This window comes from Thamnophis elegans, chromosome 2 (assembly GCF_009769535.1).
Source record: "Thamnophis elegans isolate rThaEle1 chromosome 2, rThaEle1.pri, whole genome shotgun sequence".
In the NCBI taxonomy this organism is placed as follows: domain Eukaryota; kingdom Metazoa; phylum Chordata; class Lepidosauria; order Squamata; family Colubridae; genus Thamnophis; species Thamnophis elegans.
Genome location: NC_045542.1, coordinates 68,203,908 through 68,348,086, shown reverse-complemented (window position 1 = coordinate 68,348,086; position 144,179 = coordinate 68,203,908). Strand labels below are relative to the sequence as shown.

The 144,179-nt window shown below is 37.6% G+C and overlaps 1 protein-coding gene across 1 annotated transcript; it reads right to left on the bottom strand.

The window, feature by feature from the left end:
• Positions 1-69,644: 69,644 nt before the first annotated feature.
• LOC116504030 (gamma-aminobutyric acid receptor subunit alpha-1) lies at positions 69,645-114,771 on the bottom strand. The gene is made up of 9 exons (XM_032210845.1): positions 114,704-114,771; positions 110,420-110,532; positions 90,505-90,572; positions 83,670-83,890; positions 82,576-82,658; positions 81,967-82,110; positions 77,834-77,986; positions 73,788-73,990; positions 69,645-69,959 (listed from the first exon to the last, which is right to left on the bottom strand). The coding sequence occupies exons 1-9, from the start codon at positions 114,769-114,771 to the stop codon at positions 69,645-69,647; spliced, it is 1,368 nt and encodes a 455-aa protein (XP_032066736.1).
• Between the last annotated feature and the right edge of the window lie 29,408 nt (positions 114,772-144,179).

Sequence of the window (144,179 nt, the reverse complement as noted above, 5' to 3'; positions counted from 1 at the left end):
CAGAAGACAAATCTTTTCAACATAGAATGGGGAGGAATTGTAGTATCAGTAAAAATGTTCAAAATAAACACAAGCAGAACCTTCCAACCAAAAGCTAGCCTATATCTTTAAGGCCCTGTAACCAAAATATGGCATCAGGAAAACTAATCAATGCTTAAAACAAGCCATTTGAGGTAAACTTTTCCTTTTTCCTAGTTGCATTTATTTCTAAAGTAAAACTTCCATTATAGATTTGCCATTATTAAATATGATAGGGAAATGGGAGAAATAAAAGAAAAGGACTGGAGAAAATATATTAAGTGGGGTCCAAATGGGAATTAATAGGTCTGAGGCAAATAATGTGTTTCCTCTTCTTAAATTCTAACTCTTGCCCAGGATGCCACGATTGGCCATTTCTCCAAGAATCACATTATCTCTTCTTCAATATGGCAGGTGAAGGGGAAATGAAGCTAGCAAGCATTAAAGCATCTGCTTTACTGTTGCCAAATATTTATAACAAAAGGGAGGAGGAAATATGGAGCTTTCAGCACTATGGACAAGGCTCCTGGGATAAGAGCAGCTCAGTATTTGGCAGGGCATTGCTGCTTCTGACACCAGCCTGCTAATCAAGAGACTCCACAATGTTTTAAGTGCAAGGCACCGAGTCCTACAGCACAAGCTTTAAGCAGAGTAGCAAACACTGCGTCCCATTCCGTCGCCTGACATCTTCTCCCAACTACAACCTTTGGCTTGCTTCTTCTGACATTAAGGGCACACACCCATCTACCCCACACACTTACACGCGTGTATAGACACACACACACTCACACACACCCTGTATAATTGACGAGAAAGCCAAACATCCTTCCAGTCTCCGCGTCAACATTCCCCCCAGTGAAGAGGCTGGGAGGCGAATGCAGCGCATGCCATCACTACGGCTGCGGGCTCTAGCGGCAAGGAGCGGCGTCCCTGTTCTCGGAGAGATGGTTGGCTCTGCGAGGTGCCCTTGGCCCAGAAGAAGAAACCACGCTGCTGCAGCACGGATTTAAAAATAAAATTAAAAAAAAACCCGACCACGCAGTCCCGCTATGGCCGCCTTAAGCAACCCCACGCCGCCCTCCCTCCCTAGCCAGCTTTAGTAGATTTTCTTGCACTGAAGCAGCGGGTAAAATGCTGTGAGTGGGGAGAGAGGGGTGGTGGGGGTGGTGGGGTAATCTTCCCTGGAATAGAGCCCCGCTCCCCTTCCTCTCCTTCGATATCCTCGCCTCTGCAGCATTATAAACAGCAAGGCAAATGTAGCCATTCGGATTATGGGGAGGAATGGCACGTACGGCTCACCCCAAAGCAGATAAATACATAACGGAGGCAGGCGCTCTCCAGCATTCCCCCCCCCAGCCTTATGCATTTCTCATCCCCCCCCCTTCATTCTCGCAACCCCCCCCCCTTCCAGCTTTTCCCCAGCCCTCCTTAGCAAAACAGAAAACGCGGCTTACCCCTGGATGAGGGAAAGGAGTAGTAGTGTCCGCAGCATCATTTTGAGAGGAGACACTGCTGTATCCAGCAACGAGAAGCTGCCTGGGCTCGGCGGGTTTGGAGGACTCATATCTCTCTCTCTCCTTCTCTCTCTCTCTCTCTTCACCCACCACCACCATCACACACACACATACACACACACACGCTCTCCCGCCCCCTTTCCTCGGTCGTAGACAAATCCGTCTCCTTCTTTATTTAGTGATTTGTAGTGTGGAAGGTGGTGGAGAGAGAGAGAGAGAGCCCCCCTCCGTCTCGCCCTCCCTCTCTTTACCAGGTCCCGCTGGTAGGATGAGCCATTGCGCTCGCTCGCTCTCTTCCCCTCAGCCGAATTAATTTTCTGGGCGGGGGGTTCAAAAAGCAAATCGCTTCCTTATCCTTCCTTTATGTATAGGTTAAAAAAAAAAAGACGGCACCTTCCGCGTTGGCATGAATTGTACGACTAGAAGCCAGCGAGCGTGTGCCTGTGAAGGAAGGGTGCCCCCGTACACACACATTCACACACAGAGACACACACACACTTGACGTGGGGAGTGGGAGAGGCGAAGGATCCTATGTGATCTATTCCCCCAGAAGGGATCGGCCTGGGGAAAGAGATCGGAAGGGGGGGGGAGGCCTTTGCCCGGATTAAGCCGCGAGGTCAGAGGGGGAGACGCGGCATCCGAGGTTGCTGCCACTGCCGCAGCACTGCTTAACACATGCGTGGTACCAGTTGTGCAATTGCTCCCCCTTCCCTCTTCAGCACAGGCGTGCGGGGCCGTCTTGCAACACTGAGTGGTTTTCCACCCTGGCTAGGTAGCCAGGTATAAATCTTCCATCTCTTTAGATTTTTTTCTAAAGTGAAGCAAAAGTGCAGCCTCTTTGCAGTTCAGTTCTGCTCTTGATGTGCTCTATATGCAGTTTGCTTGGCAATAGCTTCATGTTTTTTCTCCTGAGTTGCCAATGCAACCTATAGCTCTGATATTTCCTAGTGGTCTCCTGTTCAAGGACTAAGCAGGCCCCAGGGCTGCAGAGCTGTTGCAGTTACACAAAGTTATTCATCTAACTGCTTCTTCCAGAGCCAAGGATGAGGACCTGTCCCCTGAATCTTTCACACCCTTCAAACAAGTGCATTGAGAGGCACGGTGGGGGTGGGAAGCAAAGCGGAATTAATCTGCTGTGGTGTGGCCAGAGAGAGGCATGATGATGGGCATTATTTTCTACAGAAATGGACCTGTGGTTTCAAGGAATATGTGTGGCTGTTTAAAGGGAGGGTGGCAGTATAATATACACACTGCACTGAAGTCAAAACGATTATTTTCAGGGGCATCCAAATGGAAAATTGCACATGGTTTCGGTTTTTGCTGCATTTTGAAATAAGTAGATTGGTTTGCTAACACTTTGGAAGGAAGGAAGGAAGGAAGGAAGGAAGGAAGGAAGGAAGGAAGGAAGGAAGGGGGAGGGAGGGAGGGAGGGGGGAAGGAAGGGTGGGTGGGTGGGTGATAGTCCATCAGACATATGTCCAGACAAAATTTTGCCTTGCAGAAGGTTCCTCCAATATGTAAGACATGGGCAGAAGAGCAAGTAAAGCAGGGATTTGGGGTAATCTATGAGTAGACTGGGAGATAAAGAGCCAGTGAGCAGAGCTGATGAAGCTTCTTGGATTAGAAGCTAAACATCTTCAAAGAAAAACCAGAAAGTCCAGTTACTTTTTGAAATAAGCACCTTTGGTACAAGCCAATGAGCAGCATATGAGTAAAAGACTTATCCAGTTCTTATCTAAGAACTGAAGATGATCGAATGGAAGAAAAAGAAAGGAAGGAAGGAAGGAAGGAAGAAAAAACTGAAGAAAATAGAAATCAACTCTGACAATGGGCGTAATGTCGGGAACATTTAAGCAGAGAAGCAAAATAGATCTATTTTCATTGATCATTTGACAGGCATCATTTTAATGCCTGTCAAATGACAGGATTTAGCTTTTCTTTCACTTCATGATTTTTAGTTCAGTGATGAAAAGCCTGATCCAAAGTTCATGAGAAAGTCAGGAAGAGCACTTACCATACAACACAGCTTAATACATTTAAGGGAAGCCTCCTTTGAGGCTTTGATGACCATGTTCATGTCATTGTAATTTGCTCAGCCATAATATGACTGATTTGTTGTTGCTTTCTTTCATAATATTTTTTTCAACTTCCTAGTCTGCCTACAGATCACTTTCTACTTACACATTCAAAACTGCTGGTGAGATAGGACAAAACCAGAACTGTGATTGTGGCAAGTTTTCTTTGCCCTAAGCAACTGCCATCAACTTTTGTTTTGCTTCAGTTAGATTTTTCTAGTATAAAATTAGACTTTGAACTTTGAAATGAAATGGCAATATTCTTAACTACTATATTAATTCAAAAAGCTGCAACTCAAATTTGTAATCAGCAAGTCTTTTATTTGAAGTAGCTGCTGTTATAATTAGCTTGCAATCACCAGTGTAATCCCTGATACATTCTTTAATGTCTACTAAATTCCCAGTCCCATCCAACATTAAAAACTCTTTATTATAAAAAAAATTAATTAGAATGTGGGCATACCACAAAGCAAAGCATCAGCCACCAGGATATTTATTGCAGGACTGTCTTTGTACCCTGAAAACTAGAGTGAGAAGCGACATTATTTGAGGTTGGTTTGCTTTTGGTATATTAAATCATGTAGGCCTGAAGTGAAAATAACTAAACAACATTACATAGCACCTTAAATACTACATTTGTCACATAATATCATTTTGGGCAGCTTTTAGCCACTTCTCCATCTTAACTGAACAGAGATTTAAACAGGCATTGGTACTAAATAGTTTTCTCTGCTGGAACACTGAATTACCTGCCGACTTGGCCAAAACATAATCACATTGTGGCAAGGCTATGTTGTGACTCCACAAGGGATATCTCTCAGTAGATCTGTTGAAAGGAAGCACAGTCACAGTATCTCTGTATCATTCACATGGGATTATTAATCGGGAATAAAGGTATTGCAGAGCTGAATCCTGCTGCTCTCACACCTTGCCTTTGTGTGTAGATGTTTGCACTGCCAACAGTTATTCCAACCTGCTAGGAAATTTCACAATGTGCTCCATTACTGTGAAGTCATGCTTTCAGCACCACTGTCATTTGCCAGTCAGCGAGTGCTATCTTCCATCATGTGAATGGAGAGAAAGATTGGCATCTGGAAGATTTATATTGGAGGACTATTTCTATATTTCAACCTTTTAGTGTTTGCTGGAAGCCCTGATTTTTTGTACTTAAACCACATTAGGATGAAAAGAAATTCCACACAGCACTTAATGTGATTAACAAATGATGTCTTCAGCCAGGATCGGGATCCTTTTACAATAGTTTCCTAAAAGTAACTTGTATTCACTTGCAACATTTGCTAATTCAGAGTTTGTGGATGGTGCTTTTTGTTTAAGAAACGGGGAAACATTGGAGGTAATACTATTAAAAAATCTAAAAATATTGACTCTTTCTGAAGTGGAGTTAAAAACCAATTGTAATGTTGTAATTGCTAAACATGTTCAATTATTATTTTTTACTGCAATCTCAATTTTATTGCAGCTAGTGCATATCTGCACAAGCTCTAAAAATGAGGTCTCAAAACATACCATGGAAATACAGTGAATTCTGAAATGAGTATTTAGCAATAACATTACATGAGTCATCTGTAAAGTACATGTGAACATAAATGTTGACAATTACCCAGAATAGGGCTAGAGGAAATGTCACTTTGGGATCATCAAGCAAAAGCAACCCCCCCCCCCCAAAAAAAAATCTAGTAAGGAAAGATGCAGTTTTGCTTGGTAAATGCATCCTCCAATAAACTATAGTATTCCCTACTTTTACAAAATACCAGCACTCTTCAAAAAGAAGGATTCCTTTGGGTTCCATTCACTCAAGAAATTTCTGTCAAATAAAATACCCTCAATAGCTTTTCATGATGCCAGCTCTTCGTAGACTAGATCTGGACATCTAGTTTTGACTTCTTAGAGAGTTGATAAAAGTCAGCCCTATAGAGATTGGATCTGAATGGAAAAAGGAATGTTTGTCAACATATCTCCTGCCTAGGACTCCCTTAATCCTTGCAGCAAGATCTCAGGATTAGGTGCTGCATTCTATATTTTTTGAGTGACCCAGGGAAAAGATTAAAAAAAGAGAAAGGAAAGGAGAAGAAGTAAACTCTTGCAGGCCCTTTTTATTACAAGGATGAATTAATTTTGTTTAGGGAGAATATGAACCACATGGGGATGTTGCTCCAGAAGAGTTGACTGCAATGACAGGATGAAGTGATTGATGTTAGATAACAAGTATGGAAAAGTGGACCCTAATGAAAATCATCTTGGTAAGAAATGCTTGGACTTTCTAGTTCTTTATTGATCACAACCAGATCAAAAGCTTCCTGCTGGAGGATTGAGAAAGGGATGTAATACAAGTTTCCAATGAAGCTATTATTTCAGCCATATCAATCAAGTGCATCACATTTGAAGGAGGAAAGGAGTAGCTTCTAACACAATAGACCTGTCGACCCTTTTACATCTCTGTTTACCAGGGCAAAACCTGATGTTCTTCTTTACCCCCTTGGAAGAACAAGGGATATGCTGTATGTAAGAGGAATTTAATATAATTACTCAGCTACAGAATCTGTAGGACACTTCAAAGGTTCTTCCCTTGAGGAAGATGTTTCACTTCTTGGATGAGAAGTGAAATGCCTTCCTCAAGAGAAAAAGCGAAGTCCAGTTGTCCTTTGAAAAAGCTCCTTTGAGACAATCATGACCTGGATGACTGAGAAACTCCATAGATATCTTTATGTTTATATTCTGACCATTTTCTTTACACTTTTTTTTCCTATGAATATAGGGGAAACAAAGATGTTTGCCTTCATGTTTAGGGCCACAGCAATATGGAATACTGTGTAAATATTATTAAGTGCTGGCACATAAACACAATCCAAAAAAGTTCACTTCAATATTTTGGATAAACAACCTACACAACAGAAGGAAAATGGTAGCATTCTAAGGTTTATCTCAATTATTTTATTCTAATGAAGATCGTATCACAATTGTATTGTGATACAATTGTATACAATTGTATTGTTTTATGAAGGAGTATGGTCAAGCTGTTGTCTTATTGTCTTGAGACACCAAGACTCTTTTGAAAAGGTACACTTTTCTGCTCCTGTGTAGGTTATTGAAGGATTATTCTATTCCTATTCTAATTTTTATTTTTACAGAACAAATTTATTCAGAAAACGTATAATCAGAAAGCCATGTTTTTTTTTAAAAAAAATCTATGTTAATTTTTTTAACTCAAATTTTAATAGTTTCTAATTTTCATCAATGGATCCTTAGAGTCCTACCACCAGCTCCCTTTACTGATAACTACAATCATCTGGCAACCATTTACTAAACCCCCTTTACTTTTTTTCTTTTTTAAAACTTTTGGTGATGATTAAAATACTGAAATTGGGAAGCCATATGTTTTTTCAACTGATTGCTGTAAAATATAGATTGGTTCTTACCTTGTATTTGATTAGACACATATGCCAAGCTTTTCTAAACAGAATCCAGTCCTTTAATTTTAAAGAAGGAAGTACTACATTTTCAGAGTCTAGGAAAGATCCTGTTATTTATTCCAATCATAAAACTGCTTTTTTAAAATCAAAAAACATTAAAAACACACACACACAACTGGATATTAAGACTTTAATAGCTATTTTTGTTACAAGCTAGTCTTTGCAACTATTGTGAACTCAGGTGAGGGTGGATTAATGTAAGGTCTGATAATGTGGCATTTTAATCAATATTATTGATTAACTCAGTGTAATCAATGTAACTCAAATTAGATAAAATCTAACAGTGTTGTTTCTTTAGATCCTGAAAATGGCTTGGATGTTTTTTATTGGATGTTTCTGAAATGAACTCTCTATTTTTTTTGTTCTGCATTAATATGTTTCATTTTTTATTACTATGTGATTATTAATCACTTCTATTTTGCTTGTCACTGTTGATTTGTGATAATGAATGCTCTGCTTTTCTTTTTTATCTGGTTTAGAATTTCTTGCTTCTACTGTTATAAATTTTATAAATATTAAAAGGAATATAATAAGAGAACCAATATGTAAGATTCTGTTACATGGCAATGATGTGCTCTATTACACAGGTTAAGATTTAAATTCATGTTTGTAATTGCATTTCATTAATTTTTGGGCTTGCTTGCCATTGCACGTATGTGCTCAATAAATTTGAGCTGATCAGATCTGTTGCTCTGAAATCTCTGTAATGATTTTGACATATTTTGTGATTCTAGGCTCTAATTCTAATACAATGTTATTGTATTGTTAACGTATTGTATTGTTAAATTCTAATACAATGTTATTGTATTGTTAACATGGCAATACATGAAGACAGCAGAATAGAAAAGAAAAAAAACTGAAGAAAATCACAGAATACAAAGGCCTGCAAAAAAGAACATCATCTATACCTAAAGAAAGCAAAGATATAGTAATAGTGCCTTGAATGCAATCCCAAAATATCTGTAGCACCACTTGAACACCATTAGAATTGTTAAAATCATGAGTCAGTTGCAAAAGACAGCTGTACTTGGAACAGCTTACATTCTTTGATGATAGCTTTAATATTATTAAACAACTACATCTGTCCCAGGTTCTTGGGAATGACTCCATAGCTGGTAAAAAAAAATGCCAAATCCAGTCTAAACAGCTGGTTGACTGTGCAATGAGACATAATAGATCCGATGAGTCATCATAAGCAGAGATGAATCTTACAGATCTATTTATGTTGTGCTAATGCCAAACATTTATTTAAGTTTAACATCGAAATTCGTATTGATACCAATAATCACCATACATTTCTTTCCTTTACAATGATGAAGGCCAATTTCCTATTACCTGGATTCAGTTGAATGTTAAACAAGTGTCATTGCACAATCTCCTTCACATCAATTACACTAGGTCCTCAGCGTGTCTCAATTCACATGTCCAGAAAATCCTGGGCAATTATTTAAACTGTTATATTTTTTATCAGTTTTTGGGGAAAAAGATCTGAAAGTGAGTTAGCATCAATTGCTGCATTTGATTAATGAAATCTATATGAACAATCATTTCTGCTTCATTGTATTTAAATGTTTAAATGCTTTCAAAATAATGCAATTATCCTGTTCACAGAATACCTAACAAGTATTTGAATGCACCTTATTAAAAGCCAAACCTACACTTCTAAGATATTAAAATAAATTGGTAGTTAAGTTGAATTTTTACAGATGTGAAGGATAACGTTTAAAAATTTGGAATCAGAAAACCAAAAGTATAATGCCGATTACTGCAAAAATCATTTTTCTAAGGTTTTGCAAAATAAATCTTATCTCTTATGTAACCATAGGAGTCTGGTACCAAAATGAAATGTGCACTGTGGCCACTCTGTTCTTTCATAATTGTAGCATATAGAACCTAGAATCATAAGGCTGGAAGGGAAGTCTTCTAGTCCAATGCCCTACTCAAAGCAGGAGATCTTATACCATCCTGGTCAAATGGTTGTCCAATCAGTTATATTCTGATGTCATATGCAAATAGTTTTGCCACTGTGTCTTGTCCTATTTGTGCCCACCACGGCTGACTTACATATGCAATGGAATCTTTTATATAGCAGCGTTATCCACTAAAACATCCAGTTCCCACTGTAATGATGATGACATTGAGTAATTGTCAATTCATCAATTGAATTGAATTTGTCTTTTTCATCCAAGGAAGCTGGAGAAGCTACCAGTTTGTTCCTGTGGTGGTCCTATCAGTATATATATTGTAACAGAACAATAACTATCACATTAGTATTGCTCAGTGTTGTTAATATTATTCACTTTGATTACTTTTGTGGCTTTTGGGTTTTTTTGAAAGATGGTGAGGGTAGAATACACAATAAAAAAGTTTGTCTTTGCTAGAGACTATATATGTTAAAATGTTAGGCATTAATGTTTATGTTTTCACTTGGTAGGCATTAATCCTTTATGTTTTCACTTGAGATTGTTTCCTCTTTAAAGAAATATCACAATCTCTGTTACTGTATATTTTTATTTCCTATTGTTGTAGTTGTTAGTGTTGTTAGTGCTATCACATTTGTAATCACGTTACAATTTCATTTTATTTCTCCAGTCGGTTAATCTTTTGCTGGAAAGTAATAGTTTAATTAAAACTTTTACATTGCTTGGAGGTTAAGGACCAGCTTCTTCAGCATTCCAGGCTATCAGTTTGCTGCTGTTGTCTTCCAGATACATGGGCCATCTGGGATCAGCACTCAGTTCAGTTAAATGTCTGCTTTGCCAATTCAAGGAGCCTTCACAAATTGACATGATAAAGGGGACTAATTGGAGGAAAAGAGTATTTGAAGTACAAAAGTATTTTAGGTATTTTAGCCGAGCAGGATATTCAAATTGACAATTGGTTTAGAATATCAGAAAGAAAGATGCTTTACATCATACAAAAAAAAAAAAAAAAAAAAAGCAAACATCGCCAGAACTCTAGTCACTAATAGAAGTTGAAAGCATCCACATATGTGCAATTCTTGTCTTTCTGGATGAATTTGTTCAGTGAGGATTGGGCAGACAGCTGAGGACATGGGAGAAAAGAAAAAAGGTACAAAGGTAATGAGTGGTCTCTTAGATGGTATATTTTCCTCAGTCAGTCTCCTAATAGATTGCTTCATATTGTATGGTAACCATGATTTAATTAATAATGATTTAATTAATAATTCTTATTCAAGAAACTGCATTTCAGAATCAGATTCAGAATAGAGCAGGAAGGGACCTTAGAGGTCGTCTAGTTGAGCCCCTGCTCAAGCAGGATATCCTACACCATTTCAGAGAAGTGACTAGCCAGTCTCTTCTTAAAAACCTCCAGTGATGAAGCACCTGCAATGTCTGAAGGCAAGCTATTCCACTGGTTTGGTTTGGTTTATTAGATTTATATGCCGCCCTTCTCCCAAGGACTCAGGGCGGCATACAACATTAAAAGAAACACATAATACAAAAGTTAAAAAAATAGAATATCCCAAACAAACCTAATTAGAATTGACAATAACATTTTTTAAAAAAATTAAAATTAAAATTAGCAATGATCAATAATTTATTTTGTTTTGTTCAGGCCAGGCTGGCTTGCTGGAAAAGCCAACATTTTAGGGTGCGTCGGAAGGACTGGAGGTTGAGGATTATACGAAGCTCCAGGGGCAGCTCATTCCAGAGGGAAGGCGCTCCCACAGAGAAGGCTCTCCCCCTGGGGGTCGCTAGCCGACACTGTCTGGCCGATGGCACCCTAAGGAGGCCAAATCTGTGGGATCGCACTGGACAGTGGGAGGTTACCGGTGGCAGTAGGTGGTCTTGCAGGTACCCTGGGTCTAAGCCATTGAGCGCTTTAAAGGTCATAATTAGTACCTTGAATTACACCCGGAAGACAACCGGCAACCAGTGCAGGCCACCTAAAAGGGGTGTAACATGGGAGCACCTAGGTGCCCCCATGTTAACCTGCGCAGCCGCATTCTGGACCAGTTGAAACCTCCAGGTGCTCTTCAAGGGCAGCCCCATGTATAGAGCATTACAGTAGTCCATGCGAGAAAGGACGAGGGCATGAGTGACTGTGCACAGAGCATCCCGATCCAGGAAGGGGCGCAACTGACCTACCAGGTGAACCTGGTAAAAGGTCCCCCTGGTCACGGCCATCAGGTGTTCTTCTAAACTAAGCCGCATATCCAGGAGGATGCCCAGATTGCGGGCCCTCTCTGAGGGGGCTAAAATTTCTCCCCCTTTCACCAAAGATGGATCAAGATGCACAAATCGGGAAGACAGAAACCACAGCCACTCAGTCTTGGAGGGATTGAGCTTGAGCCTGTTCCTCTCCATCCAGATCCGCACAGCCTCAAGGCATCGGGACATCACGTCAAGGGCATCATTTGGGTGGTTTGGGGTAGAGATGAAAAGTTGGGTACCATCAGCATATTGATGATACTGTACCCCAAAACCATGGATGATCTCACCCTGTGGTTTCATATATATGTTGAACAGGAGGGGTGAGAGAACCAACCCCTGGGGCACTCCACAAGTGACGCGCCTCGGGGTTGATCCCTGCCCTCCAGTCAACACAAACTGTGACCGATCTGACATGTAGGAGGAGAACCACCGTAAAACGGTGCCCCCCACTCCCAACCTCCCGAGTCATCGCAGTAGGATACCATGGTCAATGGTATTGAAAGCCGCTGAGAGGTCTAATAGGACCAGGACAGAGGAGCAGCCCCTGTCCCGGGCCCACCAGAGATCATTGACCAACACGACCAATGCCGTCTCCATGCTGTACCCGGGTCTGAAAGCTGACTGAAACAGATCCAGGTAGACAGTTTCATCCAGGGACTGGGGAAGCTGACGTGCTACTGCACTCTCAACAACCTTCGCTACAAAGTGAAGGTTGGAGACCGGACGATAGTTGGCTAAAGAAGCTGGGTCCAGGGAAGGCTTCTTAAGGAGGGGCCTCACCACCACCTCCTTCAAGGCGGTGGGAAATAAACCCTCTCTCAACGAAGTGTTGGTAATCGCCTGGAGCCAGCATCGTGTCACCTTGCGGGAAGCTGAGACTAACCAAGAGGGACACGGGTCCAGCACACAAGTGGCAGCACAGAGTCTCCCCATAATCCTGTCCATGCCCTCGGGGGTCACAGGGTCAAACTCATCCCAGATGATCTCCACAAGATTCATCCCCATCGACTCGCCTGAATCTACCCAGTCAGAGTCCAGGCCCGTCCGGATCTGAGCGATTTTATCCTGCAGATACTGAACAAATTCTTCAGCCCTACCCTGCAAGGGGTCTTTCCCAGCTCCTTGGTTAAGTAAGGAGCAGGTCATCCTAAACAGGGTGGCTGGGCAGTTATCTGTGGACACGATAAGAGCGGAAAAATGTTGCCATTTTGCTGCTTTTATCACCACTAAGTAGGATTTAATATGAATTCTTACTAGTGTTCGATCAGATTCAGACCAGCTGGCCCTCCAACCACTCTCTAGGCATCTTTTCTGGCATTTCATCTCCCGGAGCTCCTCGGTAAACCAGGGAGCTACCTGGGATCGACACTGGGTCAGAGGCTGCAAAGGCACAACATGATCCAAAGCCCCAGTGGCCTCCCTATCCAAGGCTTCCACTAGGGCTTTGGTCGAATTGTGAGCAAGGGATTCAGGAAAAGTCCCAAGCTCCATCAGGAATCTTTCAGGGTTCATCAGGCGCCTGGGGTGGAAGCATCTAGTCGGTTCTGCCTCCCTGTGGTGAGGGGTAGCAGTATGGAAGTCAAGCCTGATTAGGAAATGATCCGACTATGACAAGGATTGGATAGAAATATCCCCTAATCTAGATCATTCATCCACTGCCTGGAGACAAAAATCAGGTTGAGCGTGTGTCCCCAATTATGGGTGGGGTCTTGAATTAACTGAGGTAGGTCCATAGCCATCATGGAAGCCATGAACTCCCGAGATGACTCAGATGTCTCGCCAATGGAAGGCAGATTGAAATCCCCCAGGATCATAAGCCTGGGGAAATCATTGGTTAGTTGGCCTTACGGTTAGGATGTTTCTCCTTAATTCCTGGTTGTTTCTGTCCAATTCCTGGTTGTTTCTGTCCATTGTTTCTTCTCCTGCCCTCTGGGGCTTTGGAAAATAAACTGATCTTCTCCTCTTTGTGACAGCCTCTCAAATACTGGAATGCTGCTATCATGTCCCCCCTTCTTTTCTCTCAACTAGGCAAACCTTTCTTCATATGTTTTAGTCTCCAGGCCTTTAATCATCTTAGTTGCTCTTCTTTGTATTTTTTCCAGTCTCAACATCTTTTTTGTACTGTGTTGACCAAAACTAGATTCAATATTCCAAATGTGATCTTACTAAGGCTTTATAAAGCGGTACGAATGTGATTTTGATTCTATGCTTCTGTTTATAACAACCATGGATTGTATTAGCTTTTCTGGCTGTTGCCGCAGACTATTAACTCATATTTAAGTGATTGTCCATTTGTCTGATTTTATGAAATAGCTAATCCACAAATCACAATTTACAGTTGCTGGATTCATCACAAGAGTCACATAATTTGCATTGGGGAGTCGATAAAAATTGGCCATATTTCAGCCAGAATTTCACATCCTTAGAGCTATAGCCTTTCTTGACTTAGTGGGATATCTCATCATAACTTCCTTTCATATCAGCATGTCTTAAAATACCACTCTCTGAGCACCAAAAGTATTTATTATATGATTTATAAAGTTTCCTGTTTCCAATAAGGGACTGGGCAACTTACAAAAATTAACAAATAACACAGCATGCATAAATCCTCCAATGCTCAAGAATATAACAATAACCCATTGACCAAAAAAAACAAAACAACATCAACCAAAATCCCACCATCAATAATAACAGAGCTCATTTATCCACTTGGCTAAAGTACCTGCAGTTTTAGCCTGATCTTCAATGTCTTGCCAACAGGCTGGGGCATCCAAATATCTAGAAAGTCATGTTATTCTACAGACTAGATCCTGCCACAGAAATGGCATGATTTTGAGTCCCACAAACACTATTTGGAAATGGGACCTGGAACCGGGACTTCCCTTTAAAACTAGTAGGGTTAGCAGTAGGTTGTAAGAGGTCAGCTATTTAGAATTGAATGGTTCTTATTTTACTTGCAAAAATAGATTATTGAGGTCAGTGAGCCATGCATATGTTCAAATATTGCCTGGAAAGTACAATTTTACTGGCAACCGAAGATTGAAATTATCATTCAAACCCCTTGTAGAATCTTCCCCATAGAGCCATGGTGACACAGTGTTTAGAATGCTAACTCACTGCAGGAGTTCGATTCTGAGCAGCTCAAGCTTGACTCAGCCTTCCGTATTTGCAAAAAATTGGAAAAATGAGAAAATACCAATGCAGGAGGAAGTTATTTGAAAAACAATGGAATGTGCTGAAATGAGTAAATTGACATTTGAAATTAGAGAACAAGAAGATGAACAATTTTATAAGATCTGGGACTTGTTCTATCAATGGATACAATTATCACAATCTTGAATTATAATAATAGAATGTGATAGGAGATACCATAAACACATACTACTATCATATAGATTATATAGATTTATAACAATGTAATGGAATATTGGTTACACACACACACACACACACACACACACACACACACACACACACACACACACACACACACACACACACATATATATATATATATATATATATATATATATATATATATATATATATATATATATAACACCTCCACCAAATAAGGACACACCTCCACCCAATCAAGACACAGCCAAGCCCCCACCCAATCAGCTCAAACCCCCTCTGGCAGTTAAAAGGAAGAAACAGCTGAGATCTCACACTACTCCTTGAAACACCAAGCCTGAAGTAGCCTGAAGCAGCCTGAAGATGACGAATGAGACTTCGTCGAAACATCGCCAAGACATCTCCAATTCTACACGGGAGAAAACCCGAACAACTAGAGACCTACATACCAACACCCGCGAAAACCTCAGAAAACATACATACATACATACATACATACATACATACATACATACATACATATATATATATGAATTGAATATTTAGAATATCTTGTTTAAAATGAAGAAATAATAGTTGTAATTGAATATATGAGACACAATGATAAAGATGTATTTATATACATTTGATAGATGTTTTGTGATTTTACATACAGTTGAAAGTAATGATACACAAATATAAAATGTTGGTGAACCTTTTTATATATACACTGCAAGAAATACCAGAATAAGACAGGTGATACTATAAAGATATATTATTATGATTTACAATGATAGCAATGTACTCATGTATATTGGGTTGATAATTGCTGATTTTATGCACAAATTGAAAGCGGTGATGCAAATGTTTGTGACCAAATGACATGCTAAACACATATGTAATTGATGATATTTTTATGTGATATGTATGTTTGTTTTTGTTTGTTTAAAAATAAAAAAAACTTTTATATATATAAAAAAAGGTTGACTCAGCCTTTCATCTTTCCAAGATCAGCAAAATGAGGACCCAGATTGTTGGGGGCAATAAGCTGACTCTGTAAACCACTTAGAGAGATCTGTAAAGCACTGTGAAGCAATATATAAGTCTAAGTGCTATTGATATTTATTTAAATACAGTAGAAAGAAAAGGAGTATGCTATGGACTATACATTATGAATACCATAATGTAAAATAAGCAGAAAATTATTTTTCTGTTATATTCTTTATAATATGTGACCTAGTTTAAGCTATTTTCTTTTAAGTTCTTTGGATGTTCCAGACACCATTTAAAAAGTGATAACTGCTTCTATATTTATTATCTAAAGCTGTTAAAACAAAGCTTATGACCAATCTGTGGATGAACATTCTTAAAATGTCTTGTTTTGTGGTTAAAATTCAAAGCAGTTGAATTTCTGGATAATTTCATTCTACAATAAATATATAAATAATAGTATGATAATCAGATATTATTTAGTCATAAATAAATGAATAAGAAAATATTCATTATAAAGTTAACATATGCCATATACAGGTGAAACTCGAAAAATTAGAATATCATTGAAAAGTTCATTTATTTCAGTAATGCAACTTAAAAGGTGAAACTAATATATGAGATAGACTCATTACATGCAAAGCAAAATAGTTCAAGCTGTGATTTGTCATAATTGTGATGATTATGGTTTACAGCTCATGAAAACCCCAAATCCACAATCTCAGAAAATTAGAATATTACATGCAATCAATAAAACAAGAATTGTACATAGAACAATATCGGACCTCTGAAAAGTATAAGCATGCATATGTACTCAGTACTTGGTTTGGGCCCCTTTTGCAGCAATTACTGCTTCAATGTGGCATGGCATGGAAGCTATCAGCCTGTGGCACTGCTGAGGTGTTATGGAAGACCAGGATGCTTCAATTGCAGCCTTCAGCTCTTCTTCGTTGTTTGGTCTCTTGTCTCTCATCTTTCTCTTGGCAATGCCCCATAGATTCTCTATGGGGTTCAGGTCAGGCGAGTTTGCTGGCCAATCAAGCACAGTAATCCCACAGTCATTGAACCAGGTTTTGGTGCTTTTGGCAGTGTGGGCAGGTGCCAAGTCCTGCTGGAAAATGAAGTCAGCATCCTCATAAAGCTCGTCTTCGGAATGAAGCATGAAGTGCTCCAAAATCTCCTGGTAGATGGCTGCATTGACCCTGGACTTAATGAAGCACAGTGGACCAACACCAGCAGATGATATGGCTCCCAAATCAATACAGACTGTGGAAACTTCATCCTGGACTTCAGGCATCTTGCAGGGTGTGCCTCTCCATTCTTCCTCCATTCTCTGGGTCCTTGATTTCCAAATGAGATGCAAAAATTGCTCTCATCAGAAAAGAGGACTTTGGACCACTGAGCAACAAATCAGATCTGTTTTTGTTTAGCTCAGGTAAGATGCTTCTGATGTTATTTGTTGTTCAGGAGCGGCTTGACAAGAGGAATATGACATTTGAAGCCCATGTCCAGGATCCGTCTGTGTGTGGTGGCTCTTGATGCACTGACTGCAGCCTCAGTCCACTCCTTGTGAAAGTCCCCAACACTTTTGAATGGCCTTTTCCTGACAATCTTCTCAAGGCTGCGGTCATCCCTGCTGCTTGTGCAACTTTTTCTTTTACACTTTTCTCTTCCACATAACTTTCTATTAATGTGCTTTGATACAGCACTTTGGGAACATCCAACTTCTTTTGCAATTACCTTTTGAAGTTTTCCCTCCTTATGGAGGGTGTCAATGATGGTTTTCTGCACAACTGTCAGGTCAGCAGTCTTTCCCATGATTGTGATTCCTACTGAACTAGACTGAGAGACCATTTAAAGGCTCAGGAACTTTTTGCAGGTGTTATGGCTTAATTAGCTGATTAGAGTGGGACATTTTGAGCCTAGAATATTGCACCTTTTCACAGTATTCTAATTTTCTGAGATTGTGGATTTGGGGTTTTCATGAGGTGTAAGCCATAATCATCACAATTATGACAATCACAGCTTGAACTATCTTGCTTTAGTTTCACCTTTTAAGTTGCATTACTGAAATAAATGAACTTTTTCACGATATTCTAATTTTTCGAGTTTCACCTGTATATAGCTATAACAAGGACCCACACTTGGTTGTAACAATCTGGATGACCACAAGATGGAAGTAAAAATATACTGCAATACTGTAAATCTTTGCTGCCACCTAGCAGACATCTGGATTTTTTGCAGCTAGATAGATCTAACTTGAGCACAATAATGGTAAAAATGGAATATATGCCAATATTTTATGTATTGTATATATGAAACTTCTTAACTGCCCATCTCTCTCACAGAGATGCCCTATAACATTGGATTGACATATTTACTATTTATATTTCATTATCATCTGAGTAATGATATTATTTAAGAATTAGCATAGAAACAGAGAGTGACAACAAAGCATTCTTGAGTAAATGGGATATGAGTGATATGCATTGGATCCAGGGATCTCAACATATTATCCTTATGTCCAGAGAAATGTTACAATTTGCGAGAAGCCACACAAAAAAAGCTGTATCCAGGAGAGTTGCTTTGTGCTGTGCTTCTTTGCACAGTTTGCTTCTAAAGAGATTCTTAGGACATTTTACTGTATTTCTCTTATTCTTGCCTATTTTCATAGGCATCTGTTATAAACTGTGATGACAAAACATGAGAAACCATGCATTGCAATGTCACATTCCAAGGCCTGGTCTTTTGTGTTTGGGTCCTGTTATCAGACACCAGTATGTAAGTCATGTGCCTTGTGCTCCCACATCCTGATGCCTATTTTGTCATTTGCTTCTATGGCAATTATCCTTATCTAATTATTTTCAAGTTTCCAAAATAAAATAAAGGTTGACAGTAAGGCTAAAATTAATGATAAAATCATTTTACAATTAAATCCTCAGGATGGGGAAAGATTTTGCAGTAACCTTCTCCTGCCATGCCATGCCCAAAGAACCTGTAGTAACAAAATTTGAATCCCACCACAGATTACAATCCTCTTCAAAAGACCCTCTCTAGCATATTTTTAAAACTAAATAGCTTTGTAATAGAAGAGGCAGCCCCTTAAATACTAAAAATTCCTAGATCATTCAAAGATTTAAATCCTTTTTGCAATCCAAAATAGCAGATATTCGCTATTGGGAATAGCCATAGCTATATGAAAATTTTAGATTGCCCCATTGAATCCCAAAATTTGAGTCATCATCAATTACATGACTTCTAATATCTTTCCTAGCTACATTATTTTATCTATTAACTTATAAATCTTTGTCTCATATTTTCCAGTGATATTATAGATTAAACTTTAATGAACAAATATCAATTGCTAATACAAACATTACTAAGTTTTGAAATGTATACATTACTGTGAGCCTACCACACTACATGGAAGGACCTTCATGGCACCCAAGCTTTGATTTGTACGATCAAGAAATATGGACCATTAGTTTTTGTAAGTTGGATATAAAAAAATAGTTAGTCTACGAGAAAGGGTTTCTCCCCATCAGATTGTTTTTTCCTGTTGTTAGAAGAAAGGCACCATCTCTGTAAATCTTTTCCAGATATATTTTATCACATGCTCATCTTTCATCATCAGACAATTTTCTACTGTCTTCTGGGAAGCCGGGAAATACTTTGTGCATTTTTTAACAGCCAAGGTTGATCATAAGACTGTGGTTTCAGCTGCTGCAAATATTATACTAATTTTAGTTAGGCTGTCAGTGTCAAATTAAAATTAAATTGGAAACATGACGTATTATCTGTAAACAATGCCTCTGTCATCTATGGAGGGCAATTCCTCCCACAGGCTCCTATTCAAGCCTCATGCATTTGTTAAAAAGGACACATAAATTATTCCACCTCCTCTAAAACATGTGTCAGAGTAAATTATTTGAAAATACAAAGTTAGTTTGCATGCGAGTGTATATCTGCCAGTTCTTTGAGATTGGCAAGGTCAAGAACCAGAAGCAGCTGTGATTTCATGAATAGCTTGACTGTGGTAGGGTAGAAAATTGTGTTCACCTGATTTTGTATCCAGCAAGACTTTGAGACTTTTCTAGAAACTCCAAATTCTTGTGATCTGAATGTACCTGATTCTTCCAAAAAAATGTGTCCATTGTACAAATTCTGTTCAGATCAAAGAATTTGGAGCATGCATCAAAGAGACCAGCCCTGACTGCCAGATCAGATAGGTACAAATGTTCTGTCTTACCCAATATAAAGCATTTGTGAAATCCCAGATGTTTGTTTCTTGACCATGCCAACCTCGAGGAATCAATGGCAATCTTGAAAGCCTGACATAGTTCCCCTTGTATTTTATACATACAAACTCAAGAAAGGGTTGACTTTCTATCTCATGATTTCCTCTTTCTCAGAACTGAGTAAATGTTTCCCCTTCCTTAAATGTCATTGCTCCGTTCCATCTTCCCAAGGCAAGGTTTATATTCCTTCACAGTATATACTGTATGCATATGTACTCCATGTTTTTTTTTTAAATCTGTGTGTATATCTTTTGATCAGTGTTGATCCTGGCAACGTCCTGGACTAGTCCCTGCAGTTTTAATGGTAAATTGCCATTATCTCCTCCCTAAGGCTGAGAAACAGTGGCTGGTCCAAGGTTACCCACTGGCTTTATTTCTCAAGTGGGACTAGTTCTTACAACCTTCCACTTTCCAGTCTGGTGCCTTACCCACTATGCCACATTGGCTCATACTGTAGGAGCCAATGTTTGAGCATATACTGTATGTGAATGCCAGTGGTGGGTTCCGGATCCTGGTGCAACTGGTATGGTGCAATGGGGCCCGGCGTCCACCACATGACGCAGCACATGCACACACACACAGCACGAGCATGCATCCTTACCTCCTGCAATGCTCTGTGATGCCTCCACGATGCTCCCACTGTTTGGCGGAGTGTTGCGCAGGCGGTGTACGCTCCATGTGTATGCGTGGAAGCCCTGAAGAGCTCAAATACAGGTAAGGAGGGCAGGCGGGTGGATGGGTCCTCCGGTGCACCATACCAGAATGGTACCCGGTGCTCCTGGCAGGCACCGGTATGCCCATACCAGGGTGTACCTCCTGCAACCCACCACGGGTGAATGCATCTATGTATGTGTGTATGTATACCTACAGACACTTTAGAACATGGGTGTCAAACTCATGTCATCACGGCAGTGTCCCGTGATGTATCATGACTTTTTTCCCCTTTGCTAAACCAGGCTTGGGTGTGTCCAGAGCGTGACGCATCTGACGCATGGGCCACGAGTTTGACAGCCCTGCTTTAGAGCAACCTGAATAAACATTTCTATTTCCTCTTTCCTTGCTTAAATTGTATGCAAGCAAGATCAGAGGAGATATGAATCTTTATTCAGCAGGTTCAAGTGAAATCTGAAACTTATTCATTCAAACCTGATGAATGATTTGGGAAAGGGGAATCAGTATGAATTTCCAAACTATTTGATGTGTGACAGCAAGTTATTATGAAGGTAAAAACAGATCCTTAGAGAAGGCTCGAGAGACTTAAAATTGTAAACATTGATTGACTGTGTACTAGCAAGAAAATATCAACTCTCAATGATCAGATAGATAGATTTTCCCAGAACAATCTCTCCTCAATTTGATTCTTTAGGTCTTCCAGCAGTACATCCATCACCAGTCTAAGTGAATTTATCCACATTACTATTAGTCATTCTTTTCTCTTCCCATCCAGAAATAATATAAATAATATTATTCAAATTACTAAATAATTAGTAACATTTATCACAATTTAGCCATAAAGAATAATATATACCAGTGATGGCTAATCTTTTTGTCATCATATGCCAGAAGATTTCTGGCATGGCCGGCGATGGTGGGGTGTGTGGCTTGCCTACATAACTTTGCCAGTGCCACTGTCAGAAATCACCTGACCAGTTCTGTGGGCTGCAGAGCTGAGTGTTGGACATTCCACTTCTCCTGCTCTGACCACCATCATGGCAGTGGATGAAGCAGGAGATGCTTCAGTGGATGACATAGAGATGCTTCCTTATAAGAACTCTCTGTTTTGTAAACTTGCTCACTGTGTAGAGGTCACATCAAGTTACTGCATTTGGTGAATATCACATTAGGCTGGGTCATCAATCAAAATGATAATGAAAATCTAATAATTGTTAGACATTTCCATGTAGCAGTTTGAAGGATGCTTTGAAATTATGTGAAAAGGGGTCAGTATATTTCCACTATACTGTCAGCTCAAAGGGGTAAATCAGTTTAAGGAAATGAAAAGCACATGGCTTGCCTCTATTTGTTAAGCAGCTGGTAATGCAATAATAGGAAAGAGATTGTGAAAATGAATCCACAATAGATTTAGAACCATGTAATTAAGCAATAACATCATTTCAAAAACAAAATGTAGGAAATCAGCCTTACAGACTGCAAAAGAACTGAACAATATGAAGTGGAATAATCCTGAACAGAATATCACTGATGATCAAAACACATTCTTGTACACACACACACACACACACACACACACACACACACAGACAGACAGACAGACACACACACACACTTCAGATATGGTCTATTTATCATTGATGCAGCTTATCCCATAAATATTACAACCAAGTGAATTCAGGGAACCTGACATTTAAGAAAACATGTAAAAGAATAATAGAATACAGACTTATTCTCTGGAGATCTAGTCCTAGGTAACATTGATCAGGATTACCAACAGACTTTCCATTAGAGGGTAAATTAATTGAACACGGTTCTGCATAGAATATATACTTTATAAAAACATGTTCTGGAGTTTCAAGTTCATCAGTGGCACAAGAGTGTTGCCTAAGCACTGCAGGGATTCCATTAGATTCACCAGACATAATTTCCTGTAGAATTAAAAAATTAAGTTGCAGAGAAGACTGCAATGAATATTAATGGAAACATAAAATGTTGTTGTCAGAATTTCCAGCCATATATTACTAACTCCATAGTCCAAAAGAACTAAAAATCACCAAATCAGTGAAGACTGTGCTATTTTGTTAAAAAAACAATTCCCTTTCTCTCTCTCTTTCTGTGTCTCTTAAATTTTAGTGCAAATTTTAGGACATAAAAAGGCATGATTAAAAAAATCAAAAATAAGTTGTGATTTATCTGAGAATTGATAGCATCTGTATACGTTTTGGGTTCTTTACACAGCGATCCAGTTCCCGCAGTGCTCTTTAAATGGAATCTATGAACCTGAGATAATCTCTTTCTTCCTTAAAATAATATCACCAGAGGGAGGGAAAGGAGGAAGGAAGAAAGTAGAGAAGGGAGAGAGGGTGAAAAGAAAGAGGTAAGGAGAGGAGCATGGAAAGGAGAGAAAGAGGAGGAGAGAGGGAAGGAAGGGGATGAGGAAGAATAGGAGTAGGAAAAAGGTACAGGAAGAAGGAAGGGAAGGGAGAGCAGGAAGGAAGAAAGTAGAGAAGGGAGGAAGGGAGGAAAGAAGGGGAAAATAAGGTGGTGTTACAACAGGAGGAAGGGATGGTAAATAAAGTAACCCAAACTGTATATTATAACCTATTAAATGAAATAATAAATGTATAAGAATGATAAATGCTAAAAATAATAATAATATCACCAGCTTTCTTTCTTTCTTTTCCTTCCTTCCTTCCTTCCTTCCTTCCTTCCTTTCCCCTCTTAAGTCCTTCTTTCTCTCAAATAAAAATCTCTTCTTCTTTGTGCAACTCTAGCAATGTTCTATGAAATGGAGTCTGAATGTTAAAAATAAATAAATAAATCTAACAGCCATTACTTTTCAACTTTACTGTTCATCAAATAATAATATTAATTGAACTTACTAAAGTTAAGACAGAGTTTTATACTTTCTGATTGTTGATTTTTTCATATGTGCATATACTCGCCTTCCTGAAAACACTGTGAATGGTTGACAAGAAGTTCACAAGGAGCTTCTACAATGTATTTGGGAGAGAGATATTCTGGCATTAAACTTCAATGGACCTTTCATGTGATGCTGCTAAAACCTTGGGTGCTGGCATTAAGCACTACCTGAATCCATCAGATTTGCACAAATTTGTGTAGTTTCCAACTTTTGCCTTTTAGGGAAGTTTTGGATAAGGTGGTTGGACTATGTTTCCAAAGGCCCCTGGAAGAAGTAGATTATTTGGATACCTTCCAGTCAGGATTCAGACCTGACCATACAGTAGTAATGAGATGGCTTTAATGGTTGATGATTTTCTCCCAATTATTTGTACTATGTGGTTAAGCCAGTTCTGTTGATTAATGTGCCATCCCTTTAGATCTGGCTGTATGGTGGACTCACTGACTAAAGGAGAAAGGTTGTCTCTAAAGGGAGTAGAGACATTCCAGTTTGGAATTGGTTCAATGAGGTCAAATCTTTGGGTCTATATCTGCCACTCCCCAAGAGAAGGCAGAAAGACTGGAAAGATTCTGGTAATGTACATGATCAACAAGAAAACATCTAGAGAGGTGGGTCTTGACGTCGCTATGACTCAACATGCAATCTTGGGGCTCCAGGATTGCTGTCGATATCTCTGTTGCTGGACGATCCTTTTTGGATCCAAACCATTCTGAAGGAACGGTGATAGAGAAGGGCACGTCCTGCTGATCTCAGGGGCATCACAAAGCCTCTGATTGATCCAGGAAAAGCTCTTTTTGCCGACTACAAGAGAAGCAGCCATGGTGCAGAAGGTTGGGACAGGCCCCTGAAACGGAAGCAGAACAGGAGAGACAGCATGCTGAAATGGTAAGAAAAATCTTTATTATTAGAGAAGAGAAAACCCAAAAGGCTTAGAGTTAAAATAAAATTGAAGACAGAAGAAAGTGGTGAATTAAGCCTGGTTTAAAACTATCATGTTATCTTTTCCACTTTAATTTTGTTTGTTTTCTATGGATGGACTTTTTACAAATGCTTCTTACTTTTAAACTGGATTTATTTTTTTCCTTCTTCCTCTATACTTTTCTCATTTTTTGTATTCATGGATTAAAAGTCTCTTTCCTCGCAAGGCTTGGTCAGATTGTAATCTTTAAACAATTTTTTTCTTATCTTCCAGAGTTCAGAGCTTAAAAAGAGAGGCAAAAACTGAGGGAAAAGATGTAATACTGCTATCTAGAGGCTAGAGGCTTGGCAACATCTGATATTACAAAGCTATTGGCTTTGTTTACTGAAAGGGTCAGTGGAAAATGTTTTGTTTATACAGGTATTCCTTTGAAGGAAAGAGAAAGCTTTGACCTGAAAAACTTCACTGAATTTGTTTGAAACCTAGCAAAAGCCTTGGATGTTTTAGTGGCAGTGTTTATAACCTGGAAAAATGGTGCAACATGAAGAAGAAAAGGAACTAACATTGCAAAGAATTATGTTAGAAATTCAAAAAATCTTAATAATCACAGATTGAATTGAAAGAGACTTGAAATTATAGATCAAAATACAGAAAGTACAGAGGGAAAAAAATACGTATAAAACAACGATGAAATTTGAGGACAGAGTTCAAAAACTACAGAGACATATAAAAGTGATAAGAAAATTGTTGACACTGACAGCAAATCGAGAGTGGAAGGAAATTATAAGTGTGAAATATGGAAAGGAGAGATTGATGAACTGGAACTCTATCTCAGATGTCAAAACATAGATGAAGAAAGGGGAGAAAATTTGGTAGAAACAATGAGAGTAATTTCAACAGAAGCACTAGTGATAACAAAAGTCAAGCTGATGAAAGCAACAGATGGAGGGCTCCAAATCCTTATAAGATATGCAATGTGACAACAACAAGTTGTCACGAGAAGTCCACATAAGACTTATCAAGAAAACACTTAAAATACAGATTCTACAAATGGCAAGAGATATTGGACTGCACTATTTCTGGAAGGATACAGGATAATGAAATGAAATGTCACAATAAAATTTAGTTAAATGTAGTTAAACTTTGAGTATTATATATAAGACAAAGTAATAATAGATATAGTCAAATAAATTATCAATAATGATAATAAGCATTTATATATACTAGGTTGATAATATGAAATTTTATACAAACTCTAAGTGAGAATGATGGAGATGATGTTGAAAAGCCTTTTTATAAAAGATAAATAATTCTATATAGAATAGAATATAAAGATATAATATCATTGGATGATTTCAGGATGATGCAATGAAACACCATAATATAAATGTACTTCAAATTTAATATGCCTCATATAAAAAGGATGTAATAATAGTTATGCTTAATGGATGTTTAACAATTATAACAATTTGTATACATGTATATTAGATTGATGATACAAATAATGGAAAAAGCATGGAATTGAAAATTATTAGAGAATGTTATCAATGCTAAAATAATATAATGTCTTAGAATAGGATACAAAAAATCTTTATTATTGGATATATTGAAGTTGATATAATGAATCACTATAATATAAATGGATACATATTTAGAATACCTTGTTTAAAATGTAGAAACAATAGTGATAATCAAACAAATGAAGTATAATAATAATAATGTATGCAAAGATATTTGATTGAAAATATGTGATTTTTGATAAAGCTCAAGTGATGACTATAGAAAGGATGCAGAAAGACCTTATAACCAATCAACACACTGTATGCAGTTGAAGAGGTTTTTATATCATATGTTTGTGTGTTTGTGTTTGTTTGAAAATAAAAATTTTATTAAAAAAGCAATAAAACATCTACTTGGGTCTAATCATGAGTGGTTCTGGTTGCTTCTGCCCAACAGGCAGACAGGTCTTGCTTTGGATTCCATCTGCTAGGAACTTACACTTTGTGGATCTCATGTCATGAGACAAGTCTTCTCTGCTTTGGTACTCATTTCATAGAATATTCTTCCTCCTTCCCATGAAATTAGTTTAGTTCCATCGCTTTTAATGTTCTGTACGTTCCTTAAGACCTGACTTGGTCATCAGGCCTGGACATCCCAGGGGACTGGGGATATGTGTTTAATCTATTCTCTCCTGTATTTTTTAATAACAACTGTTTTTAATAACTGTGTTTATATAATAGTTTTATTTCAATGCTTGTATGCCACCCAGAGTCACTTTGTATGAAATGGACAGCCATATAAATTTACTAAATAAATAATGTGGCTTTGAATTATTTATGATTTGGTTATAGCTTCAGGCATTTATTTTCTGTTAAACTATAGTTGTAGTAGTTTTAACCCTTGTATGCTGCCAGAGTCACTTCTGGGGAAAAAGGAGACCTCTAATTCATTTAAATAAGTAAGTATGTAAGCAAGTACTGTAAATACTTGTTGAACCTCTTATCCTTTTAAATCATATATTAATGGAACAAAGATATACTTGGCCTACGTTTGAGTCCCTGTATTGTATTGCAGTAAAATCAAATAGTTTCCTAAAAGTCTTCTTACTAAAGAATTTTTTAATGCATAGTTTGAAGTGCTGGAAATGTGTACTCCATATAGCATCAAATATCAAACATTGCCTATCTCCAAATATGGAAAGAGTTCAAGTGGATTGCTAATTTGTTGCTTATGAAAGACTTTGCTTTTTAGTGTATGAATGGACTGAAAAATGAAGAGGAAAAAAGGAACTAAACTTGCAATAAGTGAGCTTCTTAAATCAACATAATTGGAAGCACTTGTATAGATAAAAACAGTTTGATTTTCTTTTTTTTTTTCCAATCAGGCCAGAATAAGAGGATAATAGCATTAAAGAGAAATTTTATGAAATGGTTCATAAAATGCATTAGAAAAACAAATGGCAGGAAACCGAAATCAACCAAACGCTTTCCTTCTCTCTCTTTTTTTTCCCCCCGATTTCAAATGTTTTATTCATTTTCATTTTCAATTTTGTACATTCACTTATATACTGAATATTTGCAATAATAATGATATAATAAAAAAAAAACCCCAACCTAAACACAACTCACCATAAACCCAACCTGTCGCTTTCATACACCCCTTCTTCTCCCCCTCCAACTTTCCTTTCACCCTCCAACAATCACCCCTCCTACTTCCCTTTCCCCTCCTATCTTCCTTTCTCACCTTCCTCACCCTCCTTCCCCTGTCATCCTCCTTACATTCCCCTCTTCCTCCCTCCTTACTTCTCCCTCTTCTTTTCCTCTACTTCTCACTTTGGTGCATTTCTCTATTCATTAATCTATTCAGTTACTAAAAATTGCGCTAAAAAGAAAAGAGAAGGAAAAAAATTAAAATAAAAAGAAAAAAAAGAGAAAAATAAAAAGAAAAGATAAGGAACAACAGTATACAAGTGTATTCTTCTTATTCTATATATTGAGATTATATCTCCACCCACCCACCCACCCCAATGAACCCCCCTCCCTAATCCCCTCCGACTTCCCAGGTCCCACACCCGGCACAGTTCAATACCATTCACCTTCTAGAATATCTTATAATCAAATAGATTAACAATAATAATGAAAATAAAATAAAAAGAACACTCCGAAAAAGAAAAAAGAAAAAAAAAGAAATAAAAAAATAAATAAAAATCTTTTGCATTATGCTCAGCCTCCCATAATTCTTAAAATTTAAACAGTATAGATCATTCCATTTATATTTTGTCTTCGTCCCTTGCTTCTTTGATATTTACCCCCATCTTCCTGTAGACTCTCCAAATAGCCTTTCTTAACCTTATATTCAAATAATAGTTTATACAAAAATCAATTTACCTTCAAATACAGAGCAGTCTAATCATACTTTCGCTGCTCTTCTTCCTACCCCTCGTTTCTCATCTCCATTCCTCCCAAGCCCAAATTCCATAAGATTAGGATCTCGCTCTTCACTTTAAAATCCTGAGCTTTTTATGTTATACTTCAAGCATGTAAATCCGTAAAATGTGTGCCCAAAATCCATACCACTTCATTCAGTCCCAAGATCCCTTCATCGATATCCCGCTCCACCTTCCCTTCTGCCCCACTCCTCCCGACTCCATTCATCCCAAACCGCAATTCAAATAAATCTTGGTCTCCGCTTTCCTCACACCAGAAAACAATTCATGCGCAGTTTGGATTAAAATTCAAATAAGTCTTATAAAGATCCCATACAATATCTGTCCAAAATAAGCGATGCTTCTTTCCGTTCCTCATCGGTACACAGCTTTACCATTTCATACCAAACAGGAATCCTAAAATTTTAATCAATCCAAGAGTTTAAAAAGTATTTTAAAGACATCGCTGGATCTTTATTCTTTACTCTTCTGCCCTACCGAAAAGAGAAGGCAACCCTCTGCCTTATAACCACGTGTCCCGCTGCTTTGAAGATATGGCTAAATCCTCAGTTTCCGCTCTTCTGCCTCTCCGGAAGGGGGAGAACAACTCCCTCCGTCTTGTAACCAAGTGAATTGCTGCTTGTCTTTCCTTCACCTTGTCTTTCCACATTTCCGAGTGAATCAGGAAGCCTTGCCTTCAGAATTTTATAATAAAAGTCCCGAGCTTCCGAAACAGAATTGAGACGAAATCTTTGATTCTCGAATGTAACTGTGATTCCAGCTGGAGCTTCCCATCTATACTGTATTTGATGATTTCTAAGCTCTTGGGTTAAAAAAAGTATAGTCTCTCCTTGCTTGCAGCATCTGGAGTGGTATTTCTTTAAAGACAAACAAATCTTGGCCATCGATTCGCAGCCTGTTGTTGTAAAACTTTTGAATGATCGCGTTTCTGGATTCTCTTGTGAAAAAGTATATAATTATGTCTCTTGGAAGCTGTCGCTGTTCTGCTACACACGAATTCTGGCGATAGATTTTTCGAATATTCCAATCAAAATTGAATCCCGGACTTCCCACCGCTTGACTGAAAGCCTCTCCAAACGTCTGTTTCAAGTTCTCTCCTTTCTTTTCGGGCAGTCCTCTGACTCTTATTGCAAACACCTTTCTGTTATAGTTTATCATTATAAGTTGTGTTTGAGTATCTCTAATCTCTTGTTGTAATGCTTGGATGTTGGAAGTCAAATTAGAATTAGCCTCCTCCAAAGTTTCCAGTTTAGTCTCCATTTCTTCGATATAATCTGTCAAAGTAGACATAGCCTCAAACATATCCATCTTTATATGGGCAATCTTGGTCTGTATTTTGTCGCATAAATCCAGCACAAATTCTTTGATTTCTTGTTTAAAATCATTGAGTATTTGAAAAAGAAGCTCCTGTGTTAAGGAATCTCCAGTAGGGGGTGTAGGAGGCAAGGGCAGAGATTCTCTAACAAGTTCTTTAAGCACATGCGGGGGGGAGCGTTTTGCCTGCTTAGACCTGGAAGGCATTATAGATAAAAGCTGAGAATAAACAGATAAACAGTATCTTCACCTGCTCAGTTCTGAATAAGTTATTTGTAGATTTTGCTTGTTAATGAGGAGCAGTCTCCGGGGAGATAAAGCCGGTTAATTACATCATCAATCACCAACACAGTAAAAACGCCATTTTGTTGAACAAAGAAGCTTCAAAGGAAAACGAGGCTGGTGTTTAGATAGTTATAAAAAAAGAAAATCACAGGAGTAAAACCCGCTCGTGTTGGTCTTAAGTTACTTTAAGCAGTTTATCATTGTCCTGAGGGGGGGGATTGCCTGTCTAGGGCTGCAAAAAAAAGCAGCTGAGAAGAACTGGCTGGAGATAAGAGCTCAGTTACGCTGGATCTTTTCTCCGTTCGCAGCCCAAGAAAAAAAGAAAAGGGGCTGTGAACTACGAATAAATCCTAGCACCTGAGCTTCTGCCTGCCCCTTTCTGCCAAAAAGGGGTGATATCTATTGATCTTAATTAGATATACAGACCAGAATTCTGAGAGGAGCTCCGTTGAGCTCCTTCGGCGACACTCCGCCCCCAGGAAGTCCCCGCTCTCCTTCTCTTTAAGGGTTTTCTCTGATGCAAAATAAGGAAAAGGCAGTTGATAATAAGCCTGGATAACCTTGCAGTCTATATTCTGACTTAAGCTTAGTACACAAGTTTATCTGCCATAACCTCGTACTGTTATTAACTTCAACCGCAATAACACAAGAACTATCAATAGATGCAAACTAAATGTAATCCGCTCTAATCTTGATTGCAGAAGGTACGACTTCAGCAATAGAGTAGTAAATGTCTGCAACACTCTGCCTGATCCTGTTGTTAGTTCCTCTAACCCCCATACCTTTTACCTTAAAATGTTTAGCGTGGACCTTACACATTTTTTAAGAGAAGCACACCAGGGTGCATACCATTCAATGGTGGGTTCCTAACCAGTTTACTACCAGTTTGCTGAGTGGGATATTTTGCAAAACAACAGCATTTTCCCCATGGGAAGGATTCTTTATAATTAATTCCAAAATCTTATTTCATATTTATTTAGATCCTTAAACTATTTGTAACTTCCTGAAAGTCTCCTGAAACTGTTTCACCAAGCCAACAGGAAGAAATATCTAACCTTACAAACAGGAGCAGTCAGGAAATAACCTTCAGCAGCAATTAGTTAATGAAATCTATCTCCTTAGCTCTACCACCTTCTTTTCCATTGAAGTTCCACACAAATTCTCCTATTTGCTATCTTGGTAATCTGATCTATAGATGTATTGTATAGCAGTTATAAAAAAAAAATAGCAATCACCAGTGCTTATTGCAAAGTTCCTTTCTTAGGGCTCATGAACATTTCCTATGTGCTTAATTGACTTAAACTGTCCAATAAATTGAAGTGTTAATCATCTCTGTGTCTGTCAATAGAATTCTCATTAATACAAACAGTAGCCTTTGAAATGTATGACAATATACTACTGTGGCAGACAGAATAGTCTACTTTGCAAAATAAGAAAAAACCTGGCCATACTTTATGGTTACTTATCAGAAATTATTACAACTGATGCCCTCAAGGCAAAAAGGGAAACAGAGAAGTAGAAAACGAGAAGGAATGCTGGATAATTTGAATATAATTAGATGAAGACAAAACGAATCAGGATTTGAGGAGGCTGGAATTGTGTAACTTCTTTGTGTGGTGTGAGAGGAGAAAAAAAGCATTATTAGGAAAATACCTTTCCCCAAAAAAATATTTAAAATATTCAGAGTCCTTGTCTGAATTGCTATCCCAGTTATTCTTTTATATAAACATAATAAACATGTTATGGATTCATCATAAGAAACATACCAGAGTAGGACTATTCCTTAGAGTTTATACAGTCCAATGAAATGAAAAATATAACAATTCACGGCTATTTCAAATGTTCCTTGTAGTTACATAATTTCTGAAAAAAATCTACAATTGCTTTCTTATTATATTGTTCTGTCGTAGTTTGCCATTTCATCTATCACGTTGTTGCGTTTTGTCATGAGGCAATTGTTTTAGGAATTAATGACAAACCACTAGGGATCCTATACTGAACATGATGCTCCAGAATGTTACATAACCAAGTAGCTGGCTCTTTGATGCTTTCACTTAGGACAAATGAAGTTAGAAAGATTTCTGGGTTGATCACATGGATGTTTCTGGTTAATTAGGAATCACTTAATAAGTGTGATAGTACTACTGATGTTAAATTAAGCTTTACTAAGTAAATGTTTACTCAGTAAGTAAATGTCTTTGTTTCCATTTATAGCAATCTTCAAATAAAAGTCCATGCTTTTCCCTTGGCGTTTTGGCTCTAGCTGTAGAAACAAGACACATGTATTTCTCAGCATTATTTCAGGCTGACTCGCAAAACTTATGGCTAAATCATTATGTATTCATTAAAAAAAATAGGTCAAAGACCAGAGCTATTGGTTGTAATTTTATCAGATAAGCAATACAAATGAGAATTCTCTGCTCAAATGATTTTTAAGAACTCTTTTCTTGTCCCAAAGGTGCTTTTTCAAGGGGCAACTGCACTTTCTGATTTTTTTTAAAAGACGTTTTACTTGTCATCCAAGAAACTTCTTCAACTCTTTGCATGGCATACTTGAAGAAATACATTTTACTGATCTTATTAGTATAGAAACTGGAACAGTATTTTCAATGGACTGGAATGATGGCACTCCGGTTAGAAAGTTTTAGAAAGACATGATGTATAGTGTAGGATTGTATGTATTCATGTAAATAGACTGACCTATTTAAAATAATTTTTCAGAATATATGCACTAGCTGTTAATTAAATAGTAGGAAAAGAACTTCTAATTTGTCTTGTAATTGTAATAAGCATTAAAGAAGTGTAAATGACCCTTTGTACACTTCTTACTGAAAAATGGATAAAAATGCTCATTTTGGGATTTATTGATTAATTTTTTTATACTAAGTATGATATTTAGAGAAGGGTACAGATGATGATTGTGATCACTGTTCCCTCTAAGGTGCGCGGCTGTGCGGCCGTGCATGTGGCAAGAAAACCCCGTGCAGCAGTTTCTAACTGCCGCGCAGGGGCCTCAGAAAATCTAGGGTTAGCAGGGCGCAGGGATGGCAGCAGGAGCTTATGTGGCACAGCTGGTCTCCTAGGACCTCCTAGGCGCCAGCTGCGCCACTCATTACCATCATTTGCCCCGTGTTCAGCAAAGCAAACGCGGGGAAGTCCTTTGCAGGTGGCTAGAACTGGCCAACCGCAAAGGACCTCCCCAGACTTGTTTTGATGAGCACGGTGCCACTGACGGTAGTTTGCACCGTCTGCGGCCGCTCAAACTAGCATCAGTCACTCCGTGTTCAGCAAAGCAAGCCCAGGGAGGTCCTTTGTGGGTGGCCAATCCTAGCCGCTTACGCCCGGCTCTGCAGCTGAAGTGAACCCCCAAAGCCCCCGCCATCACCAGAATATCTGCTGCCGCTTCCTCCTCCTCCAACAGCACTGCCAGATTTGCCGCCCGACACTGCGGCTGAGGTGAAGCCACCAAAGCTCCCATCAGCACCCCCGCCCGTGGCAGTGGTGCCTCTCTCTCCACGCAGAGCACCTGAGCTGGCCCCCATATTACCCCTCCCCTTCCTCCTCTGCCGTGCTTTTGAGGAGCCATGTGGTCGTGGGAGCTAGTAGGAAGGTGGCGGAGGTGGAGGCAGGGGTAACCCGGAGCCCAGCTGATGTGCTCCGAGCGGAGGGAGGCACCGCTGCTGCTGCCATGGGCAGGGGCCCCAGCGGAAGCTTTGGTGGCTTCACCTCAGCTGCAGTGCTGGGCAGGAAATGTGGTGGTGCTGTTGGAGGAGGAGGAGGAGGTGGTAGCAGTTATTCTAGTGGCGGCGGGGGCTCGTCGGCATCTTCAGCGGCAGCCCTGCCCCCTGTGAAAAAAACTGAAGATGGAGCAGATCCACGCAGATGATGTCGCCGCAACATGACTGGAGGAGGAATTCTGGGAGTTGAAGTCCACAAGTCTTAAAGCTGTCAGGTTTGAAGACCCCTGGGGTTTTTTTTCCTAAAGGGTTATGGGTGCAAAGATCTTATAACTTGACAGCTCTAAGACTTGCATGCTTCAATGCCAGAGTTTCTGAGCCAACATGACTGGAGGAGGAATTCTGGGAGTTGAAGTCCACAAGTCTTAAAGCCGTCAGGTTTGAAGACCCCTGGTTTTTTTTTCTAAAGGGTTAGGGGTGCAAGGATCTTGTAACAACAGCTTTAAGACATGCATGCCAGACTTTCTGATCCAACATTTTGGTTGCTAAGCAGGAGCATTGTTAAGTGATACTGATATTATATAACACTTTTAATTAAGCGGGTACCTTGAATAAACATAACTTTGGGTTTCAAATAATACTGATTTTGTTGTTGTCTTAGGTGACATCTGTGAAAAAAATTCAGGTGCTCAGGCATGAAAATATGCTGCTCAAACACTATACTTTTCTGCTCACACTGAAAAAAAATTAGAGGGAACATTGATTGTGATGATTACAGTTAGAACAATTAATCAGTGGAACAACTTGCCTCCAGAAGTTATCAATGCTCCAACACTGGAAGATTTTAAGAAGATGTTGGATAACCATTTGTCTGAAGTCGTGTGGGGTTTCCTGTCTAAGCAGAGGGTTGGACTAGAAGACCTCCAAGGTCTCTTCCAATTCTGTTATTCTACTCTATTCTATTCTATTCCTATGTTTGTAACTGTAGCCAGTACACTATGGAGTTGCTTCTTTAGATACCTTTCTTTTTCTTGAGTTTTTTTTTGTTACTCTTCACTTTTCCCCCTCTTTTATAATCTTTTATTATTTCTTCTTCTATTTCTGCCATTTAAAAAAACACCTTTGTAAATTCTTTTAATAAAAATATTTATAAAAAAGACAAAAATGACGGATAAAGATATTTTACAAGAAATATCAATGATATCGATATGATAAACATTTATATTTTCCTAGTTACATTTATGATCCATAGAAGTTTTAGTGAGTTTAGTGAGGCACAAAGGCAGATGGGTGACCTTGGGCTAATCCTACTTTCTCAGCTCTAAGAAAAAGCCAGTGGCAAATCACTTCCAAAGCCTTGCCTAAGAAAACTATAGGGACTTTTCCAAGCAGTTGCCAGAAATCAGCACTGACTCAAAGGGACACATGACAAACACATACACAAACATACACATACACAGACAAATCTAAAACAAAGCTAATAAGAATAGCAATAAGCAAGTGAAAGCGCTATGGAGGTAATTACTCTGTATTTTGTTTTAAAGTGGAATAGCAAGTCTCACAGCAGGATATGGGACAATTTTGTGATATTTCATGTGTTTGCATTGTTTTAATTTCTAAAATAAATAGATTTTTCAGGACATCTTAGTAATTTTTCTCCTTTATCATTTTCTTTCTTACTCAGAAAGTAAAAGTTCCCCAGTTGGAGTTTTGTATTTTAGGTTTATATTTCTTCTCTTGGAAGCGACCTCTTTAAGGTGATATGAATTGATTGTGGCATGATGTTCATTCTTTGGAATCAAGATGACAGACACCGTACAATGATGGAGTCTCCTACAGAGGTCTGCACATTGTTTACTCCATTCCTCTTTCCCATATCAATCAATTGTAACAAGAGGCCTTGCTACAGATCTGAGGAAACCCTATCAGCTCACTTCTGTGGGATATGAGCAATTCTTTCAGAGGGATGGGCATAGCTAAGGCACAGTTGTTATTTGACATAAATAGAAAATTACCTAACAGCAGGCATTGCTCTCATTCAGGACAAATGTTTTGAAGTTATTACATTGGCAAAAATGTCTTCATTTACAGACTGCTATTCATTATAGACCATTTCATGGGCCCTGCATATCTTCATTACAATAAATGTTATTATCAATACTGATAACATTCTTTTACAAGCACTTTATTATATTAGGACTATAAAAGTTTGGAGTATCAGAGAAGTGCCGAGTTTAGTCTTTCAATTAGATGTCAATAAAAATGAAGATATTTTTCTTTTGAAGGTGAAGTAATTTTTCTAGTTCTGGATTTGAAGTTGAGGACTACCTGTATATCAAATAATTCTATCAGAATAATTGAACGTTAGATCCTCACCCATATTAGTCTGCACCCAGTGTCCCCCATAGCAAACATATTCCTTTTTCATTTATATAACTGCTCATCTTACATACATAACTTATTCGCCCCAATTGTTATTGCTTGGCCATTGACTGTTCAGATCTAAATTCAATTTTCGTTTGTTATTGTTGTTTTCCTTTTTATTATTAAAAAAGCAGATTTGTTTATTCATAATATTTTTTGGAAGGAGGGGGTTCCTTATATGGAAATAAGACCACTGATGTTGGCTGCATGCTTCCAAACTACCTCAGGATGTGGCAGTGCACAATTGGTTTCCCATTTTTTATTGTTATTATCATCAACAACAGAACTATTATTATACTCAATTTATGGGGAGTTGCTTGAGAGCTCCATCTCACACATGTTGGGTTTAAGATGAAGGAGCTTGTTCATAAATTTCCTTCTAGGAAGATGAATAGCGGTAGTAGAAGTTCTACTAACCCATAAAAAGAAACTGCCCAAGTATCTAGGCAAAGTAGAATCAAGGTTGAATGATTCAACAGCTGAAAGGATAAGGCAGGGGTGGGCTTCAAAAATTTCAGTAACAGGTTCTCTGCCTGGTTGCTGGGTGGGCATGGCCATGGTGGATGTGGTCTAGTCAGCCTCCTGCACCAGGGCTCCTTCCCCAGGCTACGGAGACTTTCCTCAAGCATCTGGGAGGGCAAAAACTGCCTCCCCTGACCTCCAGAGGACCTATGAAGGACAGAAATGGCCCATATCTGGCCTTCTGAAACTTCCAGGAGGCCCATTTTTTCTCCTCCCCGAGCCTCTGCATGGGCCCTGCACTTACCTTGCATCCAAAATGGACTGTGTGTAGTCTCCTGGGAGGGGAGGGGTGGAAGGGGGCAGGGAGGAGTGGGGTGGGAGGGGCCATCCAGGAGTGGATTTTGAGGTTCTCTGAACTGGCCATAACATTAGCTATGGGTTCTCTGAAACCCAGGCGAACCTGTAGCAGCCCACCCCTGGATTAAGGTCTTTCCACCTGAGATGTATTCCCACTGAGCCCTTCTTTACAGCAATGTTTGAATTAAAATGAATGTTTGATTGAGTAAATATACAACATCTACTGTAGGCTACTAGAGAAAGGTGTGAGAACCTTTAAGAGAATAGATGAGCAATAATATTCTCCCCATAAGCATGTAAGGATAAAATTGTAGTTAAGTTTCAAAAGGAATTTTCCAAAGGATGGGATTTAAAAGATCCCACACACCTGAACAATGAATATTTATTATCACTTGTCATATTAGAACAATGATGCTATTAGCTTGAATTATATGAATAATTTATGAAGACCTAAAACCAGTGGGGTATCAGTGTGTAATTAACCAAGTCATTATTTATAGTTATCACACCCACAATTAATGACATTAAAATACATTAATGGACTGAATTAAATGAAGAAAGGTAAATTAAATATATTCAGTTGTTTAAAATATAAAATGTAACCCACACTTATCTTTTAAAAACTTCATTTAGGTCATCTAGCATTTTAATTAAATAAATGTAGAGTGATGAAAAGACAATATCTGTAAATGTTGAATGAACATAGAAACACAGAGGGCATCGTGGAATTATTCAAAACATGAAATATATACCTAGTATGACAAATGTAAACTGGTAGATTTGTAAGACCAATCAATCAAATAAATAGTGTATCTGAGATTCCTGATGCATGAATAAGACTTCCTCTTCCTCAGGGAACATCATATTATATGGAGTTATTTGCTGTTCCGGCTACCCTAAAGTAGTCATGAACTTGGTTGAAACTTCCTAGGGATGTTATCTGATATGACTAGGATTAATTCTTCAATATAACTAAGGAAAAGTAGCCATTTCAATCTGTAATCCATTAGAGTTGATTTATTAGTTTAAAGCCAGAATCTTCTCTTCCTGTATTTCCCTGTACTGTAATGATAATACGGGCTTTGTTTGACACACTTGGCTTGTAAGCAGTAATTGCCTGTTTATATTTTCTGCATTTTTACTCTGGAAATCTCTAACTACTAATTAAAAGCTGACATTTGCATGGTTATTTACATTCTTATTTGCCATTATCTAAAATCATAGTGCTTCTACTTTCCTATAGCTCCCCTCCCCAAATAGGTTTGTGGGTAATCCCACATGAATTCTAATATGTATCCATGTGTGTATTTAAAAGAGGGGGAAGAAGAAAAGAGAGGGAGAAAGACAGAATGTACAGCATGTACCGGTATGTGATAGAATATGTGGTTTAAAAGAAAAAAAACACTGAATTCACATATATGAATACCACTGGATTGTTGGGTTGCAGGTGGAACGCCCTGGTACGGGCATGCTGCCTGGAGCACCAGATACCGTTCCGGTATGGTGCTCTGGGGGGCCCGCCCGCCCGCCTGAGCTCCTTACCGGTCTTTTAAGTCTTCAGCACTTCTGTGCATGGGCATGGCACATAGAGCACCTGCACGATGCTCCGCTGAGCAGCTGGAGTGTCACGGAGGTTTGCAGAGGTGCTAAGATGCATGTGGACGCCGCCCTGCCTGTTCCAACCGTACCGGTTGGAACGGGATCCGGAATCCACTGCAACAATCATACTGTATTGTGGAGTCCTTGGTGCTCTCTAAGAATGCTTGTTTGCTTGTAGACATTTCATTACTGGACTAGGTAACTTCATCAGTGATCAGGTGACATCATCAGGCATTGGTGGGAATAACTAGTTGGGTAATGAAACATCTGCAAGCAAACAACCAAGTTCAAAGAGCATCAAGCACTCCATATCTAAACTCTGAGCTATAGACATTCTCTTCTACTGGAATCAGAGGTGGTATTCAGCAAGTTCTGTCCAGTTTTGGAGAACTGGTAGTGGAAATTTTGAGTATTTCGGAGAACTAATAAATGCCACCTCTGACTGGCCTCATCCCCATTTATTCTCTGTCTCCCGAGTCCCAGTTGATCAGGAGGGAATGGGGATTTTTGCAGTAACCTTTCCCTGGAGTGGGGTGGGAATGGAGATTTTACAGTATCCTTCTCCTGCTATGCCCATGTCCACCATGCCATGCCCACCAAGCCATGCCACACCCATCAAGCCACGCCCACAGAACCTGTAGTAAAAAAATCCAAATCCCACCACTGTTTGGAATCATAGCAATAATAATAGCACTTATCACTTATATACTGCTTCATAATGCTTTACTGCATTTTCTGGGTGAATTACAATGTCAGCACATTGTCCCCAACAATCTGGGTCCCAATTTCACCGAACTCAGAAGGATGGAAGGATGAGTCAACCTTGAGTCCATTAAAATCAAACTCCAGACTGTGGGCAGACTTAGTGTGCAATACTATATCCTAACAGCTACACCACCAGAGTTCCTCCCCCTGCTTGTTTGAATTTATTATGTGTGAAATGGCTTGAATAAGAAATGAGCTAAATATAAATTCATATGTTCCCCCCCCCCCCAGGGATGGGAAAACTATGACATAATATTTTAAACAATACCTCCCTGACTACTGAGCATAATAGCTGAGGCTGTTGAATATTATAATTTAGAAAAATCTGTAGGGCGCCATTTCCTATTCCCTGTGTTATTCAGTATTACTAGTTGCAAAGTGAAATCAGAATAAGTACAGTTTTAAATGGTGTTTTACAAAAGTATTAACACTGTGGCAAGGATGAAATGCTACTGGTTTGGACTGGTTTGCCTGAACTTGTAGTAAAAAAAATGCTACCTGTTCAGGCAACCTTTTTTCTGGTGAAGCATGATTTATAGTCACTAGAAAGCAGGATTTCCTGCTTTCTAGCTAATCTAAATCATGTGGCACAGCACCCTCCCCCCCTGCCCTCTGTTCTACTTACCTTTGCAGGCATGCTCAGTAGCAGGCTCTGCCCACCCACCCAAACATCATCACAACTGCTTTTGTTACTCTGTGCATGCGCCAGAGGTCCTGTGCATGCACAGTGGCGGCATGCATGAGCAGAGCGAGCACGCATGCACGTATGCTCACATTTGCAAACCAGTAGTGAAAGTAAGTAGATTTCACCCCTGAAGTGTGGGCAAGGCAGTGCAGAAAGGAACACCTAGAAATGATCCAGCCTTGTTACTGTGAAGACATTAAAATAAGACCCAGAAGTTTGCAATCCTCCATAAAGTATGTCAAGTAAGAAAGTGCTCTAGGAAAACCCAGAAGAGCACAACCTCATGCATTGTTACTGCAGGATTAATCACTTTTTTTTGCCTCCTGGCTAACTTCTTTCCAGAAAAACAGCAGGAAAGAGAAGCAGGGTGACTCTGTTTTTTTCAGACCATCAACAAATTACTTCCCCCTGCTTCTTGCCATCTGCAATTGGAAAACCCCTTGTAAACAAATTGGCAGATACTTGCTACCTCAATAGAAATATCTGCAACAATCTTATTTGAGAATTTCCAATTACCATAATTCAGTGAAACTCAGCGTGTCTTAAGCCTGGATCTTAAAAACAACAACACACAACTGGATACAGGGCAGTGGTATGCCTACATTGTAGAACCTACCAACCCTGAAGCTAATTTAATGTGTTATTAATGAAACATACGATGCACTTGTCTAATTGATTGTGCCTAACATCAAACAAAAACAATCTGGTTCTTGATGCAATCTAAATGTATCAAGTCTATAATGAGAATATGTGGGGGGGGGGGGAAACCCTCCACCAGTATCTGTGGCTCTTACACAAAAAAGCACCCTCATCAAAACTTGGAAGTTTGCCAAAGCCTAAGGCAAAGTATAATTCCAAAATGCTGGAGGCATTCCTGTTCAAATAGCCACTCAGAATGAAGTAGACATCTATTATCCTTGGCTGGATTTAATCTTAATTTGTTAAAAAAAAAATTCCCCTCTTCTTTCCAATTTGATGGGTGACATAAAGTTTGGGAGGGGGCAGAATGCCAGAAATATATAGGACCATTGGTAGGGCAAACAGAGTGATACCGAAATCTCTTCATTATTTGCTACCAATCTAGTGATCATTCTGATTTTTGCAGGATAGTAAAATAGTTCTAAGGATTGGAAGATTTTGTTTTATGTTGTCAAGAAATTGAGAAGGACTGGTTGTATATTGAAGGGCAGAGACTGACAGACAATTCATTATAAATCGAACACACTCTTCTCCCCAAAACTGCTCCAATTTTCTCCATGGTGTATGGGCTTATATCTAAAAAGACATGTAAGCCCACTGAAATTCTTCCCTAGTAAGCCTCCTTTTTTTTAATCTTTCAGAAGAAATAATTAGGGAGAAAGATATATCAGAAAAATGAATTATGAATAGGACCAAGTATATAAAATATGCTTTTCTGTCTTTCTGTGTGCCAGTATTCAAATACAGCCTTCACCTTCTTGATAGCAGAAGCAGCCACACACTGTATGCACTGAGATGTTTTTTTGGGAGAGGAGATGCATTTGAGTCAGTTTTGGATACTTGGTGACTGCCTGTTCTACTCTTACAGTTTTCTTGGCAAGGTTTTTCAGAAGTGATTTACAACTGCTTGCTTCCCAGTTTTGAAAGAGAGTGACTTGCCCAAAGTCATCCAGCTCGTTGTGTCTAAAGCATGACTAGAACTCAAAGTCACCCAGTTTCTAACCTGGAGTGTTAAACACTACAGAAACAAGCTGTGTCTTGCGTGGAGAATCATTCCATGGGTATTATTGCCTGCAATTTTGGCTGATGTGTCTCTCATTCCCGCATTTGTGGCAACTTCTACACTCATGAGGGGTTGATTTTCCCTTCCACACCACCGGCTTCTTCTCATGTAAGAGAGGGTCTAGCGGTCTGTCTGCCCCCTATGATTTATGGCTGGAAAAGCTTGCAGGTCTTCCTGTCTTTCGATCCTCCTTTTTCTATCTTTTCCCTTCTCTTTTAGTTTTTCTCTTTGATCATAAACAAAGGTGGCTATTCTTCATAATTCTGATATTTCTAAAGCTGACCAGTTTGATACAATCCGCTAGAAATGATCATGGATGTTGCCAGCTGATTGATCAACAAAAGCAAAGGCAAGGATCTTTTATCTTTGGGGCAGATGAGCTCTAAATGAGCATATGTTACTGCTGCTTCAGAAAGGCGGACCCAATACGCATCTGGGCTCTCTGTCTCTCTGTGTGTTGTTCTTTGGAACTCTGACCAATTCAAAGGTTTTTTTCCTATTCTATCCAAGGCTTCCAAAAGGTTTTCCTTTGCTCTTGTGTATGTGTCCCAATGGTTTGCATCATTATAATCCCAATCAGGATGTTCTAATGGCCAGGCAACTTGTGCAGGGTTTCTTTGTCCTGGGACACATAAGATTGGCCATTTGGCTATATCCTCTGTTTTTTTCAAATCATTTAAGTTGCTCATCTTTTGTTAAAAAGACTTGCAATAGTTGGGTCATGTCTCCCCAGGAAGGATTATGGCTATCTATTATGGTTTTTAGCATCTGGATTACTGTTTGGGGATCAGATCTAAAAGTTGGGGTGTCCCTTTTCCAAATCATCAGGTCAGCTGCTGAGAATGGTGTATGAGTTACCACATAGTCGTGCTCACCTCTTGCTCTTCCTGGAACTGTGTTTTTTTTTTAATAAGGAAGCTATGATAGTATGTTTCTTATCTTCCCCAGGGGTTGAGTTGAGTTGAGTTTATTATATTTCTATGCTGCCCTATTCCCCGGAGGGGACTCCCAGTTGCTAGGAGACCCTCGGTGGCTGGAGGCTTTTTCGTAACTTTAAAAAAAATCGGGACTTTTTTTAAAAAAACCAGGACGCAGGAAAAATTGTGAAAAAGCGTGACTATCCCGCCAAAAGCGGGATGTCTGGTTACCTTAGGATAGAAGCTGAAGATAGTCTACATAGCACTCCGTGTTTTAATTTATCTCCACAATAGCAACCTTATTTATCCCTATTTTAATTTATTTTTCTCTATATAATTTATTTCTTCTCTGTAATAAAGCAGCTTATCTAAGCAATAGTGAATTCTTGAAAAAATTTTTTTTACTTCTATCTAATTCTTGAATGAGGTTTGCATTTCTGAGAGACCAGAGATTTATAGCCATGCTGGCTTGAAAGCAAACATCAAGACCAGCTACTCCTGTTGCCCAAACTAACAAAGCAGAACCCATAAACTCACCACAACATTTAATTCCTGAGGCCAAACTTTTCTTCTTTTTTTTCTTTTTTTTTTCTTTTTTTTTTTTTTTGGTCTTACTAAGGCTTTATTAAAGTGGTAATTTTTATTTTATTTCTTTAAAAAAAACACAAATATTTCATCATTTGTCAATCATTAAGACATTGAAGTACAATTTTTTTGTGTGTGCCCCTCCCTCCACCCCCCACCCCCCTCCTCCTTCCCCCTCCCCCGACTTCCCAGAACCCGTACACGGTATGGATTTTTAACTAACACAGTCTAAAATCTATTGAGAAAAAAGAAATAAAGAAATTAATGACATTCTACATTGACCTTAGCTTCTTCTTACTGAACTAACTTTTAACCGTTTAAATCATTTCTGATCTTAAGCATAGGCTAACTGGAATTTCTTGGTCCCGTATTTATTTTGTATATAGTCAATCCATTTTTTCCAGTCTCGTTTATATATCTCATTTGAATGATCTTTGAGATATGCCGATATTTTAGCCATCTCGGCTAAGTTTGTTACTTTCATTCTTGGATTGTAGGCAAGTCTTCCTTCTTTTCTGATCCATTCAAGGAAACCACCGCCAACCTCAAAAATCCCTTTCTTCCAATATGATAAGAGCTTGGAGAAAGACCATAAGGCTGTTATAAAAGAAATTTAATTGGCTAATTTTAAAAATGGACTCTACCATGAAATATTGGATTAATTAAGTCATCAGAGTGTCTCCCTTCCAAAGACTGCCTGAATTAATCCAAGTTTACTTGGATACCAGTGAAAAACATGAGGCTTTGCAGAAGACTAGGGACAGGGCAACATGATATCATTATTCTTTTTGTTCCTTCATCGACCCTACTTTCAGAGACTATCAGAGACTTTGGAAGGCAAACCTATGCCATCGGAAGCTAGAAGAACACTGTGTCTGTCTCTGAAAACCTGTAATGGTACACATAAAGCATGGTTTCTATTAGAAAAACTTACCAAGATTGTCCTTCCCCTTTAAAAACATAAGTGTCATAGTAAGAAGGGTGTTTTGCAAGCTATTACCTAAACAAATTAGGTTTAACCTAAAGGAGTTAAGAAAATAGGTACTGCAAAATTAAGTGGAAACAGACATGTTTAGCTATCCATAGTCACTCATGCTCTCGTCACCTCTAGGCTTGATTACTGTAATGCGCTTTACTTGGGGCTGCCCCTGAAGAATGTTTGGAGACTACAATTGGTCCAGAATGCGGCCGCGCGAGCGATATCGGGTGTACCTAGGTACACCCATGTTACACCTATCCTCCGCGAGCTGCACTGGCTTCCCATCAGTCTCTAAACACACTTCAAGGTGCTGGTCATTACTTTAAAGCCCTACATGGCTTGGGACCTGGATATCTGCGGGACCGCCTCCTGCCACATACCTCCCAATGACCCATAAGATCTCACAGGCTGGGCCTCCTTCGGGTACTGTCGACCAGGCAATGCCGGTTGGCGACTACTCGGGGGAGGTCTTTCTCTGTAGCTGCCCCGGCCCTGTGGAATGATCTACCCGCAGAGATCCGGACCCTTCCTACTCTCTCGGCCTTACGGAAAGCCATTAAAAGCTGGCTGTTCCAGCAGGCCTGGGGCTGTTAACCTCAAACTACGGTCCATGCTGACTCTCTAAACTGCTTAGAGAGGGCTGTAAAGCACTGTAAAGTGGTATACAAGTCTAAGTGCTATTGCTAGTGTCCAATAGATCAATATGGGGGCATGCATAAGCGCACCAGCGTGCTTACCATCCCTGTCCCAATGTCGCCATTTATATGTACTCATTTTATGTGTTTATGGCTGTTTTGCATACTTATATTCATTTATTTGTGCCATTTTTCATGTATCCATGTCTATGTCTTTACTGATACTTGTTCCCTTGTACTTGTTGGTAAATTAATTAATTGATTAATTGATTAATTAAATATGACCTCAGAATTGTATATTGTAATAATCTCTGGCGCCTACAGCAAAAGGCTGATATACAGGGGATATACTTTTAGTATCTTGGAGGAAGAAGTTTCTCTGAAAGAGAAACAATCTGCATGCAGCCAACATTCACATTCCATTTACACAATTCAGACTTATTTTGATCTTTAGCTTCTAATAAAGTCTTTTACATTCCAATCTCATTTTTCCTCTTTGGCTGCACACACTTGCTTTTTTCAGCCACTGGCTATAGTAAGGATGACAAAATGGAATCTTAATCTATGTTGACAAAATGTTATTTACCAAAAGATGAATGTGCTTTTAATTCATGCCATCACCAAATCAAAGAATGGCTTGTCTGCATGGAACAGCCTGTCGCAGGTTGATAGGAAAAGATTTCCATGCTTTTGTTCCAGCTCTTTGTTCTCCTAATTTGCCGTAATAAAGGAAGTCACCTTGAAAAAGTTACAAATAATCCATGTCTATAAACCAAAGGGTTATTGTCCTCTAATGCAATATCATCAAGTGAATATCCACCTGGTTGATTAGAGATTATAGCACACTGATTATAAAAGCAGAGTAGCCAGACTACTATATTTTCTGTATCAAGTATACGTTAAAGACTTGAAAATGTAGTTTACTGCACTTATTTGTTCTTGGTAATGACTGGGTTGAAAATGCTTTCATTGAATACCAAATAGAGATCCGTATTGTTCTCAACCTTTTGACTTTCAACAAACTGCTCAAGACCTAACTTTTCCTCCACGCCTTGAGTTAGGATGGTAGGTTGAACCCCTTGGAGTTGGTTTTTTGCTCTTTGCTCTTTTTGGTTCTGTGTTCCAGATGTTCTCTTCTATTCTCCTTTTTGATATATGCTCCTCTTTAAAAACAAAAATTGTAAGCTCTTCAGAGTTGTTGAGCCAAGCAGCCTCAAAATTCAAGTAAGTAAACAACAGATAAATAAATAGTAGGGCAGTGCAGCACTTCAAAAATAATTTGGACAAGCATTACAAATGAAGAAAATCTTTGTTTTCTATAGATTAATGCTCAAAGCATTTGTCTTTATTGAACATTTAACACAGTATACAAAGGCAACTGTGATTTAATACTATAATAGAAATATAAAGAAACATAAATTAAGCACAGGAGGGATAGACAATATATGTCTTAACAGTCCCACAATAGAAATTAATTGTAGACCAATTGGTATAAGCAATATGATGTTGCTGCAAAAAAGTCTGATACAAGTTTAGGTTGTATGAGCCAAAGTATAGCTTCCAAATGATAAGTGATAGCTCCTCTTTATTCAAAGTCAGATCCAAAGTCAAATATTGTGTATCAATAAAAAACTATATATATAGTTCGTCGAAACATCACCAAGACACCTCCAATTTTATGCGGGAGAAAACCCTAATAACCAAAGACCTACATACTAACACCCGCGAAAACCTCAGAAAATATATATATATATATATATATATATATATATATATATATATATATATATATATATATATATATATATATATATATATATATATATATATATATATATATATATCTCCTCCACGCCTATATATATCAGGATTGAACTTCTGTGTTATGTCATCACTGTCTTATGAAGTAGCCATGCTCCTCTTCCCAATTTAGCCCAGCTGATGGAAAATCATTCTAGAACATCAGCATTTTGAAGAGTTTCTGCACATTGAAACATGCTTGGTAGTATTGAATTGAGATTTCTAAGCTAAAAAAATATATAGCTTATATGGAGCTTTGATTAATTGATTGTGACACTAAGTCAGTATCAACTCTTAGTGGTCACGCAGATAGACCTGCACAATAATTGGTCACCAACCTGGTCCTTCAGCTCTCTCAATGATGTACTCACAACCACTGCAATCAGGTCCATCCATCTTGTTGCTAGTCATTGTTATCTTCTCTTTCCTGCTACTTTCTCCAGCATTATGGATTCCTCAAGAGAGCTAGGTTTTTGTCCAACAATTTAGGAGTCTTATAGAAACCGTGACCGTATAAAATTAAGCCTTGGGTGAAAATTCTGGATTGGTCTGTTCTACCTATAATTGCATTTGCCCCTTTAGCTTCTGAAAAGAAAACTGGGCCATGCAAGCAAACAGAGAAAATTTAGTCAACTATCTGTAGATAATGTAATCTATTTTGGGGGGAATTGTAAGCGAGGTCTTAATTATAGAAAATAAATGCTTTATTTACTAATCCTCCCAGTCGCCTCTAATTTGTTACTTTATCACACTAAGAATAATTAAGTTCTGTCAAAACATTCTATCAGTTAATCCCCCAATAAACTGAATTCATTAAACATATATGTCTTAGGAATGTACCCCTTTTGTCTCTGGGAATCTACTGCAGCTTACAGAAGCAGAGCTGAATTTGTTTTACGAACAAATGAAGAGAAGCACACGGATTCTTATTACAAAAACATTTGCAACATTAGTGCAACCGTTTAAAAATAACAACCCCAAACCCTCCTGAAGCAACAAACACTGCCCTTTAATTTTATTCTTCTGGGTCACATTTCACCGCAGTGGAAAACCTGCATTTATTCTATAACATCACAAACACAGATTGGTTTTCTTGTGATTGAATATTGCTTTCTGGACATAGGAGAAAAAAAGCATGTCAAAAAGAAAATTGGTTTGGAACACTTTGACCCAACATTTAATTTTCAGCATAACGATTAATTTTGAATATATATTTTTTTAAAAAAAATAATCTTAACACATTTATGAAAACCAGGATTGTGGCCATAGGATAAACACTAATAGTGTGCATTGTAGTTCTTATAGCCATAAACAGAAAAGATGTTGGTGAGCTCAGGCTCATTTGAGGTAGAGGTAGAAATTCTATGGAAGTCTTGAGCCAATGATTATTGGATATGAGGAACTGGGAAAAAAAGAGGCATGAAATTAGACTAGACCCTGGCACATTGAAGTTGCTGACTATACCATACATCTAGACTTTGTAATAACATTAGTTCCAGTGATTGCTGTTTGTGTGGCTCTGTTCTTCTTAATTAATCCAGATCCATTATTTGAAGGTCTTTCTAAAGTCAAAACTTTAAACAAATGAAGATTGTAGCTCTGTATGTCTGTGTATTACAGTGATGGTTTGTTGAAGCTGCCTCAAATGAATATTAAATGCCACTCAGTTTGTTAACCTTTAGAATTTATCTATCTATCTATCTGTGCCTATCAGATCATACAGAGGGATAATATAGAAATGGTGAGACAGGAGGAGGAGGAGGAGGAGGAGGAGGAGGAGGAGGAGGAGGAGGAGGAGGAGGAGGAGGAGGAGGAGGAGGAAGATAACAGGAAGCCTGACTGATTCCCAGAAGTTAAAAAGGATGTTCTGAGAGTCAGAGAGTGTATCAACTTAATGTAATTTGAAGTCTGAATTGTTTTTTAACTTCCGCTTTCCAAACCTTAAATATCATATTCTTCCAAATCAAACCATCTCCTAATTTGTTCTACTTGAGTTATGGAAATGATTCTTATTTTATCCTAATCTTTTTCTTCTCAATGTCTACAGAAAACACAGTCTATCTCCCCCTGGATAGCAATCTCATATGGTGCTTACAATATTTCCACTTTCCCTTCTAGATGGAAAATGTGATTGACACCATCAAATGCTTAGCTAATTTATGGAGGTGCTTTTTTTTCCCCAGCAGCAGTGCTTTACTTCCCAAAATGCAACTGAGCTCTATTTAAAATTGGTTACATTGCTCCCTATGTTGCAATTAACCCAAATATAAAAAATTGAGAAAAATGTCTGTATCTAAGAATTAGTTCCACTAGATGGCAGCATGACAGATCAAGGAAAAGAGAAGAATATAGTAAACTGTTCAGTTCCTTTGCACCTAATCTAGTTATGCATATAGTTATGCAGTTGCATAAAAGATCATCACTGCAGTCTTCTTTATAAAAGCCTGTCTGATAATGACCCACTTCCATAGCCTGGTTAATTGGCTATGAAATGAAGCCGTCATACAGAGTAGATTGTGATTTTCTTACATTCCACCTTTAATAAAAATATTTTCAAAAACGGTATAATTTTTCTCAAGATTTATGGAATTTATGATAGCATAACAAATTATAGATTCTTTACTATTCTTTACTGAATCTTAGGAGGAAAAAAAAAACTAAGATGTTTCCAGAAGGAGAAAAAAAAAGAGAGAGCTGCTAACCCTGGTCACTATGGAAACTAGAATCCACTTTTTAAAAATGTGTGTGTGAGAGAGAGAGAAAGAGGAGGGGGGTTCTCAACTCCAATCCTTTTAATAGGAGAGAATATTTGTAGCTCAGGGTTGAACTGTGGAATCCTTGGTTCTCTTTGAGCTTCGTGGTGTGTGTGTGTGTGTGTGTGTGTGTGTGTGTGTGTGTGTGTATGGTGCTATTATTACAGTCCCATGTGGCCCATCCACCTAGCTTTCTCCACGAAACAGCAATCCAATATGAGCAGAGTTCCAGTCTCTACATGTAAGCACACCCCTTCAGACCAAACTGACCAGACATTAATGAGAGAGATACATGCAAAGGGAAGAAAATGCTTCACATAGTTTTTACTTGCCTTTTGATGTGTTTAGGCTGAAAGGTTGAAAAAAGCTTCTTATTGCTCTTATGTTTATTTTCAAGCTATCCTTCCCTCTATTGTGGTTTTGACTAATATCATTGCAGAGTGTAATATATGACTAATGTAATTTCTGCTATGGGAAGGAGAGTAATGAACACCAGAATCACAGAACTATAATTTTACAAGGGCAATTTAGGACACTGACTCCAACCCATATTCAATAAAAGGTAAAGATTCCCCTGCACGTGCGTGCTAGTCGTTTCCGGCTCCAGGGAGGGCGGTGCTCATCTCCGTTTCAAAGCTGAAGAACCAGCGCTGTCCAAAGGCATCTCCATGGTCGTGACCCGACAAAAGAGCAAATGACAAAACCGCGCTGACTAAACCGCGTCGCTAAAACAGCGATGTCATCAACGAGCCAACAACAGCGCGCCGACAACAGCTTTACGTTTAGGTTTAGGGTTAGGGTTAGGGTTAGGGTTACAGCGTGCTTCTGTCGGTGCGCTGTTGTCGGCGCGCTTCAGCGCTCATTCGTCAGCGCACTTTAGAACTTGTGGTTTTGTTACCGCGGTTTAGTCAGGCGCGCTTTTGTCGTTCGCCCTTTTGTGGGTGAACGCTCCATGGTCACCGGCATGACTAAATGCCAAACACGCATGGAACACTGCTAGCTTTCCACCAAAGGTGGTTCCTATTTTTCTACTTGCATTTTTACATATTTTCGAACTGCTAGGTTGGCAGAAGCTGGTGCAAGTAATGGGAGCTCATTCTGTTACGTGGCACTAGGGATTCAAACCACTGAACTGCCGACCAGCTCAGCATCATAACCACTGAGCCACCGTGTGCCCTTGAACCACTGCATCACCATACTCAGTGCAGGTATCCGGAGGGACCTGGAGAGAATATTATCTAACTCTGCTTGACCCTATCCATTGAAAAGAAGCCTCTCCTCCCTTTCCCAATTGGTTCTGCTGTTGGACTGCTTTTATTGTTGGGAATTATCTTCCCCCTTACCATCCAGTTGGAATACGCCTTGCTGTGAATTAAATCCATCCTTCCATATCCTGCTACCTAGAATGATGGAAGACAGGTCTTGACTTTTTTTGGTGTGACGTTATCCCTCAGTCTACTTTTCTCAACAATAAATATGCAAAGTTACTTCAAACTCCTCTCTTAGCAATTAGTTCCTCATCTTTTGATCTCCTTCAGCTCTTGAATTCTTCTTAAAAAGTAAGCAGCAGGGAAATACTTTTTTAAAGTGAAATAAAAGATTTTTCCATGCCCTCAATCCAAAGAAGCTATTGTTGGCTCTAAACTGATGATGTTCATCCATCATGTTCAAAGAGGACCTTGACATCTAACAGGTTGTGGGGCTGCCCACAATGAGTCTGCAGGTGGCTGGTAAGGCCTACATGGGCATGAAATGTTCTGCCACACATAGGCCAAACGTGTGGGCACCATTGTTGCAGCTCTGGCTTTGCAGAGTGCTCTCTTCTCTTGTGTTATGGTTGCTCTTCTGTCCTCAGATGTCTGACAGCCTTGGTGGATCAGTGTGTGCCATGACGATCGGTCTTGTGCTAGGGTTTCCCAGGAGGTGGTGTCAATATCCAGGGACTTGAAGGAGGTTTTCAATGTGTCTTTATGTCACTTCCTTTGTCTCCTGTGCAATTGCTTTCCTTGAGACAGCTCACCATAGAAGAACTTTTTGGGGATGCGATGGTCTGGCAACCTTGCAACTTGGCCTGTCCAGTGTGTCTGGGCTTTCACCAGCAGGGTGTGAACTGATGGCAAGCCTGCTCTGGAGAAGACTTCTGTTTCTGGCACCTTGTCCTACCACCGAATCCTCAGAATTCTACTGAGGCAGGTCATGTGCAAGTGGTTCAGTTATCTAGCGTGCCTCCTGTATAAAATCCAAATCTCACTGGGATACATCTCTGAACTAAAGAAGGGATGGGTAAGATATTGAAAAGAACTCATACAAGATTCTGTCAGGTCCCCACCAGAATGGCCTGTTTTAAGATATTGTGCAAATAGGTCCTTAAATTATTCAGGGAACACTAGACTGAATACAAACCTAGGAGTTTTCAAATGGCTGATGCTACAGAGAGAATTGCTAACCAAAAGCTTCTGGGTTTTTTTCTAACAGCACTGGCATCTTTCTATGCTTAAAAGACTAGTGGAGGAGGTTTAATCAGATGAAAGAAAGTGTGCTTGGTTTATTTTAATGGTATGGGATGGGGTAGTGAGAAGCTCTGTAATTTCAAAAGGCTTTAAAACAATTTGGTAGCATAAGAAATGTACAGTTTATTTCCTTCTTTGCATAATGCATAGCTTAAAATAATCAGATGTGCCATTTTAATGTTTTAAAGTAATTTGTTCTTTACTGGCCATAACACTTCTAAATAAGAGTATACTCAAATCTTGTTAGTTATTTTTGAACGTATTGTGTGGGCTTGCATTCTGTTTTAAAGAGAAGAGATGGAATTATCCTTCAGGTTTGTTGGTTTAACTTTATTCACAGTCTTTTTGAAACTTGGATCTAAGGTATTTCTTCCAGCTGTATTCAACACAGACGTGTGATTGACAACTTCATTCTACTAATGCCATTTTATGAATTTAGAATATTAATATGCAGAATGTGAACTTCAATTAGAGTGTTGTGCTCATTGATGCTTTCTCTACCCCTTCTCAGTGTAAATTGTTCCTTATTTTACGCAGCTAGGGAAGTAAAATAAAAGCTAAATAATATACATATAACCTTTTTATAATTACTCTCTGGAATTTCTTTGATTCGGGTCAATTGACTTTTTACTTAGCTTAGCAAGCAAGAAATGGCAAGGTAGTAAGAGATGTATTCTTTAAATGAGTTATGAGAACAGTAGGTTCCACTTCTAACACATAGCATTTAATTAGCGATAGTAGCCATTAGCTAGAATTTGGGGCTGTGTTCACAATATATCTTCAACTAGACTGGCTAACCACAATTTTGCTAAAGTATATTGTCTGCATTTTGCACAGCTAGAAAACTTGAGTTAATTCAATTTTGAGCAGAACTGAGGCTCAGTTAAGCATGGGTAAGCATCTCATGAAAACACAGCCTGAAGCTTTAAGATATATTTACCATGGTTAATTTATGACAAGAGGGCATTGCCACTTAGAGTGGACTGTGTGAAGGTCAGGTTTATGGAATTTCAGAGGGAAAACAAGGTGGCACTGTTATTTTGATGCTGATATTGAGCTTCCCTCTCCATGGGTGAAGTGTAGAAGACACATTTAATCCTTCTGAGTTCTTATGTAATGATCCAAAATGTAGGAGAAACAGAAGGGGTTTTTCCCCCTCCAAAATTCTCTATTGACCTTCTTTAGAATTCCATGTTATAGAAATGCATTTGAAAGTTCCAGGCCAAGGAAAGTACATATAATGGTGTGTGGGAAAGACCTTGGAAGACCTTTTGGACTTGCAAGATTGATGTCATCTTTCCTAGGTACACCAGACAGGAAACACAGCCAGGTGAGGTCATTCAACATCATTGTAATGCTATGTATCTTGCACGTCTTAAAAGTCCAATTCTCTCAGCCTCTCCTTTACAGCCTGAGACATTAGTGAAGGTATCTTCTTGCCCACCTACTATCCGGCTGTGGGTTATGCAATCTCTTATCTGACAGTTTCCTAGCAAGCATCTTTTGACCCTGTCCCCCAAGGTCTTTACAGAAAGTGTCACAATGGAATTTCTGATCCAAGATCATCAGATCAACAGCTTTGGAGCACCTTAGTGTTGCCATGCAGTAGGGTGAACACATAGAGGCACTGTCATCCCTACAAGACATTCACCGGACTAAGAGACTGATGCCCTGAAGACCTAAAGCTTACCTCTGTCCTTCAAGAATATCCACTTTACTCCTTCCAGCTGTTACTGCTGATAAATCACAGCCACTTTACATCCCAGTGTTCACTTGGGCTCAGTTACTGAAAAAAATGATTAAAGAAAAAAGCAAACTGTAAGCCAACAGCTTCCTAAAACAGCTAAGAAACAAACTTCTGATGTTTGATTGCAAGTTATAATTGGGGCAGGGGAAGTGAATAAATTACTGGATTATTTATCAGATTGTTTGGCGAATGGAGAATGTCAATATAAAAAAAGATAAATAGCTTCCCAAAATAGAAAGAATCTCTTCTGGATATAGCCTGAATTAATTCTCACTGAAGCATGATGATTATGGTTTAGTGTTCATTGGCTATGGCTGAAACAATAGTCCTTCAGCAGAGCTTTGCAGAACCTTTCAGCTAAACTTTTCCTGACAGTGCGATTATCTGCTAAAGCAAAGCAACAGGTGAATGCAGCTCATCTCAAATCTATTTATAGCAAGTGCTCAGGCATTTTTATTAAAGGGGGATTCAGGCTGCCAATAAAGAATATTTTAAAACCTGTGAATAGATGGAGATTGATTTTTATAAGGTAGGAAAAATTGTTTAAAGAAATGGGTTTTTTTTTCTATCTTGGAAAATGTTTCAGAAAGAATAATTTTTTGCACGCCAGAATATAATGCAACAGATTATGTACTTGAGTCTGAAACCCAAGATGACAAGCTTTAGTTCCAGAGTTCCTAGTATGGAGGTATATGAAGGTTACCTAAAACGCCACAAGACCTTTTTATGTAGGGCTGAGAATATGGAATGAAAGGTTAAAGACCTGCCACATCTATCAGCTGGATTTCATGCAAAGGAAATATAGGTCAGTATGGTGCAGGGGAAGGCAGGCAGACTCACCTGATCTTCGGAGCAAACCTGTTCACTCTCAGTTGATTGTCGGAGCTACCGGTTTGCCTGAATCTGTCCGAACCGGCTGAATCTCACCCCTGAATAGTAGCTAATCTGATCTGCAGATTTGGCATTTCCTTCATTGCAGTAGGAAAAATAGAGCAATTGATTGACACCCATTTTTATGTACAATGGCACACATACGCAGATCCAAAAGGAGGGAAAAGACAATCAACAAGTTTTCTTGTTTAATCATCTACAGCTATGAACCGAAGGAGCATCATACAAAGCCCTTCAGGTTTAAGGCAGAACCTGATGAAGAGAATGTCAGATAATCTTATTTATACTATAGAGAGCATATGGCTCAATGCTACAGAATGTATCCTATTGATATCCTTGTAGCTTGGCTAGGGCTACAAAAGAAAAGGAAAAGAAATAGCCTAGAGAAATAAGAATTGTGAAAAAAGGAACCTTCTTCTAGGTTTTGGACCAGGCTCATTAAGTGTGTCAATCAAATAGTACAATCACCGTACCACTCAGAAAGACCTACTACACTGTATAAGAAATTTCAGTAGATTTTCTTGAAGAAAAGTTAGGAAACTGGGACACAATATGTAGTAGATGTGCATACATGATTGTGTATGTACTACGTCAGCAGGTCTGTGTGTATAGGTTGTAAGAGGTGGTTGTTGTACCTGCATATATTATATTTTAATGCTTTTAACTTTGTTTATATGCATGTGATTTAAATTTAGTTATATATCCATTTATTTTCCTAGATGAGTGTTGTGGTCTGCCACTGGCCTGCTGACCTGGCAGCAGAGTCAGACAGTGAGGAGGTTGGAGAGAACAGGGGCCAGTCCTGAGGGCTGAGGAAAGCTGAGATGAGGAGTCTTCTTCAAGAGGGAACTAGACAGCAGTAAGGCAGAGGAACAGCTGGAGCCTATTCCCAGTGTGTGCATGCCAAGAAAACAAGAACAACTAAGAAAGCAGGGTCAACTCAAGAGTAAAGCCACACCCTGGAGGTGATTAGCCCCTCCCATAGGAAACAAAAGAGGAATGAACAGGGAATGGGCTTTTGCAGGAAACAATTCGTTCATTGGTCTGGAAAGTTCTCTTTGTGAGAAACTCTGTCCAAGTTTTGGGTTGCTCCATGTTTGGACACTAGTTATCTGGTAGCACTCCTAACAGGATAAGTTGCCTGTGGAAAAAAAATTCCTTTGAAAGACTGTTTGATAAGCCTTGATGACTGTGAATGAAAGGAATTCATGGACATGTAAATAAAAGAGGTAATCTGTAGTCTGGATTGAAGCCTTTCCAGACCTTGGCGATAGCCAAGGTGTCTCCGACCACAGTCCTCAATAAATACATAATACTTCTCCCCAAATTATTGTGTCTTGGGATTTTTTCCTATTACTTCATTTTCATCCATGCAATAAGAAATTTGCAGATTGTATGAATGTCAGATGGGGAAGCTGATTTAAACTTTTTTCTTTTTGAAAAACTACTCAGTTTAGAATTGGAGTTTTTTCTTTTGCATTCTGATCAGGCACGTGATTCCAGACGCAAATTTCATTCATTTAGCTATTGTTGCTTTAATGGAAATCAATCTTCATAAATCTCAGGTTTTCTTCTTTTCTCCCACAGTAATGAATTTCAAGTCTCTTGCATTCTCATCTTCACAGTGTTTTGCCACTTCCGCATTACAACAGTGATGCCAATAACTAGGGTATCAACTCTGCAGTCCTTTTGCAGATGTTGTGTGACCCTACAAAAACTCTATCCCATGCATTCACTGTCTCTTTCCTTTTGGTTCAGGGGTCTTCTCTGCCATGGTCAAGAGAGTCTTCCCCAGCATTCCTTTGCTAAAGTTGTCATCCTAAATCAGCACCATCTTTTCCCTCTCAGCTGAGTTAGAAAAACAGTTAATGAGATGTCTCCTGAGCCCATCTACTGAGTCAAATGATTTATCCTCAGCTGCTAATTTACTCAGCAACTCAAGGGATTGTGTAGGGATTTTTCTTTCCCAGAAGGAGAGCTACACTTATATCCACACAGAACTTGGCAGATGTCCTGCTGCATTCAGTGGGACCAGTTTTTAAGGAAAGCAGGCAAAGCAAATTGGATTCTGGGCTCAGACAATCAGGTGAACTTAATGACTTTGGATGGCACCAAGCTGGGTCAGTGAAGATAGAAGTTTCTGCCTAAAAGGAGCAGCCTGCGCATTTAATCTGCAACCTGTTGGAAGCTCCCCTTGAGGCAGAAGGAGAATGCAGTGAGTGAAGCCAGGATACCAAATGGTTGTAGCTTGTAGTCATGTTAAATATAGTTTAAAATATGGTGATTTAGGCTAGCATTGTCTCCATGCTGCTTGTGTGTCTGAATCCACAACCACGTTTTGGCATGCCAGTCACTTGAGCATGCTGCCACTACTGAATTTGACCTGGTGTTTTTGCTTTCCCGCTTTCTTACCTGGAAACTTGTCTTTTCCTTACCATCAGTAAGATCCTTGGGTATTAGCTTGAAACATCAAACTTGGAACAGAACCATTTTAAATTCCACCAGGAACAGAGAGCAGAGGAGGGGTGAAATTGGCAAATACCATCTCTGGCTGGCCCTACCCCCATATATTCTCTGCCTCCCAAGTCTCAGGAGGGAATTGGGATTTTGCAGTAACCTTCCCCTGGAGTGGAGAGGAAATGGGGATTTTGCAGTATCCTTCCCCTGCCATGCCCACCAAGCTATGGCCACAGAACTGGCAGTAAAAAAAAATGAATTTCACCATTGTAGCAAAGGGACCAAAAGCCACAGAAAAAAACAAAGCTTACCATAAAGGGAGGGGGAGGGGAGGGGAGCTGGCAACCTCTAAAACCAATTCAAACCACTCTCCTGGAAAGAAAAATGCAGGAAATATGAAGAAGGACATTCTGCTAATGAAAAGAGAAAAAGGCCTAATAATAACTAATAAGCATACTGAAAATGAAACCAATTACCTAGAGCAGGGGTGTAAAACTGACAGCCCATAGGGCAGATGTATCACACACAGGCCACGCCTACCCTGGCTCCACAAAGGCAAAAATCAGTGTGATGTGTCACATGACATCACGTGATGTGATCAAGTTTGACACCCGTGATCTAGAGAGTTCATAGTTTCCCTTTCATTGGACAGGAGAGACTAGAGAGAGAGAGTTGAGATAGATGCTTTGACATGATGACTTAAAGAGATCCTTCCAGTTCTATGATTCTATGATGTGTTTGCCCACATCAAATCTCCAAGGTTTCACTTATGAATATTTCTCAGGAATATATAAAAATCACCAGATACCTAGTCTTGGACCCTTAACATGCAATACAAGGTAAACCTCTCCAAACTCGATTGCAGAAAATACGACTTCAGCAACAGAATGGTCAATGCCCAGAATTCTCTACCCAACTCCATTGTTACCCTCACAGCAACAACCTTAAACTGTCTACCGTGGACTTCACCCCATTCCTAAGAGGTCTGTAAAAGAGGCATGCATAAGCGCACCAGCATACCTAATGCCCCTGTCTTACTGTCTTCACCTATTTGTATTCATTTCTTTCATTCATATGTGTTTATATTTATACCTGCTATCTTGTACATGTTTGACAAAATACAAATATATTTGTTTTATCACAAATCTCCCCATTAAAGGTGAATCTTTCTTGAATTGGTTTAATGCTGATGTACAGATTGTCCTTGACATATGACCATAGCTGAGCCCGAAATTTCTCTTGCTAAATGAGACAGTTCATAAGTGAATTTTGCACCATTTTACAATCTTTCTTGCCACAGTTTTTGAGTAAATCACTACAGTTATTAAATTAGTTAGAGGATCGTTAAGTGAATCTGGCTTCCCCATTGACTTTGCTCATCAGGTGTCACAAAAGTTGAACACATAAGCCCCAAAGGACAGTGTAACTGTCATAAATATGAATCAGTGGTCAAGCATCTGAATTTTGATCAAGTGACCATGGGGAATGGATGCTGCAATGGTCATAAGTGTGAAAAACAGTCATAAGTGTTGTTGTAAATTCAAATGGCCACTAAATGAACTATTGTCAGATGAATACTGTCTATAATGAAGCTCTGCCAGCCTTTGGTATCCATGTCATTTTAAGAAGCAACAGCTTCCCTGGATCTTTTCATTTGCAACTTGATCAAAATCTTGTAATACTTTCTCAGATAGCCTCCCCTACTGGCTATCCTGATTGGGAAATAAGGTGAGTTGTAATCCACTGTAATCTAACCTCTTAATGATAATTACATTAAGTTAACTATTTGATTTGTGAGGATAGAGGAACTGAGTTTGAGCTGATTTGGAATGTTTGTGGCTTATATTCTAAGATTGACAGCAAAGAGAAAGAAGATGTTTATGTCTATTAATTTTTTACTTTGCATCAGTTCCTTTCTACAGGACAGCTGTGGTTAAAAAAGTGGTTGATCTTAGCCCACTGAGTCCTTGTAAGTTAAATTCTGAGGCATTGCTGTCTCAAAGCAAGAGCTTTCTGATGCTGACATAGGACCCCTTGAGCAGATTGCTCTTTGCCTGACCCCATTCCAGCTTTCCAGCCCCTTATGGCACAAACAATTATTATTTCAGTTTTACGTTTTGCTTCTCTCCTGACTCATAACGGTCTTTGGCAATAGTGACAGATAGATAGGTGCATGTAGAAGGCTTGCAAGATTAATCTAGGGACAAATCATCATGGATAAAATCTGTCCATGTAGTCTTGATGGAACATAATCAATCAATCAATGACAACGTTGCTGATTCTGCATTTGCTATTTGCTGCACTGATACATTCCACACGGTGCATTTAAAGTTTTACTCATGATCTTTGCACATTAGGTCATAGCTGGTCATTGCTGCTGCTAGAGGGACATTTTCAATATTTTCAATAACAAGATCCTCAAAATCTTGTCAATTCAGTTTTTCCCCATCAGGTAAATTTCCATTAGTTAATTCATTTTAAATTAATTGTAGTGTTTATAATGCACCACATATTTCAAAAGAGCCACTTTCGTGTAGAGGTTAAGGCATCAGGCTAAAATGTGGAGACTCTGAGTTCTAGTCCTGCCTTAGGCGTGAATCCCTCTGTGAGGGAGATGTATGGTTTATAAATTTGATAAATATGCCTCTAGGATTGCCTGATGATCTTCCATGCAATTACTAACCAAGCCTAATAAGCACTTAACCAGATCTGTTAATTATTAACAATACCAACAACTAATTACTTAACCAGACCATTTAAGCGTCTAACCCCAGATCAGTCTCTCAGACAGATGGTGCTCTACTGACTCTCCTGAACATTTTTCATAATTTAATGTTATCTCTCACATTTCATCTAGTTTCTAACAACTCTTAGTAGTAGGATTATAAAATGGGTTCAAGCATTCTTCAATTCTAGTCTTCTCTGTTTTAAACATTTTATCTGCTAAGATCTACACCAAACATTTTGGTGGCTGAATTCCAGAAATAAGTGAAATATCAGAAAGTTGAAAATTCAAATAATATAATTTGAAGTAGCATCATTTCTTTAGGATCACTATCAGTTCATTTTGGAATAAGGTTTGGGTTACCATGCCTATCACTAAGAAGACTTGTTTTATCAGAAACATAGGTACAAATGAAATATTTGAAACAATCCTATTGCATAGATCAGATTTATATGAAATCAGAAAGTATGTATGTGTGTGTGTGTATGTATGTATGTATGTATGTATGTATGTATGTATGTATATATATATATATCCCTTAATCTTCAACCCTCCTAGATCACCCAAAAGCACTGACTTGGAGAAAAAAAAGTGTCTAGCAATTTTTGTTAAACTAGGTCAGATTAAACTATTAAAAGTTGGTGATTGGGTACATAGTTATAATGATGACCTGAAAGGCTATAATGTAAGGATATCTGACCTTAAGGCTATGTTTTTGTTCTGGCAGTATAGAGAAACTTGGAAAAATCATGACAAAATGCATTAACTTCAAGTATGAATTGTATTTTTTAGCATTAATCCTTACTCACAGAGTGCGGGGGAGAGAAAGAGAGAGTTGTAGTTTGGGAGAGAGGCAGGAATTTCATGAGAATTTGATTGATGAGGATAGATAGATAGATAGATAGATAGATAGATAGATAGATGATAGATAGATAGATAGATGATAGATAGATAGATAGATAGATAAAAATATAACATATAGTGTATCTAGGAAGCTGCATGCACAATTTCCAACTACTTAATGATTCATATTGTTAGCTTAACCCCAACATCTGCATACCGCTGAAGGTAGATGTAACTCAAACTTCAGAAAACTGTAAAAAAATATTTGAAAGGAAATATTTGCATGTTTGGGTAATATCAAAACTAAACTTACAATTCTTGATTACCCAGAACATTTTAAGTATATTCGGATTAATATTGTGAAGGTTCACCTATTGAATTCCCATTCAGTATAGGTTTTTGGCTGTAGTGATAGCAGTAGGTAGATTTATGGCAAGACTAATGTGTGCCATTCAGGGAGGTCTTGGACTATAATTGCATCATTTCCTAGTGAAATAACATAGCTGCTACTTTTTGATTTGTCTGATTTATATGCTTTGAGCAAAAAGTTACATTCCTTGAATAATATTTCCAGTTCAGCTTATTATGTTATAAAGGCACATGAATTTTCATTTCCTATTTGTATTGAACTTGCATTTCCAAGCCCATAAATTTACCTTATCTATCAAGTGAACTTTCTTGGTTAATAGAACAGTAATGATAGTAAAATAAAGTAATAGTTGATAAAACCCTTTGTGAGTTGAGGATACATAGGGATAATAGCTTGTCTGACATTCTTTAGAGCCAATATTTACCTTTATAGCTACTTATGGCCTCCTGAGACCCATCCATTGTGTAATTCCCATTAAGAGCTTGTAGTAAAACAGCCTGTTGTCTTACTATTTTTCCCATTAAGAACACCAGTAGTTATAAATAGCGTGTCTTACATTTAGATGTATAGCAGGCATATGGTTTTATTCTCCCTAGAGGTTTGTCACTTCTTGATTTATCGGTCACATTATTTTTTTCCTTTTTTTAATTGTCTTTTTCTTATTTCCATTTTATTTCACTTCCTTCTTTGCACTAGACATTCATGACAAGCAAAAGTTTGCATCTAACCATGTGCTCACCCATCTGTTTTAATCCATTTTTATTATCAACTTCAACGTTATATACGTATTTTGAGAATAGTATTTTATGATCCCCAATTTGTAAAGAACTATTTCTAGACTCCTGGAGTTCTGGTGAACTAATACACTTTTAGGTCAGACTCTATTAAAATTTCCTGGCTGGGAAAATACCTAGGAAGTGTAAGTTTATGTCAGCAATAAGTGAATCACTTATATAAGGATTGTAATAGCAGATTTTGAAAAAAAGGTATCTCCCTATTCTATCTACTTTGGTAAACATCAGGGACGTGCAGTCACTAGAGGCAGGGGAGGCGGGGCCTCACCAGTCTCCTGAGGGAAAGGAAGAATTTTAAATAATTTTTAAAAAATAATTAAAGCCAGGGTAGTTGCTACCAGATTCAAAGTCACAGTGGCTTGGTATCTGCTCTCAGTGTTAACTATGGGAGGAGGCCAGAGAACTCGGGGCCTCTTTTGCCTAAGGAATTGTTCGCCTTTTAAAAGTTAAGGAGGAGTTAAAAACTGAACACTTTCATATGCAAAAGAGGCACTGATTCTCCCGCCTCCTGATCGGGGAGCAGCGAATCATGCCTTATGAGCACGCTTACGTTGAGCACGCTTACGTTGGGCAGACAAGAGGAGAGTTGAGAGAGTTTCCACAGCTGGAAAAGGTGGATCAGAAGGAGGGAGGGGGGATTCAAATTTATTGTAATTTAATTTGTAATTTGTAATTTAATAAAAAAAATAATTTTTTATTGTGAGGTTTGTGTGTGGTTTTCTTTCTTTCTTCACAGCGGTGGGGTCAGAGGAGGCAGGGGAGCGAGGCGGCGGAGCACGGAAGCGGCAGGGACGTTCTCGCCACTGTGTTTCAACAGGCCAGGTGTCTCGCATTTATGTCCGCCATAAACGCGAGACACCTGGTCTGTTGGACACAGTGGTGGTGGGGGGAGGAATTGGCTGGGTGGGCTGGCTGGCTGGGGAGGGGAGACCCCTTTAAAGCCCAGCATCGAGTGGGGAGGAGAAGGAGGAGGAGGAGAGCGGTGAGTCCAGGCAGGGAGCAGATCAGGCGGGGGTGGGTGGGCTGGCTGCAGGCTGGGGCAGCAGGATTGTTCGTATGAGGAGGTTGGGGGGGCAAGGCGGTGGAACGCAACGGCGGCGAGAAGCATCTCAGTTGGAGCCAGGACACCCGGAAGGCAAGCCGGCACTTAAAGGCATGCCGAAGTGCCGGCTTGCCTTCCGGGTGTCCCGGCTCAATCTGAGATGCTTCTCGCCACTGTCGCGCTCCACCGCCTTGCACCCCCGCCTCCTCCGACAAACAATCCTGATGCCCCGGCCTACAGCCAGCCCAGCACCGAGCGGGGACGAGGAGGAGGAGGAGGAGGAGAAGAGCGGTGAGTCCAGGCAGGGAGCAGGTCGGGCGAGGGGTGGGTGGGCTGGCTGCAGGCCGGGGCAGCAGGATTGTTCATCAGAGGAGGCAGGGGGCAAGGCGGTGGAGCACGACGGCGGCGAGAAGCAACACCCCCGCCACTGTGTCCAACAGGCGTCTCGCGTTTATGTCCACCATAAATGTGAGACGCCTGTCGGACACAGTGCCGGGGATGTTGCTTCTCGCCGCTGCTGCAGTCTTGCCTCACCAACGGTCACCACACGTCACTGGTAAACATATTTTTCAGTTGATGACTGAAAATCCCTAATTTTCTAATTCTGGCTTCTTCTTTTTTCGTGCTATTATTAATTAGATTCACCATGGATGATGTTAATAACATCCAAGCCCATTCCTTTCCCAAGCATTTCATTTGTTGGTTTCTTTCTGCTTATTTCAAAGCCTGAGTTTCTCATTCATCTCCCCAAAGGCCCATTGCAATTTTCCATGCTAACTACAGATACAGACTCTGGAGTTTTCAGTCCCATTCAGCAGATTGGGTGCAGGAAAAACAATAATGAAATAATTGAGGATGTTCCTTCATCTTGGATCCTAATTTGCATTAATCCATGCTTTGCCAGAAGGACTTGCTGACAAATGTTGAGAGAGCATCATAGCCCCCAAATAGTTTCAATACAACCCCATTTGCTTCTGACTTCAATTTCTTGGTATTACTACAATTGATAAATGTCCATGAAGCTTCTCAGTCATCCAGGTCATGGTTGTCCCAAAAGTGCTTTTTCAAGAGGCAAACCTAAGACGTTTCTCGGATGAGAAGCGAAATGTCTTCAATGAAAAAAACCATGAAGTCCAGTTGCCTTTTGAAAAAGCACTTTTGGGACAACCACCATTGATGCCCTCCCAGCTACAATTTGGTACCAAGGATTGACATCCTTGCTGAGCATCCCTTCTGTAGGTTCGGGGTTTTGGAGCCCAAGTTTTCTATTATGTAAAGGCAAAGATAGAAAATTTGACAGCAGTTGTTACTGCTGGATCCTGGTGCTGTACGTGGACACCAATTGAACAATGAAGTAAAAAAATTAAAAATGTGATGCACAAGAGGAAGGGAAGGAATAAGGAAAAGTCTAAGGTTGTGCTTCAAAATTAAAACAAATTAATATTTTATTTTAATTATTAATTTTTCCCTAGGTTGTATGCCTGGACAAAATAAATAAATAAATAAAGAGAACACTTCAACCTGCAGAGTTATAGCTACAGCCAGTGTAAGACAAAGGAAGATAAGTTTTCTGAACAGTTAAAAGAAAGATTAGAAAAGAAAGCAGCTAATTGGATCAGGAAAATTTCAGCTCCTACAAAAGATGGAAGAACTACAATTCTCTCTTTAGTCTCTGAAGATGAAAATGGTCCTTAATCTTCAGGAAATTGCCTTTTTGGTGCACAAGGCAGAATAGGATGTTCCATCTAGCCAAGGGTCATTGCTTGTTTAGTAATGAGTGCCTTCATAATTATGCATTTATGAGATTTACAATGTTTGAAAACAAGCTTTGAAATTTATATGAAAAAAACTGCACAGTGTCAAAGTGTCATGTAACAAACAACTAGCATTTGAAGAGGGTAAAAGTATGTCTACCAATTAAAAGATCCTTAAATTAGTATGGGCAGTTAAACTTGACCAGAGAAAAAGAAATACTAGTTGTCTTCCTTCTAAAATCATTGCCTAGAAGTTACCAAGCATGTTAATTTTGTGATTAATCATTTACAATTATTTACATAATTCTGAAGGAGAGGATTGCAGTTCTCATCAGAAGAACCTGTTTAGGAAAAAAGAAAGGAAATGCTTCATTCATAATGGCTCATTGGCACCTCAGAAAAGTTGAAGAGCAACAAGGCAAACCTGTTGCCAGCATTTAAAAAAAAAAGTCAGAAAAAGACACACCAATGAATGGAAGAATGAATCTGAGGGAAGAGGGGAGGGGTGGAGAAGGAGAGAGAGTGTGTGTGTGTTTTGAGAGGAGAAAAAGGAAGAGACCTGGAAGATGGACTGGAAAAAGCCGGGGGGGGGGGGAAGGACTGAGAAAGGGAGATATCTTGGCACCTGCAAAGGCAGAGACAGTGTTCCTCTGAGGCAAAAAAAAAAAAATGCTGTGGCCATAAGAGAAGTGACAATCCTAATCCAGAGGTGGAATTTAGAAACATCTGCATTCCTGATCCAGCTGCAGTCTCCTGAATTATCACCTCTGGCTAGAGAGGAGTATTATCTTAATTAAAGCCCCATAAATTTCACAAGGTGTGTTGATGTCAGGCAGGCTGATCATCTGACAAGAGAGACAGAAGGGCCTAGTCATAAGCGGTTCATTTGCGGGTGAGTGCTACACTTTTTCCATTAATTTCCATATCAGGATATATCCAGGAGTCTGCATGATGCATTTTGGATGGGTTTTCTTGGCAATATCTAAGTCTCCCTTTGAGACCCAGCCAGAATATCAGTCATCCAATTTTGAGAGAAGATATTTTGGCTGGAGAAAGCACACCTACATACCCTGTTATTTTGTTAGTTTCTTTTTCATATGAAATGATATCTTCATTGGTATACCCACATTCATGAAGTACCCATTTCATAAGCTAATATTTTTGGCCAAGACCGCAACTGATGAAGTAGGAAAAACTGCTTAAATGAATTTCTTCCATATCTCTAATATATATTCAGTTCTGCTGCATTTTCTTGATTCTTGGCACAAATCTATTTTATGTATTTGGTCAAAGGACAAAGCAAAATTTATTTTTGCCTGGTTTGTATAATACTAGATCGTAGTTCCTCTTGATGGTAGAATGCATCATTGGTTTTTATTGGGTGTTCAGTAATCAGAACCGTCTCATGCCTACTAGACAATATTATAAAAGGAAAAAAAAGTAGAGATTTCAGTGTTTTGTTGAAAACTGTAATCAATAGCTATGTTATGAATACAAAGTGTAGTCTGATGTTTTAAAACTCCCACAGTACTTCAATCAAATGAGATTATCAACATCAGTGATGTTTTAGTTCATCTATCTCTCTGCAATGAGATGAAAACTCAGGCTCTGACATCTTTTAGAAGCTTTTAGTTTGACCATTTAATTTGAATGGAAGAACTTGTAAATATATGTACTAAGACAATGATAGGGTAATATTTCTAATCGCCGCAGGAAATCTTAAGAACTCTTCTGCCATTCTATTTTATTGAATTGATTTGATATTTGGCAGTGACAAAAAGTGTAGCTTTCCACAGTCACATTTTAGGTTTTTAAGCAGTTTTGAGGATTATTTTAAAATCAATGAGCATTAGGGAAGAAGCGATGATGGCTGCAGCACCTGGAAAGAAGGGAAAACGAGGTGTGTGGTTGGAAAAACTCATGTGGGAGAAAAAGATGAAATACAAGATGATTGATTATTATATTTATGATAAGCCTTCCATATCTGCTTCAGCTTTTATTTTTATTAGGCTTTGTGAGAATTATATGTAGTAGATAAGAAAATGTCTTCAAGTCATTCACTGTTATTGAATTGGATTTGAAAGACTGGCATCAAAGCATCTGAAGGAACACTCACCCGTGCTTTATGCTTTCATTTGGGTTGTTCTCTTCTTGGGTTTACTATGCATTTAATAGTCCATCTCAAGACATAAAGCATGGGTCATAAATCAAAGGAAACACATCAAACAAGGACTATGTTGTAAAAAAACAACAGAATAATGCTTCAAACAATATGTACAAACAGCAGGAGCTGCTCTTCTTTTTCTTTTTCACATCTCTTATCAAATTTTCTCTGACATATAATCTAAATCATTCCGTCTTTCCTATGTAGCAGAGCAAAAGGGTATTGGCCTGCATGGTCATTTATAAACATAAATAAGCCAAGTAAAACATTCACTTGTGTTACTCGTAGTTTTTGTTTTAAACTTTATTAGTATAATAGAATTACAGTTCAACATAAAATAATGAGATTTTGCTAAACTCTGTAAAGCATTACATGCATCTGCCATAAACAATCTCTGTTATAGATTTAGGTCTTATTGCCACATTGCTGCACTGAAGTGCAATAAACATTCAATGTCATCTTGTTTTAAATTATTTCAGGAGTAAACAGAAACTGACCTCTATAAGAGTGTATCATTATTTTCAAGGAAGACTTACTATTATTACATGGTTTAGCAAAGCATTGTAAAAAAAGCTACACAGAGAGTACCTTGTCTTTGATAACTGTGCAATCAGATTTATACAGGATACTGTTCACAGAGACTAACAAACTAAGAGATGAAAGAATGCATCATTGCATAGCAAAAGAAAAAAGCAGACTAGTTAAGTAATATTCATCTCTAATGTGCCAAGTGCAGGCTGAGAGGAGCCAAATGGATAAGTCTGAAGGTCAAATGCCCTTTATGAACACACTAGATTAAACGCCAAAATAACAAGATAAACAAATACTGAAGTGAAATTCATATTTTATTTTGATTATTTTTCTATACATGTATCTACACATAATACCAGAAGATAACACATCCTCTTTAGTAAGCTTCAGTCAGATTAGCTCATCAAGTTTAGACAGGACTAAATGGTAGACAATGAAGCGTTAGGGTTTTGTTTTGTTTTTAAAGTCACCTTTTCTAAAGAAAAAGTAAACTATTTCATTTGTAGATACTAACTGTGCAGCAACCTTTTGATTTGTTGAGAAATAGTATATAAAACATTGCCTGTAACATATATAGATATCAATTTCACAATTGTGTTAGCTATTTTGACTGAAGGTCCATACAACTTTTTTTTAATATGCATTCACTACCATGTGTTATGAATTCTGAACCCTTATATTAACATCTTCCCAAATCCATGCTTCCACTCAATTTTTTTTCTTAAATATTCATCTTGGTAATTTGATTTCTCCCCCTCTTTAAAATAATTTTTCAGCAGAAATAAACCTGGGTAGAATTATTTTGGGAATACCAATAACTTGAAAAATGGACATTTTGTATTTAAAGCCCTTACATATTGTTCCTACAAATATATTGCTACAGTAAAAATGAAATGTAATAAGTTTTACTCAATAAAATGTATTTTCCTGTACATTCGTTTGTGTATGTTTTTTTTTCTGTATTTAATGCTACATATATTACATCACTTATTGTTAACAGTTATGTTTCAGCAAATATAGCAATAATATACAGATGACGTTTGTCTTAAATATTTTACCATTTTCCTACCAAATATAATTCCATATTTTTGTATTCACGCATTACCTGAGCATACCAGTCGTTAGCCTAATAGTATAACTAGATGATAAATTTCAAATTGCAAGCTATTGTACAGATAATCACTTTACAAATGGAATATATCCTATTCCAAGCTCTCTTCCTTGTCTTTTTTCCCCCTCCCTTTTCTTTCAAATGCCACTGACTGTTCTTAAAAAAAAAAAGTGCAGGTTCTAAATGTTTCTTTTAAAAATGCAACCTATTAAGAGTTCAGAGAACTAACCCCCACACGGCATAATATGAACATAAAAAAGTAAAAAAAAATGTACAGTCTCATGTAGTATATTTACACATGTTGTTGAAATAATACATTTTGTCTTTCTTTTTGCCATGTGTTGCAACCTAAAACTTTTCAGTGCAATCTCTCTACTTATTGACTTGAAGATATGGCCCCCAAAGTCCCTGGATAATTCTCAGGTCAGGGTGCTCAGGACTGCAAGCCTCGTGTACCATTTGATCAAATAATACATTCAATGTACCTAGAGATTGTTAAGATTGTTTTCCTTCTAAAATAAACAACCAAATCAACAAAAGCCTTCATTTCAAATACAGAAGCAAAAAAGAAGAATCGACCCTGTATTGTTTTTATCTAACAGAAACGAAGAGATTTAGATCTGCACTGAATGTGCCATGGATTGATATTATCAAGTCAAGTGACCGTCTGATGTTTAAAGTAAGACTGAAGTGAGAGAGCATATTAAAGCATTCATTATACGAATCGATGTGCTATTCTGTGAGAATATCTACCATTAGGAAATAGACTGTTTTGTATGTAAATATGAACATTTAATTTGCTTTAAAATTGGTGGTTGGGAAGTTCAGCAAATAGGAAATCTAAGAAAAATACTATATTTTCTGGAATCCAGCACTTTGGATAGATGCATATCCTATAAAAGAATTCAAATAAGCAGCACTCCAAAAATTGAAACTAGAATACCTTATGTGCAACATGAACATATATAAAGACAGTTTTACCTTCTATCATTTTGCATAAAAATATTTCTGCTCTGACATGTACAACATCCCTTCTGGGAACATCCAGGGGTAAGCTATTGACAATTGATTTAGATTTATTTTATATTTCCCTCCCTTGTTCAAAGTCACGGTTCAGAATCTGGTGTCTACATCACATTATTACAGCCCTAGAATACAGTGTTTAATATCTTTTCTATTATATATATGTATATATATATATAATATACTTTTGCTTTATAAAATAAGGACATCTCAATTTTGTTAAGACAGAGGCAATGAAGCAAATGAGAACTGCTGTGTGTTTAGAACCAAAAAGCAATTCCCAGTGCAAAACAGATGGACAACTCTTATGGATGATGGGGCTAGTGTGGAGGGTTTTTGTCCTTAAGCTGGGGCTCTCTATTTAAGTAGGTAGCCCAGTACACTAAATTAAAAATCCCAAAGAGCAGTGGGAACGCTATTCTTGATAGTCGATCAATTTTGCTGACACTGTTAAAAGTTTTCTTGGGTTCAGGTGGCTTTGTTTCCGCTTTCACATCTTTGGGCTCTATCGTTGCGCTTTTAGCAATGGTAGCTAGTCCAGGGTCTCTTGCAATATTTGGGGTAAAGCTGGTTGCAGGTGCTGGTGCTGTGAACGAGTTGTTTTTCATAATGAGAGGATCCTTCACTTTCTTTGGCTAGGAGTAAAGAACACAATTTTAAATGACACATCATTTCACCCATTTAAAAGTATTACCACTCTGGAATGTGAATACTTGGTTCAGCTCAGATATCATTCAGATAGCCACGTATAAACAGATCCCCCCCCCGCACCCTTTGTCCAGATATTGTATGTTGTCAAATAGGAAAGGAGAAAACAGAATCAGGAATATTCCATATTTTCTGTTGAGAAACCAGTGCTTGTTCAGCTGTCACCAAAGAGACATTTCATTTGGTCAAAATGGTTCCCATTCTGGCTTATCATAGATAGATAAAGTTATTTTTCTATAAGTTTAGAACTATAAGTTCTGAAAAGTGATATGAATGGAAAACTTGTGCTTTCAATCAAAAGACCATTGTGAATGGTTGATGCAGTGAGTTTTAAAAACTAATAATCAAATTAAACCAGATTTTTTCTTATTAGAGCCTATGGACAGTCCGCTAGAAAAGATTCATACACGATATGGCATATATACAATGTAACCAACTATAATATGGCTATTATACTGCTTTATTTCATTTAATATGATTAATTTTGTATATATTGATGATTAATTTTGTCCAGAAGATGCAATTGAATATTTGTACAGGAAATCATAGGTATTCATTTCAGGGGGACCTGAAATTATAGACACAAGGACAGAAGAGTGAAGATCCATAATGGAAGAATGGATGATGAAGATGGCAGAGCTTTCAGAAAAGGCTAAACTGTCTTGTTTTATTTTTTTTTTTAAAGGAAGGACTATTGCCTTTTCAAAGATTGGAAACCTTTATGGACATTTTTCTGAGAATGGGTAAAAACAAATTAATTATTTCAGAATTTATTGATTATAAAGTTTTGTTTATAAGAAGAAGGGAATCTTGATATGTACTTTGGGAGAGTGAAAATGGTAATTTCTATTATTGTAACTGCTGCAAAGTTTACAAACCATTTCTTTACATATATTTCTTTCTGTTGTTGTTACCTCGCATTTGCTTTTATTCTTTCACATTTTTTTCCTTTTCCTTTTAATTTTTCATAGGTATATTTTCAATGTTATGCCAAATTTTCTTTTAATAAAAATTATATTTTAAAAAAGAGTTTGGAGTGGCATGCCAAATAGGTGACAGGTGGATCCTTGTCAGAATACAGCTTGACTAACACAAAAACAAAGCATCAAATGTGTTAGATATTGATTTCTATTTTAAGAGGTGAGAGGGAGGGAGAGAGGGAGAGAAAGAAAGAGAGGGAGGGAGGGACGGAGGAAGCACAATACATCTTCAATATATGGAGCGGCAAACATAATCTAACACTGTAAGCAGCATATGCAATTTCTTTTTTAAAAAACTTGCCCTTTCCAACTTTTCCCTCCCACATACTTTCTGCACAACAAATCTTTTTGTTTCTGGTATTATGTTTGAACCTGTCAGAGGACATCTTTGGTAGCAATTCTGCACTCATGAAAGTTCTCCTGTCTGCTCTCAGCAAAGATGGACCCTAAACTGGTTGTGTATTTGTTTTTGGAGTTCCCAGTGATGTATTTTTTCAAATGGTTTGTAGTCCCCCCCCCCATATTAACATTTATCTCTGGAACTGCTGAAATTAAATATTAAATAAATAGATATTTAAGCAATATCTAAACAAATCTATTTCACCAAGCTTTTAATTGTTAGCTATATTCATGGCTGATTTTAATTTTGGTTTCTTATTTAAATTGTATTAATTTGATATGTTTTATATTTCTTTTGAAATAAACAGAAAGGTAGAGGTAAATGTCAGTAATAAATGATTCACTGATATTGTTGAAGTTAAATAATACATGAATAGAATAAATCATTTAGAAGTCTTTTGGATAAAAGGTGCAGCCTATTTTCATCTGATAAGCAAATAAAGACCACTAATCCTGTTTGCAGAGCATGATTCAAAAATTGTTAAGGGCAAGGATACTTTGATTACGTAACTGATTTTGTGCAGTACTGCTTTCCAGGTTCCTTCTGATTATTGTTGTTGTTGTTGCTGTTGTTGTTATCATTATTATTATTAAAATCTTCTAATATCGTTGTAATCCTGCATCAGGTAAAAGATCCCTAAAACCTTATCACTTCATCTTAATTCTTATAAACGAATTTCAATGGATGAAGCAATATGTCATTGAGATCATTATTGGGCAGCTGGATGTCCAAGATATCATTCGCTTCTTTCATAGATCTGGGGACTGGGGTGTTCTTTTTAGTAGATCAAAATTGATCTATGGTCAGATCTTGAATTTGGTCATAATTTCTTGGCAGAAATAGGACTGGATAGCCAAGGTTAAACTTTGTTTTGCAAAGTTTAATTTCTGATCTGTCAGACTCACAAGCTGTGCTGACAAACTTTGTGAAGGAATGTAGAGTAAAAATTGAGAAGGAATGAGCAATCCGGGGGGGGGGGGGAGGCAGGAATCTCAGAGACTGAGATGCCATCCTGAGAAATAGGAAATATGAGGGGGGAAAACCAAAATCCTACCTAGATTTTGTTTAGTGTCAGAAAGGATAGAGAAATTTGGATAAACTTTAAAGATTCTGTTATTCTATATTGCTACAATGAAGATCTTTCTTGTAATCCCTGTTTGTGCCTATTTCTTGACCTGGACTACCATGAATGATTGACAGATGCCTTCATACTTCTGTTGGAATCATTTTAAAAGCCAGGGAATAGTTAATAGTTTCACTTCCAAAGCCTTCTTCTGAGGAGGATGTGATAGGGAAATCAGACCTCCTGTGCTCTAGGTTATCAAGTATTGCCATATTTCACATATGTGTGAAATAGCCAAGTTCTGCTTATTTCATTTTTTGGCTGTGTTCTCAGAATCCCTGATTTCTGCAATTCCCCCCCCCCCCAAAAAAAAAAACTCGAGAGTCTGAATCACACATGCATATATCACTTCATGTCCTATGGCATGATGAATCATTACTCAACAACTTGCTTCTGAATGTCTATTGAAAAGTCTTATTTTTAGATGATAATAAGTGGGTGGTATAAAAATTCTTTTTGAGGATTCTGATGAGTGATAGCTGTTTCACATACATCAGCAGTTGCCTGATAATCCCTGAGTAAATAGCATGCATGTGTGATTTTCTCCTTAACAGCAATCTGGACAACATCCCAAAGCAATGAAATGTCCATATAGGTTTAACTATGGTTTTAATTATCTAATGAACTAATGCATTAATAAAGTCCTTGCTTCTTAATATCTAAAGTGAAATTTTATCTTTTTGATTATTTCAAAAGTCATTGCTATTTCTTCCCTTGTGATTGTGAAAATACAATTGAAAGTAGTTCAGTACAGACATATATCTAAGCCAATGGTTTAAAACTTCAATAGATTTGCTTTTAAATAAACTTTTATATAACAGATTGCAAGTCTGAGCACTTTTTTCAGTAGGTTACTATTAATATAATCATGTAGTGTTGTATAATAGTTTGTTTAGCAGGTTTGTACTTGTGAAACCCACTAGGTACATGAGACCATGAAATCAACTCCATAGGAAGATTAAAACTACTTTTATTGAGATTGCTATAGTAACAGCATTTTGAAAAGCCGACTATGCTGTATCTCTTTGTTCTTACAGTTCAGGGACTTAGGAGGTATCTAAGCTGCTTCTGAATGTCATTGGAGCATTCTGGATTTAGAAAATGCTTTGGCCTCTTTGCCAAGCAATAGTTTATTTAATATCTCTGTCAGTCATATTCCTTAGTCTCTACATGTTGTCCATAGCATATGAAATAATAACAACAAGCAACCATTTCAAATACAAATAAAATATATGAAGATCTGTTTCATTACCTTTTCTGGAACTACACTCTTGCCATCCCATGCATAACCTCTCTTTGTAAAGTAGTTCACTGTGGCAAATTCGATCAGAGCTGAGAAGACAAATGCATAGCACACGGCTATGAACCAATCCATAGCGGTAGCATAAGCTACCTTGGGAAGAGAATTCCGTGCGCTGATGCTCAAGGTGGTCATTGTTAGCACAGTTGTTACACCTGAAAAAAAAAAGCAAGTTTTTTTCCCAATTTTTCCATTTTGTTGCTACCTTCGCTTCAAGGTAAAGAATTTTCTTGCGCTTGTAAATCTCTGAAATGTTTTTGACAAGCTTTTTCAGAAGTGGATTGTCATTGCTTCCTTCTTAGGGCCAAAAGAAAATGACTGGACCAAGGGAGGCAAAGTATTCATGGTTTTCTAGTTTCTAGACTGATGCCTTAATCAACCTTAACCAAACTGCCTCTCTTTGTTTTCCTGAGCCTGCTAAAAGTAACTAAATGATTATGTCAGATAGAACCTGGGATACATTGCAAATTCAATCAAATATTCAAATCAGTAGTAAAACACATCTTTCTGATTCCAAAATGATATTGTAATAAAGCTATTGTAATGGAGAAATTGAGATAATTGAGATCCCATTCACTGATAGAAAGCAATAGATATTGAAAATTATAGTCTACAAACGAATATAGGTTCAAACTAGATTCTAGTTTTTCATTTGGTGATTTCTCCTGGGTAAATGTATGTAGACTTATTATTATTGATTGATTGATTGATTAGCCTGTAGGCCACATCAATGTACAAGGTCCTAACATGTGTTACCAATTAAATCCTATATAAACAATTTAAAATAAGAGTAGGATAAAATCCAATAGTTATAGGATAAAATACAATAATTTAATACATAAATATGTGAAATAGAATAAAATGACATAAAATTATATTTCTGTATCACTCCTGCAATCTACCCCAATCAGGCCCACATATGCCGATTTCACTGGGACCATTTTAGCTGACACAATTTCTGTGTCATTTTCACATTCTGGCCACACATGAGGTATGTTGTTTTAATATTGACCTCCCACTGGTCCATACATTTAATATATGGATCAAGGTACTTATCTCTCGCCCCCTTATACAAATAGCAGTTGAATCATATATGACTCAGATCTTCTACCTCTTCAGTTCCACAAATAAATGTACATTCATTGTATGGGATAGAATCTCTCAAATCTTGCTTGCGTAAAGGTCTCCCTGAGATGTTTTGGTGTTGTAATTTTAAATAGTTGTCCATTTGGAAGGTGTGTTTATATTTGCTCAGCCATTTCAGGCTACCAGCCTTATTAAGTGTGGCTATGTCATTTTGAGCTTCTATATCCATGATTCTTTGGACAAGTCTTTTTTTTTTGTTCTCCTGTTACACAAGGAGCAGGGAGGCCACAGCTCTTTATATAATTTGTCAATTTAGTTATCTGAATGTAGATTTGAAGATTCAGAACTTAGAGTAGAGGCAGAATCTCACTAGTCCTAGATAATAAACTGTTTATAAAGGGATTGAGGTAGTTGTGGCTCAAATGGAAGAGCAAGTTATTTGTTCTCATCTTAAACTAATCTTTCTATGCCATATTTTCCATTCTGTCTGAAAACTAATAATGGGTGGGGAATTAAAATTGCACCCAGAGGGAAATAAAAGTGAATGGAATGGGAAATTGGGCAATTCATCAGACAAGGTGAGATAGTCTATCAGTGACAAGTGATCATATTGCACTCAAAATTTGGGACTATATCAAGGTTTTACTTTACTACTTATTTATCACTGATGGTGTGTCGTTTTGTTTATATCTCTTTGATGGGTTTGGTTTGACAGAAAACCAATTGTTTGAGATGAATTAAAGTTACAGTGTGATTTGCTGTGATATAACAATCTTAAAGAGAAATGGAAGGCATTTTCTGTTCACTAGATCATTTCTGAAACCTATCTTGAATTATCCAGCTGTTTTTTTGCGACTGGTTGACTCAGATTCAAAAGCTAGCTATTAAAATTGATTGACTTAGAAATGAGGAAAGATGGCACTGTGACAATATATTTTGCATATTCTATAGCATTGTCCCTCACCTGCTGTTGAATAGTTTTCTTTTAACTAAGCACTTTTACTAAGAGTAAAAAGTCTACCGTTTATACCGTTGCCTTAAATCACTACCCACCAGTTACCTTGACAACTGCAGACATCTCATGTATTAAATATCTGCTAGAGTATATTTTCACTGTGTCAGTTGTTAGCCAAAACTTACTGCAATCAAAAATATCTTGCGCTACTCGTATTCAGAAGCATTATTTATAGAAAATAATCTGATTTTTTCCATTTTCTATCAGCTCTGTTCTGAAATGGCTCAGACTGCTATTACTGCTACTACTAATACCCCCAACTTTATGATTCTACTCAGAGAAAGGATTTTAAATTATTTCAATTTAGTTATATAATTGAGATGGATCCAACCATTCTCATAATTGTAAGCAATTTGATCAACTCTACTTTCCATCTTTCTAGTTTCAGATGATTACATAAAATATTTGAAACATTCTTGTTGGGTAACTTAAAGGGGGGAATCATCTCCACCCAACTTCAAAATGGACAAAAGTTCACATAGAAAGACCAATGAATCCAATAAAACAAAACAGAGAGTTGAGGGAGAGAACAATTGAATGAACTCCAGATTAGTGAAGGGTGAATTTTAGCACCCTAAGCCTATATGTTACACTTTTAGAAAATCAAGGGCTGTGATGGATAAGATAGCAATGAAAATAATAGGTGTGATCATGTCACATTCACATTTGGGCAGGGACCTTTCTCAAATGTAAATGAGCTATTCCTGTAATTAGGTACTTGCTGAGTATCTAATGAAGTTGTCACACAGATATTACCAGGAATCATTCAGACAAGCCAAAATTAAATCCAGACAGAAGCAATTTTGGTAAAAAGAAAATTAAACTTTGAATGTGTTGAATGGTAATGAGTTTGTCCAGAAGCCCAGGTTCTTACTTTGGATGTTCTACCTGTCACTAGGTTTGCAGTTGATGGATAAGATGTAGGATGCACTTACCTAACTTCAGCTAACATATCAACTTCGGTTTTCTTGGGCTGATTGGAATTAGTGATGGTTATCCACGGTGCAAAATACAGCAGCTAGTTTACCAATATATGGATTATATGCCTATTTTTAAAATCTTGTTGGACACCATTTGTCTACCAGATGTTTTAAAGAGTTCATGTTGGCCTTTAAATCCCTAAACAACTTAGTGTCTGACTATCTGAAGTAGGGAAAACCTGTTCAAAGGTTCTCCCATTGCCAAAAGCTCGCCTATCTGCCTTAATATTTCAGATATGAAATATACTTGTGAAGGAAATGTGCTTAGCACTCAATTTACCAATAAAAGCAGTTTAAAAGCCTCACCAAACTTTTGTTAATTGAACTGAATTTCAAATTATCAATCTAATAAATGAATGTATGTTAAACAGAATTTTTAAATCAGTTAATTGATCTAATTCCATGCATTAATGTTTCATTCATACAAAACACTAATGAATAATGACAGTAGATAGTTAAACAACAAACCAATCAATAACACTATGCTTTAATATTTAGTTATTTATATTGTACAAAGCTTCCAATTGGTGCCTTCCTTTTACAAAGTCTCTCTCTCTCTCTCTCTCTCTTTCTCTTTCTCTTTCTCTCTCTCGCTCCCTCCCTCCCTCCTTCGCTCCCTCCCCCTCTGTCTCTCTCTCACATAAACACATATAAACACACATGCACACCACCTACCATTTGAGACAGATTTCTTCCTTCATTGGAAAGCCTTGCCCAGCAGATCCGAATACCCTGATGAAGCAAATGCATCACCTCACCAAGAAATATTATCTCATTTTTTGTGGTACAAAATGTCTCACCGAGACAAAGTACTGCTGCCACAGACACCTTAAGTGTGATATTTTAATCAAAGAGTATTAATGTGACATGCATTAATGCTTTTGAACAATTCAAACATATTTGTGCAAAACACTCACCAAACACGGTTCTTGCTGGAACGGATTCTCTGTTCAGCCAGAAAGATACTTGGGATAGAATTACTGTCATTATGCAGGGCAAGTATGTTTGAATGACAAAGTACCCGATTTTTCTCTTCAAATGGAAATGGGTGGTCATCACAACATATTCCCCTGTATGCAAAAGAAAAAAAAAGTGACATTTCTTAGGATATAAATAAGGAAGAGGGGAGGAAGAACTCCTTGGAAGTTTCCATCAGAAACACAGAAATTCAGAAATTAATGTATCTTTGTTACATTAAATTATTCTTATTTATTTCCACAAGCACTGACCTAGATCATCAAGAATGAATCCACATTCTAGTCTTTTAGAAGGAAGCAGTTAGTATCCTGCAAAAATAGAAACAGTCCCTCCCTCCCTCAATATCCCAACAACTCCTTACCTTTGATTCTAAAATATTCTTAGGTGCAGACATAACAGCCACTTGTGGCAAGATGGGTGGTAAATATATTTAATAAATAAAAATAATAGTCGTTAAATAAATATTTTCCCTCAGTTCAATGGATTTTGCTATTTATCCAGGATTTTCTCTCCTTTCTACTGCATGTGATTTATTTGACTTCCATAGTACAGTTTGCTACTCACTGCATTTGCCAGTTAGGACATTTAGAGGTAAAGAATACTTCTCCAATCATCTGTTCTTTTTTTTCCCCAGTCCATATCATGGCTTCCTTGTCTACTTGCTAGTTATCAGGATGAACACAGCTCATCTTCCTTGCAGCAGTAGGGATAGTGAATCTCTTGTGAATTAAAGGAACTACTTGGCCCTTGAATGACATGTTGAGAACTGCACTATGAAAATATGTGGATGAAAGTCAACACTTGGATTTCATATCATTTGCAGCTAATTAAGGAGTTATGCTGTTCACATGATTATTCTCCTTTCACTTAAAATGTCAATCTGGTAACTATTTTTGGAGGTACCTGGAGATTCAACCAAAGTTCCTGTTGTTATATGTAGGTCTGAAAGCCATACATGTGATATGATGGCCTGTAACATAAAAATAAGATTCTCTTTTGATACCCAGAAAGAATGCAAAACTTAAGATCATGGTTTTTTTTATGATCACTAGGCTTATACAACATTTAAGGGGACATTGTACTAAGCCATCACATGGTTTAGCAGCTTGAAGTGTGGAAGCATCATTCCTGGGCATGCATATTGATGTTGCATTTCTTCAGTGTCAGTCCAAATGACTTTTTTTAATCAAGAAAAGGCCATAAAATAGTTGGGATGACCTATAGAACAGACTATGACTTTTTGATGCTTCAAGCAATGGCTTTAAAGGATTAGCTTGCTTTCTTTGTAGAGCTCCTCTTTGAATGGTTTTGTGCAGCCCTAATGATGATCAGGCTATCTAATCATTTAGTTTCATAATTGAATGCTTACAGAGCTTGGCATAGAACATTTTGCAGGAAGGATGAATGGACTGACTTCATTTAATGAGAAGCAATTAATCTACAGCTACTTTTGATCCCATTCTCTTTCTCCTCACTGTGCCACTTTTATATTTCTTGTTTTTGTTTGTTTGTTTGTAAATCAAGGAAAAGTGTTCAGTCAAACATTAGTGGTGGCTGTTCACTATTTAATGGCTATTGTGAAATGAGTGTTTTCAAGAAATTAAACAAGCAGCTCATTTTTATTTTTACCTTCTATCACTATTAGTTTAAAATTTAATATCTTGAAAATCAAATTCCTTAGGGTACTAGTAATATGGCATTACATTCAGCGCTGACAAAACAGACGCAAAACAAAACAAATGTTAGCTAAAAAAGAAGTGAGAAGGTTGAAATCAAATAAAGAGTCTGCTTCCAAAATTAGAACTGACATATGAAATAGTCCTGGGGATTCGAAAAATCTAATTTCAATCCGGTTCTATTCAAGATCAGGCACTGGTGTCTAGCATAAACATGAAGAATGATGTCATCATCATTCTTTTGATGCTGACAGAGATGATGATTGTTTAGTCTATCATTCTTTGGGAACATTGCAAGGAATATGACGGTCTTCTCTCTTTTTATGCCCATAGTCATAGTCTTGTGAAGTAGACCACGTTGACATGTATACATTGCTCAAAGTCATCTGGTGAACTCTATTTTGAGGAAAAACCTGGATATGGATCTCCCTCAGCCCAGTCCAAAAAAATTAATTATTTCAGTGTTGGGCTATTGCAAATATACTACTGGAACTTTAAGTTTTGTTTGATATTTGCTGGTTTGGAAAGTTATCATTTGCTAACATTTGCTTATAACATTTGAGCATAATCCTAAAGAGGAGTCAATGGTACTCTCTGAACTTGATTATTTGCTTGTAAACCTTTTGTTACCGAGCTGGGCCCATAACATCATCATTTCCATAATCCTAATCTCATTCCAATTTCCCATCCATACATTTTTGTCAACTCATGGAAGCGGTCTTGGGTAAGAGAATTCTGAAATAGACACTTCAAGGTCTTCAGATAAGCGAACTACAAACAAGTTCCTATATCCTGCCTTAGGAACCATTACTTCTAAATTCATACAACAGAGCCATTTTATCATGATTTCAAAAAACTGTACTGACAATCTCCCATTACAAAAGAGGTCTCACCAGCAAAATGGGAAAATCTAAATAAATGTATTCTTGCTCAGCTTTCATTCATTTCAGTGATATTTGATGGGTAGTGTTTGGTCCAGCTTTCACTGCAGAGTGCAGCAAATCCTGTTAAGTGTTCTAGTTTTCATTTTGTACAAGTTTTGAGAAATTTGATTCAGATTGTCCTTCTTAGAATTTCATTTTCACTATATAATATTTGTTAGCTGATGATAAAACATCAACTACCCAAGTATTTAAGTAATTTTCAATTAATTTAGAGGTTAATTCTACAAATTGCTCCAGTTCAACAATATATGAGAAAACCATAAATAATACAATTATAGTACACAAACTATTGCATTTTTGTTTGTATTTCATTCACAAAATCATTAAATTGTAACCCTAATATCTATAAAGTATTGGAAGCCTTTCAGACAGCCATATTCTACAAACCAACTAAACTAGAGCTAAGGTATCGATTCAGAATCTTAGATTTTCTGAAACCTACTGCACTACCTTAAATTTCAATTATGTGTCAGTGTCTTCCTTTTACCCATTTTTCTTTCCTGTTTTATAACTTAATTTCATTTTTCTTTATTTTGTACTATTATTACCACTACTATCACTGCTACAATTCAACACCATAATTACGTTTTAAATGTAATTATTGAAATTGTTCCTTTTCTAATAACAGTGCTTCTAGAGGTTTTACTGAATACTTTCTGTTACTAATCAGTGCCAACTTAATGCAGAACTTGTCATAACCATAAATAATCATGATTATTTATTGTATTTTATGATTATTGTATTTTAGGCTATGATGTTAATTTTGTTTGATATCTTTGCAATTCTTCCCACCCACCGTACCATGCCAATGCCTTAAAAGCCTACATATATTTGTGTACCTTCGAAGGATTAAGACATGTACTTTGAGAAGCTTATGGTTTTTTGGAGGGAGGGGGCATTGATTAAGTTTATATTGCTAAATATTCGGTCTGAGCAACACCTTGCCTATTACAACAGTCCCACTGTGTTTTTCTTTTCAGACTCTTCCTTTTTATGTTATGAGAAAATAAACTAATTGATTGCTTTGAAAAATCCAGTGTCTGTGTAGCTATAAGCAACATGTGTTGAGCTTTTCTGTTCATGGAGGATATCAAGCTGAGCAAAGTGTAATGAACCTGGAGGAAAGGTGGAAGATTCTTACGGTTTCTTTGCTGGGTTTAATGAGATCTGAACTTGGCAAGAACATTATTTGAGTACAGCCAATTGTTTGTTTTGTTTTTCAGGGGCACTGCAAACCTAAGATACATTTAAATACAATATGTTCTGTGCGACATACACAATTTTTAGAATACAGATATTTAAAGAGCAAATTATGAATTGTTTGCTTTAAAAAAGAAAAAAAGATGGGCCTTTTAAAATATGCCATACTCATCTAGGACATTATATTTTTGACATAAAACTGTGCTGTGGTGCAAGAAATGGACATGAAGCAGCACTGGGGTTTTTACCCACCTGTGCTGGATTGCACAATTCCAGAATCCACTGTTTGTCCCATGAGATCATATTGATTCAGCCGAGAGCCATCTTCAGCAACAACAACAGAACGTGCAGGTTCACGGGTCCATTCATACATTACCTCAGATTTCGTGTAAGCATCTAGTTGGTTAAAAAAAAATAATTCCAAAGTTTCTTTAATATCCCTGGCCATGTCAATTTGGACAAATGCTTTCCTCCCTACCCCCCACCCACCTCATTGTTGCTGTTTAAAATACCCTTTTGATCTCTATTTCTTATATGCAGTTCAGAATGTCAGAAAACAATTGAGATAACATACAGATTGAAAGTCAATCAATCTTGGAAGTAAATCCTATATTTTCTGTATGCAACAATAAAGTCACTAAAATATGCTTTCTATAATAAGATAAGCAGAATTGAGGGATCACAGTATCCTCCTCAAATTTCTTTGTGTCCACGTTAAATACTGTATTATGTTTACCCATGTAGCTATCTACAAAAAGCTGCAGTAATTGGAATCATAGCTATAAGTCAAGGCCCTGTTCTAACTGGTCAATGGCCTACAAAAAGGGAAAAGCCGGGAAATAATTATCAAAGTCAACTTACAGCTTCCAAATTTCAATGGGCAAGCATGTGCATCCATGGGAAAGTCTTCTAAATGCATTGGGCATTCTGCTCTCACTGTAAGTCTGTAAACAGGCCAAAAGCATTAGAACAGATTTAGAATATAACATGGCTTTGATGGAAATGGTAATAGAAGGTGTCTATTTTACTGCATTTGGTTAACAAACTGTGTCAAATGATTATATGCAGCAAGGTTAACTGGAAAATCTGGTTCACTTGGTTTAAAAGACCATTTGTTTGTTCTATACAACAATTCACTAAAAGAAACTACTTTTTGCCCTAAATAGCAAGCAGTTATTCCAGTATCCATATCAATTCCCATTTATGAAAACAGGTAATTGCAATGTGTAATTCAAAAGTGTTTCTCTGTGATGCATAATATGCTAAGATAGATTTATGCCAGGGTTGTTATATGCCTCCCCAATTGTCCCATTTTTTTTCACCATTTGAGCACAAAGAATACATTTTTATTGTATGATTATATTAACCTTCTCAAACCAAACTTTATCTAATTTCTGAGTGTCACCATTACACAAGATATTCATTTATTCTATTCCCCAGTAGGGACTTTGTTTGATATTGGCCAAGAAGGCTGGAAATGTCCCCCATCCTTGTCCAATCCAATGTGTATTTTACTTGATTATAAAAGGAGCACAAAATAAATCATTTCCTTCCTTGAAATCAATATGGTGAAATGAAGTCCTACTTTCTATTTGAAAATAATAGGTTGATAATATTATATATTATATAATTGTTTACATTACACAAACTACCACTCTATAAAATTGGATTGTAATATCCAAATTTCTTAAAATAAAATATGCTTCTATCGTAATGAATGTAGTAATCTCAAGAGAAAATGAAAAGACAAGTACAAATTAGAAGAAAAAATGCTTAAAACAGCTACATTCTATTGATTCCTTTAAAGAGGTTCATATTTTACTATCTAGAGCAAATTGTGGAAAATGTATAAATCATTAAAGCAAAAGAACATTTATAAACAAAAAAACATTTATCTTGAAAAGTATGTAGGATTTTTTTTTTCATAAATAAAATACCACATCCCTGTCTCTTACCTCATTGTGTAAAGCAGTGTTCCATCTTCTGTAATCCGCAAAAGTTTGTTAGGCATAGTCATGTTGTGAGCGACTGATTTCTTTCCATTGTGGAAAAATGTATCTGGTGTCCATATTTTGCTAGCCATTAAATTATTCAATCGGAGTACTTGCATTGGTCCTTTGAACTTCAGCCTTTCATCTTTCCAGCTTTGTCGGAAAAATACATCTATTGTATATTCCTAAAATTAGAGAATCATGAGCTTTGAACATACTTCATTTATGAATAGCCCCATTGAAGAGCACAAGGCTTTCTGAACAATAGTGAGCTTTAAGAGGTTCATACTGTACATCTGTGTTTTGTCATTTGTCAAAGTCATAAAACAGATGAACAGAAGTATGAATAAGGGTAACCCTTTCTTCTGGGAAAAATGGATTCCTAAAACCTCCAACAAATTTTGGTTAGCACAATTATGTCTTCTACTTTACCATAAAATGATATTTTTTTATATCAACAGCTTGCAAAACCAATTCTATTTTAAGATAGAATTTTTAAGCTCTAGGTTACAACTCCAGGGAATCACAAGCAAATTTGAGGGAGATTCAACTTTAAACAGGGCTTCTTCATTTAGAACAAACAAGAAATTTAAAAGAGTTATTCAGTTAGAAGAAATAGACACCCAAAAAAGCAGAATTTTATAGTCTCCACCTTTGCACAGAGAGCATAGTCTGGAACAAATTCTGGTAGGGCTTCCACATTTAACATGTTCCCAGTCTACCTTTCAGACAAATGGTTATCCAATCGCTTCTTAAAAATGTCCTGTGTTGGAGTATTCACAATTTTTGGAAGCAAGTTGTTCCACTGATTAATTGTTCTAATGGTCAGGAAATTTCTCCTTAGTTCTAAGTCGCTTCTCCTTGATTAATTTCCACCCGTTGCTTCTTGTTCTGCCCTCAGGTGCTTTAGAGAATAGTTTGGCTCCTCCTTCTTTTTTGTGGCAACCCCTGAGTTATTGGAACATTGCTATCATGTCAACCCTGGTCCTTCTTTTCATTAAACTAGACATACCCAACTGTTCATTATATGTTTTAGCCTCCAGTCCCCTAGTCATCTTTGTTGGTCTTCTCTGCACTCTTTCTAGAGTCTCAATATCTTTTTTCCATCATGGCAACCAAAACTGGATGCAGTATTCCAAGTGTGGTCTTTCAAAAGCATTATTGAGTGGTATTAACATTCACTTGATCTTGATTCTGTCCCTCTGTTTATGCAGCCTAGAACTGTGTTGCCTTTTTTTGGCAGCTGCAGCACACTATTGTCCACTGTAATTTTCTGTGAGATCTCTCTCACAGTTACTACTATTGAGCCAGATACCATCTATACTATACCTATGCATTTGGTTTTTCTTGACTAGATATAGAAACTTACTTTTTTTACCATTGAATTTCATTTTGTTAGATAGAGCCCAATGTTCAAGTCTGTCAAGATCCTTTTTATCTTAAGCCCATCTTCTGGAGTGTTGGAGTGTTGGCCATTCCTGCCAGCTCCCCATTAAATTTGTTGAGCTCCCCATCTATTCCCTCAGCCAAAACAGTGATAAAAATGTTGAAGAGTACTGAGCCTACAATATACCCCACTGCATACTTCCTTCCGTGTAGATACAGTTCCATTGAGGACTACATGTTGAGTGTAGTTGGTCAGCCAGTTGGTGGTGATGCTGTCTAGCCTATATTTTTCTATCTTATCAAATAGTAGGTTTTGGTCTACTATATCAAATGCTTTATTGAAGTCCAAGTAAATTATATCCACAGCATTCTTCTGGTCAATTAATGTTGTCACTTTGTCAAAGAATGCAATACGTTTTGTTTGGCATCATCAGTTTTTGACAAACCCATGTTGGCTTTTGGTTATGGCTTTGTTTGCCTCTAGGTGTTCACTTATTTGTTGCTTGGTTATCTTTTCCAGAATCTTCCCAGATATTGAGGTGAGGCTGATAGGTCTGTAGTTTCTTGGATGTATTTTTTTTTCCTTTTTTGAAAATGGAATCAGCTATTTTCCAGTCCTCTGACAGTTCCCCAGAGCTCCAGGATCTTTGAAAGATATAGTTCAGTGGTTCTGAGATCACATCTGCCAGTTCATTCGGTACCTTGGGGTGTAATTCATCTGGTCCTGGTGATTTGAACTCATCTAAGGTGGACAGGTGCTCACTTACCATTTTCTTGTCTATTTTAACTTGAATTCCTAATCTGTTTTTTACGGTACTGTTTTTGATAGGTTGGACTGTTTTTTCCTTTTGTGTAAAAACAGATGAAAAAAAAAAAGAGTTAAGCAGTTCTACTTTCTCCCTATTGCTTGTCACCTTCTTGCCACTTTCATCCATTAATGAACCATTTTCTTATTTTTTCTCTTTTTACAAGTTGAAGATTTCCTTTGACTTATTTTTGATTTTTGTCTCGAGCCTTAGTTTGACAAGCCAGCAGCCAGCTTGTCCAAGCCAAATAAAAGTAAGTCCTGAAGCACAGCCTGATGGCTTACATATGCAAAGCTGGATCACTGGCTGAACATGTCCCTGTGGTGCTCAGGCAGCTGGCAACAAATTCAGGATTTTTTGAAATTGTCGCTATAAAGAATCAGCAGAAATTCTAAATGACCAAGGGACACCGTCTCCAATCTAAAACTTGCATTTCAGAACTAATGTAAAACTAAGCAAGCTCATCCTATTAAATATAATTTGAAACTTGAAGTTTATTTTTCATTTCCAGTTAAAAGGTTTGATTTTGTAAATTTTTAAAGTTCAGTCATTGTTTTATTTGATATATAGAGTAAAATTTAATTATTATTAATAAACAGCATGTTTTCCCCGGCTATTCCTTGCTTCTATTGGGGAGAAAAAAAATGGAAGAGAACGCAGACATAGACAAGCATAAAACAGCATGCAAATTGTTGATACGTTTTTGTATAAACACAACTTAACCCAGGTGGGGAAACAATGGCTAGAAGCATTTCAAATAATTCAGAGGGCCTTCATATTAATTCACCATACAGTATATGAAGATGGAAAAATCCAAGTTTCCAATATTCCCCATCAAGCTGTGAAAATACCGTACTGAAAGCCTTGGTCTTGCCTACTGTATGACAAATAGCTAATTCTTTCCGTCTCTCTGTCTCTCTCTGAGAGCATATATCTATGCAAATTGACTTGAGAAGAGGATGGCTGGGCTGCTTATGTCATGTGAACTGTAAAATGTGGCTTGTGCAGCCATTTATGTAAATGGCAGCACTCCATTTGCTGCTAAGGCTTGGGTGATACCCACTTTTCTCCTCAAGCCATTTTAGATTCAGAAAGTAATTTAATCACATATCTGTCAGCAGAGTTCACTGACTGTACTGCATTTTAGACTAAAAGCATCTCCATCAAAGTACCTTGCTGCTGATTGGGAGCACTATGCATAGACTAACCTTATAGCAACAGTATAATAGGGTCTTAAAACCAGGACTACAAATAAGGTATTAGATGGGCAGCCAATGAAGGATTTCTGGGCATCTGCTTCCTGAAATTCACATTGTATATTCACCTGAAAGTTCCCAGGTCCTTTTTCTGAAGAATGTTTGCTGTACAACAGTGAATAATTTTACAGTGACTATTAATGAGTTCCAGAAAGTTCTGAGGAGTTCAAAAGATTGAGAACTAGTTTTCTGCAAATGACATTTCTCGAGAAAGAAGGGACAGACATATTTCTAGCTACATATCTGTGAAGTCAAACGTTCTCTTGAAAATTCCAATTACTCCTGTAAACCCCTGTCATTACACCCTAAATCCCAGCTTATTGTTATTGTAGGCTGCATTAAATTTTTTGGCATAACTACAAAGTAGGGGAAAAAAAACAATATTGTTATTGAGAAAGCTTATCTTTTTCTTCTTCCTTTGAGTCCATCCTGAATCAGGCTACTAAGAAAGTTGGGGTTTTCTTTACATTGTATATTATGTAATACTCTTCATGAAGTGTGTGTGTCTGTGTGTGTGTCTGTGTATGTGTGTATTCCTTTATATGCTGACAAATTTCTTGGGTTTAATTCCATTGCTAAAAGATTATTACAGGCAGATAGAACATCCAGATCCTTTAGATTAATAAAGATGTTTATGTCATGGTTCCAAGTAACAAACCCAATCGAATCAGGACTCTGAGGCTTCAAGCAAGCTCAAAAGACCTTTTATTGAGTATCAGCACATAGAAAGATGAAGCTAGCTCTAAGTAATTCCCATGCTTTAAGGTAGTTAAAAGAACAGAAACTCCCCCAACCTCAGGTGTCCCAGATCACATTAATCAATCAGCCTGGTAGCCACTTTTCTCTTGATCTCAGCAGATGTTCATTGCCAGGACCTTGGTTCTGAAGCTGAGTCTGCTCCATGTTTTTTCTAGCGGGGTTAAGGCACCACATTCCAATACCTTCTGACTTCCCCTTTTCCCCAAGAGTGGCATGGCTGAAATCATTTCAAAAGTTGAATATATATATGATTATTTAGAGATATAAATTATATAGAGATATAGATAGATAGATAGATAGATAGATAGATAGATAGATAGATAGATAGATAGATAGATAGATGTCATATTCATCATCATTTTAGTCATTATCTATCTGCTAAATGCAGGACTGCATGATGAAGGCCTCTTCCACATGTTTCCAACCAATACAGTCCTGAGCTTTCTTTTGCCAATTGGACCCGATAGATAGATAGATAGATAGATAGATAGATAGATAGATAGATAGATAGATAGATAGATAGATAGATAGGTAGGTAGGTAGGTAGGTAGGTAGGTAGGTAGGTAGGTAGGTAGGTGAAGAATAGATAGATAGATAGATAGATAGATAGATAGATAGATAGATAGATAGATAGATGATAGATAGATATAGATATAGATATAGATATAGATATAGATATAGATATAGATATAGATATAGATATAGATATAGATATAGATATAGATATAGATATAGATATAGATATAGATATAGATATAGATATAGATATAGATATAGATATAGATATAGATATAGATATAGATATAGATATAGATATAGATATAGAGCTAGATAGATAGATAGATAGATAGATAGATAGATAGATAGATAGATAGATAGATAGATAGATAGATAGATAGATAGATACAGATAGATAGATATAATCAAGACCATATTGGTTGGAAACATGTAGAAGAAGCCTTCATCCTGCAGTGGATAGACAATGGCTAGAAAAATAATAATGATGATAGATGTAGATGTAGCTATAGATATATGAATTAATCTAAAGCAGGGGTGTCAAACTCTATTTCATTGAGGGGCATATCAGGGTTGTGTTTGATGTCAGGGGCCAGTGTGGGCCAGAGTGGATGTAGCTAGCTCATTGTCACTCATGTTGGTGGTGCCTGTGGCAGCTCAAGAGCTCTGCCAGTGAAAATGGGCTCCCCAGCTCAATTTTTAGCTGCCACAGCCTCTTGCAATAGTCTGTGAAAATGGAGCTTGGGGGTCCACATGTGACTCTCCCGAGCTCCATTTTTCTGGCAGAAGCACTTCAGAGCACTCCTTCTCTGTTTCTAGGGTGGCCCCATGGGCCAGTTCTAACTACCCCATGGGCTGGATTTGGCCCCCGGGCTGTGACTTTGACACCCCTGATCTAAAGGATCTGGATTCTCTGTCTACCTGTAATCATCCTTTAGCTTTGGAGTTAAATCAGGAAAATTCTCAGCAATTAAAGGAACATAATAAATTCCCAGAAAGATGTACATAAGATAATGGCTATGCTGTCAGTGGACAGAAAATTTCATCAATGAAAAATAAGGCATTTGATTACTGACAAAAGGCTCATTTACAACAGACATGCCAGTTTAAATTGGAGAGCTGCTATAGTTTTGGGAAATAGGGCCATAGAAGAGAATATATTATATGTAATTCAGGATTGAACTATGGAATCCTTGGTGCCCTCTGAGCTTGATTGTTTGTTTGCAGATGTTTCATTACCTGTCCAAGTAACATCCTTAGTGCTACTCTGTGTGGGGTTTATATCCAGTAGTTTGCCCTACCAGTTTTGGTAGGCAAGTAGTGTTATTTTTTCTATTACTTGTTTGAGTACATTGCTTCTTAAATCTTTTATTTATTTTCTTGCTAACAAATCTTATATAATAATGTTTGTTCATCAGCAGCCAGAATGTAGGAGAATTCCTTTGGACTCAAATGTGCTTCCTTGTGGCTTTGTTCCAGCAGATAATATATAATGAAATTCCTCAGAATCAGTCCTAAGCTGGAGCTTTAATGCATCACAATTTATTGTCAAGCTTTTAAAGACCTGAGTAGTCCAGCCTGACCTCAGAATTACAAAATGTTTACAGGGGGAAAAAGACTTCTTTAGAATCAAAAGATGTAAGTGGAAGATTAATCTTTTAAATATAACAAATGAGAGATGGAACGACGCAGAATTATTTTATTGCCATTTTTTATCATTGGCCTGAACAATCATAAGAAAACAGTATTTATTCCAATCTTTATTCCCCTAAGATGGTTTAGGCTCCAAACGGTCCATTCTCATGTGAGATGTTTCCCTCCCATTTGCTGCTCCTAGGCCATGGAATGAGCCAAATATTATAAATGTTTCAAATGAATTGAATCATTAAACTGTGGATTGCATTCAAGATGAATGCCTCAGTGTACTCAGAAACTGTCAATTGCAAGGCTGTAAAACTACTGGAGATGTAGGAAGATTTTTGGACGCGAGCAGCGATAGGTACATTCAGAATTCCACACTGTTCCTGAAGGCTAAACAATTCTTAACATACCGGAAGGCAGTAGAGCATTACTTACCATATCATGATCTGAAACAGGACCAAAGCTGGTAACAAAGATGTCAGTCTTCACTGCAGTTACACGCTCTGATGAAGCAGGAAATTGGGACAGTGAATGCCTATCATTAACTTTCTTTAAATTCAAGCAACATATTCTCTTGTTCCAGCAGAAAACACATTTATTTTTATTAAAGATACTAAAAGGAGGTGATAACTCTGTATTAGATGCTTTACATGTGCAATCTCTGAACTGTTCACCTAGACTTATGAAAAGACTTGTAAAAACCCTGCCTCTGGAGAGCTGTTACTATGCAACTGCACAGGTACATCACGCAGAACCAGAGAGACCAATAGTCTGATGCATCTGTAGATGCCCATAGTTCATCCACATCAATATTTAATCAGTTAAGCTTAAATCCATGAAATCATCAGCAAACTACGTGATCTTCTGCATACTATACACATTTCTTCTCAGAAGAAATTCCATTTCAAAAGAACCTTAGAAGGAACCTTCAAAGCTTTGTACAGGTACACATGATCATAATTAAGCCCAAAATTTCCATTGCTAAGTGATGCAGTTGTTAAGGAGTTGCACTTAATTTTATGACCTCATTTACCACAGTTGTTAAACACTGTGAATCACATGGTCGTTAAATGAATCTGGCTTCCCCCATTGATTGTGATTTTTCAGAAATGGGATGGAAAGGTTGCAAATGGTGATCATGGGATCCCAGAATAGCACTACCATCATAAATGTATGCCAGTTGCCATGCACCTGAATTTTGATCAAGTAACCATGGGGATGATGCAACAGTCATAAGTGTGAAAAATAATCATAAATCTTCACTGCTCTTGTAATTTCAAATATTCCTTAGATGAATAGTTCTAAGCCAAGGATTACATGTATAGTCCTCTAAATTTACAACTCAATTTGATGATTCAGAGGACTATCCTACAAACAAAGGTCAGTGGTATGTATACAATCCTTTCCCCATAACCCTCTTGGAAGAGAAAAAAAATAAGCAGACATATCATAGTTACAATCTGGTTAGGAAGGCCATAATAATGGACCAATAATTCAATATGCTATTATATAAACTGAAAACTCGAGATAGTATAGACTTCAATGTCCATTTTATCCATATGTCTAAACATTAAAGAAAGATGCCAATATATCATTGCCAACCATGACTGTAATATATTGTTTCTGTTTTGCTTTATTGCTCCCAGGACCAACAGCCGTAAGAAAGATGCTGAAAAAGCACTGTGATGGTAGAATCTCTTAATTAGCCATCCAATAAAATTGGCATGGTCTAATCAAATCTCCCTATGAGGATATTAGAGAACGGAAGGGGTTTCTTAAAATTCAATTAGGTTGTGATGTAATTCTAAAGACTGTCACAATGAGATCTAACCTGTTATTGCTAGTCTAAGGTGATTCCCCCCAAAATATATTCATCTTGGAAAAAATGAATCTTTTCTGAGCCTAGCAATCAGTACCAGAACTTAGAGTTCTGCATGATTTCGATGCGAGCTGGTTAGACTTTAAACTGAGCCAGCAATGGGTACTTTCCATTTCAGATAGGGTGAATTGAAGCAGAGAAACAGAAGGGAGAGAGTTTTTAATGCTTCATTTGACTCGCACTGTCTGTCTCAAATTATTCTCCATTTACAATGCTTTTTACTGAAAAAAAATTTTTTAATAAAACTAACCAAAGGGAAAAACCTGGGCTTTCTGAATTTAGCTAAAAAGATACAGGGATAACCACAGTCTTCAAATGGAACACCAAACAGTGGTTATTTCTAGTGTGTTGTTATTCAAGTTATAAAAGAAAAATTCTTAAGTCCAGTGAAAAACACTTATGACTATGGTCTATTCTGAAAATAATGAAAGCCTAGGAAAAGAAAAGTGTTTGATAATTTGCTATGGTTTTTTAAAACTCTTTTGAAGGTGTTGGAAAGGTTCCCAATTATTTCAAAATAGAGCTGGATCTCATCCCAAGTCAAGGGGAGATGGGAATGTAACAGGGAATCAATCTTCTAGGATCTTTGAATGAAAATAGCTGTAAGCTAACTGTAATGGTTGGAAAGGGTGTTATAAAAAATTAACTGTTGCTACTGATTTATACTCCCTGTCTTTTCCCATTCTTACTGAAGCTGAAATCTGACTATACCCACTACTCATGTTTTTGCATTCGAAATCCCTATCTAATCACCCCTATCCCACCATGATGTTGAAAATAATGTTTTTAATGTTTTAATTATTTCTCTTTTGTGCTGGATTCAACACTAGAGCCTTTCTGCCACTGAAGAAATGTTATGGCTTGGAGAACTGGAAGCAGCAGCCAGTGGTTCAATGCCATATTTCAATTTTTTTTGGGTAACCTTCCAATAATGTAGATTAAAATGAAACGGGTATTATAGAGTTGGAACTGGCCATCTTATAACCAGAGCATACATAAATTTCTTCAGCTAGAGGTTCCATTGGATAGAACAATACTCACTTCCTGGAAACTACACATGTATCATCAACTTAAGCTTCTCTTTTGATGAGGGTGATATGGTTTTCTGCAATTCCAGAAAACCTCATTTTCTAAAAGGATTTCCTTCTTTTAACCAACTCCAAATCCTTTCCTTAAAAACTTATTTTCTTAATCCAACTGTTTTTCTTTTTCAGTTTCTGATTTCTTTTTTCCTTCTTTTTTTAAAATATATTTCATTAGTTATATAAGGCAGTTTGTTTTCAAACAAATATTTTTTTAAAAATAAAAATGAGCAATGCACTACTAAAAAAAGGAAAAAAAATACAATAACACTAATAAATTATTCCCAAAGGCAAAAAAATCCTGTAATTAAAATATATCCCAAGTGCCCCCAATTTACAAATCTTCAAAAAATGAAACAGCTTTCAAGATTTCACCCAGCCTGTCCAATGATTTTTTTTCTAAATGGAAAGATAATGTGACATTTTCCGATTGTCAGCAAATATAATTTTCTCAAAAATTGCTGGGTCGCAAATCTCTAAAATCAAATCCTTTATATCTGGAGCTATGCTATTTTTCCATCTCCTAACAATTATTATTTTTGCTATTCTTAAAGCATGAATAATCTTTGTGCAGAATATGTTAACTTCCATGAAGAAGGTATATAATTTAATGCAATACACCTTACTTTAAAAATCAAAGTTTTCCCAATGGTTTTCATTACCTATTATATAACATTATGCAAAAAGGATATGTAGAAGAACATTAGAACTGTCTAATTCCTGATTTGTACTCTTGGGGGCTAAAATGTCATAACAGGGAGGTTAAGGGCAGGGAGGTTTTGTTTATGGTTTGTTTGTTAAGGCACACATTGCCCACTGTTTTTATCTGCATTGGTTCCTTCTCTTTCTTCTCTTACACTTCCAGTATGAATAAAACCAACTCTTTTCCTCTTGTTCTTCTTTGTTCCCACTTCCTTTCCTTTCTGAATGCAGAGTTTATATTCCCTGGGATCAATCAACTGGTATAGCTTTTAACTTATGCTGGAAAAAGATATTTGTGGCATTTCAATCTAACTGCAATTGTAGCTCCGTTGATTTCAGCCATAATGTACAACAAACCTTGTTCTTACTATTTTTAACACTGCAACAAATTATTTTTGAAAAAGCCTAATTTCTTGCTTTAGGTGTACAAGAGAGTGCACATGAGTCCCAACACATGCAGGTTAATTGTACTTAGATGATGGAAGAATGGGTGGTGTTTCCATAAACAAATGCTTTCTCCCACTTCAGTAGAACTGCTTGCTATTTTGCAATTCTGAGATCTTCTAGACCAGCCTACACTAGCCAATAATACTTCACTATTTTTCTTACCGATTGCTGCTTCACATACTCAAGGCAGCTGAAAGAGGAAGCGTATGCATAGCACAACCCATTGACAGCTGCCTGTCATCCTCCAGAAACCAAATTATGGGGTTCTCTTTGCTCCTGCTCAATGGAGTCATGAACGGGGAATGCCAGCATTGTGTCCAAATGATTATGCCATTTTGAAAAATCAAGCAACAAACAACTTTTTGAAAGAGAAGATTAAAAAGTTATTATAGCATATTGGTAAGATTCAGGTTCAAGTCCCCACTCAACCCCAGAGAATACTTGGGTCAGCTTGGGCCAAATAATAGGCTATTTCTTTCAGCCTAAACTCATTCAAATGTGTGAAGAAGAATAGCAGGATATTAATTTTCTGTAAATATTCAAAGTTGGAATTGTTACCAATAGGTAAAATCCCTCCGTTAATTCATAAATCAATTATAAATTCCTTATCTGCAATGAATATATTAACTATCTTGAGGTTTTTATTTCACAGATAATTAATTTAAATGTGAACAAAATATATTAGGAAACCTCTTTGCATCTTGATAGATGTATTTAAATAGTAGCCTTTAAATTTTACCCTTTAATCAAGGTTAACCCTCTTAAAATGAATGTGTTTCCTAGAATGTTATATACAGTATTTGCAATGGAATTCCTATACCCAGAACTGCAGATTATTTTCAAAGCTTTAATGCAATGTATGATATTTTGTGGCGATTTTAAAGATACTTTTGAAAAAAAATGCAGATATAACAGAGATAAACTTGGAGGTCTTCTAGTCCAACATTCTGCTTAAACAGGAGACCCTACACCTTTTCACACAAGTGGCTATCCAGTCTCTTCTTAAAAACCTCCAATGATGAAGCACCCTGAAGGCAAACTGTTCCACCAGTTAATTGTTCTCACTGTTAAGAAATTTCTCCTTATTTCTAGGTTGCTTCTCTCCTTAATTAGTTTCCATCCATTGTTTCAACACTCTATTAAATAGGTTGGGTAAGATTTTGTTTTCCAGATCTTGAATTACATCATCTTGCATATTTATTGGTTAATTCCAAATTATGAACAACTTCACTTACTGGAGATTTTCTGTCCTGGGATCTTGTCTATAATACTTTGGGTTGTATTGGAATCAAAATATAACAGACTTCACATGGTTCCTCTCACTGGCATAGATTATTTATAAGAGATAGCATTTTGATTCCTTTTTTTTTCATGCTAAACTGATGCTATATGATTACCAAAATCTCAGATTTAATTTAAAACAACCTATGGGAAATGTAGGTTTAAGTCAGGAATTGAACACAGTGGCATGAAGAATTAAGGATTTCTATATTGGGATGAGCTTTAACATCAATCTCAAAACCTTCAACACATTTTAATGTGTCCTACTCGACAAAAAATAATATTTCAAAATTATTAGTTTCCCTTGCATTAAGTAACAGCGTGAGTAAAAGATCACATTGTTAGGGAAGCAGCAAGATCAATTCTTTCAAACACATTTGAACTGTATCCTGTAAATGCTCCATCTAGGGAGAAAGTTATTCAATATATTATTTTAAATTTAAGATATTTTCAGATGAATGTATTCTTTTGCATTATATTAGATTGTATATTGTTCTTTTTCTTGCCCATTTTATTTTATTACGTCCATCTGCCTTTTTAACTGGTATGGTCTCTCCATGTATGGCACTGACCTTCTTTGTGAGATTGTAAGCAATGGTTCAAGAACATGCCCTTTCTTTAATCAAACTTCAACCTTCTTTAATACAGATAAATGTATATGCTGATCTTTTCAACACAGTCTTGTTCCATATTCGCTGACATGAAGCTGTAACTACTTTAATTGATTTTTCTCCTGCAACTTTATACACTTCAGTGGGCAGTTTATTTAATACATGCCTTTATATCATTTCAATAAAAACATGAATCTAACACATTGATCTGCAAAAAGCAGGGTTCAATAAATTTAATGTTAATATATAAGTATCATAATTTAACGAGAACCACCAAAGCAACAGAAACAGCCACATATATCCTAAACACATATATCCACTCCATCTCAATCCCTCTGTAACTTCTTAAATAGTCATATTTTCACTATTTTTTCAAACGTTAACAATCAGCATACATGACAGTGATTTCATTTCATTATTTCTGGAGGGGAGGGAACAGATTCTACAAGAGAGAAGCTTCGGCAGAAAATGCTTCTAAGATGCCCCAGCAATAACTTGTGCGACATGGAATCTCTCGGGATTGTTTCTATGCCAACATATTACAATTTTTTATTGCAGTAAGTAATCTCACAGATATCCAGTCCTAAACTCTGTAGAACCTCATAAGATATTACTAGCCATTTAATTATTCCTGTGCACAAATGGTTTATCAAGGTAGTTTTCTAAAATATGTCTATTAAATGATAATATTGGATATTCCTACTGTAATATGGTCTCATTACCGTCCAAATCGGCTACTGGAATTTACTGTTTATGAACTGCCCCTGGAAATCACCCAGAAACTTCTGCTAGTGTAAAATGAAGCTGCTCTAATATTGGATATTAGGAATTCTGCATTCTACACTACCAGAAGTTTCTGGGTGATTTCCAGGGGCAATTCATATACAGTAAATTACAGTAGCCGATTTGGAAGGTGATGAGGCCATTTTTTCTCAGCATCTGGTGGCTATCTATTTTTAACTTGTCAACTGATAGTTATAAATAATGTTCTATAGGATGTGATCCCTGTATACATCCCATCGATGCCAACATTTCTGTCATTCTAGCATCTCATTATTTTTTATATTTTCCTTTAATGTAACTTTCCTTTATTATATTTCTTCTATGATTACACTTGGACATTCCTACCTTAGCAGAGTTTTTTGGTGATTTTTCTGAACTTCTCAAAAATATCAGTCATGGTTTTTTTCTTTCTTTCTTTCTTGTTAGATTGCTCTGTTTAGTGACATTCTTGATTGTGTTATCTTTTCTTGTTTTTTCTTGCTTGATGTGGAAAGTCTGCACTGATTTTGTTATATGTCTTTCTTGTTGCCCAAGGCTTTCATTCTCCATGTATCTTTGATTATCATGGTAAGTTGTTCTGAAAGCCACTTGGATTTTTTTCCTCTTTGACATTTTGGAAATATATTTTTTTTCTTCTTTTTTTCTTTTTTTCAGTTTTCTACTATAAGCTTCCTTAGTTCCAAAGGTTCCCCTCATAAATAGGTTAAGCATACTAAATCTGTCCCTTGGCTAGGTCATATATTCTGATAGTACATCTTCTGCATCATCTTCACATTGCAATGGGATGGACAAATATAGGAGGTCAAGAAACCTTTAAGCTAATGTGTAAGTTCAAGTCTATAAAATATGGCCTAGTGTATTGTGATTCCCATCAGTATATATTTCTGATGTCAACTTAGGAGTTAAAGTAAACAAAAATAGTCTCTCTCCATAGCAAAATCAGTTCCAAATTTTATAAATGTTATCGTTTTTGGGGGGAATACATCCGATCTCAAGAGTTGACTAAATGAAAATTATGTTGGAGCATCTTTCTCTATAGTAATGCCAACAAAATAGAACCATCCATTTGAAACCAAGACTTGCCACAGCTTTTAATAGGCTGACAACATGAATCTATTTATCTGCCCATTTTTATAACTATTATATCTTATATTAAAACATATAACTTTGTAATGTAGAACACTCATAAATGTCAGATAATTTCTTCCTACAGCTTCCATCTCAACTGTAGAATATATCTCCAGCTTTGCCAAACAAAACTATCTAAAGGTTAAATACAGCTTGTGGTAAAATTGTTTGTATTCCCCTTCCTGATTTTTATGTGAGCCGCCCTGAGTCCTCTCAGGGAAAAGGGCGGCCTACAAATGTTAATAAACATTCAAACAAACATTCAAAATTAATTTCACCCTAAATAACTACAGCTGTGGCTTCTGAATTGCAATTATTTCAATTCAGTGGGAAAAGTCCTAAAAAAAATGGAACTCCCCTTAGCCATGTACATACATTCTTTAGGAGAAAAACTTAGTAACAGGGGACACATCACCATGAAAGCACATAAGCAGCTATACTGTACAGCTATTTGTATCATCCATTCACTGGGACATCTGGGCTGTTTTTATGTGGAGTAGCGGTTAAGTCTGGATTAGCAATTGGGGACTCAGGTTCTAGTGCTCCCTTAATAGGCTGAGTAACTTCCGGCCAATCACTTTAACCCAGCTTTAGACTGAGAATTTTTAAAAAAATAACCATCTATTTGCCATATTCTACATCAGCCATAGCTTCCAAATGTTCTTCAGGTGTAGCCTAATAGTAGCACATTGCAATCACCCACCCATTAGGTGACAAAAGCAGCAATGGCATAAGGAGAGCTTCCTGATCAAGAACAGTCACAACCAGCACAGTAGCTGAAGTTGTGCAAATGCTTTATTGACCACATTTGCCAGCTGTTTCTCAAGCAGGAGCTGAGAGGCCATTGGATTGGGCTTCAGTATTAACAGGCTGCCTTAACGTAACAGGATTTGCAATTTTTTGTAAACACTGTAACCTGCAGTACACAGGTTAATTGCAGCAATATAATAAAATGAGTCAAGAATACAAAAGGATAGCAACAGAAAATGAGAAAGAAGGAAAGAAAAAAGACTACCGAGAACAAAACATCCAATCCTCAACCTCAGGCCACAGTTTTCTAGAACCTTTCCCAGGTTGTTCTTTAAAAGGCAAGTTTTCACAGATATAACCATAAAGTATAATAAATACTTGAAAAAGTAGCACTGATTAAGAAAGGACAGGAGTAGAACTGGGAAAGGGGAAGCAGTGCAGCTCCTTGAGTTTCAGCCAAATGAAACATTAATATATCGTGGATCTTTTGCATTTGAATAAAATAAGTATGTACAATTTCTTTCAGGGCTGGTGAAATAAATGTGGTAGAAACATTGATTTCTGTCATCAATAATTATAAAGTATTTAAAGTAGCATGTTTAAATTTAGCTCAAGCTATGCTCTCTTCAAATACATGGATCTCAACAGCTCCCAGTATTCCCTACCATCGTAATCATAGCTGACAATTAAAGAACTGAAATTTATAAGCTTGGATGATGTTTGGTTTGTGTAAGACTGAGATAATGAAGATGGGAGCATCAAAGTCTAGAATTCTTATTAAAAATATACAGGAACACAATCTAGTCAAAAAATGTAAGGTGGTTTTTTTTTTGCACAAGAGATCTGTATCGCTGCAATGTTTCAATGTAACTATTATCCTTACAACTTGTAGAAAACAATTCACATGTATAGCTTTGTTTGTTTGTTTGTTTTAAATAATTCATTTTCCTCTATTTTGCACAGCCATCTCCTCATCTCCTCTTCCATATCACAAAGTTCCCATCATGAATCAGAAATCTATAAAATGTTGTTTTTATGTAAATCATTTCACTAAACATAAATTGAAAAGCAAAGATGATAAAATAATGCTCAGGTAGAAATAGGTCTGCCTGCATTATTGTGATTGAATACATATTACTCTCCTTCAATAGAACAGAATATTACACATGAAAGGTTAAGTCTAAATGTCTTCCATGAAAGAAATAGAAGCAATCTACATCATTTTTACCTCCGCAGCACCCCAAATATATTCCAGAAATTTGAGGACACTCCAGAGTGGATTGTAATATTGGATAGAGGAAAAAAAGGACAAATTGAATTTCATTGGCAGAGGACTATTTAGCATAGTGTTGCATATAACCTAGATAGGAGAGCTAACATACAAATGAACTTTAGAATGCTTAATGTCTTTATTGGATTATATAGACACATCTTTTGGTGATCTGGACTATTACTAAAACAGCATACTATAAGACATGTAGAATTTTACTCTTAAGACTAATGCAGATGAAGGTTCTTTGGCTTGCATATTTGTCTACAATATAGTAAAAATAACATTATCTTGGAAAGTGCCTTATTAACTGTCTCTGAATTAAGGTATTGTAAAATACTATAGCAGGAACTCATATTACAAATTGATTATTGTTAGATTAGGTAATGGATAGGCACACACAGGCTTAATGGTAACAACAGCTCTTTATTAAGTACAAGTGAGAACAATCCAGCAAAGGTTGAATCTGAAAGCAGCCCTTTTATAGGGAGCTATCAGACCCTTTGATCAATAGGATTAAACCTTTGTTCCCGCCAGAACAGAGGACCTTGGTGGAAACCACTGTAGTTAGAACTAATATTTAACACCCCTCCCCTCTTGGTTGGAACAATCCTATTTGTAATGTAGTCACACAGGTAAGCGGGCTTTTGGGTAGCTCTCCCTGACTTGCGCAGTTCAGTAGGAGGGGTTTCCTTGGACAGGTTGGGCAGACCTGTTTGCTCTGCAGCTCCTCTTGGTGGAAGCTCTTGGAACCTTTCACAGGCCGCAGCTGGAGCTTTTAGAGCTGGTTCTCCCGGAGCTTGCTGCGGGCCTGGAACATAACCAGATAAGTTTCCTGGTACCCTCGAGCTTGAGCCGGCCAAGGAAGGAGTGAGTGTTTGCTCCGTTTGGGTAGGGCTTTGGCTAACTAATGAGGGAGTTACCTCTGGTTGTCTAACAGTGGAGTTGGAGAGGTGGCCACGGAGTTGGTCAATATGCCTTCTCCAATTCCTACTGTCCTCGAGCTCTAAGAGGTATGAGTGAGGGACAGTGATGCCTATTATTGTGGCAGGAATCCACAGAGTTCCCCTGGTGTAGTTGTGGGTGTATACCGAATCCCCTATGCTAAATGTCCGAATCTTGCTTGTGGAGTCTGGGGGCAATGAGGCAGAATAATTGGGATGTAGCCGGTCTAAGTGGGACCTTAGCCGGCAACCCATGAGAAGCTCGAAGGAGCTTCTCCCTGTTGTGGCACTGGGTGTGATGTACTGAATTAGCAAATAGTGGTCAACTCATGTTTGCCAATCTCCCGGGCCCATCCTAGAGAGAGCCTCTTTTGCAGATCACACCATTCTCTCCACCTGACCATTGGAGGCATGCCTGATTCCCTGAGCTGCTAGGAAGGTCTCAAATTGCATGGCCATGAATTGGGGCCCATTGTCAGAGACCAAGATGTTGGTCAGGCCGTGCATGGAGAAAAGTCTCCATAACACCTTGATGACTGCTTCTGCCATAGTGGAGGTCATCAGGACTACCTCTAACTATTTCGAGTAGGTGTCCACAACTATGAGAAATGTCTAGCTATAAACTGGGTCAGCAAAGTCAATGTGCACCCTAGACCATGGTGCTTGAGGTCGCTCCCACTCCTTAGCAGGCACCTCTTGGGGAGTTGGTCTGGACTCCTGGCACGGTGTGCAGGTAGCCATCCATTCTTCGATCTTCCTGTCCATGTTAGGCCACCACATGTAACACCTAGACAAAGACTTCATCCTGACAATTCCAGGATGCCCTAGGTGGAAAGCCTCTAATACTGCAATGCGCAGCTTGGGTGGAACAACGACCCAGTCTCCCCACAGTAAACAGCCATTTACAATCGATAACTCATCATGTTTGGCAAAATACATTTTGAAATCAACCCCAACAGGCCCCTTGGGCCACCCCCTCCACACCCAGTTCAAAATTTGCTTGATGGTGGAGTCCTTTGCAAAGTGACAGGCAATGTCACTGGATGAGACAAGCCCAGTTTCAAGACAGTCAAAGAGGAGGACTAGCATCTCGGGGGTAGGGTCAGTGAGAGGTTCAGGTAGTGGGCAGCAGCTCAATGCATCAGCATGCCCCAAAGTGGAGCCTGGTTGGTGGATGAGGCGGTAGGATTAGGCAGCTAGGAAGATTGTCCACCTTGTCATCTGCGGTGATAGTGACACTGGGTTAGCTTGGTCACCAGCCAGTAAGCCCAACAATGGCTTGTGTTCTGTAACCAGTTTGAAGTCCCGGCCATATAGATACTCCTGGAACCTCTTTACTTCGGCCATTGCAGCCAAAGCATCATGGTCCAGCTGGCTGTAGTTCTGCTCTGTGGCAGACAAGGTCCTGGAGTAAAATGCAATAGGGGCTTCGGTTCCGTTCGGCATGCGGTGGCTGAGGACAGTGCCGATACCAAAGGGGGAAGCATCACAGGTCAGCACCAACGGCAGGGTCTGGCTGTATTGAACTAGAAAAGAGTCCGCTGACAGGAGTCATTTTACCACGGCAAATGCGGCAGCCTCAGCTCTGTCCCAGGACCACTTCACGTTCTTAGCCAGGAGACAGTGTAAGGGTTCAGCAACGGTGGCTTTCTGTTTGAGAAAGATGCTGTAGAAATTAAGGAGCCCGAGGAACGTCTGCAGCTCGGTTTGATTGCAAGATGTGGGGGCATCCTGAATAGCTTTAATTTTTTGTGTAGTTGGGTGAATCCCAGAACCATCAATTAGGTACCCTAGGAATTCAACCCTTGGCATGTTAATTTGGCATTTCTCTTTTTTGAGATGGAGGCTTTTATCTCTAATTTGAGCCAAAACTGTTCGTACACATTTTAAAAGTTGTGCCTCATTTGCAGCCGATACCAAGATGTCGTCAAAATAGGGGATGACTCCTGGAATCCCCTGCAAAAGCCATTCCATGACACTTTGGAACAGTCCAGGGGCGATACTAACACTGAATTGCAGGCGGTGACATTTGAATGCACCCCTCTGCATCACAATGGCTTGTCCAATTTTGCGAAGATTTTTCCTGGGCCTAGTGAATGAAGTAGGTGCTGTACAACGGGTACAGGGTAGGTGCTTTGTTGCAGCACTTTATTTATTGTGCACTTGTACTCCACGCAGATGCGGACACACCCATCAGATTTGACAGGTGTCACTATAGGGGTCTCCCAGTGTGCGTGATCAACCGGCTCTAGGATTCCCTGGCTCACGAGCTTGTCAATTTCCCTGTCATTTTTGGGGTGGAGAGCAAAAGTACTCTCCTTGGTTTTAGCCTAATTGGAGCTATGTTGGGGTCCACACTAAAGGAAATTGGTGTCCCCACATACTTACCCAGACTGGTGCTGAAGACGTCCTCAAACTCCTTAAAGATGGCCTCAGCGCCATCATCTTACAAGGCATTGATACTTCTAGGCCCAGGGCTTGGAACCAATCTAGCCCTAGGAGGCTCTGCAGATTGCTGCTGACCACTGTCACTGGGAATTTCCCACTGAACTTGAATTTCATCTGGAAGGCATCTTGGTCCATGATGGGGACCCGGTTTCCCTGGTAATCACGTAGGCGGATGTCAGGAGTGCGTAGATGCTGCTTCTGTAGGCTAGGGATAGCCTGCTTTAGGGTAGACCACGGCATGATGGTCAGTGATGACCCTGTGTTGATCTCCATGTCACATGGAGAGTCCTCGATGAGGACTGTGACCTTCAGCTTTTTTGGCCACCTGGTGCGGACTTGGCCGATTGACGTATGGTAGGTGACTCTATTGTCGCCCTCTGAGTGCCATGGTGCTTCTGCCAGGCCCATGGGTTGGGCCTCTTGGTGCACTTTTAGGCTGCCAGGTAGTGGCAGGGAATTCACTCTGGCACACTTTGGTGATGTCCCCTTTCACTCGCAGCATTGGCAGGTTGTGTCGCGGAAACAACAAGCCGATCTGGCATGATCTCCTCTGCAGCTAGCACAAGGTGGGAGGTGCAATTTGAATTTGTGCACCGGCTGGGTGCGGCTGCTGTGCATGCGGCAACTGTCATCTTCCTCGCCTTCTGAACTTTGGGACTCTGCAGCCTTGTGATGTACATGTGTGCTCTTCCACACGCAGGGACGCTTTGGCACTGAAGAGTCTCAGTAGATTTGGTGGCTGATTTGGATGCCCTGGCCTCGTCCAAGGAGATCTGCAGAGTGAGGTTAGATTTAGTGAGTAACCTCTTCTGCAGGGTAATGTCCCACACGCTGCAAATTATGCGGTCCAGAATCAGCTCGTCCAGTTCTCAGAATTCGCAGTACGCTGCAGCCTTGCAAAGCACTGCAACGTACTCATTAATTGACTTGCCCTCTTTCTGGTTTCTGATGTTAAACTCATGCCAGAGAATGTGCTTGGATGGCTTAGGTTCATAGTGGGTCCTCAGCATCTGCTGCAGCACCGACCAGTGTCAGTGGTGTCAGCTAAGAGAGGTTTTTTGCCATCTTGAACACTTCCCAGCCACAGTATCCCAGGAACATGTTCTTCTTGCGGCCTTCAGGAAGGCCCATGAGGTCGTTTGCCTCGAGGAAGTAGTCAAATCATAGCAGTGTTCAGTGAATGGGTCATATGGAGTCGGTTGGGCGTGCATAGCCATTTTGTGTACAAAGGGTGATTTGAGTTTGCCACTCAAAAATGGCTGCTTGAAGCAGCGCTGAGCTCCAGGCTGGATGTACTTGCTGGATTGCTACGCTCTTTTCAGTTCGCCTAGTTGCCTTCCAATCCCACATTCATCACCAGTGTTAGATTGGGTAGTGGATAGGCACACACAGGCTTAACGGTAACAACAGCTCTTTACTAAGTACAACAAGTGAGAACCATACAGCGAAAGTTGAGTTTGATAGCAGCCCTTTTATAGGGAGCTGTCAGACCCTTTGACCAATAGGATTAAACCTCTGTTCCCGCTGGAACAGAGGACTTGGTGGAAACCACTGTAGCTAGAACTAATATCTAACAATTATATCAGGAACGTTTGGTGATATCTATGAATCTTTCTGCAGTAAATTGAAGAATCTGAATTTCTTCGTATATTGACAGTAAACAGAAAGAAAACTACTTGAACCATTAGCCTTTTGCATTCTATCTACTGTAGACTTTCACTTTATAAAACAAATCCCTTAGAATATATCCTTATCAACATAACAATTATTTTAAGTTACATAATGTCTGATTCAATATTAGTTATTGACCAACTTATTCATTTTTTAAAAAATGTATGTTGGTAAATGGACAATAGGGTTATATAAAAAGTGAATACATATTTTTACATTATTTAAGAATAAATATACCATATTTGTATTACTAAAGAGGAAAAAATTAACATTCATAAAATTGATATAATATTTTAGGTATTTTGTTATCTAAAAAAATGGAGACCAGGTGTAATAGATTCCTTACTTAAAGTATTATTCAAAATTATTTTTTTTAAAAAATAGGCGATGTTATTTCAGCCATTTTAAAATATCATCAGTCTAAGCAAAATGACTTTTTCATAAAATTGATTGACAAAAATATATTAAAACATAGAATTCATATCAATAATCAAGACTCTTCTTCTATCAATTCCTGTTACTCTATTCTTTATCTGATCATATTTATACACATGTTTACATTTTGGGTGGGCAAGGAATGAGACCCTGGGAGAATCAAAAAACAGAAATTGTTTCCACTTTGTGTTTAGAACTTGGGAAAATATTAATTTTTTATCAAGGGAAGAATGGTATTGCCCTAACTGACAATTTGCTAATAAAACTACTTGTTAAGATTCTAACTGATCTGATTTAATACTTTTATTTGAGAGCACTCAAAGTAGCACCTCAAATTTTGGATGTCTAAATAGCCATCTTTTGGTTTGTTTGTTTCCTAATTGTGTGTTTTACCTAGTTCTAGTTTGATTTTTCTTTAATAATTATGTGTAAATGATGAAATTATCATTTGTCACATATAAACCAAGAAGGGCCCTGGAAGTGTTTAATTTAAGAATAGAATTTTAGGAGAAATACTCATTTTAATCATAAGCAGTAACATTGAATTTCAGTAAATGTCACTGTAATCTCTTCAGTAATAGCCATACAATCATTCAACTTATATTATTTCCATTGTCTATGAACTGATTTAAGTTTTCTAATCTGGGATATTTGTTTAATGAGATGTAAATTAGACATAAAAGGATTTCATTTTAATCTATTCCAGCATTCTACATATTTTAGTATAATTAGAACCAAAATAAAACCCTACGGTCATTACAAAACCGTCAGTTTCCTAGGTACCAGAGAGTGACCTTCAACCTATTTGTTCATTCATGATTCTAGCTGCCAGACTGATCTTCAATGTAATTCTGAAGCTGTTTAATATGAAAAAGAAAAATGGAATTTAAATTTGATTAAGGGTCAAAAGAATTCCATTGGCTTTCTCTCTCACATACAGACACTCATATACCAAATCTGCTCTGATCACCTGTCCTGATATGCACACACAGAAATAGACAATTCCACAAAGTAAATGGATCATATCAATAGCCATAGCACTTAGACTCATATACTGCTTCATGGTGCTTTAGAGCCCTCTGTAAGTGGCTTACAGCGTCAGCTATGTTTTCATGCTATCCAGGAATGTAACACTTCCACTTACATAATCACTGAAGCCAAAAACTCTACATAGAGTACATGCACACATAGATACAACCTGCCAGAGACAGCTTTTAAAGCACTGAGCTTTTCAAAGGAGATAATGTTTTGACGCTGCTTTGCCCATGCTGAGATGCTTTGAGAAGCCTCTCTTTCCAAAGTTGCGAGAAGGTGCCATTTGTATCGCAATTTCAAGCAGCTCAATCGATGCAAAAGAGATGGAATTGTTTATCTCTTAAAACTTCTTAGAAAAAGTTGCAGTGCAGTGGTTGAAGTAAAAAAAAAACTGCTAAAGACATCATAAACTTGGCAAACCTTGGGCTTTTTGCCAGATTTGGAAATGCCAAATCTTCCCCTCATAGACATAGCTATTCAGGTATGACTTGATTCAATCACAGCTCTTTCAGATATCTTTTCTGAAACAATTTTAAATTGAGGTCTGTGAAATTGTCACGTTTTCTGTACTGTAGATACGATCAATCAGCTTTTATTATCAAGGTCTAATATACACTTGATCTAACTCATATATTCTCTTATTATTTATTATTTTAGGGAGGTGAGCTTGTTAAGAGCCATTTATTCCTAATATATACAATAATCATAATTAAAAGGTATATATTTTGTTTTTATGCTTTAGTGGTCAGCATCATCCAGAAAACTGAAAATATCACCCCTCCTATGGATTATTCTCAGGTTACTACACGTTTAGTTAGAAGTAACCTGCAGTGGCGGTATAATTAAATAAATATACATCGAAAGCGCCCTTATCTTACTGTATTCTCATTTGAAATTATTTCATTTTTTTTTCAAATCATAAGGATAATAAGGAATTATTTTGAAAACACAATTAAAAAAAACTACAGGAAGCTTCTGCCTGAATCAAACTGTTTTAGCATATCATCACATGTGCATAGTATATCTCTCTGGTGCTTGTGAATTTGGAGACATCAGTAAGGCACCAACTTTCAATCTTCAAAGAGACTGAAAATGTTCTGTGTGCCATCTATTCTTTTCAGTCTATGTGGTTCTGCTTTGATTCCTCATCTATTCTACCTTTTACAGACTTTCTGTAGCAAAAAGAGATTTTATATAAATGCCAGGTGAGCAAAACTTCTACAAATGGCCGCCATTAGTAGAGATGCTGATCCAAGTGTTAGAAATGGATACTGATTAATGTCTGATAACCTTGAATAAGGAACCATATATTTGTACTATAATTAGATACTCTGATCTCAGCCATGTACAGGAAATAAATCTTAGGCATGGAAGCCAGAATGTACGAAGAATTCCAAACCATCTCAGCTATAATAGGATGCCCTTGGGCTTATTCAATTGCCCACAAGGTATAGTCACGAACCAGTATCTTTCTGGGCCCTTTGATTTTCAGTCCTACATTCAGAGCTATACAAATCCCATCTTGAACAGCCCTGAAGCATTTTAATCATATGGCATCAAATGTCCATCCTGAAATCTGAGACACAACATTTACATACATTTGTTTACTCTTCTTAAATGAGATGCATCTGCATTTATTTCTATACTGTGCTAAATAATACCATTAGCCTCTTCCTCAATGACTGATGTAGCAGCTACCAGCAGCTACAATCAGGAATTGAGAAATATTTATTTTTAAACTAATCCCACAGAAACATTGTTATTTCAGAAGAAAATTGGCAGAAGAAATATTGTTACTTTAAGTCAACCAAATAATTGTTGGTAATCTTACATTTTACTTTCAAAATTATATTCAAAATTCAAGAGATCAGTAGAATGAATGATGAACACTGCTTAACTAAACTGGACACATTTCTATCAAATATCTTATTCTAAATAGATTGCAGAAAATGATAAAAGGCACAGAATATTTAGTTAACTACGGAACTCTGTAATGGTTTTTGGTGACTATTAAATGTGGCAGTTGGTCAAATCTTTAGATTACTATGAAGGATATGGGAGAGTTGAAAGCACTTTTTACTATTTTTATTCTTAGCATACGCTTCTGGATCTAGACAGACCATACTGCGCTTCTGAAGTGAGGGATGCACAAACAAACGAATTACTTTTTTTCTTTTGCTTTTGGCACAGCAGTTGCAGAAATGAATGAACAATAACTTAAGCAGGTACAGTTTGCATCCATCTGTATGAACAGAATGGCTTCTATCATCTAGTAAAAGTTCTTATGGGAAGAAGACAGAAAAGCTTGCCCACAAATCTTGCAATACCATGGATTTCCTTCACCTCCTATATTGTTCCTGAATTTTCAATTATTGTTCTTTCTTTTTTGAACCATTTTAGGATAGACAAAGCTTATAGGATCTTTGGATACAAGCTATTTTTTTCCAGGAATTATAATTCCTGAAGCAGATAGACATGTCAGCTGTGTACTCAATTTCCTCCATTTTCACATATATGGCTTTCCTAGTCTTAGATTTCTTGTTCCTTTGAAAGTCAATGAGATCATGAAATATTACTTTCGGCTGAAATTCACATTTCTAGTTGATGTATAAAATAATAATCAAAACTGCAAACAGCACGGTAATTGGCTTATATTTAGGGTGACAAATCTTGACTATTCCAGCCATGTCCACCAAAAATCTCATGCTTTCACCCATCCTTGACCCTAAACACACACATGCTAAAAACAGGAAAATAAAATAAAATCTACCCCTAAATATTAGAGTGTACTGGAGAATTCCAATAGAAAATGTAAATTAAATATTAATACTAGCAACTAGAACCATATGGGATATTAACTGTCATGAACTACAAGGCTATGCAATTGTTAATGCATGATCTAAATTACAGTTTTACTTTCCCTTTATGTTCAGGAATGTGTACATACAGATCTAAGAATAGGCAACCTTTTGCAAGCATCATACCCTTCCATAATATACATATTTTTAAGAATGCTTAAAAAATTGTGGACTAAATTAGGCAATACCAAAAAGCACATATTTGAGAGTAAGTGCATTCTACTTCACATGCAAATTGAGGAATTGTTAGTAAGACTCAGAACTGAATAAATTGTTATATTTCTTTTTGAGCGTTTTACCTCAGATTCATTTGAATTGAACTGATACTGCTTAAACCAATCCGTCCGGAGGACTAGCAGCCAGTTGGACACTTTAATATGAAAATGTCCTCTTCTTTTTTTCTGAATCAAGGGAATAGTTGAATATTTGAATGTCATGCAATGTAAGTAATGGATCTCTCAATTTTTGTTTTGTTTTGATTGAAACATTGTTTTCAGATTCAATGCAGATTATAATAATGAAAAACCAGTATGTTTTAATTCAGAATTAGAAGGGGGTCCTAGAAAACACCCTTCTTCAGCTTTGCATCAAAGAATGTGGTATGTTTTCAAGGTAAAGTGTTTCCCCTGTCCATTTGTGACTGACTCTTAGGGGCAGTAAGTGTGCTCATCTCTGTCTTTTAGCTGAGGAAGCCAGTGTTGTTAGAAGACACTTCCATGGTCATGTGGCCAGCATGACTATTCACCGAGGCACACAGTATGCTGTAACATTCCCACCGAAGGTACCTATTTATCTACTCTTACTTGCATGCTTTCAAACTGCTAAATGGACAGAAGCTGGGGCAGGCAAATGGAGCTCAGGCCTCAAACTGGGCTCTCCAGCTGACAAGCTCAGTGTCTTCATCATTTAGTAATTTAATAATTTTACCATTTTATAAGTCTAGAAAACAAAATGGCTAAAATGCATAAAAAGCACGTTAAACAACATTGTTCTTGCAGATTTTTCAAAAATTACAACAATACGTACCTCCCAATCCTGGTCTTAGACGGTTATCATAACCATCAAGTAAACGATCCAAAATACGAGTGAATATAGTTGTGTTGTCTTTAATTTCATCTTGTAAGGAAGTTTGTCCGTAGCTGAAAACAAAGCCACCATGTTATATGCTGATTAATGCCTAAAATAAAGATACTAATGCTATTAACTTAAGTCATTAATCCACCAACAAACGTGTCCAATTATATTTCTGAATCATTCTTTTACTGATTGGTAGATTTGAGAGCTCTTCCATTGACCTGGATTATGGGAGTATTATACAATTCCTTCTCCTTTCACTTTTCAAGTATTCACATTCTTTGAAAATCTTATGTCAAACCTAGATAATAAATTACACTTTTTTTTGTTGTGTTTTTATTATTCAGCCCCTCTTTTATGTATTTCTAATTTATAAATGTGTGCTTTGCAAGTATAACAAAACATCTGCCCATTACCTACCCAATCCTAAAATAATTTAGTATCCTTACCTACACGAAAAATTCATGAACATTATGAGCACGGATGGCTCCATATAATGCAGCCTTTTTTACATAATGGTAAAGTCTACAATTGCTATTTTGGAAAAAAATGCAATGATTTTATTATGTTTATTACAATGCATTTCCTTTTTAATCTAAATATTTTGGACTTTTTTTTATATATTTGAATTGGTTTAGGAAAGCAAAATGAATTCATTTCCTGGTCGATCAAAAATTCCATTTTTGGGTGACATGGATATTTTCATCATTTTTCCCGGATTTTATAACAATAGCCCAGGGATCTGTATCCCTGTTCCTTTTTCTGTAGTGCTATTATTTGGCAGTTAACATTCCTGAAAGTATATACTGCATATGTCTATGTCTGTGTGTCGCAAGACATTTTAATACCTGTAGCAAATAATTTTCAGGTATTTGCAATAGCCACGAACTAAATTTTGGTCTCATCTTCAGATCTGCATTGTTCTTGTTATTAAGATTGTTCTGTATTTTCTTTTCTACAGTAAATTACACTGTTTTCTCCTAATTATCTATCATAGTTGTCTCAAAGCCAAATCCTGGAATCCTTCTTCTGCCCTTTAACCAGGGAAGATCCCATTTGTAAAATACGATGTTTGTCAGTGTAAACTCAGCAGGACTTAGCCTTTGAACCTCCAGCTGCTTCCTTCATTACTTTGTCACATACATTATTACTGAATCAGCCTTCCTTGGCTATCCAATGTGATGTGATTAACAAACATAGTTTGGTGAAAAAATCTCTTCCAAACTATGGAGCTTCACAAATGTTAATCTAGGCAATATTTCTTTTAAGCAATGAATTATGCAACTTTAAAAATGAAACTTCACTCTGTGAAGTCTGTGAGCTGTATCTAGCCGGTAATCATAATAGAGAATAGAAATGTTTTATAATATATATGCATACAGTGCATGGGTGTGTATGCTATAAATTTAAACAATGTGAAATCCCATATTATGAAAGCAAATTTGCTTCATATTTTTATAATAATTTACATGCCTTTAGCCTAATGATGCCAATATATCATTAGCAATAACATTTAATTGATTATTTATTAATAATACCTCAGTTCTAGAGGACCATACCTTATATTTCTGTTCAAAGTGTAAATTGGTAATCCAGTGGATATTTCTTCTTTTGATAGTAGAGAACCTTTTATATTTATTTTAAATTTAAATTTAGAACTAGAATGGGTTATTTTATACTATTTGCTTAAAAAGAAATGAGTGCCTTCATACATTCAAGATGGAATCCCACTTTTATATTGCATCATCTATCAACTATGTCTTTTTAGCGGGTTGGTTGGTGGGTAGCAATTGAAAGTTATTTTCACTTCAGAAAATGAACTACAAGTGTGTCTTTAATAGCTAAGACTGGCAGAAGGTACCAAGCTTGCAATTCCCTGTATTTTTTTTTCTTTTCCTAAGCACAAAAAAATCCAAGAAACCAATTAAGGAAAAAACAAAAAGAAGATAAAATTACAAACATTATAAAATTAGTTTTAAAGGTTCAAAATTAATAGAAACTTGCATATTAAAATATCATCCCAGTTTGAGGTCCTTTGACAATTCCAAAGTCAGTATTAAAATCAGATTATTATAATTATCAATTGTACAACTATTTAGTAAGACAAAATATCCCCTGGTATTTTCACTCAGACATTCATTCAAATAAAGTGTAGTCAAACTCACCAAAATACAATGAAAGCCCATTCTTTTTTTAATGCATCATTTTTCTATGCATTAATTTTAGGTATACATTTGCACTATCTAAAAGCAAGCTGGATTGTCTAATGAGGCTACCATTATTTTCAAAACCAACATAATTTGTTGAAAATCACCCTGATTCTTAGAGGTCAAATTGAATTTTAAGCTGGATGGGTACCACTCCAAAAGCCACACATTTTATTTTAATGCTTGAATATTTCAATAAAACCAATTGGAATTTCCAATGAACAGTGAAACCTCTCAACAGCATTGAATTCAGTGGGCAAGAGTATATTTTTACAGATAAATATACATGTTGAAAAGGCAAGTGTGAATCTGATATACCAATAATAACTAGATATGTGATTAATTTAGGTATGGGATTTTAAATGTATCATAATTATCAAGCTACACATCAATAAAGCTGCTACTATTAGTTTATTAAAAAAACCAAGTATATTCATATATCCATTTATTTTACAATAAAAAGTGCTCATGTTCAGATATTTATGTATTCATGTGGGCATTTGTATGTTTTGCTAGCATTTAGTACCTTAATAGGTTGATCCAAAATATTATAAGTATGAAATACTGTTCAGATTTTTCACTTTTACTTAGCTTTGTATCAAGAAGGAGGGAGGGAGGGAAGGAAGGAAGGAAGGAAGGAAGGAAGGAAGGAAGGAAGGAAGGAAGGAAGGAAGGAAGGAAGGGTCTCCTAGATATATTGAACAAAACTGGTGTTCATTCAATCCTTGCAATTTTTTTCCCTTTGTGCTATTGATTTGTTAGCAGCTAAAAGTCAAGATTGGGCAAATGTGTTAGCTAAAAAGTGATTGTTTTTTAATGTAGAGTTTAAGCAACTTGAAGAAAAATGTCATTTACCATGTTTGTGTTTCACAGTAAAAAAAAAGTATAATAAAACACTGTACACTGACTCCATCTACAGGTCATTATAATAGTAACACCTCGTACAATTTTTCAAAACAGGGAAATGCTTCTTGATTTTTTGGTGCAAATCTCGGTTCTGGTGAAACATGCAAGCCAGCACGTGATGTGGAAAAATTGAGAAAAGAAACAGCCTTTCTCTTCTCTCTTCTCTTCTGGAGATCAGCTTTTTCTTCTTTCATCACTGATCTGCTATATAAAGTATTATATCCTTTTATGTTATATTTTTTTAGAAAAACGCGGTAAAACTAAATTGGATTGTCTCTGACACTGAGATCCTTTTTATCAATATATATTATTTGTAATAAACTTGATTTAAATTACTGTCCTGAACAACGGCTATTACCAGTGCACCAATATTGGTATTTGTAATTTAAAGGAAAAGGATGTATTTTTCATTCATTAGCTCTATTGCTAACAGAAATGCAATCTATGTAGATATTCAGTGTAAGAAGACTTTCCATTTACTATTCAGGCAGGATTCTGGCAGGTGAAATGGATTTCATTCAACTAATGTTAGTGACAGTCTTCCCAATGAAGTTACTGCTTGATCATGCAAACTGCCTGCTGATATGAAATGTTTCATTCATATGTATAACAACACAGATTATTATTATTATTATCATCATCATCATCATCATCATCATCATCTTCTTCAGCCCACTATCTTTACTGAAGTCTACTTTCATGAAGAACAGCCAATCTTAAAGTCGTTCAGTCTGATTTCATTCCTTCAGTAAAAGCACAAGATCATAGGAGCAGAAGCATTCCTATGTAAAATGCTATATGCAGCATAACTGCTGGCAAACTTTATCTGCAAAGAAGACTATTTCTCTTTGTAGCTACATTGAAATCATTAATCTATTCACAGTTCAGATCCAATAGTCCTGGCTAAACTCTTTCTCAGCCACAATTCCACCTAAGATGTTTTGCAATCAAGCTTTAGTTTTATTTTAATTTCCGCATATTTTGGCTTAGGTGGGATTTAAGCAGAATCAACCTCCCCCTCAAAACAGTGTGTGTGAATCAAACCTTTTTCCACACTTGCTTTTAAGCCATGATAAAAGACAATCCATATTTTGTTTTTTAAAAATCAAAACTCTTTTCCCACCTTTTTCCAGGTAAGGTGCTCATAAGAAGAACCCAGGCCCAAAAATGGTCATAAAGGAGATGCATCATTTTGCTAGTAGATTATGGAAGCTGTAAACAATAGAAAACCATAAGTAAGCATTCTTTGCTTTGACAAATTATTGGAAAATACAACAGGTTTAAAAGAACTTGTGATGGTTTTCCTTAAAAGTAAGGAGCAATGGTATGATTTTCAGAAGGAAAGGTCCCTTCCAGGTATACCTATGTGTTCCATTTTCTTAAAAGTGGGGTCATCCCTGAGTTAGTTTCATAGACAAAGGTTAAATCATTTTCTTTTCCAAGATCATTGGAATACACACACACACACACACACACACACACATATATAGATCTATATATATTGTATATATAGATATACAAGATTGTATATATAGATATACAAGATCATTGGAATTCATATATATATTCATCCCTAAAAAGGATTACTGTTAAGTTCACAATTTGTACATCTATTTTACAATATCACAGAACTTAGAAACTATTTCAGCTTTAATGAGTCAGATCCCACAACTTGATTATCTCGGGGGGTGGGGGAGAGGAAAGGTCATCTCCTAAAGCCCTTGAAAGCTCTAGAAGGTCCTGAAAAGGACAGAACTTTCTTCTGGAGAGAGATCCAAGCATATACCCATTTAGCAAGCTAGTTGAACAACATCATACATTTTAAAAAGCTGAACAGGAGTATAAGACACAGAATTTCAGTGCTTTCTTTGACTAGTATTAGTTCCATACATTCCCAAAGCATATGAAATGAAATAATGATGAAGATTATTGCATCCACATTGCCTTCAAACCTTTCCTTCCTTCCTTCCTTCCTTCCTTCCTTCCTTCCTTCCTTCCTTCCTTCCTTCCTTCCTTCCTTTAGAATATCCTATTGCAAAATATTCCACATAGCACCTTTTCACTTAATGACTGAGTCCAGTCCAGTTTCAGTTAAGATGTTTTCTAAAAGCAAGCCTGCTCTATATTTCCCACCACCCCTCTTGCAAACTTAACTGGTAATTTTGCAAGGCAGCCTGACCATTGTAATACTCCTGTTCATAGCCCAGGCTTAGCTGCTTGCTGCTTGCTCCTTGCTCCATACTTACTGCTGAATCCACTTCGGTTGCACTGTTTCTACCAGATATGTCCTTCCTCCTCCTCCCTCCTTCTCCAAAACCTCCTGACAGCCCTGAAGCTGACTACAGTTTAAGAGAGAAGCAGAATGCCAGACAACATAACATAACCACCATCACAAAAAATGCAAAGAAGAAGAAAACCTAACAGGATCCTTGTATAAAATGTCCAAAACCTAAAGCAAAAGGCAAGGCAAGGTGAACAAAATGATGACAGGTGTCCAGGTGGAGTGTAATAGATGGAGGTTCACAATGCTGCTTCTCCTGGAGAAAGAAGAAGAGTGTTGCATCTCTAGGAGAGATGAGAAAAGCTCCACTTCTTTTCAGCCTGAACTTTTGCACTGAACCTCCTCTAGCAAGTCATTTCAGAGATACCGGCAGATGGCAAGACGCGTTCTTCTTACTCTACATTTCTCCCATACCGCCCCCCCCTCCTTAAAATAATTAATGGGAATGGGGGCAGGGAGATACATTGCTATAGTTGCCTGTGGATGAGAGGGGAAAGTGGGAGATCACCAAGTGTGAAAACAAACCACACAAACAAACACATCGACCAAACAAACCAATCTGCTCCTGATCCTTTCCTGCCGCTCCATTCTACCACCCTAATCTTGGAATAATTGAAATAAAAGAGCAAAAGGGAAATCCCAGTCCATCTCTTCCCCACTATGGGCACATCCGTTCAAACCTGGAGCCATCATTCAAGAGGCATTTTTTGCCTTGAGTGGTTTTTTTTTTTTTTTTTTTTTTTTTTTGCCTGCTTCAGAGCCAGAGATGGAGACATGGTCAAAAGGGGAGGGAGGGTGGTATTTATGGATTTGCAGCCAGCATATCAACTTTGTTCTCCTCTCCCTGAGACAGTCATCCATTGCCCCCAATCCATCCAGCTCTGGTTGGAAACGTCTGAAATAATCCCTCTTAATCCTAGGGTCTCCATTTCCTCCGCTTTAGTCCCCCCCAGCCCTCCAGCCCACCTCCTCCTCCCCCGAGTCTGATCAATTGCCCATCCACCGCTGCGGATTTTCACCCGGGGTCGGGGATGGGGGAGGTAAAGGGGGGGGGGTGGAAGCTGGGTCCAGCGTTCCGACGAGGTACCTGCTAAGGCAGAAGGCAGCAGTAAGGAGCCCCCTCCGTCCATAAATGCTCCGCCTGTGAAAAAGGGAGCGGGCTGGCAAAGGGAAAGGGGAAGGGAGGGAGCCTGAAAAAAAGATGCTAGAGCGGTACTCACCTCGAGACCCTCTGGGCACGGCGTCGCCGATGCAGCGGGAAAGTCTGCCCGAGAGGCTCCGCCAAGAAGCCAGGGCGGCGAGGAAGGAAAAGGGCGCTTTAGAGCACTGAGTCTCCGCGGCTCTTCTCAGTCATTCACGAGCTCTTAGCCATCATGGACTCTGCTGCCGCCGCCGCCGCCGCCGCTGCTTTGCTCTTCGATTTTTAACACCCAGATTCCCTTTCCGTGGGATTCGGCTCGCAGCTCTACAACAAAAAGCTTTGCACTTTACCAAGACAGTAGTAGTACGTCCCGGGGTAAACCGGATGTGAAATAGGCTGTGACTTCATGCCAGAGAGATTTTATTTTAGAAAGGAAGGTGGTACCAAGCTCTCATCTAGAGACCAATCCGCCCATTTTTTTTCTCCAAATATGCAGCACAATTTAACTTCAGCGCTCTCGCCCTAATCTCTTTCTCTCTGGCTGCATGCTCAAATCTTTTCTACACTCTGCATCACGATGGCTGTTGCTGTTGTGGTGCTTACTGTGGCAGAAAGGAAGGGAAATATTTTGGAGACCAGATGGAGGAGAGAAACTACACTTACAATCTTCAGAGAGTTGCGACCGAAAACTGGTGCGGAATAATGATAACCGTCACTAAACACCACCCTCACCACTCATCCGCCCCACTCTGCCTCCTTTCTTATTCAGTCTTTGGAAAAATATTCTCCCAGTTTATAAATATACAGTGTACCTGGAAGAGATTAAAGATCTCTCTTTCTCTCTCTCTCCCTCCCCCCCTCTCTCCCTCCCCCCTCTCTCCCTCCCTCCCTCTCTGTCGTTACATGCACCCATTTGGTATGTTTTCTGTGTGATTTCATTGGAAAGGTCTTGTGCAGCCAGAGAGGCACAGGGTGCTTAATTCAGGCTTCAACAAAGATCTGTTCAAGGCGTAAAATGCTTAAGCCACTCTACATCTTTGGTTACTCTTAATTGGGAGGTAACGTTTGTCTAAATCTTTGCAATATTGTGGAGAAAGGCAAGCTCTGTTAGGAAGGGGGGGGTATATTTTGACAGAGGTGTGTGTATGTGCCACTTCTGTTTCTGAATGAACTGTTCACTTACTTTGCCAAATGGTGCAGGAGAATAAGTAATAAAAGCAGTATTTTTTTTTAAAAAAAAAACAATATCCTTTAATATTAGTTTGAATAAAAGTCTCTTACCAGTTAAGCATCCTTTTAATGTTTCAAGGAAGAATCTCTCACTCTGCACAGTGCCTAGCACAGTAAGAAAGTCAATTGGACAATAATAAACTATTAGGCCTTAAATACTAGACTTTCTCTAAGTATACATATACCTTCCTATAGCTATATTGCCTTCCTTCTCCTTTTTCTTACTACTCATCTGTGGAATTCAACTGCTCATTTTATGAATGGGTGCATTTCTAAAAGCAAAAAACAGCTGATCAACAATGGAGCTCTCCATGGTACTGGAAAGCCAAAAGAGAAGGAGGTACTTTTTCAAGCAGCACCTACCTTAGTGAACAGAATGAAAACAAAAAACAAAAACCGGCCAATTGTGAATGCTCTTTTGCACAAAATGCAAATTTTCCCCCAAAGCTAATAACTTGGAAATTTTAAGAAAAATCATTTTACTGGATTTGGATACAGTGGTCTGTTATGGAGTGGGTGGGCATTGAAAAAGAGATGATAGCATTGTCCTGTGCTGAAAATAAAAATCATTGGCAATAAGTCAGGTGAATAAGAAAGCAATACCTCAAGAAGGTTAAAGAGAAGGAGAGAGTTAAACTGGGGGCTTTACTAAGACTTTGAAAGATTTGGGGGAGTAATGTTCATTCCATTTCATTCTTTCTCACCATATTATGTGTCAATGTCATTCCCTCCGTCTCTGGAAAGAAAATTGCATCATTTTTTAAATAAACCTCCTGTATTCTGCAAATATTCAGAATCTTTTCTGATGCTGAGATTTTGTAGTTCAATAATTTCTCAAAGGATTATATCCATATGAAAAAGTTGATGAAGATGTTAACTTCTTGGATATACTTTTTGTTAGGTTTTAACTTAGCAATTTCCAAACTATTGGAATATACCTAATCTTGGGAGAGTGACAGTAGCAGAAGTATAGTCTCTTCTCTGAAGCATGAGATGAGGGTGGTGGTAAAATATAGAACTCTGGGTTTTTTCTTTATTGTTCTTTCTCAAAAACCAATCTTTAACTTTGCATATAAGTTAATTACGCCTAAGGAAAAGAAGAACAAACCAACATGCTGCCTGTACCTTTTCCTTTACAATTGTTATAAATCTCTGCATGTCAGGCAACTGTTATAGAGGAAAGGCTACTCAATCTACATAAGCTTTTTTTCCTGTTATTTAAAGTGCTTGAATATTGGCATTCTAAACTCCTAGAGGATGCCTTAATAGAAGAGGATATATTCCACAGATAGTTGCCTACTTGGGTAAAAGACAAAAAGAATAGCAGTTGAGTTCATCCCTGTATCTCTTGCTACTGGCATGTGGAATTTATGTCACAGAAAAAAAAATAGAGGTCTTGGGAAAGAATCCTGCACTTCCAACAATATTAATACAGGAAAATCATGGAGCAATCTCATGCCTGAGTAAAAGCTCCAATATAGCAGCCATTATGACTAGTCTAGTGGCTTGCAAGATGTAAACCAAGAGAATAGAAGTGACATTAAAGAAACATATTCTAGGTATAGATTTGCCAGTTGTGTTTTTTTCTGCCTATTGAAAGTCATGGGAGTGAATAACTTATATTCCTGCTGTTTGACAAAGCGGCTGGCTAAATAATACCATTTCTGTCATTCAATGCTGACCAAGTATATCCAAGTAGGACGTAAAGACAAAGGCAGTTTCCAGTACCAAGTACCATTTGCCTTTAATTTTAGTGGAAATATACAAGTCATCATGATTAAGAACCACAGATAGCTCTATCCTCCATTAATTTATTTCGTTTCCTTTTGAAGCCATTCCAGTTGATAGCCATCATCAAATCTAATTCCACTGTTAAACACTATGTTATATAAAGAAGCAATTTATTTTATTATCTCTGAATCTTCTCTCAATTAGCTTTGATAAATGATTCAAATTCTAATATTGGGAGATAAAAACTTACCTTTGTCCACATTTTTTCATACTACATGATTTTATATTATGCCTTTTCTTACCCCTCTAAGCTAAAAATCTGTTTCTCCATAAGGTAACATAAGTTAAAAATCTCATATATGTCTTGTTTGCTTTCTTCTGTATTTTTTCTAGGTGAACATTTGCAGTGAGATGACCAGGAAAGTGCTCAATATTTTAAAGGCAATCACGATATAGTCATTTTAAAAGGTTTTATAGTTGTATATTCAGTTCTTTTTGTAATCATTCAGTTTGATGGAGATGGAAATTTAGGGGATTTTGGATGGAGATCTTGAATAAGGGAAGGAAATATTTTTTCACTAGTTTCCCCCCGAATGTTTTGATCTCTACCCACAGTGATATGGGTAGAGTTTTTAATTTGATCTTTAGTGGCAATAGATAAGCCATGAATCTTTTAAAAACCCTCTTTCTCTTTTTCATGTTTTGTTATAATATTTTGAATGCTAGATTGATTTTAAAAGAAACCCATAGAGCTAGTTTTCCAATCAACTTATTTTTCATCATACAGAGCTTTGTGCTGTTTGAATTAAAGTATTTTTGGTTTACTTGTTTTATATAGAAAATAGCCATATGGACCGCAAACATATGTGGTTGCTTGAGATAAAAATGATTACAGGGTTGCTAGTTATTTAAAAGGAAGCTTTGTTATTAGGTATTATTAGATCCAATTCAATATTGTACATGAGGACTAATGACACAATACTTCTCATTAGTAAAATATATGAGCATAAGAAGACACTACTTCTCATTAGTAAAATATATGAGCATAAGAAGGCAGCTTATTTTAACTCTTTTTTAGGATGTAAAAAAATACGATCGTCTTCATTGAATGTCTTTGGAAAACTTAGAGTGCAATCCTAATGTATTAAAATAGCCTGAAATTATGATATATATTTGAATAGCATATGACTAGTATACTTAGTGAATGGCAAATTATAAGTGATCTTTGTCAAGCAAACATGTAACCTCATTTCTTGTCTGTCCCACCAAAATGCACTCTTCTAAAAAGCATTGTATCCCAGATTTAACTTAACCCATATAAATGCACACACCGAAAGGGGGAGGGAGAAGGAGAGAGAGAAAGAGGGACGGAGGGGGAGAAAGAGAGGGGGGGAGAGAGAGGTGTTTTAAAGTTAGTTTCATATGTCACCTTGACCTTAAGTTCAACTACATTTAAGAGATTTTGACTGAATAATACTTCAGAATGGATTCCATCATCCTATTTTCCAAATCACTGAGAAAGATTCAATTTCATTTCTTCCCTGAAATACAGTAGGCACGAGGAAAAGAAATACATAAAAAATAGAAGCATCCTGGGTATGTGTCAATACACTCCACATACTTTCTAAATGGTGAGGTGTGAGAATGAGAGAATAGAATGTTGGTTTGCTAGACATTTTCTAGATTGCACAGAATGGCATTAGCATGTTTGAAGTAAAACTGGATGTTGGTTGTGCTTGAAATGGAAAGGTCAAAATGAACCCAAATTGATTAGTACTGGCTTTACTATTAGCATGGAAATCTTCATTGTGGGATGACTGACTGAGGCTAGTAACCAGTGGTGGGTTTCAAAATTTTTTAGAACCTCTTCTGTGGGTGTGGCCTGCTTTGTGGGAGTGGCTTGCCAGCCATGTGACCAGGTGGGAGTGGCCAACTTGTAAAATGTGGTGAAACTCACTTAACAATGCTCTTGCTTAGCAACCAAAATGTTGGCTCAGAAACTCTGGCATTTGAAGCACGCAAGTCTTAAAGCTGTCAAATTACAAGACCCTTGCACCCCTAACCCTTTAGAAAAAAAAACCTAGGGGTGTTCAAACTTGACAGCTTTAACACTTGTGAACTTCAACTCCCAGAATTCCTCCTCTCGCTCTTCATCTTTATGATGTGTGGATGGGCGGGGGAAAGGAGCTGGAACTGGTTCTAAACGGCACTATAGATTTGTGGAACCTCTTCTATAGAAGAGGTTAGAACTGGCAGGAACTCACCCCTGCTAGTAATCTAATCTGCCTCTCCTCCATATTACTAAAAATCATTATAGGAAAGCCTCAATTGATCCAAAAAGTAAACAGTAACAGAGTTGGAAGGGACATTGGAGATGATCTAGTCCAACCTCCGGCTCACATAGGAGACCTGTACAGGGGATTCAAACCACTGAACTGCTGACCTTTCTGATTGACAAGCTCGGTGTCTCAGCCACTGAGCCACCTAGTCAAGGCATAGGAGTTCAATATTTATATTGACAATTGTCAAAAAGGGGGTAGTGCGGTGGCTCAGTTTTAAGAGACAGGGCTGGTCAGCTGGAAAGCCAACAGTCCAGGTTTGAGACCCAAGTTGACAGGTAAGTTGAAAAAACTAGGCAAATGTGAGTTAAAGTATGAACAAAATGGCTAAAATTTATGTAAAAAAATATGAATTAGCATTTTCTATGGTTGTATGAATATATATAGTATACAGTATATATATGAAATTATGAATCTGTAGCTTGGAAATAACTCATGCCATTTGCCAATGAATGGTAATAAAGAAAAAGCCATGGATGCTTTTAGGAAAAAAAATGGGCTCTATTGTAAATAAAGGTAATCGAGGAAGGGTGGATATAGTGATATGGATTTATGGGTTGGTGGGCATATTCATATGTGTGACAATAAAATGAGAGAGTAAAGGAGAAAGTGAAAGGCCATTCAGAGGTACAATAATGAGGCGTTATTGAACAGTGAATAGCTTCTTAATAAAAGGATTGTTTTATGTACGTAGTTTAAGCATGGATCTAGTCATGTGTGTACACATGTCAAAAGGAATGAATCAAAAAGAATGATTGATATCACTGATTCTGATGAAAGAGAATTAATGGATAATACAAAAGCAATAAGAGTTTTCGAATGTGGTACAAACTATTATTTGATAATGTCAAAATACTGAAGAAATGAAGCCAATTAGATACAGAGTCTGCAAAAAGAGAGAATATGAGTTCTCTTTTAAAACATATTACAAGATAGTTTCTCTCAATATAATGAATAAAACATGGTTCTATCTAGATTATTTTGAGTCCACATGAAAGTAAGAGTCATAGATAATGTGGTTACATTATGGCATTGGAAGAACCACACAACTGATGTTTGAAGAAATAGTATTCAATATTCTGAATGAACGAGATCCAATGAGAAAAAAATTATCTGCTAAGTAGCATGAATGGATGGACAGGAATGGCATGAGAGAATATAGGAAAAAGTAATTGGCCTATTCAGGGCCGGATCCCCTAGGTCATTCCTAACAGATGACCATACAGCTTCTGTTTAAAGATTAGCACTGACTGACAGATCAAGCAATCAGGAAGTTCTTCATGACAACTAGCTCAAAATTACCTTCTTGTAAATTTAATTGATTATAGCAATAGCAATAGCAGTAGACTTATATACCGCTTCATAGGGCTTTCAGCCCTCTCTAAGCGGTTTACAGAGAGTCAGCATATTGCCCCCAACAATCTGGGTCCTCATTTTACCCACCTCGGAAGGATGGAAGGCTGAGTCAACCCTGAGCCGGTGGGATTTGAACCGCTGAACTGCTGATCTAGCAGTAGCCTGCAGTGCTGCATTTAACCACTGCGCCACCTTGGATTATTTTTAATACTGCCCCTGGTGCAATAGAAATTAAGCCCACTCCTTTTTGTGTGTGTGTGACAACCTTTCAAAAGTTTAAAATAGCCATTGTATCATTCTTCAGTCATCTCATTTGTAAGCTAGAGATCTTTTAACCATTCCTCAAAAGACCTTCACTCTCTTAGTATTCCTCCTATGAACTTCTTGCAATTTGTCATTCTCCTTTTACAACTGGTACCCACAACTAGGCACTCTGTTATAAATGAAGTTTGTTTAAGACATAGTAGAACAGTTTATGTGAGCCAATAATGAATCCAAAAATACAGAATGGGACAACTTGTCATGGCCAACTAACCACAGCCAACCGGGCACAGGACAACTTGCCATAGGACAACTCATTGTGCGAAATCCGACAAATACAAAAGTTAAATTAATCCCAACAGAACCATGGCCAATAATAATAAAACAAGAAAGTCAATCCAGAAATACAAGTCACAATAAAATTTTGATGAAAACATGGTCACTAATAATAAAAGTAACTGAATAAAATGATTGATTAACACAGTTTTGAATAGTCCCATGGTGAATTGTCCTGCGGTGAGATGGGCAACATGAATTGGCTGCAGTGACTTGTCCCCCCCCCAAAAAAAATAACATTTGTTTTTAACAGCTAACTGACATAGCTATCTCCTGTTTAACTCACAGCTCTCAAACCAGACTACCTTCAGCAGTACTGCTGACAAACCAAGCCTTCCCCATCCTATACTTGTGTCTTTAATTTTTCTCACCAAGATGCAGAACAACTTCACAGCTGTGTCATCTGAAAAATGACTAAATATCCCTTTGTGAGACTTCACCTTGTAGAGTCTGAAATTTTTGCACAGGAGAAAAATGAAAAATTTGCAGAAAATAATTGAAATGAGGAGCTATATTGTGGTAATTGTGAATCTTCAAGCATGCAACAAATTCAGTATCAAAGGACTTCAATGAGGGCAGAGCACATAGACCTTTCAAATTTGAAATCATTCATTTTTAGAAGCCAAAATCAGTAGGAGGAATGTAAATTAGAGGAATACTACTATAATATGTTCATTCTTAGCTATAAGTAATTTGTTTGGGAGACCTTGTCTAATTGAAAAGCTACCAGGAGTTCTGCAACTGAGAAATAAATACATACCAAAAAATATAACTTAATATATTTAGTTGCAAAACAACCAGTGGTGATATTCAAATAATTAAACAACCAATTCTCTGCCCTAATGATTTCTTCCAACAACCAGTTCACCAAATTGCTCAGAAAGTTAACAACCAGTTCTGCCGAGGTGATGCAAACTGGCTGATTCCCACCACTGAAAACAATATCTTTGTTGTGCCTAGGCCGGGAGTGGGTGAAATTGAAAATCAATCTGGTGCAGTCTACCCCATAAATACAGTGAAACCTCTAGAAGACTTTTCTCACTATTTCTCTTCTGGAGTTAGTTTCTCTTCCTTTTGTTTCCAAGAAAATTTATTAAAACATGTTGAACTCTATAAACTCAAGTTGTCACAACTTTCCTTGGTTGAGATTTGGTACGTTGAGAATCTGTCATAGCCAAAGAACCTGATGAGTTATATTCTGTGGCCCAGAAAATGGAGCCCTTATTAGATGGAATTAGCAACCTCTTTCCACAATACATTATGATAATAAAGCATCAAAATGATCAAATTGTAGAAAAATGTGTCTCCCCACCCCAAAGTTAGAATGGAAATAGAAGTGGAATATTTAACCCTTTTTATTGCCCCAATAACTTAATATTTCTCTTTTGGAAAAATCTTAGATAAATTTGAGTAGGAAGCCTTCCACATTGCTATTATTCCTACTGTTAAAATTCCCCACCTCCTCTAAATACTCCCAAATCATCCTGAAAATGGGGATTTTTAACAGTCCTTTAGTCAATTCTTATGATAACCCCATCATGGGGTTATTATTATTATTTTTACTACTGGTTCTCTGGGGCATGGCTTAGTGGGCTTGGTGTGGCTTGGTGTGCATGGCAGGGGAAGGAAACTGTAAAATTTCCATTCCCACCCCACTCCAGGGGAAGGTTACTGCAAAATCCTGAATTTCCTCCTGATCAGCGAGGACTTTGGCGGCAGAGAATAGATGGGGGCGGGGCCAGTCAGAGGTGATATTTACCAGTTCTCTGAAGTACTCAAAATTTCCACTACCGGTTCTCCAGAACTGGTCAGAACATGCTGAATACCACCTCTGATCTGATGGCTCCCAATAATTCTTTATAAGAGCATGACATTGAGTTGTGACTTTGACATATGCTTGCCATAAGAAATCAGATGGTACCTCAATGCCCCAACCAAAAAAGGATATCTTGAGTAGATGGCAAATGAACTACTAGACCAGTTCATGCAATAATGCAAATTGTCATTTATAATGATACAAAGGAATAGTCCATCATCCAGTTCAGAGACTGCCAGAAAGCAGATACATATTCAAATCAGCAGAATAAAACTAGTACTTGTAGGGGAGATAGCCACCTCAAAGCTCATAGAAATGGAGTTTCAATTCAATTCTCCTTTGCTGCCCACTTTCTGCCCATACTGTCAACAAATGTGTTTAAGTGAGGTAAGGATACCCTATCTGATCTGCAAAATTCCAGTTTACCACTAGATGGGAGCAAAAAGTTAGAGTCAACATTATATCTTTCTTTTTATGTCAAATGATAACTCAAGTACAAGGATGGGATAAACGAGGCAAAATATTTGGCAGAGATTGCATTTTTCTGATTTGTTAGTTGAAAACTAACACACATCTTAGTTTTCCTCATTTCAACTAATTACGGAAATGTATTGCAATTCTTCAGCAAGCAAGCAAGGCCACACAAATGCAGCTGAGGAATTGCACATAGTTTAAGAGTTGCTTGGTTACCCATTCCTGACTTAATGCATAAGCAATGCATAAATAGGTAGAGAAACATGAATTAATAACAGTGCCATTTGTAAACTTGTCAGATTGGCATAATAACTGATTCCAGCACAAAGCAGTTTAACATCATGAAAAATTGGAAATGACCTGTAATCTCATACCTTCATTATTTAGTCAATGCATAAAAATGCAAAGAAAGGCCCTACAATCCTTTGCTAAAGTATTAATACTATTCTTTAATATGAAACCTCTGTGCTTTTCAACTGGATAGATATGTCCACTGGTATAATACACTGTGTGCTTTATGAATGCCAAAGCAGTTAGTTATAGATCAAATGCCCAAATGATGACATAAATCCCCGAGTAATTCTGTCTACTCTGTCATAGTGTGGCTGTCACAGTTGTTGGTGTGATTGCAGTGCTAAATGTTCCTAATCATAGCACCCAGATAATATTTATGTTATATTGTGGATGAGATTTCATTTTTCCTTTCAAAGTCACCTTTCTGATGAAATGGTCCTAAAGGAATTCTGGGGCAAATACAAACTTGCTTACAGGATTGTGGGATAGATTTATTTATTTATTAATCTGTATCCATAAAAAGCTTCAAAAAATCAATAATTACCTTGCATGGTTAACAGATCTGAATGACAGTGATGATATTTTGCATTTATATGCCACTTTAAAAGCCCTTTCTATTCATTATCTTAGGCATCCTAACTGCAACAACAGTTTGACAGTAATTCTCTTCAAGCGCTTCTCAATTGTCAGTAGAACAAATAAAAAAGAATATATTAATTATATCCCCCAAAGTCTGCGGTGTCACATGCTTCATGTGTGCTAACCCTGAACTTGCCAGAAGCTTCAGTTACTCTGGAATATGGCAGCGAGACATTAGGAATTTATCATGACTGGTTTAAAAGCTCTGTGCTACTTGTCAATTGTTTTACGAGCTCAGTTAAAAGGGTTGGTTTTAACCTTTAAAATTATGAATGACTTAAAAGCTCAGAAATTACTTAACTCAGAAGATGACTCAGGCATTAAGACTAGCATGACAGGGACTTGTGAGGAAGTCTTCGTGACATATTGGAAAAGTTATTTCTCTTTCATTGGACACATGTCAAATTTCACAATAATAGGAGTCAACCTATTTTCCAAAGCACCTGAGGATAGGACAAGAAGTAACAGATGGAAACTTATTAAGGAGAGATCCAACCTAGAACTAAGAAAAAATTCCTGTCAGTGAGAACGGTGCTTATTATTCCAATTAACAATGGAATGGCTTGCTTCCAGAAGTTTTGGGTACACCATTTTGAAGATGAGATTGGACAGCCATTTGTTTGGAATGGCATAGGATCTCCTTCTTGAGAAGGTAGTTGGACTAGAAGATCTCCAAGGTCCATTTCAATTCTGAATCTATTCTCCACTGAATCTACTGAATACTTCTGAATTTACTCTCATTAAAAGTTTCATTTCAAATCAACTACAATTTGTTGTTTTATTTTTATTTTGTTAGCAAATAATTTTGGGTTTTTTCTACTATTCAACAAAGCATAACTACCACTACTATGGTTTAGTATGAATTAAAACAGGGAGCTCTGATTCAATGAAATTTGTTATTTTCTCAAAGAGTAAAGTCAGGTACAAATTAAATCTTCCAAAGTCAGCATGTCTCCAAAAACAGCCCAGAACAAAAGAACATTAAACATTTTTCCCAACAATTCTGGAGAACCAAATGCTCAACCACATTATAAAAAAGAGGAATCCAATTTTTTGCTCTGAATGGCCAGTTCCAATGATTGTATGGTTGCATGACTGATACTATATATGGTAGTTAAAAGCAATGACATGATCCAAATGAGATGACATTATTTCTGAAATATAATAAATTGGGTATTTTTGCAATTCAAACCAAGGAAAAAAGGAACTACTATTAAAAGATTTGGTGTTAAGCACTTTAACGTACACCTTTATGGAATAGTTCATTGCATAAACCTTATTCCGCAAAAGATTAATTTGTTCCTATCATATCAAAATGGATGGTTCCTGAAAATAATTCCTATCTGTGATCAATTATGCACAACATGGATATGTCTGAAATGAATATTGATAATGACCAGCTGGGAATGACATTGTCTTACTTTATGACAATGGGAAGTCTGGAAAGATTTATAGTTTCTCACAAGACAGCTAAGAAAGGGTAAAAGATTATCCTAGTGGAAGATCTCTATCATCCTACTTTCTGCTCTGACAGGGGAAAAGGCTGTTACTACCAAGGCTATGATTAAATAGTGCTGATTTCTGAGGAAGTGAGTATTCAGCACACCATGCAAAGCAAAGCAAACAAAAGAGGGGAAACCTGGGATAATTTTGAAAAGGAAGGTGTTAATTTTACATGTCCATTTATAGAGCAGGAGGCAGAGGTGGTATTCAGCAGGTTCTGACCAGTTCTAGAGAACCGGTAGCAGAAATTTTGAGTAGTTCGAAGAACCGGTAAATACCACCTCTGACTGACACTCCCATCTATTCTCTGCCTTCCGAGTCCCAGCTGATCAGGAGGAAATGGAGATTTTACAGTATCCTTCCCCTGCCATGCCCACCAAGCCATGCCCAGAGAACCGGTCGTAAAAGAAATTGAATCCCACCACTGGCAGGAGGAGGAGGAGGAGGAGGAGGAGGAGGGGGAGGAGGAGGGGGAGGAGGAGGAACTTAATATGGATTTTAGAGGAAGGGAAGGGGAAATTTTTCTCAAGATAAAATTTCCCAAATATGATCAAAAGTTTTAAAGAGCCCTGAAAAGAAAATAATTCTGTAATAATTCTGTGCTTTGGAAATTGCGCAAGAGAAAAACCATATTTTACAGTGAGACATGAACAATAAAACATAAGTTGACAATGAAACAAAACCATTTCTGATAAAATAATATGGATTCGGGCTAGGGCAATCTTAAACAATATTTGTTAAAGATTGGTAGACAGTATCTTACAACTTCCTCCCATTCAAATGCAAGGAGAACAGTATCACCATTGCCACAATAAATACACAAAATAACACCATGCAGTATAGGGATTTTGCTTCCATGGCTGAGAAATCACTACCCACTTCTGCTATTATGTAGAATGGTACACAGTGATGTGTGGCATATCACGTATTCCTTTAGGGAATCAAATGGAAGTTAAATTTATCAAGGATATCTCTGAAGCAAAGAAGATTTATAATGCGTATTCTAGTGATGTTTAATCAATCAATGTTAGATTAAACAACTGAGTCAATAATGGGCAATTTATGATCATGTAGAAATAATCAGTTCATACCTCTGATTAAATAATTTGTTGCCTCCAAGCAAGGAAAAACCCGCGGGGGGAAATGATGAGAAAAAGAGAAGACATAGCAGAAAGAAAGAGAGAAGACATAATAAGGAGAATAGGCTTGAATTATAGAATGTTTTATACATACTCCAACATGTGGAGTTGCAGGTTGGTTGTTGAAATTTATAAGCGATTATACAGTGGAAATAAAACAGTCATGAGAATGAATGAAAACTAGTTAATAGGTCAGCAATCAGCAGGGACTAAGCAAGGAGATATGAAATTATATCGATTGTTTAATGCATTTATAGTTACATGCACAAAGAATAATTGTAAAGTAGATTAACTTATATAGAAATTGAAAAATATATAGAAAAAATATATGCAAATGCTGATAAAAATGTAGTGGGTACTAAAGAGTCTGTTGCATGCCATTGGTTTGCAATGTTTACACCTGTTGGAGATTTCATTATCTTTTTCCATCTTTGACCATTTCTAGATAAAGAGAACAATCTTCATACTTTCTCTGTTTATCTGTCACCTGGCCTTTTAGTTAAACGGATTTCTCTGTTTACCAGATAAAGAGAATTTTCTGTTGCTCTAGCTTTCTTCAAGATGCCACAGGTTGACTTTTCTGACCTCATATTTCCAAAAAAGTTTACTTAGTTATGCAGATAGTTGCTTTAATAGATTTCTGTTAAAATAAGCAAGCAATAATAAAGAATTTTCAGAAGTAACTCCATGTGTCATTCCTGGTTCTTGTGCCTGATAGCTAAGGCTATTTTCTGCATCAAAGAGCAGAGCAGAGTAAAAGAGAAGAGAAAAGAAGAGAAGAAAATAACAGAGTTGAGAGGGACCTTGGTGGTCTTCTAGTCTAACCCCCTGCTCAGGCAGGAAACCTATACCTGTGATGGCAGAAGTGGCACACAGAGCCATCTCTCTGAGCACACCAGCCATCGCCCGTTGGTCTTCTGAGCTCCAGCGCACACATTTGCACCAATCAGCTGGTCATCGTGTACACAGGAGCCCTGGAAACTGGAAGAGCATCTCCCCGGTGTGCACGTGTATGCTGGAAACTGGAAGCTTAACTTCCTGGCATGCGCTTGCTTGCTGGGGAACTGCTCTTCCCGTTTCCAGGGCTTCTTCCCGCACAGGCTCCTGTTTCAGCACTCGGTGTCAAAAAGGTTTCTCAATACTGCCCTATACCATTTCAGATAAATGGTTGTCCAATGTCTTCTTAAAAACTTCCAGTGTTGGAGCATCCACAACTTCTGGAGGCAACTTGTTCCACTGGTTAATTGTTCTAATTGTTCTATTAACCCAGCCTATGGGAAACCATAGCCGGTCACAAGCCCGGATAAATGGGGAGTGTTGGTTCCTGTGGCGACGGAACCGTGAAACAAGCTGAGAATCCAGTGGCAGGACAACACACGGATAATGTAATGTGACGTCGTGCCCCTGGCCTTCACAATGCAACGGTCACTGCCTTGTGGACGTTGACATTTATGAAGATTAAGTCCAAGTCCAAGTAATTGTTCTATTCTCGATGCTACATTCTCTGATTCATTTTTCAGTATTATTTCAGCAAACTGAATAGAGTCAGGCACACATCCACTGACTATGATTCCTGCTGAATTCAAAACTCCAACAATATGGATGGTTATATTTCTGCGTGGAAAAAGAAAAACTTGGCATATGGTTGCAGTGAGCTTGTAGGAGTACCTGAAGAAAAAGCCTGGAAAGGACTGGAGTAGCCAGATTTTAGATCAAACAAGTGAAGTACTCCCCCAGAATTACTGGGGGAGTAATTCTATAGAAATTAAAAAAAATCAAATGTATAGTAGATTTTCTCACGTCCATGCACTTCTCAGTGACCTGTTAACCACCAAAAATTGAGTTGCCACACTTCCTGCCAAGCATAAAGCTACAATGCACTTGCCAAATTTTGTTTGTTATCACTTTCTGATCAGAATTACCAGGAATTTTCTTACGAATACTTCTTCTAGCTATAAATTCTATCTACAGATTCTCTGTTTACTTGCTTTGCAGAAAACAGTTACTCAGTCAACCACGTTTTTGGCAAGACAGTTTATGAGTGGTTCCTTTATGAGTAGTTCTACTCTGGTTTGAATCTTATTTCCGGAGAGACATGCTCTGGTATTAATACTCTTGCCTCAATATAACTACCAAGTTTTGCTCTTTTTCCTCTGAACTTTAACTGCTAAATCAAATTGTACAGATTGTACAAAGTACAGATAGCTCTCAACTTACAACAGTTTATTTGGTGACTGTTCAAAATTACAACGGAACTGGAAAAAGTGACATGGCCATTTTTCACATTTGTGACTATTGCAGCGTTCCCATGGTCATCCAATCAAAATTTGAATTCTTGGCAAATGACTCATATTTATGATGGTTGCAGTGTCCCAAGATCATGTGATCACCTTTTGCGATCCTCCATTAAACAAAGTCAGTTGGGAAGCCAAGTTCACTTAACAACCAGGTTACTAATTTAACAACAGCAATGATTCACTTAACAAATATGGCAGTGATGGCAAACCTTTTTGGCACCGAATGTCCAATCTGGAATGTGTGTGCAGGCGTGTGCATGTGTGTGTGCTGGAAACCCAAAGTCCAGCTGGCTAGCAAGCACATGCCTGTTTTTGGCCAGTATTGGCTGTTTTCTGGGCTATTTTCTGGGCTAGAAAAGAGCCCTGAAAATGTCCTGAAAAACAGCCTGAAAATGTCCTGAAAAACTGGCTGGTTTTTGGCCTGTTTTCAGGCCGTTTTTCCCAAGACCAGCTGGCTGGCCCACATGTGCATGCTAGAAACCAGAAGAGCAGCTGGTGACAGCACACATGCCCACAGAGAAGGCTCTGCGTGCCTCCTCTTGCCATAGGTTCACCGTCACAGAACTATGGCAAGAAAGGTCATAAAATGGGGCAAAACCCACTGAACAACTGCCTCGCTTAGCAACAGAAATTTTGGGCTCAATTGTGGTTGTAAATTGAGGCTAATCTGTATGCAAACATTTCTGAAGGAAATGTACATGCTGAGAAAACTTGGTTGATTAAGATGAATATAGATGACACACAGAGTTGACTTTCTTTTTATTCAGATGTGGTTGAGATTATGTGTGCTCTCCCAAAGATTTTGAAACATCTCATTCCGTTCCAGATAATTTTAGATAGATTGCAGACATGCTAAAAGATCAGGCTTAAAGCTTGAAGATATTAAAAAATCTGCTCTTTAGGACTATGTTCCCTCCCCCTCCCCATTATTTATGAGATTTATATCTAGAACGTCACTGCTGGAAACAGCAGAAATCACAAACCAAGCTTTATGATCACTTTATGCCAGTGCTTCATCACCTGCACTAGCTCAGGAATATTTGTACTGGGGGAGCGTCAAAATGACAAGGAGGGGGTCATGAATGTGTATTAAATCCCCTTTGTACTTTCAGACAACATCATCACAAAAAGCATCAAGCATGCAGTTGCAACTATCATCTTGATTTATTTTCTTTTATTTATTTTTATCCTCCGATGTAGGTAATCATGCAATAGCTAAAAGTTGGTTTGGTCAGCAATTTCCTTTTGAACGATATGTCAAATGTTCTCAATCAATTCATCAAACTTTCTCACATGAAACTTGTCAGTTGCTGTCACAAATCAGTTCTTTCCATTTCTTTTTATTTTATTTTATTTTATTATTATTATATTATTATTTTATTATTTTATTTATTATTATTATTATTATTATTATTATTATTATTATTATTATTATTATTATTTTGCTTAGCAATACTCACATCGGCTTATCTTCTCTACAAGGATTTGAACTAATAATGGTCCAAGCAAATTGGCAGAAGATAAGTCAATGGAATTCAAAGTGGGCTTTGTGGACATGAAGGGACTTGTGCCTGGAGACTTCTTTTGCCCCCTCCCTCAGGCTCAGTCTGGTAATCTCATACTGTGATCATTACCACAATCTACATTTAAGGGAGAATGTTTCAATTTGAGGGACTCCTTCAGCAGTCAAAAATTCAACCATAGCTCATTGCTTGAAGTGATGTGATTACTGCTCAGTACAAGCTTCCATTTCATGAACAATAATCAGAACTTTTTCATTTCAGCAATTTCCTATCAGCTGAAATGAAAGAACAGATGCTGTAGAACTTGTTAGAGCTATCAGTTGCCATCTGTTGGCAACTTATAACATTGGAGGCATTGCTTTTAAGTCATTATCATATAAAGTTGTATCTCGCTACTCGACTGCTTTAAAATTTGTCAAAGTTGGTACTCGACAGATTTTGATGTAAGCATTTTGTCCTGGCACTCATCATTTGTTGTTTGCAAGCTAGTACTTCTCAGTGTCTGCTGCCACACAATTTGCTACCCTTTCCCATTGAAACAAAGGACCACATGTTAAGTCACATGGTTTGTTTGGTATTCATCACCTCCTGAAACCAATTAACAAAGACTACTATTAACTTACACACACACACACACACACACACGCACACACATTGGTGACTGCAAGTCTGATTTTATTGGCTTCATCTGGATTGATTTTGATGAGTGTAGCTTCAACTCCACATATGATGTCTTCAGTGGGTTAGGGGCAACTGCAAAGTTGAATCCTCTGGAAAGGACATTGGTTTCAGCTGTGGTGAGGGTTCTGTCTGATATGTTGTGTACTGTTTGTTTCACGATTTGCTGTGGAGGGGGGTTGGGCTTCTGTTGTTTTTCTAGTCTGTGGCGTTTGTTTGTTAGTGCCTCAGTCCGTCCCTGGAGGAAACGGCTCCAGGGCGGCACCTGAGCACAACAATCAAGGGGGGTCACCCACGAAGCTAATCCTAGAAAGAACTTGAGGACACGAGATCTCTCTGGGTGAAATGACCCTCTGGGTGAAATGACAACTTTATTATGTAGCAAGGCTGAATATATAAACTTTCATACGCAAATGAGGTTTTCAAACATTGCAAATATCATTGGTTACAAATTATGCATCTGGACCAATAACAGAATTGATAACTGCGTGTTTCCTAAGTTTCACGTGAACCCTTCTTAGCGTGTTCAAGCAAGTACAAAACAAGCGAATTCTACAGGTGTCAAGAACAATTTGTGGTCGGCTATATCCGTCCTGTGTAAACCATTTCCTATAGAAGGAGGCATGCAAAGAAAGGCATTCAAAGAAAGGCATTCTCAGAGAAATAGGATAGCAACATTTGTTGGTGTGTTTGTCTGTCTTGTAGGAGGCTTCTGTTTTGACTCTCCAGAGGGCTAATTGTTTGGAGTGCTGGTTGGATTTTGTTGCTGAGTTTGAGGTGAAGAGTGAGTAGGTCTCAGTTGGTTTGGTCTAATAGGAATCTTTTCATATGGAGTTCATTTCTGATTAGGGCAAATTCAGTTCTTTTTGGGATTCTTTCGGTGGCTAAGGTTTTAGAATGGAATTTTAGTTGGAAGCATGTGGGGATCAGGCTTTTGTCTCGGCAGTTGCGTAGGAATGTGAGGTCACATAAGATAGGGCTCTTCAGACTTCAAGTTTCTCATAGGATCTGGTGAGCAGGAAGGTTTCCTCCCCGTAGAGGTTTTTGTAGATTTTTACGGGTGTAGGTATGCTGGTCTTGTTGTATTCAGGTATTTTCCCATGTAAGATTGATATTGTCTTGGCAACGTTTTGGTGAGGTCTCACTCACCATCCTCAGGCTGGGGTTTTGGCTTAAAGCATGGCTGGAGCTGCTGTATTTCTATAAATCTTGGTCGGGGTATGTGGACTGCTGGCTTTGTTTCAGAAAGTGGATTGATTAGATGTGTGGCTGTATCATTATTGGTAGATTGGTGCTGATTGGTGCTGGCTGTGGGTCTGTTGTTGTTTTGTGTTGTAACGGCCTGAGTGGTGGATGGGGCTCATTTGTTTACCAGGGCTGGTTTCCAGATGTCTGGTAGGTGGGAGGTATCATCACTTTTATTCATGTTGTGGGGGTGTTTCTCTATTTTGATAGCTTCCATAATTATTCTCTTGTTGAAGTGTTCAGTTTTTGAGATTAACCTGGTTCCTTCAAAATTAATTTCATGTCCTGTAGCTTTAAGATGCTGGAAAAGGGAGGACATTTTTTTTTCTTACTGTGTTCTTGTGTTTTGCAATGCGTGCATTTATTATCCTGTTCATTTGTCCTATGTACGTTGTATGGCAGATTTTGCATGGTATTTCATAGACTCCTTGGTTTTCTAGCTGGATTTTGTCTTTGGGGTTTCTTAACATGTTGGTTATTTTTGGGTCAGTGTTGAAGGCTGTCTTGATATTGTGTTCATGGAGAATTTTGCTGATTTTATCTGTGGTACCTTTGATGTAAGGGAGGAGAGCGATCCTGTTGTCCTGTTCTATAATGATTGCATTAAAAGTAGTGCCACCATTGTTATATATGTTATTACACTTAACTTCCAAAGGCAAAAAGTTCCCTTGGAATGCACATGGACATGCAAACAATATATGTCTACAAATCTTTAACTAAAAGACATTATTCCACAAACTAAGCTACAGCTGTAGAAGGTAGCTCCAATCCTAGGGAAAAAAAGATACAACTACTTTAAGCAGTCACAGAGACATGTTTCTCACAATCAGAATCTCTTTTTCCTGTTTGAATCCAAAGAAGTCCTATGGACAGTAGGACTGAGGCCCAACTTAAAACTAAAGATGCATCTTTTTTGCCTTAGACTTATTGTTTAAATTACCATTAAGTGTTACAAATTACAAATTGAGCATATCAATGAATTGTTTACATATTAATTGATAAGCAGAGCTATTGATTCATTAGCTAAAATGCATACAGGATTGGGCAATCTTTAATTGGCCAAAGATGTAATTCATTATTTTTGAAGTGCTTTTGAAGTGAATTTTCTTTGTTGTTACCAATATTTAATTATGAAATTGCTGCATTTGGATGTTCCATTTTATTAAAATTCCCATTTCAAAATGCCAAAAAAATTGTGCTGTCAGTTTTCAGCCAGAATTGCTAAAATAAGTTACAAAAAGTTACTTGAGAACTGCATGTCATTCTGGCATCTCAGGTTACTGAAATCTGGTCTAAAGTAAAACATAGTTAATAAGCTAACTGAATATATTTATAGAACTTCCTAAGGTTTCTGCATGGTTATAAGTGCATTTTTTTCTTATTTTGGTGCATTTTTTGATTATTTTTTCAAGGAAAGTAGTATTAATTTAAAAAATAAATAAATGAGCTTCTAGATCACCCTGTCTAGTTCAGATATTAATTTGGAGTAATTGAAAATGTTTAAATAGTTATGAAGGATGAATAGCAAAGTTAGCCTTGACTTGTTTAAATTGGTTTATTACTTTGTGTGTGGGGGGGTATAATCTCAAAACAGGTTTATTTTGGACAGGTCACACACAGTAGATATCTAAGTCTTCCTGGCCTAAGAGTATGCTATGGAAAATATTATGGAAATGTACTCGTTCTGCCAATTACAATTATGCTATTAAAATCATTCTTGGATCCAAGCCAGACTTCATCTTCATTATTATTATTAACAACTCCCCTGCATTCCAGTAAGTGCTTCCAATAGATCTGTTGATTACTCCAGGAATATTTGAACATTTGAAGTTGTTATGAAGCTATGAACTATTATGTTTGGAATAAATGTAAACACTTGGCTCTTGATAGAGAGTCGATGAAAGTTTTCCATCTATTTTATAGATGGAGTATGCTGAAAAGTCCTTCCACATAGTGGTATAATATCAAAGGAATTGCAGTGTCTTGAACCTTTTACCATAATATTCAGTGTATTTTTCCATTAGAATGCATCAGCCACTCTTAAAGCGTATATTGGGAATAAGGAAAGAAATGGTGAGATATTGAACAGTGAGTTGTATGTATTCAAGTAAAGGGACAATGCTATTCTGTTGCCAGCACTGAAAAAAGATACACCCAGAGTGAATTGTGTGAGATGGGTACCATCTCTTTTATTTATTTACTAAACAAATTTATACAGCTGCCCATTCACTAAAAGAGGATTCTGGCTAATAAACAAAATGAAAACACAAGTAGGCCAAGGCCTGGTTAAAAGAAACAACAACAATGTATCCCTTAATTAGGCAAAAAATTGTCTCCATGGCATGCCCTGCTGTATATGAAGAGAGAAAATAGGACTGGATAGACCTAAATCCAAACTTGACCTGAAACAAACTGAATGACTTCGGGTCATTCACAGTTTCTCAGCCTAATGCACTTTATAGAAATGTTTCTGATCCTTGGCAACGTGAAGACATGTGGACTTCAACTCCCAGTATTCCCCAGCCAGCAGATAGGTGAAGCTCACATGTCTTCAAGTTGCCAGGGTTCAGAAACACTGACTTAATAGAGTTGTTGTGAAAAAAGGGGGTGATGCAAATTATGCATTCAATCCTGATGCATCAATGCATTTTGAAGCAAGTCCATAAATGTTAAAACAGCTATTTCCCCTTTTTCCTTCCATAATGTGGTTTTTCACCTTTTTTCCCCTCACCAGTCTATTTTCATGTAATTTAGATGATGCTACTAAAAATATGTAAACTTCCCCTGAGTTTCAAATAAAGTAGTGGTTTGATCTTCTTCCAAAGTAAGAACACATTGACCCAATATTCTGACTTGGATAAGTTACTGGTTTGTGGCACTGTCTTGGATTATTTATATAAGCTGATTATTACTTCTTTAATAATACATATATTTGAAACTCTGTTACGCTCAGCCAACAATTTGTAAGACCTTTTTTTGTCATGCATTAAAAGAGGAAAATAGGAGTTAATTCCAAGCAGTTGTAATTTTGCCATCAATCTCTATTCTGACCCATATTCTATTTTAAATTTAAAGTGTACAGTTGAATTCATCCTTTCAGAGATCAATATAATTAGGTGGCAATCTATGTACTAATCTTGAGTCCACTGTCACAGAAGTACAGTAGTCTCGGTCAAACAATACCAAAGCTTTGAAAGTTCCTATTGCTGCTTCATTTGCTTCAGACAAAAATTTGCAATTTAGCAATATCAAAAGCACTTAGACTTATATGCTGCTTCATAGTGCTTTACAGCCCTCTCTAAGCGGTTTTACAGAATCAGCATATTGCTCCCAACAATGGGTCCTCATTTTTTTAAACCAAAGTTTTTTTTGTTTTTTTCATTTTCATAACTCATAACCACATGAATACTGCTACATAACCAACATAATTTTATATTATTAAATGTTAACTTTAATTAGTCTTACCATCAACTCTCCAAAAACAATTATTAGCTCCTCTCCTCTCCATACACCATATTACCCTGTCCGTCACTTTCTTCTCCCAACAATTGGTCCTCATTTTACTGACCTTAGAAGTATGGAAGGCTGAGTCAATCTTGAACCAGAGCAGTGGTGGCTTCCTACCAGTTCAGCTGAACCGGTAGTGGTTTGGTGGCCTGGGTCATTGGAACTGGCAGTGGCCCAGGCCTGCCACACTCTTGAACTGGTTTCCGGGCATTGCCATAAGCACCACCATCTTGTTTTTTGCTTTTGCACCTGCACAGAACACTTTTATTGTACTGTGCATGCATGCACAGCGCCCATCAAGCGCATATATGCCACACCGATGAGTGAACCAGCAGTAGTGATTGATGGAACCCACCGCTGAACTAGAGAGAATCAAACTCCTGGCAGTCAGCAGAATTAGCCTGCAATACAGCATTCGAACCAATGCCACTACCCAATTTGTAAATGAAAAAAAAGTTTTTAAACTACATTAATAAAGAGAGATTAGTAATATTAACAGCAGTATTAATAGCAATAACATCTGTTGCAATTGTTTATACAGATAGTCCTTGATATACAACCACAACTGAGCTCAAAATTTCTGTTGCTAAACAAACAGTTGTTAAGTAAGTTTTGCTCCCATTTCACGATATTGCTTGCTACAATTAACACTTAATGTGCAGCTGTCTTTATCATAGAGTTTGCTTGCCGGAAGGTCGCCAAAGTTGATCACATAGCCCTGGGACTTTGCTGACATCATAAATACATGCCAGTTGCCAAGCATCTGAATTTTGATCAAAGGACCATGGTGGATGCTGCAAGAATCATAGGTATGAAAAGTAGTCATAAGTCACTTTTTTCAGTGCCGTGGTAACTTCAAACAAACAACTTCAAACAATTGCTACTATTGTTCCAAGAGATTGTTACAGAATGCATAATTTGGATCCTAAGTATATTCTTATTGATGGTCACTGAACACAGGCTATTAAGAATGCTCCTTTCACTAGAAAGGGATATTGGGTTCTTTCAGAAGCTTTTTATTCCTTCTGAAACAACGCTATGGAGATTTGAAAAAACTCTAGAACAGCAGTGGGAGGAGCCTCAGGAAATCTGCAAAAGTCCCATCTCTTTCTAGTTTCACCAGTTGTATCAGATGCTGGGTTAAAAGCCAAGTACAGCTGGAAGGAATTCACAGATAACTAAGTTGACAGAGAGGCAAGATGATAGATTCTGGCTGCAAGGAAGTAATATAGCTCATGATAGTAATCCTTTGAAATCTGCACTATTGACATTCTTCTTGACATTCAGCTATTAAAGACAATTCAGTTCCTGTCAAGCCTGGTCTTTTTCAAGAACAGATGTTTCCAGGGAATGTTGGCAAAATATATCAGGACATTAGCTGATCACTGCAAAAACAAACAAACAAACACCAAACTGGCTGAAATCCCCTTTAAGTCCACTTGGAAACAGAATTTTATGACAGTAGATCAGATTCTTCCCTAATCATCCCTATGGATGAGGAATACAATAGTCCAACTCAGAAGAATAGATTTAACATTTATTTAGCATAGATTCAATTTAATTCACAACCTAATTGTTGTTTTTGTTATTAAGTCAGCCCACAGCTACTGGAAATGCACATTGTCAGGACTCATTCTTATACTGACTATTTAATCCCATTCCCAAACATTTTATCTTTTACTACACTGTATAGACATCCATAGGAAAAAGTCAAAAAAGTCAAGAGTTGTCAATCACAGAATCATATTCATTCATTGACTATCCCTCTCCCAAGAATCACCTCATGATATATGATACCTTTCCTGAACATATTTCTAATAAACTGAACTGCTGGAATGAACAAAATCAAAGTGTGATTGAAAATCAGTGAAGATAGCAAAGATACTAGTAAGGAATAGGCAGCAGTTGTTCCATGGCAAGAACTCCCTCCCTCCCCCCTTATTTTTAAATAAGAGCATCAAATGATTTCCCAGGCTTGTTCAAATTAAGCTCCACAAATCACTCAAAATAATCTGTTTGACCAGTTATGAGTAGCTAATTCCTTACACTTCTGTTACGCATCATGTTATCTTTATTGGATTCATGGTGGAGAAGTCAGTAAAAAGAATAACAAATGTAAAATTCAAGAAGCTTGAATAACTACTTTAAATAATTCAGACTGCAATAATATTATTGAATAATGAAATATGTGATCTAGCCTGCCCAGTTCAGCGAAACAGAGTTTACAAAGTTAAGAGAGATGTTTACCTCACTCTGTGTGTATGTGTGTGTGCATGCGCGCGCATGCGCGCGTACACACACACACACACACACACACAGGATTTGATTCTTCCCTACTCTAAATATGGATGTTAAAATAAAAGCCAAAAGACTATAGACTCCATCATTGTCTCTACATATTTTTCTGTCTCTAACACAGTGGTTTTCAACCTGTGAGTTGGTCTTTTGATGGTCTTAGGAACCAAGACACCAATTCTATGGTTGGAGGTCACCACAACATGAGGAACTGTATTAAAGGGTCGCGGCATTGGGAAGGTTGAGAACCACTGCTCTAATACAACATGGAATTATACGGAGAGGCAAAGTTGTTGTTTTTTTCCTTACAGATCTATAATGTACTGAACTGTAGATCTGATATGATTTAAAGTAGCTGTTTCCTCCTAGCCATATTATTTACCATTTGTATTTTTTTTCTTTGATTCCCAGCCTGATTATACACACTCAGAACTATGATCATGATCATCCACATCGGTGCAAGGTAAAACAGGACCATCATTCGCTAATGAACAGATGAGTGTGTGCATATCAGCTTAGGCATACAGAAGGAACTATTCTTTCCTTGTGTTTTACAGTGAACGATGGGATTCTTCAATAATGTGATGCTGAAATGCTAAGGTCATACTATTAAATTAACCTATAGAAGAAGAGTCTATAACAGTGTTCTATATAACTTTCTTGAGCTGTCCTCGCTGTTATTTCTTTATGTATTTTTATATATTCCTTTTCATTTTTTAGACTATTCAATATATTGCTCCATATCCTTCGGCCTTTATAATCCATTCTCAATTCCACCATATGTATAGCTGACTTCATATACTGCCTTTTGTACTTTAATCTTCTCATCTGTCTTTTCTTTTTTTCAGAATTTCATTAACTTCCAATCGTGACTTTCTCAGACTTTGCTTTCAGAAAAGGAACCTCTCATCAGCTTTGCATCATTTACTAATTCTCTCAGCCTTTCATAAACAAATCAGTTTTAATTTTAAATGTATATTCAGTATCTTGCCTTGTATACATATAGAAAGATTTTACTTAATCTCGCTTTTAAAATTAACAGATCATATTCACCATTCTAATTCAGACTTCTACTTCATTCTTGAGAGTTTACACGCTTCAATCATTTCTTTTGTATTTTGTTGTCTTATTCCAACTTATCAATTCAGGTCTCTTAACACAATACTTTGTTTCATATGGATTGAATTCATTTAGAATGTTGCACATTTTTATAACACATCTATGGTTCTTCCGTTATCATAATTCACTGGACTGTAGCATGCAACATTAACAATTTATAAATTTATATTTTCACATGAATTCATAACAATGATCATGCCAATTTAAATTTTCTATCTTAGAATTTAGCACTTTCAGTCACAATTCACTTTGTGCCTTTAATTTCTTGCATATATTCTTCAACTGCTGCACAAGATCAGATCAACTTCATTCAAATCCATAATGTCCTTCCCTTTCTCTACTTTTATAGACATAGGACATATTTTTTTCCACTTCATTTAATTCTTATTCTTTATCAATTACTCATCTTACCTTCCAAGTCGTAATCTTCCATGTACTGTGGCTTTGGTTATCAAGGTATCTACATAATATTGTTTAATAAGATAGAGAATGTATAGACATGGTTGCCAGCCATAATTATATCTGTATAAACTCTCAGTATTCCCTGTTAAAAGTAAGGATGGTTTTGACATATTTTAGGCAGCATGTGGTAAATATAATGAAGGCCAGTTTTCCTTAGAGTGCTAAGTTATTCTATGCAAGTTAGAGTCTCTAACCTGGAGACTATCTTGCAAGCCAATCAAGCTTGTCCACATCCAGCAAACTAAATTGTACATGGAGTATTCTTACACACTCTTCAAGCCCTGGGTTGTATTGTTCCACTTTTGGATTTTATTAACTCTAAACATTAGAGGTATGTATCAAATTTTGTCTCAGTTGGAACAAGTTCCACCTTGGGGTGGAGCAGAATGTTTTGAATACATTCCCTTTCAATTCACCTATGACTTCATTTAGCAAAATCTGGCACCTTGAAATGATAGCAACACAGAGTGATAACAAATGATGAGCGAGAATTATCAAGCATTTTCATCAGTTATGACATGGAGGGAGATGGAAAGGCATTGTTCAGCAACCAAAAAATCTGCTATCAAATCAAAGTCAGATATGCAGTTGAATTGCTATTGATCAACCCAATCATGGTGCCTTAGGCATAACTTTGAGAGATTGTTCAGGGGGCGGGGAGAGAAGAGAGGGAAGAGAAATGTTTAGTGCTATCATTAACTTTCATTATAAGGCTTTGCCATATTGCAATCTAAGAACTCATTCTGACAAGCTTCGTGATGGGCTTTTCTAATCTGGCTCAGCGATGAGTTTATATTATAAGAATTTATTTCTTACTATTCTGTTGCAATGCCAATGATTAGGTCTAGTCCATTCAGGAAGTGTCATCGTGCCTTAGAAACCCCTTTTTTCTTTGCATGAAGAAAACTTTTCTTTGTCAATTTATTTCTTGAA

What these genes read in the sequence shown, in the direction of transcription:
- LOC116504030 (XM_032210845.1), bottom strand. Translation starts at nt 114,771, where the DNA reads ATGATGCATCTCCTTTATGACCATTTTTGGGCCTGGGTTCTTCTTATG. An exon ending in CTGTTTCAGATCATGATATG is followed by an intron (nt 83,891 to 90,504) that starts GTAAGTAATGCT and finishes CTCTAATTTTAG; the next exon opens with GAATATACAATAGATGTATT. An exon ending in TCCAGCAAGAACCGTGTTTG is followed by an intron (nt 73,991 to 77,833) that starts GTGAGTGTTTTG and finishes TTTTTTTTTCAG; the next exon opens with GTGTAACAACTGTGCTAACA.